The sequence below is a fragment of the Micropterus salmoides genome, unplaced genomic scaffold, assembly GCF_014851395.1.
Source record: "Micropterus salmoides isolate LMB-PRFRI ecotype aquatic unplaced genomic scaffold, ASM1485139v1 Ms_hic_scaffold_22, whole genome shotgun sequence".
In the NCBI taxonomy this organism is placed as follows: Eukaryota; Metazoa; Chordata; class Actinopteri; order Centrarchiformes; family Centrarchidae; genus Micropterus; species Micropterus salmoides.
This window is the reverse complement of record NW_024041373.1, coordinates 24896575-25040753: the sequence shown is the minus strand read 5'-3', so window position 1 is coordinate 25040753 and position 144179 is coordinate 24896575. Positions and strand designations below refer to the sequence as shown.

General features: G+C 39.2%; 3 protein-coding genes and 2 long non-coding RNA genes across 7 annotated transcripts; 2 read left to right on the top strand and 3 right to left on the bottom strand.

Annotated features, from left to right (window-relative positions):
- The first annotated feature begins 29833 nt into the window (after positions 1 to 29833).
- On the top strand, positions 29834 to 115393 carry LOC119917440 (contactin-associated protein-like 4). Its single transcript, XM_038737765.1, has 24 exons — positions 29834 to 30277; positions 46806 to 46916; positions 58760 to 58953; positions 63578 to 63725; positions 67635 to 67838; positions 78574 to 78749; positions 78869 to 79015; positions 80708 to 80975; positions 81506 to 81655; positions 81768 to 81939; positions 84938 to 85044; positions 86730 to 86849; positions 87016 to 87216; positions 89410 to 89572; positions 89941 to 90068; positions 90198 to 90368; positions 94410 to 94628; positions 96872 to 97111; positions 98761 to 98991; positions 102807 to 102940; positions 104828 to 104915; positions 108162 to 108377; positions 109198 to 109269; positions 113256 to 115393. The coding sequence occupies exons 1-24, from the start codon at positions 30193 to 30195 to the stop codon at positions 113438 to 113440; spliced, it is 3930 nt and encodes a 1309-aa protein (XP_038593693.1). The 5' UTR covers positions 29834 to 30192; the 3' UTR covers positions 113441 to 115393.
- On the bottom strand, positions 55859 to 57135 carry LOC119917441. The gene is made up of 2 exons (XR_005447280.1): positions 56814 to 57135; positions 55859 to 56315 (listed from the first exon to the last, which is right to left on the bottom strand). It is a non-coding gene; the product is annotated as an uncharacterized LOC119917441 (long non-coding RNA).
- Positions 115394 to 137423: 22030 nt separating the features above from the next.
- Positions 137424 to 139457, top strand: LOC119917718. Its single transcript, XM_038738132.1, has 3 exons — positions 137424 to 138572; positions 138840 to 139058; positions 139139 to 139457. Exons 1-3 carry the CDS (start codon positions 138301 to 138303, stop codon positions 139455 to 139457), a joined length of 810 nt encoding a protein of 269 aa, XP_038594060.1. The 5' UTR covers positions 137424 to 138300.
- An 11-nt stretch (positions 139458 to 139468) lies between these two features.
- On the bottom strand, positions 139469 to 141027 carry LOC119916836. Its single transcript, XR_005447172.1, has 2 exons — positions 140419 to 141027; positions 139469 to 140337 (listed from the first exon to the last, which is right to left on the bottom strand). It is a non-coding gene; the product is annotated as an uncharacterized LOC119916836 (long non-coding RNA).
- Positions 141028 to 142267: 1240 nt separating this feature from the next.
- On the bottom strand, positions 142268 to 143944 carry LOC119917449. Of its 3 annotated transcripts, none has more exons than XM_038737777.1 (4): positions 143399 to 143944; positions 143130 to 143194; positions 142710 to 143025; positions 142268 to 142374 (listed from the first exon to the last, which is right to left on the bottom strand). In XM_038737777.1, the coding sequence occupies exons 1-4, from the start codon at positions 143556 to 143558 to the stop codon at positions 142367 to 142369; spliced, it is 549 nt and encodes a 182-aa protein (XP_038593705.1). In that variant the 5' UTR covers positions 143559 to 143944; the 3' UTR covers positions 142268 to 142366. The 3 variants fall into 3 exon arrangements, with proteins under 3 accessions (XP_038593705.1, XP_038593704.1, XP_038593706.1); XM_038737776.1 differs by having other exon boundaries at positions 143130 to 143254; positions 143399 to 143935; XM_038737778.1 differs by lacking the exon at positions 142710 to 143025 and having other exon boundaries at positions 143130 to 143254; positions 143399 to 143933.
- Between the last annotated feature and the right edge of the window lie 235 nt (positions 143945 to 144179).

Genomic DNA, 144179 nt, shown 5'->3' with positions numbered 1-144179 from the left:
ACCAAGCCAGCACTGCAAAGAGAGGCTCTCTGTGGGCAGTCCAGAAGTTCAAGGATGCGGCTTTACATGCAGCAAATTTAAGAATTTTAATAACTTCATGCTGACCTGGGGAGTTGTCTTTTCCCCTGGTTGTTATTTTGTACATCTGGCAATTGCTTCTTCCACTCAAGCACACCTGGCTGTTTACATTTGTACCACTTCTTGCAGCAGTGTCCGTCATGAATAATTTCCCTGGTATTTCAGTGCATTTAAATTTTCTTCATACTGTCAATAAACATTTGGTGATGTTTGGTATATTTGGTATGTTATAATTTACTTGTCTGCTTCTACTCAGGTTCATGGTTGCAGAGGGTTGGAACCTCTCCCAGCATGCACTGGTACATACTGGACAGGTTGCCAGTCTAGGACCAGATAATGTAAAAGAATATAATGTACCATATAATTATTATGGAACAATTCTTGTCTGTGCACTTCCAAGATTTGAGAGTTGTAAAATTAAATGGCTAAAGAACATGCAAGTGTGATTGGCACATTTTAAACCAGAGGGAAAAGCTCATTTAAGTAATATTTAGTTGAGAAGAAATGTTACTCCTTTAATTTTCCCGAATATTGCTATTTATAGGAGACAGTCATGTGGATCTGTGACTAAAGCAGAATGTATGACGATTAAGCGTTAGATAGAAAAGCACACCATGCTAGAGGCCATGTGAGTCTCTCCTTGGGCACTGCGGTGCTTTTCAGAGTGACAATACTGACATGCTGATGTTAAGCAGGTTTAATGTTTTGTTTATGTTCACCATCTTAGATTATGCTAACATGTGGTAATTAGTACTAAACACAAAATGGACCTGACAAAAATGGAATGGACCTTTCATACTTGCTTATACAAATGTCTCTTCATGTATATAAACGGGTATCATACTTGTTAACTGGGCAAAAATAAGTTACAAAGTGCTTTATTTAACAAGTGTAAAGACAATAATACAAAAAAAATTACAAGATAAAAGCAAGAAAACATCGAGACTAAGACTGAAATACACGTTTAAGATAAATATAAAATTAGTAAAATAGAATAAAATAAAAGGGATAAAATAAAGTCAAATAAGATCGGGAAAGGCTCTCCTATAAAAGTATGTTTTAAGAAGGAACTAAAAAGAGTTCACTGACTCAGCTGATCTGATTTCCTCGGGCAGGCTGTTCCAGAGCCTCGGGGCCCTGACAGCAAACGCTCTGTCCCCTTTAGCTCAGTCGAGACTCTGGAACAGACAACAGACCTCTGCCCGAGGATCTCAAGGTACGTGCTGGTGTGTATGGGACTAAAAGGTCAGAAATATAACAAGGCGAGAGGCCATGAAGAGCTTTAAAAGTGATCAATTAAATTTTAAAGTCTATTCTAAAACACACTGGGAGCCAGTGTAATGAAGCTAAAATAGGAGTAATGTGGTCATATTTCTTTGTTCTGGTTAAAAGCCTGGCAGCTGAGTTCTGGACAGTCTGGAGTTGATCAATAGATTTTTGGGTTAAACAGGTGAAAAGGCTGTTGCAATAATCCAGGCATGATGAGATGAAGGCGTGTAAAATGGTCTCGGTGACCTTAAAAGTTAACATAGATTGAATTTTTGCTATGTTTCTAAGTTGATAAAAACATGATTGAACAAGCTTTGTGGTGTGCTGCTCGAAATTTAAATTACTATCAAACCAAACACCAAGGTTCTTTGCCACAGGCTTAATGTGATTTACTAGGGAACCAGCAGATGGCAGTATTTGATTTGCCATCTGCTGGGACCCAATGACCAGGATTTCTGTTTTGTCTGAGTTCAGCTGGAGGGAATTATTTGACATCAATTTTTTAACTTCACAAAGGCAGTTGTTAAGTGAACTCAGCATTCCAGGATCTGTGGATCTGACGAGCAAGTATATTTGTGTGTCATCAGCATAAATATGAAAAGAAATGCCATGTTTATGGATAATATGTCCAAGGGGAAGCAGATACAAGGAAAACAAAATGGGTCCTAAGACCGACCCCTGAGGCACACCATATTTAACTGGACAGAATGAAGAGACATAGTTGTTTACAGACACGCAAAACTTCCTATTTGACAGGTAGGATGAAAACCATTCTAGGGCAGTACCAGAGATCCCCACCCAGTGCCTCAGGCTGTCTAACATTATGTTGTGATCAATGGTGTGAAAAGCAGCGCTAAGGTCCAGGAGTACCAGGACTGAGCACATACCTTCATCAGCAGACATTAAAGTGTGAAGACCAACTTCGCATGTGTGATGTTAGGCACATCATCATGCATGTTTCAGCCACAAATTCCTCCAGTTTAACACTCCACACCTGCACGCTGATGGGATCAGATACAGATTCAGCCCCACAGTTGGTAATCATCGGTTACTCTGACTGTGCAGTGCTGTTTATTCATCTAAGTTGAGTCACAGATAGTATCGCTGACACACTGTTGACACTGTCCTAACACAAACAGAACCACTGCTGCTTTTTAATGAGACAAAATAACACACTCTTCTCCCCACATCTTTTTAGCTCCTATGGTAAAGTGTCTGCAAAGCTCTTAACACATTTCCTACGCATTTTCAAGCTGCTTGAGGTGTGTGTGTGTGTGTGTGTGTGTGTGTGTGTGTGACAAAGCAAGGGAGCATGAGTAAAACAGAGAGACAGATGGAAAACAGTGAAAGCAGGACAAAGACAAAGAGGGAAAACACAACAAGACACAGAACATATGGGCAACCAGGTGGAAAGAAATCCAGGGTAGCTCTGGTTTCCACTCGTCGGTTGTATTTCATGCCTGTGGTCCTCTTAACACCTCAACAGTTATCAAATCATTAATTAAACTGCATCAGATCTCCAGGGCTCTGTGAGGGAGAGAGGGGGCAGAAATCGAATACAATCAGCCAGTTGCCAACGTGCTCATACTAGGAGAAAATAATAATGCGGATACTGAGATTCATAGTAATACAACTGCTACTACTGCTAAAAGACTCATTATTGTAAATGTCCCTAGCTTGCTTTTTTATTATTATATTATTTGTGTTGTGTTGCATGTTGTTTTTGGAGTTGTTTTGTTTTAATGCCTTTTTGTAAAGCAATGTGTTCATTCTGTTGTGTCCTTAAATTATCTTTTTATTATCCGACCACCAATTATAACAGGTCTCTGGTATTAAATACCATGTACCAGTCAGTTTAACTCTTCATTTAGATAGGAAGGAAAATGGAAGAAGATGTGAAGTGGTGTGTGGAGAAAGAGTGCAGATTTCAGAGCTTTCAGCACAGTTGTATCTACAACAGTGTCTTTAACACCATTTGACAATTACAAAAATGTGTGGAGATGAATTAAAATGTGGAAATGGAGGAAAAACATGTAGAAACAAACAAATAAGCCTTGCCTGATTGTGAAGTCATATTGAGCTACCCTACAAGGTCTACCTGTGTAGGAAAATTACAGGGCATAAAAAAAGTTAAATACAAAATTATGTATAGGCCTAATTAAATTAATTATGTGGAGCAATGAAAAAAAAATGTTCGCAGCTGTATTTCAAGAAATGGATGAAACCACTCTTTGGGTGCTTCTCAAGTCTCTTAATTGCATCCACATTTCCCTCACTTGTCTTTTCCTTACGGAGTTTGTGTCTACATACATGTGCACTGTGTTGGTACTAATGAAGTCTCAGTTTTCAGTGCAGAGCAGCATGATTCTCTGTTACCTGTTTAACAAACACCTGCACATGAATAATTATAGGTTACTGTATATCCTGCTCAGAGGCACAGGATCATTTCTACTGGCACAATGCTTTTATTATCTGCATTTTTATTTACTGATTCTGATTGTAAATTTGTTATTGAATAACCCAGAATATGATCATGGTGTCCTGGGATTTATTAGCCTAAATATTTCAGGGAAATTGAAATTATGTAATTGTTATCAAAGTTCACACTCAGTTTTTGGCTTTCCGTTTATTTCCTCTTCTGATATCCTTTAACACTACTGCGTACATTTTATTTGCAAGTCTCATCATTTGTCACCAATCGATCACAGCGTTCCACCATATCAATCCAACGACTTTTTGAGTGCAGCAGCACTTTCATTTACTTTCATCAGCTGATTTTACTCGTTGAGCCGCTGACTGCTTTCATCAGATGCTTTGCCCGCTTCATTAGATACTTTGGTGGAGTTTAGTGACTTGTCTGACTCCTGAAGTGTACTATGTTTTATCATCTTCTATTTGGACTAATCACAGGAATGAGCAGCCTCACATGGGACTGAATAGAAATGACGATAAATTATGTACAACATGTTTCTTGCAGACAGACTCTCCGACTCTCTCTGACTTTAATTGTCTCCATAATAAAAGTTGATGGGAGAAATAAAAGAAAGAAAGATCTTTCTAATAAATAAATAAAGTTGTGTGTGGGGCTTTTGTTGTTCAGACCTACAGTGAACATAGATTTTAACAAGACAGTGAATCATAAAACAAATCAAATATATGACTTTGCAGCTATACACTTGAATTTAATGTTATCTGTCCTGATGTATCAGATCAGTCAATATAATCAATCAATCAATCAATATAACGGCTACCCAATAAGGGGGCGAGTCGGTCATTAAAAGACTTCCACTAAGGATGCACTGGTGTATCCTCGCTCATAGCTCCTCCGAGATTGCTCCTCGCTCCTCGCTCCTCGGAGCGCAAATAAGAGCTTTGGGACGGCCTGCAAGATGGCGGAGCGGAAAAACTTCCGGTTCAAACGAGGAGCGAGGAAACGACAAATAAGAGACTTGAGAAGCACTCTATGTGATAATGAAGCTCATTTCAATAGGGAGAGTGAATTGGAAGTATTGTCCTGCCAACCTCAGCAGACAATTGGCTGAACTGGGAGGGTCATCAGCTGATTGCTCTCACCTGGACCCAAGGGCTATAAAAGCTGGCACATGTATTCAGTTCACCCTCTCCCTTCTAGCAGATTACATCCATGCTGTGGCTTCTTTTGTACTTGTTTTAGTACCTTGTGTGGATTCCCTCTTTGTCACATTCCTTGCACCAGCTTGTGAAAAAAAAACCCCAATAGGTATTAATGTTAGCAACAGAGAAAGATTTTGGTTATTAGAATCCATGGGTGTGGATCTTGATTAAACTTAGGTCTATATGCCGATAAATGAAAGGACAGGCTCTCTTCAAAGTCCAGATGCTTGTGGTGGGGGAGTAAAGCCAGCAAATGGTTGATGGAAACTTTCTGTTGAGTCTGCCTGGAGCATGATAGGTTAAAAAAGACAGAATAACAGGATCGCAATGATTTTTAAAGAACGGCATCCAGGGACTGATTGACTTGAAGAATGCGGGCAGAAAGATGTACTGATTTGAAAGCGTGGGAAAGTGGAAGTGATAACAGGATGAAATAGCAGACATTCATCCATAGAAGAATGAAGTCAGGGTGAGGGAGAAGATCTTCCTTATTGAACTTTAACTATAAAGCTTCATTACAGCAAGTGGACCAATCAAATCTTTGAACAAAGCAATGTTTCTGAGGAATGAATGTTCTTTCTTCTGTCTCGCTACTTAGCTTCCATGTTGCAGTTGAGACGTACTGACCAGCCATATAGATGCTGACAAAAATAAGTCAGGTTTGCTGCTTAAAATCTCTCTCTTCAAGCCTTATTGACATACTGGCAAATGGCAAACGTTGTGATGAATGATAAGAGGTTGATCAAATTAAGCTTGCTTTTATTAAAGGGGTCATTCTATCAAATCTGACTCACTTTTATTCATGTCCTTATCAAATCAAGTTCAAGTTTGACAAATCTGTGCTTCAATAACACTTTATCAGTGAATGTGCATGATTTCCACCACTCCTGCTGTAAACCTTATTGTGAACTCAACCAGATGCACTTCAAAGAAGGTCAGATGGTGTCAAAAGAGGGAGGGAAGTTTTCCTCTCTGAGAGTTGACCTTTTCACATGCAAAAACCAAAGACATCGCCTGGGGTTTGGTAAGGACCGGCAGAGACTCAGACAATGCATCGCTTAAGGATTGTGTATTCAAAGAGCCCTAGCCGTAAAGGTGTCACTAAAGACAGTCAACAGGACAGGAAAAGGGGCTATCTGACCCCTTTCTCCCTCCCGCAGGTCACCTCCGGCCTCAACCTGACTCTAATAGCCAATGCAATAAGCCAGGAATTCAAAGAAAAGAGACCATAACAACCCCTGTTTCTCGAACCAAGCAAGGTTCCATTATTACTGTGTTCTGTGTTCACTTTGTTCTGTTTAAATAATAACCTTGCTAAGTGAGCAGTGGCGTTTGCCTCTGAGTTTAGTAAGTAATGACCCCGTTGTTATCCCTTTAGTGATGTTTGAAAACTAGCAGACCGATAAGAAAGTAATCTTGAAGAGTTCCATAACCTCTTTCTGTTTTGTCTTAATTCATCCCTGTTACTCCCTAGTAATCACTGTCTGTTCAGTATTAACTAATGCTTTAGTTAAATGTTTCATATACAATTTCCTATTAAAATATCCATTGATAGAACTGAGTATTTTTCCAAATGTCTATTATGGAGAGAGAGATTAAAGGGAAATACGCACAACGTATATTTCTTTATCCCAAAAAGTTAACACCTTTGGGTGTAACTACCTAATGAAGTCAAATAAAAGGGCCTTGCTATCTTTTGTCTCAGCTCTGCTCTTCTTCTAAATTAAACGTATACGCTCTCTTAACTTCCTTTACTTTTTGAAATTCCGATCTTTTTTTTCCTTCAGACGAGCTGAGAAAGCTACGACCCTGAATCCCAATTTTCTTAGCGGGAGATTTGATTTTTGATTCTTGTTTGGAGCACCCGGGGCCTCGCGAACCTACGGCGAATGTGTGAGTTTATTTGATTTTGTTGTTGCAACCTCATCCGATCGTTTTAAACAACTTTTGACCAGAAACTCAGAAGCCTTCATTTATGGCCTTGCATGAATGAAACCACGGCTCTGACGACTGAACCCGGAGTGGGCTCCGCTATAGCGGCACCAAATGAACTGAGATCAGAGTAAAAGCCTTGGCTGACGGCCCGTTGCTGCAAGCGCTTCCCACAAAGGACTCTGGAACAAATCCACCGGTTTCGAACTGAACTCGAAACGCCACTGGGGTCGGGCCAGAACCAACTCCACAAGCCAACCGGCAGTCGAGCCTTGCTGCGGGACCTGTGGCAACGGTAGGGCAAAACAAACCACACTCTGTGACTCGTTGGTGTTCTCTAGTTGGCTCCATCCACAGTTAATAAACCCCTAGATTAGTCAAACTAAATCTGCAACATAATTTAGGTTAACATTCATTCCCTCATACTCGTCGAATTCTCTCCCTCTACAATATAAACTGAAATTCAATTGAGCCTTACATAGGCTACCCTGTTCATTACCTTCTGGTTGTCATATTGACTGTTGTCCCTGTAATATTACCACATTTACCCCACTATTGTACTCTCTTTTGTTAGTTAATAAATTCACCTTGAGCACAGGTGTGTGTGTGTGTGTGTGTGTGTGTGTTAAGAATCTAGAGTCCCTATACATAGACCCTCAGATTTGAGATTGACTGACTGAGTATAGTTTACGATTTCAGAATAACTGAACCAGTAACAACTAATGAATTACCAGAAATCCGTGTAATTCTCAGGCTGTACTCAAGGACCGAAAGCCTTGGGCGGACAAGCAAATCTTTAGGTGGTGCTCCTAGTTTCGAGGCATAAATTAATATTCCCGAAAATATTAATTTTCATAACTGTATTAAATTAAACGTAGCCTAGATCTGCTACAACTTACTATAACAAAAATGAAAGCATAGAAAACTACTGCGTTTTCATTAGTCTTAAGAAGATGATGCAGATGTGCAAGGAGTCCCTTGAAACAGATGCTTTAACACCTTTTTATCTTGATTCTACACTCAACATATGTGAAAGTGCTTTGAATATAGATCTAAAGGATGATGAAAGTTCTGCAATATGCTCTGGGGGAAATCCAGTTATTTATTCAGCAGCAAGGAATCAAACCTTAAAGTCAACTCGATTCAGCTGGAGTCCAGTGGAGGGCAGTCCGGGCATCACTGAGGTTTGAGCAGGGACTCTCGAGCTTTCCAATTTGGAAAGCATACAAGCTGTTTAAGTGTCTTTTGAGCAAGTCACTGAATCTGAATGAAATTCTCCACAAGGAGGAATAAAGACCATTATAATGATTAAAGTCACTTTATGCAACTCTTTGCCTTGAGCCACTGAATGCTTGATTCCAGTTATGCTTGAACTCCGTAGTTCACATCCGTCCCGTCACTCATCGTGATGAGCTGTCTCCCTTGAAACAGCATCAGGCCTGAAGCTGAAGGGACACGCATGTAAAAGCACCAGAGGAGCTAAACAAAGCAGGCAGAGAACACAACAGTCACAACCTTGGCTACGTAGCTGAGTTTAACATGTGTTTTTTCCACTAAGTACCTTTATACTGTTGTCCAATAGAAGCCATCATTATTTTTAGTGGGTTATTTTGGTGAAAATACTCAGTTTGGTTGCAATTCACCAATAAAAATAATAATAATAATAAAAAGCGGTCAAATGTTACAATCATGCGTAAAGTCTCAGATTTCAGACAACACTACGCTGTCGAAATTCACGCACTATGGCACGTGGGAGAAGATTACCCCCAGGCCTTACAGCCAGAAAACCTTACTACTTGGTTAGGTTTAGGCACCAAAACTACTTGGTTGGGGTTAAGAAAATAGAAAAGCAGAAAGTATTTCTCCCAGAGACCCCTGATAGCTCCACATGCCGCAAACTAAGAGCTTAGAATTTAGTAGGGATGGTTCCTACTGAAATCCAGCTATTGTCCCTGGCAATTTAGATCCAAAAATGTAAATTTAACCACTGTTGTCCATCAGTTTCTAGTAAATGTATTTGGTACACAAACAGATCTTACTCTCCACTATGAGTCCAATGCGTTTTGAAGTTCTGAAAAGATTATGCCCCCCCCTCATATGCCTCACAGTGGTTTGGTCCACTGCCTACCTTTTTCAGACCCTCAGTGACTTTATTTTCACATCAAATCAAGAAATATACTAAAGTCTCGCCCTCTCCTCTCACACATGCACACGCAAGCAGGAGTAGAGTTACTTACTATGGTTACAGGGACGCTGTGAAACTGTACTAGTACACACACATGGCTACAGACCATGTAACTTATGAAACAGCCAAACTATTTATTATCTTAATGCAAAACTGTTCCCCAGTCTGGCTTAAAGGCCCTGCCGCAGCTGGTTTGTGATTATGCTGCTATCCTTAATTAATTGAAGAGCAAATCAGTGCAGACACAGAGCACACATGGAAGTGAGTTAGGAAAAGTTGTGACAGATTTTAATTTTATTGAGTAGTTTAAGCAGCATTGTGATTCAGCACAGTCTTAGTTGGCCTTTGCTGGTCATATTTCATGGTATGAATCTGTTAACTTTCATTTCATAGTCCACTAATGGAGCAGTGCAGGTGGCTGCTCCGACTACTGATTGGTTTGAAGTGTGGGTCTGTATGTGTGTGTGAGGGGCTGATGGCAAGAAAACTTCACAATCACAGATTCCTTTGAAAAAACAAAAGAAGCTAAATAACAATGAGGCAGGCTGACTCGTCCGCCAGGTTGACGAAAACTGTTATTTTTCTTTTTAAAATGTAATCAAAGCCCTTGGATCGGCTTTGATTGTGCAGCACAGCCAAAATGACAGAGTTTCTGTTTCCACAGTCATAAACAGAATACCAAATGGCAGGGTGGAGCATCTGCACTCTGGAAGTAAAAAGTCTCTGAAGAACGTTTAGTTTTTTTTTTTTTCTGCAAACCAGCGGAAATCCCAGAAACATATTTCACTCTATAGGGGCTATGATGGTCCAATAATACAAGAGTTCTTTAAGGAACCCTTTAAGAATATTTTAGCCTTGCTCCCTTTGAATTGAGGAGCAGTTGTATGATGATTTGCTATTTTACATTGCTACTGGTCATTTAAAAAAAACTGCATTTGAAGCATATTTTTTACCGGCCAAAATAATAAACTGCCTTTTTGTGTCACATACATTTGTTACAGTACTCTTAATTGTGATAATCAGGTATTATGTTGAATACAAACTTAAATTTTAAGCTAAATTATATTGTTGCTATTAAATGTACTGAAGACAGTAAATTGTTACGCTCTACAATCCAGGAAGTCTGGTCTCCTGTTTGAGTTGAGTCCTGCAGCTTACAGTCTATGGATCATACTGCTTGATCTCTGGGGAGGACCGCTGGACCATAAGATGATCTGACAGTGGATCAGACACTAGACTGGACCTCCAACTTTCTTTTACGTTCTGCTTCAGCCTCCTTTTCGTCAGCATTTTTCTGTTGGTTTTGGTTCCTACATATGGTAAATGACACGCAAACACAACTTTTGTAGTTCCTAATGCAAGCCGCTTTCACACTGTATTATTTTACAGGAGTATTACGCCAACATGCCGGCTTGGTGAGCTGTATGAAAGCACAAATTTTATGCGCTTCTGACAGTGAATGTTGGAGACGGAACGCGAAAAGTCACAGCCATCATTCCGGTAATGTGTTACACGTAACAGTCTTTTTGTACGCCACTGGTTCTGGTAAAGCTGGACCACTATATAAAAGAACACAGGGTTGCAGGATTATGCCACCAACTTTTATTCACTGTGAATGAGCGAATGTGGCATATTGGCAGATTTATTGAGGGGGTCTCTGTATGAAAGCAGCTACGTTCTCCCCTCTTTCCCTCCCGACTTATATCCCCCAACGCCCACCCCCTTACAAATGTACGCCAATCAAACACAACATGAAATGAACATAAACAACAACCAATGAACCCCCCTAATCAGTGTGTTACAGTATTTTAGATCCCTTGGTACAGTGGGGACCGATTAACTGACCAACATTTAGTTACCAAAGGAAAATCTACCCACATTTGGTACACACTTGCCGTGTGTTAATTTGCAGCCCTGTTCACAACAATACTGTGAAATACTACCAAATCCAAATGATCCCTTTCATAATTTTTAATGCATGTATATTTTTTATCTTCTGATTTAAGTTTCAGTGACAGATGCAGTGCTTTTTTATTTTGAAAGCACTCCCCACTCACAATGCAGCATGAAACTAACCAAAAAATCGTGTGACCAAATGGTCACTATAAAGTGTGAAAAATATTAAAGAGGTCATTATGCTCATTTTCAGGTTCATAATTTTATTTAGGGGTTGTACTAAAATGCTCACCACCAGTACCAGCTTTGCAACTTAGACTGGAGCAAGACATTTCATAGTGGTAAGTTATTAATTTGTAACAAATTATTTAATATCTTTCGCCACAGTAGCCGCTAGGTAAACATTATGACGTATGTTAGTTAGACACAGATAGTTTACGGAAGTAAAGGCTGGACTATAATTGAGTTATCTGGCAGTTCAGGAGAAGTGTTTTCTGGGAGAGATGTAACTCCTTTTGGGGGTGGACTTCGGGGTTTTTCACTTTGCAAACCTATTACATGTACAAAAAATCTATAAAACAATAAGTGTCAAGTTTCTGTAAAATCCATTTTATACTGAAACAAAATGAACAAAAACCAGTATGGTCCCTTAAAGAACCTCCGATGAAGCTTCACATTTTTAGAGTGTGTGAGACCTTCCAAAATGAAGGACGACAAGAGGGAAAACATTTTTTAAAAACTTGGAGGAGATCCAAGGCTCCCTTTTCCATTTCCCTTATCAGTGTTTGCAAGCGACAAACTGAAATGCAACAAATGACACATTTACAAAGGGACAGGAATACATTAGACAGGCTGCTCACTGCGTGGCCCGGACTGAATGCAGTCCCTTCATCTGCCCACGCTTTGTCACTACTTCTTGATTATCATTAAATGGACATAAAGGACCCAATTTTAGTTGTTTGTTGATAATTTGATACTTTAATGTCTATGCTGTTTGGAGCCAATTTCGAGTCGTTTGCACTCGTCTCTTCCTAATTGTTTCAAGTGCATGTTGGTTTTTGGCAGAACCACTGAGATGGAATTCATGTAAAAGGACATGACGAGACACACACACACACACACACACACACACACACACACACACACACAGACAGTCTCTTCACACATTAAAACACAAATTTCATATTGCATGATATTTCAAAAATAGAGCCTCCACAAAGACTTCCTAAGTATTGAAACCATAAGCAGGATCCCGACACTAAAACCAATTAACAAAACAATCCAACCACTGAAACTTTTCCACAACACTTCAGTGCAGAGGTCACGGACTGTAAAATGTGTCACTGTCTCACTTCAGCAGAAATTACATTTTTATTCTGGCTTCTTTTCTGCAGACCTCTTTGCCCCCGAAGACAAAAGGAAAAGTTAAGGTATCTGATGTATTGCCCCTCTTCCTCCAAACAGACAGACAGAGACAGAGATAGAGGCAGGCGGCTAAAATAAATTTGAGTACAGATGAAAAATTGCCCACATAAGAACCTTTGGTGAAACAGTGAGCAGAAAGACAATGACAAGTACAACACGCCTTATATGTGTATAAATTCAAGCCACAGAACAAAAATACTGAGGAGCCCATCTAATGAGAGGTTAGATGAAAGCTTGAACATTGTGGAATTTTACACAAATCTCTCCTGCAGGCGGAAACAAAATCTCATTATTTAAGTCTGGCAATGTTTGGATGTGTTCACACAAAAAAGGGGTGGAAAACGTCTGCTAGGATTGCTTCAGTTCAAATTAACATCCTCTTTTTTATGTGATCAGATAAAGGAACTACAAAACAGATGTGAAATCCATCTTTGTGGGACTGGCCTGTGAATTTAAGAACATATTAACCTTTCGCTGCTATCACACTACTTCCTCCTTTGCTCCAGATGGACAAGAGACATAATTACTACAGCCTCTAGAGGGCATTGTCACTTGAACGTAAACATGCGATGGATTTAGCCATTTTCTTAATTGATGCTATGCTTTTTTCATGAGGACAGTCTTGTAATTTAAATTAGGTTTTTCTGAAGATCTAGATCTAGATCTGCTCATACAGACGACCCCATCACCTGACTCTGCAGTTCCCCACAGCTTTATGGACCATTTTAGCATCTTTCAGGCCAGTGTTTTGGTTTTACGCCCTACAACTTTACTGTTGTTGTTCACTCCCACCGCCATCATCAGCTTCTTTTCCAGCCACAGCAAAATCTATGATAAACCCACTGTACAGTGTGCTCACTGCTCATTACAGAATGGCACATAGACAAAGTTTGCAAGTAGTTGGTGGAGACCAAAACATAGTTAAAAGAAGAATTAATAAATTCAAGAATTCTTTATTGTCATTCCACAGTACACTGTATCATGAAATAGCATGCAAAATTCACAGATTAAAAAAACTATTGATCATATATTCGTCGGGTGGGCAGACCATGACTATGAATAATAATATTACTGCCGATCATGTAAATATGTGATTGTTTGCTAACACATTTACCATAAAAACTTTATAATAGGTGTTTGTTATGCTTCCCACATCTATTAATCCAACTTTTGGTTTTGGTTTACACGTGCACCTACACCAGAGCATGGACATGCTTGTGTACCTACAACAACAAGATGCAATTTATGTAATAAGAGAGCAAACAAGAGATGGAGAGAGACAATTCACCAACATATCACTGCATCAGCTCTTGTTTACCTATCTCCAAATTTGTTTTATAGTGCAGTATTTTTATAATCTGACAAACAAAAGTGTCATTATCTCATCACCTTCAGGTACAGCAACAGATGATCAACAGCCTTAACAAGAGCCGATAGCAGTTAAACCCAAACATCAGTGCTGCTAACAGCGCTGCCGATACAGTGTAATGTGTTCTATGTAGTGACAATATGATCAACGTTGTGGACAGTGTGACGCCGTGTGAAGGTCTATGGAATAATAAATTTGACCCTAGTAAAATAGCCTTTTGATAATGCCTTATATTTGATAACTTTGTAATATTAATGTGTTTTAGTGAACTACTAATATATTCACATTGTTATTACATAGGCTCTATTAAAATATTAAGTAAGCCTACCAAATACTGTACATATATAGTTTTGTATATTTGTAAATAAGATGAGGAATAATGGCAAAGTGGTGAAGAGAGACAAAAGGAAAAAGAAAAGGGGGGGAAAAGAGGAATAAGAGACAAATATTGATTTCAGACATTCTTGCACAGGTCTAGATTACATCATTAATTCACCACCTCGTATCCTCTCCTCCACGTCCCACTCTATCCTCTCTACATTACTCGCAGTCCTCTATAAAGGGCGTCCGCATGATGTCACAGAACGCAGTTACGGTCACTGAGTGGCAGAAAGACGAACAGTAGTGTTAGCTTGAATCAGCTAAAACACAAATAACACATCTAAAATGTGAAAGAGCTAGACCACTGGTTCTGGTAAGGATCACTGTCGAGTCCGACTGCCTTTTAATTTGAGCAAATAATCACTTGTTTTACTTACGGTGTGCTAAATGCAGCCATGGTCACAGATGTTTTGCCAGCGTGTTCCGGAAGTGACATCAACGCATTCACTCTATAGCAGACTTGCCATCACGGTTTTAGATGAGAAATACCCCATTAACCCTGTGAACCTGAAGCCACTGATGCACAAAGAGCTCAGTTACCATCCTTTACAGTCGTTAGGCTCTTCATCAATTTGTCACCTCCATTCTCTGCTGGTTTACCACAATAAACTGCCAGCAGTAGGCATTTCAAACAGTAGAGTAACTACTGTAAATGTGCACATCTTCATTGACTGAGATGGATCTCATTGCAGAGGACAATTTCAGAGCCCCGTAACGCCGAGCTCAGAGAGCTTCAAGAAGCTGTGCAGCCTTCACAGAATAAAAATGCTGAATTAACCACAGAGCAATGAAATCTGTTGACTGAGACAAAGCGATTTGAGGTGTTTAATCTAATGTAGTGCATAATTTACATAAAGAGTACAGCTGAACATCAATTTGACCTGGGATTCATCTTAATTCCTCTTACATGGGATTTGCATTTTGAATAGGAATGTGACGAGAAAGAACAAAAGATTTTTTTATGACCTGTTGTCCTGCCAAAGGTTTTGAATACACGAGATCACAATTCTGTAATTGACTTCTTTATAGAGCTCATTCATGTGTTATTTGTGTTTTTGTCAACATGTTGGTGCCAGGCTAAGTGATTGTTACAGATTTTCTTTTTAGTTAATAAAGTCGGAATTTCTGTTAACCAAATGACATATACAAGATTTTACTAATTTAATTTTAGAGCTGAAAGAATTAGTCAATTAATCAACTGGTCAGTTGACAGACAGCGATACTTATGGTATATATGGTCATATGGTATATTAAGGAGAAATGACTGAGGATGTGCTGCTTTCCTCTGTTATTAATTTTTTTACTAGACTAAGGTGACCACTTGGAATAAATAAGTAAAAAGACATCATACTGGGATCTGAGAAAATAATTGATTGCATTAATGGTGTGTGTGTGTGTGTGTGTGTGTGTGTGTGTGTGTGTGTGTGTGTGTGTGTGTGTGTGTGTGTGTGTGTGTGTGTGTGTGTGTGTATTGCTGCAATTTTAATTCTTTCAAAAATGAGACTATGAAACCTAAGAGAAAACAAATCAAATGTGTATTTGATTATTTGTTTTCATATATGCCTTTTTAGTTGACTTGTGAATTTGTATTTAATGCCATGTTGACATGACTAGCACTGACCTTGAATATTCCCTTTGTGCACGCTACAAGACCCTATTTATTCACACTTATCAGGGAATTACAGCTAATCATCACAACGTGAACACAAAGGTTACAAAAAGAAAGCCCTGCTGTATTTCCCCTTCCATTCAAGAAGATAACATTTTGCTGAGATTAACGCTGCTCTTGTCAGCAAGAGATTGGGTGAGAAGAAACAGGTGTTGGCAGTGACAGTGAAGGACGTCAAGGAAGCAGCCAAGAGACAGAGCGACAGAGAGAGAGTGACAACAAAGGATTGAGCCAGACACAGAAAAGGAATCGTTAGCCTGGATACGAACTGTGAGTGGGTTGGAGAGCAGAGGTTATCTCTGTCTCAGTTATAAATTCGCCTGTTCCTGATTGCAGCATGCTAAGCCGGGCAGCAGAGATACGTGCCCTATGGAGAAATCTGCAGAGAAACTGCAGGAGATTTTTACCATAAATTTTGTGCGGCACTCACAGAGAAATTAAATAACAGCCAGAGATGCGGGATATTTATAGTGCTGCCATATCAGACAATGACAAAGAAAAGAAACAAAATCTGTGGGGTCAGATTTACTGAATGATTGCACACAGAAAAAACCCCACTGCAGAGGTCGAAGGTCACCACTGTGACTGATTTACTTACTGAATGTAATGCTGTTAACAGACATACAGGTCAGACCGAGCGATATCAATCTTTAAACCAATTTCACTGAGCAGCATGGTGTATGTGTTTGTGGTGAAATGATCAGTAAAGATAAAAGAGCTGTTTGTTAATGTCCCTATGCTGAGCTGGATTGTTTGGTACAGCCATAGAAAGTAATATATACTGATGTGCAGGAAATTATATTATAAGTAAAGATTTTGACAGTAGGAGTGACTGAAGCACGTGGTGATGAAGGCAATTTATTATTATTTTAAGAATTGACTGACTCTGTATTTTATGTAAGCTTGTGCGGTAGATTTGCATGTTTTGTATATTTCTGTCATGTCCTGTGTGTATTTTATTATGTGTTTCGTATCTTATGTTCAAGTCTGGGTGCATTTTGTGTTTTGCCTGGCTATGAATTTACATTCATAAATGGTATAGGTAAAGTTAAAGTTAGTACAGATTATATGTTGAGACAGTCTTTCATTTTCTACCAGTAGGTTTGGGTCTCAAAATCAAGAAACCAAATCTTCAGAACCAACTCCTAGTTATCTCAGCATCAGGTTTAGTGCATATCAACCAGTTAAGTCAAAAGGTGCCATATTTAGCCATATGTGACACTGTTCTGTGCTGTGTACATACCATATGCCCCATGCTGCTCAGTAATCTGTCTTCTGACATCATATTTACCTTCTGACTCTCCCCCGTTATCTGAACCGAAAGTCCTGACCCAAAGCTGCGTTTTCTTCCAGCTAAGAGACTTCTGTCAGTAACTGCAGAGAGGTCAGCAATGCTTCCAGATTGTTAAGGTTCTGAGGTGTCCCGGCACGAAGGCCTGCGCCTAATATCACGCTTCACAACCCCCGTCAATACCCAGCAGCACCGTGAGCTCAGCCTAAACGCTCCCAGAACACAAAAGGATATGAGTTCATTCACACCGCTGCTCACTGATGTGAAAGCCACAGAAAAACTGTCGTCTGTCTGGAGGAAAATGTAAGAGCAGTCAGTTAGTAAGCCAGCCTGTTAGCTAGTCATCCAGTCAAAGAGTCAAAGCTTGTAGAATCAAGCCAAGAGTTCTTGAGTTCATATCCGATACTGTCATAATTTATTTATTTACATTTGACAGTAGCGATAACCTGGTTCTGCTTCTGCTTTACCTAATTGAAAGTCACGCCAAATGATATCTATTTTGAATGGCCACTGCATGAACATGCATGCAAAAAGCCTGAGCCCAATGGACAGAGAGTGACAAAGTTAGGGAACTTTAACTGCAAAGGTCTGGTCACTTTCTGTCCCCAGCTGAAACATAAAAAAACCCAGCAGAGTCCCATCCACTGATCCGAGGAGAAGCACCTAGGGAGTCAATAAATCAGTGACATTTTCTGAGCTAGGCCACTAAATGCTTGAAAGCTATAGAGACACAAAGACAGCAGCAATGCAGCCACAGTTTACACCTCAAATCCATCCACTGCGTCTTCAACTTCATTATGTTTTGATCAACTTAATGTGGCCCAACCCACAAAGGTGCTGCTGTCTGTTCTTGTAATCTAAATGCTTACATGCTATCCCTCTTTCCTCAGGTTTTCAAGACAGGTTGAGGGAAAATACACCATTCTCTACCTCCTGCAATACACTGAAATTCACAAATTGATGATTCTTACAGTAACCACGTACAGAGTTTCCAGGCATAGATTTTTCAAAGGTAGGGAGCGGGAGACTGAATCACTCCCTTTCATTGATGTTTCTTAACATTATTCATGAGGAGATAGTATCCAAGGTAGCTGTTGGGAGGTCAGAAGCGGCACAAAGAAAACAAACATTTCTCGTGGTCAATAATGGAAAACAAACTACAGTCGATAATGGAAATTAAGCTACTTCTCTGAAATGAGCAGCACCAGGCAGGGGTGCACATAAACCTGAAGTCCTTATGTTGAGGAGCTCTGTTGTTTGTCATAGTGTTTCAGACAGTGTTGTGCAATTAATTGAAAAAGACAGTCCCGCTTCCAAACTGCAAGAGGATGCAGTTTTCTAGGAAAGAAAGGCTTCAGGCGGTCCATTAAACAAGGCATGCCTGTGCAGAGACTGAAAAAAGAAATCATGACTCAAATTCATGTATAGTTTTTTGCAAAAAGTTGCGTCTTTCTTTTTTTCCTTGTACAACAGCACTTTAAATTGCCCGCTAGCTTGCCAGAAATATTTTTTACCACTCTGAATTCCTATTTGAAAGATGCTGTTTTTTTTTCTTTGTGATATCAAAGTTATCCCTCAAAAAAACATCTAATGTAACAATATCATGGGTTTATGTTATGGTCATCAGTTTTCATTATCTCTTTTTGTCTGAAAACGTATGTTTTTACATTGGTTTGGTAAAAAGAATGGCTCTTAATAATAATTATTATAATGTTTATTTGTAGAGCACTTTTCAAAAACAAGTTACAAAGTGCTTTAACAAGTGTAAAGACAATAATACAAAAACAATACAAGATAAAAGCAAGAAAACATTGAAAAGACTAAAATACACATATAAGTAAAATAGAATAAAATAAAAGGGATAAAATAAAGTCAAATAAAATCAGGAAAGGCTCTCCTATAAAAGTATGTTTTAAGAAGGGACTAAAAAGAGTTCACTGACTCAGCTGATCTGATTTCCTCGGGCAGGCTGTTCCAGAGCCTCGGGGCCCTGACAGCAAACGCTCTGTCCCCTTTAGTTTTCAGTCGAGACTCTGGAACAGACAACAGACCTCTGCCCGAGGATCTCAAGGTACGTGCTGGTGCGTATGGGACTAAAAGGTCAGAAATATAACAAGGTGAGAGGCCATGAAGAGCTTTAAAAGTAATCAATAGAATTTTAAAGTCCATTCTAAAACATACTGGGAGCCAGTGTAATGAAGCTAAAATAGGAGTAATGTGGTCATATTTCTTTGTTCTGGTTAAAAGCCTGGCAGCTGAGTTCTGGACAGTCTGGAGTCGATCAGTAGATTTTTGGGTTAAACAGGTGAAAAGGCTGTTGCAATAATCCAGGCGTGATGAGATGAAGGCGTGTAAAATGGTCTCGGTGTCCTTAAAAGTTAACAGATTGAATTTTTGCTATATTTCTAAGTTGATAAAAACATGATTGAACAAGCTTTGTGGTGTGCTGCTTGAAATTTAAATTACTATCAAACCAAACACCAAGGTTCTTTGCCACAGGTGACCCAATGACCAGGATTTCTGTTTTGTCTGAGTTCAGCTGGAGGAAATGATTTGACATAAATTTTTTAACTTCACAAAGGCAGTTGTTAAGTGAACTCAGCATTCCAGAGTATGTGGATCTGACGGGCAATTATATTTGTGTGTCATCAGCATAAATATGAAAAGAAATACAAAAAACATATATAAAAAGGTCATTGGTGACTTTAAGCAGGACAATCTCAGTGCTGTGGTACTTCCTGAAACCAGACTGAAACTTTTCAAATAATTTGTTATTTTCCAGCACAGTGAGCAGCTGTTTGGACACAATTCTTTCTAGAATCTTTGCAATAAAAGGCAGTTTTGAAATTGGTCTAAAATTTTGTGGGAGGGAGGGATCTAAACCAGGTTTCTTTAAAAGTGGGTTAACGCAAGCTGTTTTAAAATAATCAGGGACACAACCAGTAGATAGGGAGCTGTTGAAAACAGAGATCAAATGGGGCCCAACAGAATCTATTACTTTCAGTAAACATTTTGTAGGTATTACATCAAGTGGGCTGGAGGACACTTTCATTTGTGATACTGTTTTTAGTATCAGACTTGGGATGGGATAAAACTGGTTAAAACTCTCTTGTTGCTGGTGAGGAACCTCTGAGTAAGAGGCCGCGTGGGTAATAGAGGCTCTGATTGACACCACCTTATTGGTAAAATAAGATAAAAACAATTCAGTCATCATTACTTCCAGCTGAGGCACGAGGAGGGGTTGGGTTTACCAGCTGATCCACAGTCTTAAACAGAAACCTGGGATTGTGTTTATGAGTAGTAATGAGTTCAGAAAAATAGTGTGTTCTCGCATCCTTAACCACGTTATTGTAGTTAATTAATAAATCCTTCAGACTGAGGTAATGGACTTGGAGACTGGATTTATTCCATCTGCGCTCTGCTTTCCTGCATTCCCTTTTTAGGCTGCGAATGCTGTCATTTATCCAGGGTTGCTTACTAGCTTTAGACGTAGGCCTAACCTTTAGAGGAGCAGTAATATTTAGTGACGACAAGCAGATATGATTGAAGTGATCGACCAGATTGATGGTGTTGGAATCAGACAGGTGTTGGCTTTGGCTCTGAAAGAATGTGCAAAACTTTGAAACACTTTGTTCATTAAAGATGCGACAACACACGGAGCTTGGTGAGGCGGCATGAGTAACAGGAGAATCGCAGCTAAAAACAATACATCTGTGGTCAGATATGGTCATGTCCACTAATTCCACAGAGGAAATGCTGACACCCAGGGTAAAAACCAAGTCCAGTGTATGACCACGGTTATGTGTTTGCCCTTTGACATGTTATTTGAAGTTAAAAGAAGTGGCCATATTTAAAAAGTCAGTTGCATTAACATTGGTGGGGTCATCAGCATGAATATTAAAATCGCCACAAAGAACAATTCTCTCATAATTTAAAACCAGAGTAGATAAAAATTCAGGAAGCTCTGATAAAAATCCTCCAGGCGGTTTTGGGGGGCGATACATTATAACAAATATGATAGGTTGCAGCCCTCCAACTTTAAGAGTCAGAACTTCAAAGGAGTTAAATTCATCACAGCGTACTTGATGACATTTTAAATGAGTTTGTTCTGAGTGCTGGAGTTGGTGCAGTTGTCCTAATCCTTAAGAGATTACTAATATTTCTGTGTGGGATGTGCACATTTCAGTTTACTGGTCTATGCGTGATGATGACAGGAATAGAAGTCTGTGGAACAGCGCTGGGAGCAGACAGCTTTACATGCCAGCAGGTGGAGACAGTTGTTTGTGGCAGTGAGGCAGAGATCTGTTCAGTGAGCGGTGGTGTGTCCAGGTGTGCTGCATGAATGATTAGTCATTCACAAGTCCTGAGGGGAGGACCGCACCACATGTTGTATGTGCGCAGCTAACATTTCTGAGCCCCGTTTGTTTGGGTGAAGTCCGTCTGTCTTAAAAAGAGACATTCTTTGCCAGAAAATATTTAAGTTATCGACATAACACACACCGTGAGCCCTGCAGGCGGACTGGAGCCAGTCGTGGAGGCCAAGGAGTCTACTGAAGCGGCCAGCACCGCGACCAACTGTGGGAATGGGTCCAGAGATAAAAACAGACTTTCCACACTGCTTAAAAATGTTAAAGACATTTAGCTCAGACTGCTGAAGAGCTGTGTCATTTGTTCCCACATGGACTATCACTCTTGTGATGGAGGATGGGAGCGATGGCATTAGGTCCTGGATTTATTTAAAATGTTAGCCATGGTGGCACCGGGGAAGCAGTGAGTGGTAGCATTAAAGAAACGGATGTTTCTGGTTATGGAGTCACCAATTATTAGTGTGGTTGGGGAGAAAAGGGGACGAGGAGATGCCGGTTCCAGACCAGGACTGAGCAGAATCTGCTTCAACACTGGGTGCGGACTGAGGATGGAGTGTGTGAGCTGCCGAGTGTTGTGTTGGAGTAGCAGTAACACACCTGAGAGAAGGGCTACCCGACGGTGCAGGATAGAGACGGCCTACGGTAACGTAAAAGTGTGGATTAAAACTGGATAAGAGTCTGGTTTAAGACGGAGCTTCTGACAGGTAGCTACAGACGCCAGCGCATGTGCAGAGTACAGATAATAATAAGCTACCTATGAGATTCAGCCATAGTTGCCATGCAGAAGAAGCAAATTCCTGTAGAAAATTCATAACACTTCTTTCAGGAACAAAAACTTAAAACATAATTAATAAATTCTTCGAAAACTGACCTAGAATATATTCTGATATTCTTTGATGTTTTATCAGGTTTGAACAAAATCTAATCTTTGGCTCCAGCTCAACATCAGAGGTATATGCAGCATATTTTAAGCTCAGTGTATGTTCTTATGGAAATTGTCACAATGTCTACCTCAGTTTTTGTAAGGTTTGCTGTGTCTCCCAGCAGAGTGTCAAGAGAATGGACAGAGCATGACCGGTTTGGCGGTGGGTCAGTGATGGTCTGGGGAGGCATGTCTTTGGAGGATCGCTCAGACCTAACCAACAGGACCCTGACTGCTGTTAGGCACTGGGATGAAGTCCTCAGAGCCATTGTTAGACCTTATGCTGGTGAAGTGGGTCCTGGGTTCGTCCTAGTGCAGGACAATGCCCGTTCCTGAATGACGAAGGCATTGATGCCATTGACTAGACGTCACATTCCCCAGACCAGTATCCAATTGAGAAGCTCTGGGACCTTATCTGACACCTCCAAGTAGCCCAACAGACTATCCAGGAGCTCACCGATTCAGGTCTCGAAGTTAGATTCCCTTAGGACACCATCCACCTGTTGGTGATTTTGTTTCCATTGACTGTTGTTACGTAATTTTGTTCTCAACAAATTATACAATTTGAACTTTCAACTAAATAAATTATATATATATATATATATATATATACATATACAGTGGGTACGGAAAGTATTCAGACCCCTTTAAATTTTTCACTCTTTGTTTCATTGCAGCCATTTTCCAAAAATCAAAAAAGTTCATTTTATTTCTCAGTAATGTACACTCAGCACCCCATCTTGACAGAAAAAAACAGAAATGTAGAAATTTTTGCAAATTTATTAAAAAAGAAAAACTGAAATATCACATGGTCATAAGTATTCAGACCCTTTGCCGTGACACTCATATTTAACTCAGGTGCTGTCTATTTCTTCTGATCATCCTTGAGATGGTTCTACACCTTCATTTGAGTCCAGCTGTGTTTGATTATACTGATTGGACTTGTTTAGGAAAGCCACACACCTGTCTATATAAGACCTTACAGCTCACAGTGCATGTCAGAGCAAATGAGAATCATGAGGTCAAAGGAACTGCCTGAAGAGCTCAGAGACAGAATTGTGGCAAGGCACAGATCTGGCCAAGGTTACAAAAAAATTTCTGCTGCACTTAAGGTTCCTAAGAGCACAGTGGCCTCCATAATCCTCAAATGGAAGACGTTTGGGACGACCAGAACCCTTCCTAGAGCTGGCCGTCCGGCCAAACTGAGCTATCGGGGGAGAAGAGCCTTGGTGAGAGAGGTAAAGAAGAACCCAAAGGTCACTGTGGCTGAGCTCCAGAGATGCAGTCGGGAGATGGGAGAAAGTTGTAGTAAGTCAACCATCACTGCAGCAATCCACCAGTCGGGGCTTTATGGCAGAGTGGCCCGACGGAAGCCTCTCCTCAGTGCAAGACACATGAAAGCCCGCATGGAGTTTGCTAAAAAACACCTGAAGGACTCCAAGATGGTGATAAATAAGATCCTCTGGTCTGATGAGACCAAGATAGAACTTTTTGGCCTTAATTCTAAGCGGTATGTGTGGAGAAAACCAGGCACTGCTCATCACCTGTCCAATACAGTCTCAACAGTGAAGCACGGTGGTGGCAGCATCATGCTGTGGGGGTGTTTTTCAGCTGCAGGGACAGGACGACTGGTTGCAATCGAGGGAAAGATGAATGCGGCCAAGTACAGGGATATCCTGGACGAAAACCTTTTCCAGAGTGCTCTGGACCTCAGACTGGGCCGAAGGTTTACCTTCCAACAAGACAATGAGCCTAAGCACACCGCTAAAATAACGAAGGAGTGGCTTCACAACAACTCCGTGGCTGTTCTTGAATGGCCCAGCCAGAGCCCTGACTTAAACCCAATTGAGCATCTCTGGAGAGACCTGAAAATGGCTGTCCACCAACATTTACCATCCAACCTGACAGAACTGGAGAGGATCAGCAAGGAGGAATGGCAGAGGATACCCAAATCCAGATGTGAAAAACTTGTTGCATCTTTCCCAAAACGACTCATGGCTGTATTAGATCAAAAGGGTGCTTCTACTAAATACTGAGCAAAGGGTCTGAATACTTATGACCATGTGATATTTCAGTTTTTCTTTTTTAATAAATTTGCAAAAATTTCTGACATGCACTGTGAGCTGTAAGGTCTTATATAGACAGGTGTGTGGCTTTCCTAAACAAGTCCAATCAGTATAATCAAACACAGCTGGACTCAAATGAAGGTGTAGAACCATCTCAAGGATGATCAGAAGAAATAGACAGCACCTGAGTTAAATATGAGTGTCACGGCAAAGGGTCTGAATACTTATGACCATGTGATATTTCAGTTTTTCTTTTTTAATAAATTTGCAAAATTTCTACATTTCTGTTTTTTTCTGTCAAGATGGGGTGCTGAGTGTACATTACTGAGAAATAAAATGAACTTTTTTGATTTTTGGAAAATGGCTGCAATGAAACAAAGAGTGAAAAATTTAAAGGGGTCTGAATACTTTCCGTACCCACTGTGTGTGTGTGTGTGTGTGTGTGTGTGTGTGTATATATATATATATATATATATATATATTTTTTTTTTTTTTTTTTTTTTTTTTTGCCTGATGTTTTTTGTTTTTTTACTTTAGCTTTTCTGCCTGCCCCCTTGGAATTGTTTGCCTGTTGACTGCCATTTCTGGTTCTGACCCTCGCTGTCCTGCCTGTGAGCTCTCGCTTTTTTAAATAAATCATTGAATTGCTTTTGTCTGCAGTGGGTCCTATCCCTGTTTCCTGCATTCACTGGTCATAAGACTGAGAATATTGTAGTGGATTTTTCTCCTTATGTCTTCATGTACTTGTACCATTGACTTTATATCAAATAACCAGGTATTTACTAATGTAATTGTACATCTTTTGTGTTGATGACTAAATTAGGAGATGTTCGTGTTTGTTTGGAAGTGCTTCAACTGTCATTCACCTAACATTGTCAATGCTGAACTTATTAAACAATTCCTACTCTTTTATTACTCAATTACAGGTAAATACATGAGGCTGCTGTCACTGTTCAGAAACAACAGTTCCAGCTACATACATTGCTGCTAAATCACCGAATTACTTGAAATTTAAATGACTAGAAAGAAATACCCAAAAATTCAGTTTCTCTCTTGAAGATTTGTATTCACTCTCTCCTGTCTCTCATTTGATCTTGAGGGAAGTAAATGTTTAATTATAATGTAACAATCTAATCTTCATTTGTCAGCTAATCAAGCCAATTTACAGACATCAGCAAAATCATCTTCTCTCACAATAAAAAATAGACTAACAATAATTTCAAGCCGTCATTGCTTAAATTCTTCTACATTAATGGTGGATAAAGGAAAAAAGTATCTATTTATTTTTCCCCCTTTCATCAAGTTTAAACATCACTGCTCACCTCTTAAACAAACTCAAAGAGTCTTTTCTGTTTTGGCCGACCAGTTTGCTGGCCAAAGCCAAAATCCGTACACAGCCTGCAGCAGGTGTTGTGAATATAAAGTAGAGTAGGAGTGCATCAGTCATTGGCCGGCTTTATTTGGTATGCAAACTAAAAATGAGTTATACAAAACGAGGCCTGGCAGGAGGCTGCAGAGTGGCTCAAATCCAGATGCAAAGCAAAGTGACAAAGTGGAAGCAAAACAAGCAATTTACCCCCCCAAAAAATAAATACACAATGTCAAAGCCAAGTCAGTTGTTTCACTCAAAACAAGCTGAATGAGTTCATCAGCTGTCAGTCTAAGTCAATTCAAAATGAACGCAACACAGCCAAAGCAAGTTGTTTATTAACAATAAAAGTATTAATTATTAATAACCTATCCAAACACCAGCAGAATTATGTTGTGGCCTTAAATCCATACTGCCTGAGGACTGAATCTCAGACCTCTTTTAGATAGGATATATATTAGAAATCATTTACATCAGTTCCTGCAGGATCTTACAGAAACATTTGTGATTGTGACCAATAATGGTTAAATTTGCAGTGGATGTTAGCCCAACTAAATAAGCTCATGCTTATCATCATTGAAAGATTGTGTTTTCTTCTTGGACAAAGATAATGCCACAATCAAACAAAACCAAAACATTGAAATGAAATGAGTCCAGTGGAGTTTTTTTAAAATCAGTATTTAGACACTGAATCAGTGAAAGACACACAGAGATATTTGCAGTAAATGTTTTCACTGTCAGCTTGGGAATTAATCTACAGTAGCATTGACAATCTTCTTCTCACTGAGACAAGGATAACGGAGTAAACCTTATTGAAATGTTAACAATCCATCCAAATGTAGTAACAAAATCCAGAGCTGAAAGCCACGATTAGTAGACTAGACTGTGTGTTTTTCTCAGTTTTGTCTCCACCTTCCAGGCATACAGATGCACAAAACACATTTTGTCTGCTTCTGTCTTTCTTGCTATCTAATATGTTTAAAACAAAAACACCAGTCCCAGTACGACACATTAGTCGGTCTCTCTGCTCCCTCTCCACACACGAATCTGCCTCATTCACATGTCGCCCACCTCACCGCTCCTGAAAAGCTTCTCTAACATCCATGTGGCTGTGTGGTTAGCCATCATAGCAGATAAAACAAGTACAGTGATCCAGGAATAGTAATATTGACTGTGATAATACTGATAAAGACTGCAGCATAATCTGTTGCTTCACTGAGTATTTTGTGTGAAAACCCAATCTATGCAGATAAATTAAATCTCTCAGCTTACCATTGTGCGGTGGTTTTCAAATGGAGTGATTGTGTAATGTGCAAAAAAACATCCATCCTTTCAAAAGTAGACACATCAGTCCTCTTTCCCATGTCTCTGTGGTGGAAAGAACGTGTTGAAAACATGTTTCTTACCATATTTCATGCATTATAAAAAAGTTTAAATATCTGTTTATATTCAACTATGGTGTTTAGATGTATGCTCCAACACACGCCTATACCCATATGAATAACAAATAACTGAAAAAGTTAGACTTAAATGCCTATTCATCATGTTGAATTTCATCTCATTGCTTTATTTATCAGGACAACATACATCAATTAACATTTTTGTAAATGTGCCAGTGCCAGTGCCGATCCAGCTAATTTGCAAGTGCAGTCTTGTGGTAAGAAAGAAATACAAACATGGTACAATAACATGCCGATAACATCAATCATGCAAAGCAACAGGAAAAGGAAAACACTGAGGCAACAACTGTGCAAAGCAAAAAGACATAGATAAGGAAAACAGTTAATAACCAATTGTATTAATCTTGATGTTACTAGAAATAGTTTAAAAGTTGGTAGATTTGTAATATCAAACACATAAGCCATGCAGCACAAAGACATAAGACACATTTATAAAAATATTAATACCGCATTGTTAATAAAATACAAGTAAATGTCCACAAATACTCAAGCCATGTAAAACAGATCATCTGGTAACTGGTGAGACAATGTGACAAGTCAGCAAAATAATGGATACCAAAGAATTTTGCATATTTGTAGTATTCTTTTTTCCTTTCTTATCAATGTTCTGAATATAGAGGAAGTTTATGATAGAATTCATATATGGCAAAAAAAACCCCAATCTTAATATGGTCATGCCAAGAAAGCCACTTGGGTGTGTGCTGCTAAACACAAGATAAAAAAGCATGCTTAAACAGTTAGACTCAAGGGCCACAACAATAACAAAGAACGAACAATCCTAAGCACTCTGAGTCCTGAGGATAATAAAAAGCCTTTCACATGGCATGGCTGACACCTACTCATTTCAGTTGAAAGCCTTCATTAGGGTGTAAAATACAGACATTTACTGTAAATGCCACAGAACATGCCACAGATGAGATAAAGGTGTGCAGATGGACTTAAAAAGGAAAATGAGGCTACAGGAATCACAAGGGGGATCAATGAAAAGTAATTTAAACCAAAACACTATATCTGTGTCCATTTCAGACGTCTCTTCCTAATGGATGGTTAGACAAAAGACAGACAGACAAGAGTTCCATCTTTCTCTGGCGAAAAGCGAGATTTCCCTCCAATATTGTCATTAGCAAATTCCTGTTGGCCACAGACAGAGGTTGGACCATACTGGACATCATAGAAAGAGGGGTTGGGACAAAAAACACACCACGCAACGGCTGGTTGGACAGGTCTATTGCTGCACAAATACATGCCCAAGTGCATCTTCAGAAATAAAAAATAAATAAATAAATAAAAAGCACACATTTACAGTTTGTTTTACATTTCCTTGAGGGTTCATTCTTTGGGCTGTGTCCTTCCTCAGCTGTGCACAAACCACTACCACTGCACTTATGATGTTCAGATGTTGGTTCCCCGAGTAATGATGGACTGAAGTTACTTAATACCAGTGTTTCTCCAATCTTAAAAGTAAATTGTCCATGACACCCAGAACAAAGCATTGCCTGGGTTTAAGGAATGACTGTGGACCTCCCCACTATGCGGACTATTACACGTCACCTGTCTTCCTCCTTTGCTTCTGTCATAATGACTGCGGCCATTTTGTCACTTGAATGTACACACATGTCATTTTGGGGTACTGGTTGCAACGACTTATGGAAGTACTGTTTGACTTGAGTGTGCTCAGCTGTACCTGAAACAACACTTGACAGTGATATCACAGGGGAGAAGTTAGATACCCTGCACTTTACACTTGGAACAAGGAGCTGGAGAACCTAAAACTGTCAATGGTTATCACTAAAGCCAATTTTCAAGGACTTGGAAAATAGCACCCTTGGTGAATGTTTTTGTTTCCAATTTATTTGGATGGTTCTTGAACTTGTATACCCATCTTAACTGCATATTGTTTGTGCTTTGACTGTTTGTTTTCTGTAATTTTTTCATTGCAACAATGGTTTATTCTGCTTTTTGGCTAGGTTGTAGAAAATGCTCTGTATTTGTTGTATTTGTATAGCACCTTTCAAGTCTCCCGACCACTCCAGTTGCTTTTTACACAACATCACATTCATTCACAGACACCAAAGGAACATCGGGGACAATTTGAGGTTCAGTATTTTGCCCAAGTACACTTCAACATGCAGCTTGGAGGAGCTAGGGATTGAACCGCTGATCTTTCGATTAGTGGGCAAACCACTCTACCTCCTGAGCCACAGCCGAAAAAGAGATCAAGACCTCTATTTCACGTGGTTAACTTAAAGGAGTGTATGAGATGAGATGTGGTAGCAGTACAGAGAATAAAACCTATAATTAGATTTTGAATAGTCACATTAATTCCCATCTCTCAGGGATATTTTTTATTCATTTGCAGTGACTAAGTCAATGTGCTGGGAATCCCTTCAGTGACCACTAGACCTGAGCTGCTGCATTACATGATGACAAACAGACTGTGAGCAGTAGCCCGGAGCCTAATGGGACCTGAGATGGCTCTTTCTCAAACATTGTCAGAGCATAATAGTGCAGCCTGCAGTGGGTTTTCTGCTGAAGGATTTTGGCAGACCATAGGGTCTTCACTTCCTTTTAATGACTAAAGTACCTTTCACTGGGGCTGTGGCAGTGGGGAAAGCTCTCTCTCTCCCTCTCTCTCCCTCCCCCTCTCTCTCCCTCTCTCCACTCTGCAGAGTGCAGTCGAACAGAAAGTAGCCTCTTGCTTCTCCTGTCTTCGCCGTGTAGGCAGTCAGATGTTGGTGACCGTTGCAGACACAGAAGTGCAAAATTCATCAGATCTGGAAAGTGTGAGAGTGTGGAGGAGTGGAGTAAAGAGTACAGGAGAGGCAGACTGTCTCTCTCCTTCACCCGGCAGGTTTTTCTGCAGCATCTTTCTTCTTCATCATGGATCCCTGGAGTAAAAAAGTCCTGGGAATTATTGCACAGGTTGCCCTGATAGTTGTCAGCTCGTATGGAGCAACAAGAGGAGGTGAGTAAAGTGACATTTTTATTGTGGATGACTTAGTAGTAATCAGCTGTGAGGTTGTGGATCTATTGCTGATCAGTTTACATTAATCTGAAACATTTGTAAAAGTGCCTTCTGTAGCATGAAAAAGTGTAGGAGTCACTGAGCTCGTACAGGTATCTGCATTTTGGGATTTCCAACATGCACAGCAATATCTTTTCACTGATTTCTTTACATTCTATGCACAGATTTCCATGCACCACTCTTCAATGGGGCAGTGTGAGTCATGTAAGGAAGCAACTAGGAGGGGAAATTCAATGAGAAACACTTTTCTCTCACTCTTACTATTAAACAGTTGCCCTTGAGCAAGGCACCCGAGCCACACCAGCTCCAGTGGAGTTAAACAGGATGCAGAGATTGGGGTTGCACTTTGAAGTATGAATGTGAACAGGGCATCATTCTTATTAGACAAGGTTATATGTAATTTAACTATTCATAAATATTTCTTCTCAGAGCTTTGATGCTGATGTTAGTGACCGAAAGGAATTCAGTGTTGTTCATAGAAGAAATTGACGTGCGAGAGGACAAAAACTGTTCACCTGTTTCTGCTTTACTGCAGTCAAAAGCAAAGTTTATACCAAAATACCTTTTTCTCTGTCAACTTGATTTTTCTTTTCTTGAATTCTCTTTTGCGAAATGATTTCACATGTGTTGATTTTTTTCTGCATATACATTTTTTACGATTGGTGATTTGGCACAGCATGGAATATAAGCTGTATCTGTAAAATCTGTGTTACCAGTTAATTGGCTAACTGCAATTAATCAGAAACTTCCTTAAAAAGCCTCAGTCACAAAAGCATAATTCATGTTCCATCCTAGATCCTGCACTATGTTAATGAAAATGTCAATAAAAGGATCAATTTGTCTAAGAGCTGTTTGCATGTGCCAAACGCTGGTACACCAGTGACAATACTGTTCTCTCTGTCAGAGGGTAAATGTTTTTCTATCATGATGCTGATGTATTAAAATGTATTCTGAGTCAGCATGCTTGGGCAAATACGATTTATTAAACATTTGAGGAAATCAAATGCCACGAAGGATTCAGTGTGGGCAGAGTGGGGACAGACAGATAAATGGTAGATATCACCACGTCAAATTCATATTCCCCATGACAGACAACAGCTACTGGAGAGAGACACACTGACATTATGGGCTTTGAAAGGGTACAATAAATGAGATAAAGAGATTTCTTTGCTCTGAAGGAATGGTTTAGACTCGGAGTACCTATCAAAAACCATAACCAAAAGAAAAGAAAATGCAGCTGTCTGTCTCAAATCAATATATAATCCTTGAAACCCTTTTTTGCCCTCTTAGACAGCAAACATACGATACATCATCCACTTAATTATCTCTGATGCCCGGACCTCTCTGTACTTTTATTTGACTTTGTGTTAGTGCTGAGCCAGTGCCATAGGCAAGGTCTGATTCAAGCTATTTGTCAGAGTGAATAAAGGAGGTAAAACTGTCGTAAGAGGGCAGATGTTTGTGTTTCTGCATTCGGTCACAGTGACCCTGCTAAGGACTGTAGCAGCAGTGTACTTATTTGCGGGAAACATTTGGGAAAGTAGCTAGAGAGAACATTCTGTGACGGGTTTGAGCCCTCTAATGGCCAACAAGTCTGTCACAAGGATCCTCAAGAAAGGAAAAGAAAAAAAAATACTAACTCATGTGTTGTTGTTCTGGATGACAGCATCAACTAGAGAGCACTACTACAACACTACTATACCACAAACACAATGTATTTGCATCAAATTACACAAAGTTAAAATTACACGCATGCTGATTGGTGGTTGGCAACAATCATTTTTGGAGAATATGTAAATTATATCTGGGTATGTTCAGCCCAGTAACTCTAGGATGTACTATGATATTGGACAAATGGGCACCTCTCAAATTACATCCAATGCAGTAAGTTTTGTGCTGTATATAACACATCAGGGTGTGGCAGTCAGGGTGGTTAATGAGCATGTAGCAAATGCCATGCAGGAAGCTGGCATTCTGGCATGCTGTGAATACAGGGAACAGGGATAGGATTGAAATGCAGATGAAGGTGACCAAGCAGGCACAGTTCAATGATTTATTTCAAATGTGGAGTTGTAGAAAAATGATTACAGGCAGGCTCAGATACAGGTAGGTAGACAGGCAGGTTGACAGGCAGGTTAGCAGACAGACAGGTAAAGCAGCAAAAGGTTCAGGTTTTAGTGGCCCGAAATCAAAGATATCAAGCACATGGCAACTTTGATGGCCTGGCAGTGAATGAATAAAAATGGGGGAGTATAAGGCTGATGAGGGAATGAGATGCAGGTGAGGAGGTTGTTGGGGAAGGCAGTGCAACTGCAGAGCAGATGAGGGAAGTGGGAACAGGTGTGTGGGAACAGAGGGAAAGTCTGAGGGCATTTGGTGCATGGGTGTAAAATGGCAATGTGGGATCCTGGGGTAAAGGGAATGTACCTGGAGAGGAGGGACAGCTAGACAGACATGACCACAATCTTTCCCTAACTTTAACCATTCTCTGGTTGCCATGCAAAGATGTTTTGATAAAGATTAGATACAAATAAAAATCAATTTACGAAATGGGCTGAGCCTTTGCTGATAACCTCGTTATGAACCAAGGAACCGGACACCTACACTAGATAATTAGAGCTGGCATTCAACAGAAACATCTGGAGAGGAGGAAATATATCACACAACAAAGGCATGTATTATTAATAATGCAGGTGGGAGGGCTGGGGATTGGGAGAGATCCTTTTTTCATTGCCTCTTCATCAATTGCAAAGTTAAATGCCTGACTTGAACAGTGTGTTCATGTTTTAAGTCTAGCAAGACTCATAATGTCCACCATTTGTAGGTATTTGTATCTCTCTGGGCCAAATTTACCCACATGAAAACAGAGTGAATTTGTGCTGTGAGTTTTATTTATGTTTGCAATCTGTGTGTGATTTATTTACTGACACACTGAAGCAGCAGCTCAGTCAGCACCTGTGACTGCCTTCATGTGCAGTCTGCGAATGTAGGAGAGCTTAATTGCTGTTTATCGGTATGGCTCAAAAAGACATAATATGCTGCAGAACGTTGCCCTTTATTGGAGTTATGGTTGTGGAAGAGAGCTGAGCAGGACCGAGCAAGAAAGCCAGCAGAAACTCTGCAGGTGGAGGGAGGAGATGGTGTTGATATGGCTGATGTCTCATTAGAACACTGAGTGAATGCAGCCAAATGAAAACTGTGAACATGTCATCAAAAGAGTGCATGTGTCAACCAACAGTGATTTGGCATTACACGTCATGTTCATGTTTAATTATAATGATCCTTTTTCTTTAGTCTTATAAAACAGTCAGATATTGTGCTCACCTTTTCTCTCCAAACATGTGTTGTAGTTATTTTTATTCATTTATTTATATTAACTAAAAGGTCCTACAAACCCACACAGGTGTTTTCAGTTATTCTGGCTAGTTGAACCTCAGCTCAGATTAAAGTTGGGCTATGCTGGATCATTTATACTTCATGTACTAATAAGAATGATAAAGATGTAAGTTGTCACTGACTAGTACTAACATGTTTCTGGCTAATTAGCAGGACAGTGGTTACCTTGCCAGCCACAGTAGTTCGCCAACTAGCACTGTAAGTAGTCACCACATCACCAAGCCTCTAGGACCAAATATTTCTAAAAGCCACTCTGTTGTTTGTGACTGGACCTTAACATGAGCAAGTGTATAAGAGAATATGAGAATAATCGTTTAGACAGTCTGTCTACGCCCACACAGTCCTGAGGAGAGATCTATCAGCCAAAATACTGTACGTGTTAACATCTGTGGAGGTAAACTGTAGGCATGCATGTCCACTAAGTGCAGAACACAAAAATTGGAACAAATTGTGCGAACATACTAAGTCCAACTGTGAACGCACAGCCACATCTCCTCCAATTATCTGCACAATGATCCCTCAAATGCATATGCAATCACGCAAAGCGCTCCTAACTGCTGACATACAGAAAGTGCTTCTGAAGAGGCAAAGTGCGCTTCCAGGCTGCTGTGTCTGGCTGAGAAAATTCACACACAACTTTAGACACATAAAAGAGGCACATGAGACTTTTGGTTTTCTCTGGTGTGGTTGCATAAGTCCTCCATGGGATTGTTATCTCTTCTCTCAGCTGATTTGGAGTCAGTGGACTGTATGTTCTAATCGCAGCCTAATGACTGCTCTCTGAATTTGTGTGTCAGTGCATATGTGCCTGTGTGTTTATCCGTGTGCTTGGGTGTGTGCCTGTTTGTGTCTGATTGTGTGCATCCTGAGATAAGGAGCGAATAGCCACATGTGAACATAGCTTGAGCACAGCAAGGGAATGCTAAGCAGCACCACTGTTGGGTGGGTGGGGGGGTGCGTGCACACACACACACACACACACACACACACACACACACAATGCCTACTAATGTGGTTAGTGTGCTTTTGCACATGCTGTGTTTAGATAACGAATGATTCACCACTCAGTCACCAGTTTCCAAGGAGAGAGGTTCAAGTTAAAACTCAATAGGTTCTGCATCCAGAGAGAGAAGAGACAGAAGAAGTGTTGTTAGCTTTAGAGTGAGCTGGTTTGTGGTGGGAATTGTAGGCTGATGGATGCTGAACTGTAGATTCTGGTGTGTTTATTATACAACAAGAGACTAAATTATCATGTTTTTAGTATATTTTTAAATAGTATAATATTGAAAAGCTGCCCAGTGTAAATACATTGTTGCGTGGTTAGTTAGGATTATGATTCGAGTCCATCTATGACAGCTAACACTAAGAATAAGATGCACATCGATCACATGCAGGGAAATTAAAGTATTAGAGCAGCATAAGTACATGAATGGAAGCACAGTATAAATAAGTAATTTAAAGAAAAGAGGATACTATATACATCATTAGCAAAACAAAGCCAATTTAAGTGACAGGTTTTTCCTCAAATGAACAAAAGAAAGACTTATTGTGCTTTGCCTGAGATAAACATCGATTGCAGGAGTTGAACACAAGTGGCTCCATTTCAATGTGAGACTTTTGTATGTCTATCCTGTAATCCTTTCATGAAGGGAGCACAATGCATTTCAAGACATCAAACGTTCATTTTATAAAATGTCATGACAGTGGCCTGGTCGAGCACCTTGACAGAAATCACAGCGGGAGCAGCTACCTATGAGTAAGTGAGCAGAGAAATCCAGGCTCAAGCTTTTACCTCCTGCAGTGTTCTGGAGCAAAACTCTGAATCCCCACGAGCTTCAGCAGCACTGCCCTGCAGCTGTGTGGTCTATGCCCCTTGTAGGAAGGGATGAATTAATAAACTATGGTATCGTTAACTACCAATCCATTTTCATTAACTGGAACATGAAGTCTTTTAGAAATCAGCTTGCATCCGATTTAGGAGACTCTGAGGGAATATTGGGAGTGTGTGATTAATAAAAGTGCTTTTAATTTTGTGCCAATCATCTAGATTCTAGCTCTCTCTGATGGTGTCTGCACACAGACAGCAGAGCTCCAAATACCATGTCTGCTAGAAGATCATATCTGCTGTCATTCATTTTGTTCAACCCCAAAAAGAAATTCATACCCACAATCATGAAGCTATAATTGGTTGGTTGAAACTTGCTGTGCTTGAGGTGATTTGAGTCTTTTTATGTCATGCTCTTCTACCTATCATCCACCCCACACAGGAAAAAATTGGAAGTCTTCATTAAAAACAAAAATCTAATCTTGCATCTTGTAAACTCTTGAGTCTTCTTTTGAGCTTCAGGTTAATTTAAAGTTCAGCTTAATATTACAGAATTTGTATTTTAAAATGTTACATAATGACTACATACAAAAAGTAGATTTGTGTTTGGTAGATTATTCCTACCAAATTATATTGGTAGAATTATTATAATAACTATTTGTTATTTCTATGCTTACGAAAAATGCCGGTTGAAGAATGGGAAGCCATCCCACAGCAGTGTGTGACCAGGCTGGTAACCAGCATGAGGAGGAGGTACCAGGCTGGTGTGGCAGTGTATGGTTCTTCCACATGCGTTTGTTAAATGATTAAATTGTTAAATTGCCAGTATGTCTCATTTCTTCAGACTTCCGAACAGACGTCCAATCTACTAATTACGAGTCAACAGCAAAAAAAAACAAAAAGCTGTTTGGCATTGTCAGAGAAGTTTTTCATGTTCCTTACAAATGTGGCACCATTTAAAGGGACAAAAACAGGCTTTCCAATGGTATAAGATTCATTGCCAAGAAGCATTTTTATAACAGAAGAAATAATCTCACAAACACAAATTTCATTACTTTTGTGCGTAGTTTAGATACAAGCAGTGGGTTATTAATGACAGGATATTGCTTCTTGCAGAACATGTGATTTTCCTTCTGGTTTCATCACCCAGGTGATAATGATGATGCAAGTTATTCTTTGGTTCATCAGACAGTGATGGCTGTTGATGAGAGATGTGAAAGATCAGTAAATGTCTCCTGTTCTTCCTCCAGACCCAGAGGAACAGTTCTTTGTGTATTAACCAGAAAACCAGCAATTAAGATTTTTCAAGAAGTTGGATGTCTTGAGAGGAACATAAATCTAATTGTGTGAATGTGTTTTATTTGTGTTGCAAATGTGTTGCATTTCACCGCAAAACCTCGCTGTCCTTTATGATTCATGAGACACTGGAGTTTGTGACAGCGGAGATGAGAAAAGTGAGAGGAAGCTGAGGAGAAACCCCGTCTATATTTCTTCTTTAGTGTCATTTATGAAAATATGTGTTCAGAGAAGGGCAGCCATGAATGCGATCTGATGAAGTCAAGGCTACAGTATGGCAGCAGCGGCCATCGGGGTAAACTTGTAATCGTCAGTCAGGAATCTAGATTTATTAACCCAGAGACAAGTAGTTAAGTGATAAAACTGAGGCCTGCAGTCCATCCATCTGAGTTTGTGATGCATTGATATTTGCTGAAGGCCAGTCCCACTGGAGTTCTGGCTCCCTAAACACACACTCATTCATCACATGGCCCTGTCATCATCTCAGATGACGTGTAGTTGGGTCCAAGAATCTGTCAGACTCTGGTAAGGTCATGGTGCTCTGTCAGTCTGCATCTCTGTGGGTCCTGGTTTTGAGTGAACAAAAACAACACTGGCTGCAGGTACAATAGTGAGCAGAGTAATGGCACTTCAGCTATAAGGATTCAAACACTCATGGTGGAAAGCATCCTCCCCACTGAAGTTCTTGAGCAATGCATGAGAATCTCTACAAGCTACAGGAATGCTTCTATGATATCGGACCCGACCATTGACCTCCCAGTGAGGGTGCAAGTAAAATGACTTGCATCAACATTAGAACGATTGAAGTTTCATTTTTACTGTAAATTAACTGGCTGGCCTCTATTGGAAGAAGAAGATGATCGCAGTGAGGATGATGATGATTGAGAAGAATAGGGTGATAATGATGATGTTGATAAGGAAGATGATGAATATAATGGAAAAGTGGATGAAGAAGCAGATAAAGAAGATGAGGAAGAAGAAGAATATGATGATGAAGAAGAAAGAGGTGATGCAAATGGAGATTAACATGATTATGAGTAGGAAGAGGATGAAGACGAGGATGATGAAACAACAAGAAGATGAAGATGATAATGCCAACCTGCTTTTGATGACATGATGATAAAGAAGAACATAATAATGAAGAAAATGGAAAAAGATGATGATGATGATAGTAAAGAAGGAGATGATGATGATCAAAATGATGTATTTTAAGTATATGAAGAAGAAGAAGACATGGAATTGATCCATCTATACTTCCCCCATTTGTTACACAGACACACAGTCCCTGCCCCCTACAATTCCTCCTGCAAGTCATCGAGGTTTCATTGCCTTGCTTAAGAACATGTAGCAGATGTGTTGGGCAGCTCAACACTCTGGTTGCTGCCAGGAATTGAACCAGCAACCAGGTAGAAAGATCAATTGATCACTGTGCTGCCTGTCCTCTGAAACCCAATCAGTTGACAGTATACTGTGTATTTATAAGACTCTTGTGTATTATTTTTGATCAATGAACATAATCACCCTCAGTTTTCAAATGTTGACTTGTCAAATACTTTATGTAGCTTGAATGGATGCCAGTGACAGTTGGGGCTGTCTCTACATATTTTAGAGCAACAGTGCCAATATGGTGCATTCAGAATTCAGCAGACAGCTAATCTATAATTCTGTAGTTGCCAGAATCTACTTCTGGGGCTTCTTGAGGAGTCCTGGGCATAAGTGAACAAAACATATACATACTGGAGCTGTCGCCATATTCTTTAGACTGTAAATTGCCATCTGTTCCCTCTTACACCCCAGGACGCCACAAGGGACAATTAGATCAGATGCAGTGTCTTGGTAAGTGTGAGAGCAGGCAAAAAGCCATTGGTATTAAAGACTGTAGCTGACATTGAACACCGCAGGACAAAGCTGAGTCGAAGCCAAAACTTTAAGATGCAACAGAGATAAGGTATCTGATGAGCAATTTAATGTGTGAGTTAATGAGACGGAAGAGATAGCACAGAATGAAGAGAGCGCACCTGCAGTTCCTCCAGTAGTAGAGATTTCCTGAAACTTTCTCCCTTTTCACCTCGTTTTTATGGTGCTTCAGGTCAGTTTCAGAACAGCAGCCCTGCAGCTGGCAGGGATTCAATGACAAGTCTACAGGTCACAGTTGAGAATACTCGCACATCCTGTGGCCCCAATAGACTGATACTATTAGTGTATTTAGCCACATTAAGCACAACTCACATCATTGTAATTGTTTTTGTTGTGATTCTCATCCTTCTCTGTATCATGCATACTAAGTACCAATCACACCAGAGCATTGTTTGTAATGATCATAAAATCTGTCAAAGCACTGACTGCCTTGGCGGCACATGCACTCACTGAGATGATTAAGCATAAGAGGTTCCCCTCCCATAATGCAATAATGAGAAATATATCTGTCTGCTCAAATTAATGTCATATAAAACATGAAAACGATGAGGATCCATACAAAGTCTAAATTCATACACCGTCTGATCTTCTGGGTTGAGTGGTATAGTAGATGTGATGAAAATGCTGAAATGATTTTTCAACACCTGCATACTATAATACTTCTCCAAAAACTGAACTGTTCTTCAAAACTATTTAAAAAAAAATGTCTGTGCCACCGTCGCAGCATCCATGTAAATTCCTCTCCACAGAGGGAAATGTTGTTAAATATGCATAAGCAAAGCTTTGCATATTTATAGAAATGTTATGCTGAGCTCAAACAAACTGTAACACAAACTACAGCCAGAGTCCTGCATAATAGCTTTTATCATAATTAAAATATTAAGCTGTTTCTCAGAGTAGTATTTCTAATGAAAATCAACATAAACTCATTGGTTTATTTTTAAAATGCTTATTCATCAAAGATTTACATAAGTTTAATGCAAACATCCACTTTCAGGGATTGTACCACTTGTACAATATGTTATTTAATGTTGGATGTCGGTGAAGCAGATTTAAATTTTTAAGAACATGTTGATGCAGGGGACCTTGGACCAAAACACTAGCTGTACACTAGAGGCAACAAGGTGAAGTTTTAGGAGTCTGTCCCTTTAACACAAAGTCTGGGTTCAGTCCCTGATGTCAGCAGGTCTCTTCTGAAATGTGTTTGCGTGTGTCACTGAACACCTGCCAGCTACAGAAGTGCTGATCAGTGGCTTAGCCTGTGCACTGATCTACCTGTGCATTACTGAACCGGGAATCAATGCAGTAATACAGAAGGAGGTGTTGATTATCAGTGCAGAACTGTTCAACAGGTGATTAGTGTTTCCTCAGGACAGAGGCTGTAACACAAAGCTGTAATGAAGTATGACTGCAGCACTAGTGTTGGCAGTGAAATGAGGTGGTCACGTGTCACTGACCTGCACCACACACACACACACACACACACACACACACACACACCGTCTGTCGTTGATGTTTATGTATAATTTAGGCTACTGCAGTGCCAGTGAAGGCTAAATGAGTGCAGGGACGTTTGTTGTACCAAAGGTGGATTTCACCTGGCCTCAACAGCATGGATTAAGAGGTGCAGTCCTCACCGTACTGTTGTTTTCACTTCTTCTGGTGGTACAATGCAGTGTTGCAGTGTTTTTAAAACATTTTTTTCAACTCGCTGTCTCACTTTTAAAATGTGATTTTTTTTTTTTTCTTAAGGATGGGGTGAACATTAATTTTTCCTGTGATTTCCATGTTCTTCAGCATGTTGGCTACCAGCTCTTTTGAAGACGTTCAACAAATAAGGCATTGGATTTGGTGTTTTAATGAGCTTAATGTTCTTCAAATGATGAATATTGAACAGTGATCAACAACAAGCTCTCCCACCCCTGCATTAAGCCAGGAAATCCCTTGTTCAATGGCACAATGTCAGTAGTATTGTTGCTACCAGATCAGCAATTAAATTCTGTAATTTTCTCTTCATGGGACAGATAACCTTTCCAACACTGCTGTGGCTTTCAGTTTTTTGCATGTGTAGATGGGATGAAAGTTAAACCGGACAAATTTAGAGTCAAAAGGATTTGCAGTAATCAACATAGTAGAATAATATGTAAAATACATGTGACCATGTATTTTTTAATTGGCGGCTATTCTAAAATAAATGGTTGGAAGCTTCGTGCTTGCATAAAGCTAAAATTTTAGTGCTGCTCATAAGGAGAAGTAGTAAAGTTGTGTTGAGGAGCGCACTGCCCTTATGATTTTCAGTGTCCTTGTTCTAAATGATGTGGGTGAGGTAATGAGTAAACTTCACTGAACACAAGCAGCACCAACAAGAAACATTTTCCTGCATGAAGCATAAAGGGTCAGTCCCCCCCTCCCCCCTCCCCCCTCCCCCCTCGGTTCCTCCCTCTGCTCAAGAGCAGAAGCCTAGTGCAGAGGGACATAATTAGGAACTTGAGCTTAAATGTTTTTTTACTCTTTAGTTTCTCTGTGGGGTTTCTGAATGTTTTTATCTTTGCAATGTAATGGATTTTTGTTTTTGTGTGTTTGGAAGCAAACACAAGGGAAATTTCTAAAATGCACTTGTCTGATGTTTTCTATGCATCTATCTGTTAAATAATGCAATAACAATCTATTGTGACTTTTTGCAAGTAAGGAGCATCTAAAAGTTGCCAGATGAACAGGTAGCTTGCATAAGAACACAGACGTCTGATTAATTTGAATTGCATCATAATGTTCTATCACCCCTGAAACAAATACTGTTATTGTGTCAGTGTGGTGTCATACATTATAACAATGATTATATGATGCGGTCCAACACAATATTCAGCCCAAGTTGACCCTATTCCTCTTGACAACAATACATCAGCATCATCAGCTTCACAAAATATGTTATTGTGGTACTTTTGCATTGGATTAGCCTGTATTGTACATGTGTTTGTGTTTTAACGTCTGTGTTGCCATGCCCACACATGCACTATTTCTAGACAAATACCAGATATACACAGCACATTTTACAAGCAGTAGAATGAGCTAGTGACCGACATTTTCTGACTGGATTGGCTTCAGAAGGCTAGAGTCACAAAAAATACCAGCATGCCAGGTGTGTTTATGACAGGCTGGAAGTATTGTTTTTCAGCATCCAGGATGTGGATGTGCTGATCCTCACAGCTCAGTAGCTGTTTGACAGACAGGCTCCCTTTTCCAGCCTGAGAGGCGCACTGAGAGGAAGGCAGACAGGTCAGAGCAGAAAACACAGACCAGTCTGATGAAATACAGCTCCACAACTCACACTTGTGAGTGCCCTAATCATTGTCAAATAACTGACATCTCAAAAACCTGCAGAAAAAGTTTCCCTAACAAGTGCTTGCCATTAGTAAATGCCTGGCTGAACAAGCTCCTGCTGCTCTACCTTCAAAAAAATCTGAAGAAATTAAATTTAACTGAACATTGCAGCGTATGATGTGATATGATGTATGATGTGCATATTATCCTGATTACAAAGGTCTTGAGAAGTGGGAGGAAACAATAATTGCTTACGTTAGTTATTGTTTTCCACCCATGGCAATGCTTACACAGCTTTTATGATTTTAATTAAAGATCCCAAGACCTCCTTCCTATTATTATTGCTATTATTTCTACAACAGAAGACTGCAATATCTGAAAATTCTCCAGTGTGTCTACTAACAAGGGAGGAGGGCTTGCTTTGCTCAGATTGCTTTCAAGCACTCAGAATGTCACTCTGGATAAAAATGGCATCTACTTACCTAAAATGTAATGTAAATGTACACTGCATGCAGTATTTATGCAATCCCCTCATTCTTTCTCAATTTATCCTTATATTACATTAAAACTTTTATGATTACATCAGTGGCAGAGAAATAGGCATATACATTACTGTAGCCTATATATTTCTAATAAATGTAAATATAAATGTTATTCACATTCTTTGACAAATATACACACATTTAAATGGAAGGAAGAGTAACCTTGGCTCTTCATGGTCTAACTGTGGATTGAGGTTGTGCAGGTTTGCAAAAGGAGGGCACAGGCCTTACTGTGCTCAGAGATGCATGGCTTAATATAACATCACTGAGAGATGCATACGAGCACTGAGTGTCCAGGACCCTTAAAAATGCTCTGAACTTGTAAATCTCCAGATGGCTGTTAATTGAAGTAGAGGAAGACACTAATCAGCTTTATTTAATCATAAATGTTGTGGATACGGTGCTAAATGCTATGATGCTATAGATGAAGAGATAGGCAGGTGAAAGGATGCTTTAGGGGATACTGGTGTGGCTCACTCTGATGGATAAATAATGATGAAACACATGTCATGGATGTGCAGTACACTGAGAGTCCTAAGAGGTTTTCAGTTTAAAGCACTCACACTCACAGAGCTTTGAATGTGAGTGCTGACAAAGTGGGAAAGACTAATGATTCACAATATCTGTTTAGGCCAAGGGCTGTCAAGCTAACACTCCTTTAGCAGCCATAACACTCATTTCTCTATGTGCCTCTGAAATGCTTCTACGTTGTGTTAAAATTGTGCTAAAACTGTCAGGCTGTGACAATGTGTTAGTTGTGCTTAAAAATACCTAAAGTCAGACCAACCAACAGCACAGAGAGATTCTGTTTTGGGTGGAAGCAACAAAACCTGAAGCTATATTTAAAGACCAACTATGAGAAACAAGCAGAACTAACAACAGCAGTTGACTAGCTACAGAGTAAGTTTGTGTTGATTAAATACAGTTAGCAGTGTAATCATGTAATTTTCTGTGCTTAGCTAGCAAGCAGTTAGAGCTACATCATAGTTCTTCCAACGCAGAGCTTTCAGAGTTCAGAGCTAATGCTAAAGCTAGCTGGTGGAAAGCTTGTTTTTTTCAGTTGATAGTTTGTGTAATGTTTTCCTCAAAATAACTATTAATAACTATATCCCAAACATGTTTGTAATGTTTTATTAAACCATTAAAATGCCTTATGACAATATCTATTGGACATAATCTCTAGGGATTTATAGCAATTGTTGCCGTCTGTTTCCTGGTGTTCAGGCAATGAGATCCATGCCATGGAGGCATTACAAAACAAACCAGGATGACTGAGAACTTATGGACTGAACATGGGGAGTTGTTTTTGTGCCTTATACTGCATGAATCAAAAAAGTAGTAGGTGGAAAACTTTCATTCTCCCAAGAAGGAAACCTCCCGGTTGGCTCAGAGAGCAGATTAGCTCCAGTGATCTGGTCAGAGACCTGGATTTTAATAAGGCAGCGGATGGTTTTGAACTGAAACTGCAAGAAGAATCTTCTGTTTTAAGATAAGACTGCTCTGTGAGGCCTACTGTGTGTTTAAGGTTGTCAAGAAGAGTGCAAAGGTTTGTCAGACTCTGATCAATACTTTGGTGATCAGTTTGACATTTGAGTTTCAGTGTGACTTGATGACAGCTGGTAGAGGTGCAGACTGATGTCTTTGGATGGAAAATGCATCATGTTATTACACAAAAAAAAAAAAGAGGCAGACAGTCTCTTTTCATGATTCTGTGTATACTTATTAAATCATGTAGCTTTGTCTGTATACACAGCAGTCATCTCTAATATGAATTTAATGATAGATTCAGTGTGTGAAATTTTGAGTAAACCGCTGTTTTTTTCATACATGCAAATGTTACAAATAACCAGAATCAGTCTCTGCTTTTAATTTGTGCACCAGACAAACTACAGTGGCATGTGGTAAGAAAAGAAAAATAAATTATTTTGGAATCCAACAATAAGTTCAAGTTCATTTTATTTATATAGCACGTTTTATAGCAGCCACTGACTGACCCAAGTGCTTTACATAACTACAGAATTAAAAGACAATAATACCATGCATAACAGCACAGCATAGAAAAGTACAGCATCAGACTTAGATAGAAAAAACAGCATCATACTCCAAGGAGAGAAAAATTAACAAAAAAAATATATATATATAATATATTCCACAGGCGAGGCCCAACCACATAAAATACTCGATCCCCTCTGCGTTTAAGTCTGCAGTGAGGGACTAATAACAGTAATAACTAATTCTTTTCACCTGATCTCAGACTTCTCGATGGAGTATATGGTTGAAGCAGTTCAGATAGGTAGCACGGTGCTTGGTTGCATAGAGATTTGTACACAAATAACAGGATTTTAAAATCAATTCTGAAATTAATGGGCAACCAATGAAGAGACCTCAGAATTGGGGTGATATGGTCACTTTTCCGACTATTTGAGAGGAATCTTGCGGCGGCATTTTGCACCAATTGCAGACGAGCAGTTTGAGTTTTCGAGATACCGCAGTAAAGTGAATTGCAGTAATCTACACGTGTGGTGATAAAAGCATGAACAGCCATCTCAAGAGTTTTAGGATTAAGAAAAGGTTTGATTTTTGACAACAGACGCAGTTGATAAAAACTAGAGCTAATAAGCGTCACTTATTCACCTTTAGTAATTTTACTGTTTTGCAGCAAGACATTGTAGCAATGATCTTTCTACCTCTCTGCTGCATGCACATCCTTGATTATTTGTAAAACATTGTTTAATTATAGTGCATCATGTTTTTTTATGTTTTTCTTTTTTGTTCTTTGATACAGGCAAAGCATGGGCAGGTGAACTCACTTTGTGTTTTTAACCTAAACACACAAAAAGTTGTATTTTAAAGCTGTCTAATGGAAAAACATAAGTGTCCCATTCTAAACCATTAAATTAATTGAGTTTGGCAAGACCAGCTCTTTATAATACTTTAAAAAGATGCATTCACTCGCTTTCATTTTCTGTAGACATCCAGGGAAAACCTTTCAAGTACTTTATAATCAAATATTCTCTTTAGTATCCAGAGTTGTTCCCTTGCACCAAGTACTAACAATGTGTGTGTTTTCAACAGATGTTGTCTTGGAGCTTTCAGAGCTGGATATTAACATTTTTAATACAACGCTACAGACTTGGAACTGCATTTTTGTACTCAAGCTTTTACCAATTTCAAATCAGGTTTTCATGATTTCAATGAAAAAAACTCATGACCATCTTAATTTTAGCATGTGTGGCTAAGCTATTGTAGCACTAACTGATTGTTGCATCATGCAAAACAATATACAACAATGAACAAAAGCAAGATAAAATCAAAGTCCCATGAAAGAGAGAGCAAAGTCAAACTTTCTGTGTAAGTTCCCTTAACGGGCAGAAATCCAATATCAAAGCAGCGAGGCCAAGTCTGATTAAATCTCGACTAAGCAAAGTAAAGACAGCTCAAGATCCTTCATTAATATAATCTCTCCAAGATATATCTCAGCTCTCAGCAATATTTGGCTCTCAGCGAACATGGAAAATATCTGTTAGGAGAGGAGGGATTCAGCTGAAGGCTCCACTGGGCCACTTAAGTTTGCAGTGTGGTGTATTACAAGAAAAATACTACAAATTGAATTAATTAAATCAAAAGTGAATGCTCATAAATGTATAAATGTTTGTATTGCCTCGGGTATGAGCTGACCATAAAACTGAATGTGTTTTGTGTGTGTGTTTTCGTGTACTGTGACAGGAGTAAAGTTTATATTTACATGTATGCAGTTGTGTCATCTCGTCAAGTGAGCGAAAAAGAGGGTAAATGTGTGTTGTGTTATACAGCATCAGTGTTTAAGTATATAACCATCAGGGTGATTGTGGTATAAAGCCTCCTCTGACATCCCTGATCCACTCTAGTGGCCTTTTTTCTAATTAATCGGTCTGCTCGGCCATCAGGACACAGTGCATTTAATATTGAGCAGGGTCTCATCATAGTCAAAAATCTGTTTACACAAGGCTCATATGAGGACTAATAAATTGCCCATTAGGATCCATAAATTTTAGATTTATTTTTCAGCAGTGAATTTGAAGAGGGCATTCTTATTGTGAGACGACTGAGGGTGCAACCGCAGTGGTCCATGGTCAGCTGTGACTTTGTGTCATGATTTTAAATCTGTCCGTTCCTTCTGTTCTGTGATTCACAGAGGTTTGTCACAGTCCCCTGGTATCCAGTCTACTGCAATCGTCCTTCAAAAGTTCCTCACAGTTGTCTGGCAGCCATGGGCCAGGCTTTGCCAAGTTGAACCGGAGAGAAGGTGAGTAACAGTAACTATTGCAAACCATCCTTTTGGCAGATATCTGTAATGTTTTTTGGTAAGAGGGGTGTGGTGGGGTATTGTACAAAACAAACCAGCACATTCACTATGGTGGGGGACTCACAAATGTTGATCAGTTTTTCTTGTTGCATCTGTCTTAATCATGGAATCAGACTAAAGGCAGGACATTGTAGAGCAGGGGTCGGCAAATAAGGATGGCATTGGGCCAAATTTTTCATTCAAGTCATTAGACAGTGGGCCAGAACGTCGTCAATTTATCATTTACAATTCGCCATTTACTGTGTCCCTATTCAGCTCAGTCAGCAGTACACAGGACTCCTGTTTGTAGGGTTGAGTGTTCACTCCCCACTTCCTGCTAGTATTATTGTTCTCTTTTCACTAAATTGATTTTGCAGAGATCGTTTTACATGTGTGTTTTAGTGTGTCCCCCTCCGCAATTGGTCCACATCAACCTTTGGACGCTTTTCATTTCCCCAGTAGCTCCATGCAGAAGAAATTCCTGCGTTTCTCATTCAGGGGAATCCAATCTCACGTTTTCTGGCGGCTTTTTCAGAAGTGTGTCAAGCAAGCCAGAGACTCTTTTGAAAAGTTCTGAAGGAAATTCAAAGTAAAATCTCTCAATTAAACATAATATAAAGTACTGCTGCAAAGACGTTCTTGCGCTTTTATTTTACAGGCACAATCGCTTAAGAGCAAGTGATTATGTGAGTAACTTTTGCTGTCATGACTGTGATCTGTTTCAGCACCAGACGCAGTAATGGCACCAGCTTTGGCCAAGCCATATATTATTATTATATTATTTAAATACAATAACTAATTATCAGGCTCACAGAGATGCAGGCAGACATCCAAAAAGGACAAGCAGGTAATCCAAACAGCACAGAAGACTGAAAATATAATGATAGGACACAACAAGGACTGAGCACATTATAATACAGGGGCAAAAAAGCAGGGCAGGAGCAAACAGGTGAAACACATCAGGAAAATTAGACAACAGGAAACAAAGCTAGAGAACGAACACCAGACACCAACAACTTCAAAGTAAACCAGTAAGTAAAGCTGGTGACACGATGATGAATGTAACCGAATACAACTGAGAACATGGAACAAATGATCAACTGACCAAAACATAAGGACAAGAACACAGAACAGTGAGGGAAAGAGGGACTGGTATAAACAAGGCTAAAAAAAAAAAGGCAAAAACAGAAACCCAAAACCCTAACAGAGATGTGATTTTCCAGCTTTACCTTTTCCATATTTCTAGAATATAGATGCACAGTTTGACACCTGTGGGCTGCCCAAACAACTATGGCCACATCCACTGTAAACACTTCACTAGTGCAGTTTGGAGCACATGCATTGCTCAAACACACTTCAGTGCTGGCTCTAATACTTTAAAGAGAATGTACTGAAGTTAAGTTTTCTAGGTTATGGTAATTTAAGGATTAGCATGACATAATATTTGACTGATAATCAAGAGACCGTATGTTACCGTTTAAAAGAAGTAGGTGTTCATTCAAGCCTGTGACATGTCAGCTGGGCTATTCCATCACTCCCTCCTCTATACTCCCCAGTATTCACATATAAAATTTAGCACTGTAACATCAATAGCTTATCACTGCATTGTTGTCTTCTTTTCTTCTCTCTCTTTTTTTAACCCCCAGTGTTTTAGCCGTTTGTGCAGATAAAGTAAGCTCTAAAAGGAAGCTCCCCTTTGTTTCTGTTCTGGTGTGTTGCAGCAGCACAGCTCAATTCATGATTCACTTCCCTGCAGGACACCACAGCACACAACATCAAAGACAAGTCTCAGTTGGATTCACACAAACTGACAGACACCTCAGGGTGAATGATAGAAAAGCACACGGACAGATAAAGTCAAAGAGTGGTCATTGCCTCCTTTTGCTGTGGTTCCTGCTGTTGTTTTAGTTTAGTACATTACACACTTTGCCAAAGGTTGGCTTGTCACCAGAAGAATTGACAAGAAAGTATGTACGTGCTGATACAGTGGCTTTTAGGAAACACACCCCTGTTTTTGGCGCATTCTAGCAGCAAGAGTTGGCTGGTTTACTTTCGTACCTGAGATAAGAATTGGATAGATGCGCTGTGATGTCTTTGTCTTTGACACAACAGAGGATCTGAATGATTTTCACCACCTGGAGACTACGGGAAGCACAGCCTGCAGGCTGCTGTTTCCTTGGTGTGTTTGATGGCAAAAGCTGTGAGCAAACACACCCGCTGTGTTCCTTCACTTCAGTCAACCTGCTCTGTCTGTTTACTGATCTTACCAAGTTTGATCTGCGTTAAGGTGGATCAGATGCTTCTAAAGGATCATCAGATGCATCTGAATGGCAAAACACAAGTTTATTTGTCTGCACAGAATAAAAAGAGAAAGGAAAAAAGAAAAAGTAGTAATGCAACAACACAGAAACAAAAAGAAAGTGTCAGTGAAGTCATGCTCTGTTTTTGTTTTCATCTGGCACTCAAAGAAATAAAATGCTGGTAAATGAAAACACATTTAATACTCTGCAAGCATCATTTCAACATTATGCAGGTAGAAAAGTATTACTGATGCATGCATATACAGTGCATGCCACTGTGCAAACCCCAGTGGCATAGAAAGTACTCAGATCCATTACTTAAGTAAAAGTAGCGATACCACAGCATAGAAATTTTAAATAAAAGTACCAAAGTATTAGCAACAAAATATACTCAAAGTACCAAAACTAAAAGTAAGAATGGATCATTTGCAATTAATTTAGGTAAAATTATTGGATTATAACAATGGATGCAATAATGTGTAATTGTAACTACTTTTTTACTGCTGGGTAGCTTAATCTTTGATAATGCATCATAATTTATTTGTTGATTATATTTTGCATAAATAATATTAATCAACAAAGTAAATAGTTGCTAATGTCGTCAGATAAATGAGTGAAAAGTAAAACATTTGCCTCCAAAATGTAGTAGGAGCATAAAATGGGATTACTGGAGTAAAGTTTAAGTACTTCAAAATTGCACTTAGTGCAGTATTGCATCTGATTTACACCCAAGTGTGCTGTAGATATTAAATGTGAATGTATAGATAATATATAAAGCCAGTGCAACCATACCAGCCTCTCTAAGATGTGATGAGCTTTGGGAGCATTGAATGTTCCCCGATAGAAAATCTTGCAATCTCTTCTGTGTGATAATGGTGACGAGTGAGGCTCTTGTAAGTCCTTGTCAATGATTTTTTACTAACAATAATACCTCACAGGTTACTATGCCTTATCAATTATCAGTTTGAGATTTGAATTGAATTAGAGTTTAGAACTGAATTAAATTAATCAATAAATCTAATTCACCTCAGAAGGAATCCACAAAAGAACAACATGGACTGATGTAAAAATATAAATGGCTTTATTTCCAGAATCCCCAGCCGTTCCCTGTGGAAATCACTGAATAAATTAAAAAACCCTAGTTGTTTGCGTCTCTTTCAGCTGGTGCTCCTCTTCCTTTATAGTCATTCTCTGAGGAGCTGCTTCATTCAGAGATAATTTACAAGCAAAATGAGCAGGGACTCTCGGAGGCAACACACGTCTGTTTAAGAGAAACACTGAGACAGTTTTGCTTCCTCCAAACACTCTGCAGTAGGCTTGTTGCACTGTTAACCTGTGCATTAACCCAGGAGAGAGCATTGCTAAGGACTTTTAGTGAAATTCCAAAAGAGGTCATCAGGCACGTTCTTGATCAATCATTGAGCTTGCTATTTTTATGACCCTAGAAAATCATTTCAATCATACATTAAAACCTGTCTAAATTAAATCTAGCAACTCTGTGCAAATTACAGGCTTTTCAGAAGGACATGCTGCCAATTAGAGACTAATTTTAGATCTAGAACACTGAAGCAAAGCCTTATACTTTTCTACACCAAGGAAAAGTTCCACAAACCATGGCCTTCAAAGTGAGTGAGTTGTCACATAAACTATTAATTTCACTGTTATAAGTGTTGTTCTTATTGTCTGTGAATATATCTTTGAATGTTTAACATCTATACACAAAATAAGTCCATTTTGCCCATTTTTCTTGTCCTTAACAGTTTATACTGTGACACCGCCGGGCTCTGTCTATGTGTCTTTTGTCATGTGTCTGTCTCTCTTCCTGTCTGTCTGAACAATAGTGCATTATTGATTAAGGTACTTTTTGTTAGTAATCTGTTACTGGTGGTGAAGCCGTCAACTTGACCTGCACTGTGTTACAGTATAACTTTGTTCTACCTCTTCTGCAACAGTTGTTATTGAGACACGATACCAGCTTCTATCTGTTAAAAATTTGCAGAGGGCATTTCATCACGTTTCATTCTTGGCAGACAGTAACTTGGGCAAAGCCTTGAAATTGGGTTCAAAACACTCATCACTGGCAGTGCTGTAATAAGTCATCCAAGCTGGGAAATGCAAAGTCGGTCAAGTTTTTCCATGTGAAAATGGAGTGTGATTCCTCTAATGTGCTTCTTGGAGGAAGCGCTGAAACTTTTTGCTCCTACAGGAAGATTCAAAAGCGGCCCAAGTGATTTTGCTTTCTTTTTCCCTGAAGGCTCCTGCTCAACCTCTAACTCTACTGATACCAAGTGGCTCAATTGGCAGACAGCCCAGACTCAAAAGCTCTTTCTAAAAGAACTTTGTAACAGACATCAATATATTTCGACAATCTGTAGCTGTCACTACAAAAGGAATTGTACTGACAAAAGGGTGACAGTGATACAGTCTGTGGTTGTCATTATTAATTAGAGACTTCTCCTCAATGTCACCCACAACTGAGTAGTTATCTTTTTCAAGTTAGGAGAAAAGTTCTGTTAAAACCCATCACAGCTTCTCTAATGTCAGTGTAAATTATGGCCTGTTATGACTTGATATTATGACAACCAGTGTTGGGCAAGGTACTCAGAAATTGTAATAAGTTACTAGTTATTTAATACTCCAAATTACTCTAAAAAAGTAATACTATTACTTTACTTATTACTGGGTGATAACTAGTTATGTTACTATATTATTACTATATTAATATCATTCATAACAGCAGCAAGAAGCTATGGATTTTACAAAACATCTTAACGCCACCAGCTGAAATAAAAAAAATAATGCAAGTCAATCCCGACTTTTGAACTACTGTTTTTCTGCATATGCATATATTCAGTGATTTTAAAAAACACTACATTGCTTAATGCCACTCTCTCCCGAAGAGTCCATGCATCACTGGCAGTAGCTGCCGGAGTTTCTTTCTATAAGTTTTACGTTGCTGTGCTGCTAAAGTATGGAGGACCGATCCTGACACAGTCAGAAATAAATACAGAAATAAATAAATGCTCAATAAATAAAGCATCCAATTAAAATTCAAAAAATAAAGTAAATAAATAAATGTAGTAGTAATTAAATGATACAAGGAGACAAATGTATATATTTTAATTAGTGTCTTTACTTATTCACCTTTGTAATAATTATTATTACTTATGTATTTATTCTCCGTTATAATCTTCACATTTATTTATTAATTACTTATTTTTTTAATGTATTTATTTTTGTGTGTTAATATTTTTGTCTGTTTTATTCTTCCTTTGTATTTTTTGACCTTATTTATTTTCACCCATGTTCTTTATTTCTGCCTGTCCTTTTTACATTTCTGTATGCATTTCTGCCTCTTTATGCAAATGAGGAGGGGCTGTGTCTCAAGGGGTCATTTTCTCTCCTATTGGTGGACCAGTCAGACGGGAGAGCTCTAGACCTCTGCCCGCAGACATCAACGATCTGCTCCTCACACAGTCAGATGGCTTCCTTCAGTGCGCTGAGGTGTTCTCTCTGTTTGAGGACACTACCAGCCATGTCTTCCTTCTCTTTTCATGTGGACACTGTGACCTACAGAGTTTTCAATTAGTGACTTATATGTACACAGAACTGCAGGAAAGTGAGCTGTTTTTGAGAGCCACATCAGTTAGCCGCAGCTAAATCTGGAGTGACTTCACCAGCGGTGAGTATTATGAATAATACATGTAATCTGTTAAGCTATGAGGAGAGTAAAATTCCGTTAGCCACTAGGCTAATTTATGTAGTGCTAACTTCATATAGGCTAAAGCTCTTAAGCTAGTGGTGGTGACTAACAAAAAATAATCTTAACAGTTACCATTAAGAAGAATTTTATGCTTCTGTTAACTGTGATTGCTATTAAGCCGTGTTTTATGTGTGGTGGTGAAGTAAATTTAAAGTTAACTTTACTGCACTTAACCAGTCGAAATGATTTAATGAAGGCTAACGTTGTAAGGCTAAATTGTACTTCTATGTCTCACACAGAAAACACAGGAGGAGGCATGCGGAGAACAACAAATAACCCCCAAACAATAAAATAAGTTCCTTTTATATTTCCCTGCCTTGTTTATGTGTACATACAGAGGAAGAATGAGAGAACAGCACACATTTCATCGTTACTGTGTGTTAGAGCATGGGAGAACAGTGGATACTTTTAATACAGCCCACACCCCTAATACTGTGTAATTATAACAAGTAGTTTGTTTGATCCACCTTCATACACATGTGACATTACTGTACAACTTGAGAAAGGCGAGTTGTTTTCTGCTCCAGCCTGCCTAAAAGAAAAGCGTTTTGGGGATTAAATGGACTTTATTAGCTGCTGCAGTGCAGGATGAACTCAGAACAGACCCATTTCTCACCTTATTATAAATCATGCAATGAAGAAAAAGAAATGCATAATAAATCCTGGGACAAAATCTGTCCACAAATATTGTACAGCATGTAGTCTAATGAACAAGACTTGTGTTATAGCTGACTTGGGCAGTGAAAATGTGTAATTTTTTTAATTCATGTAGTCATAGTTGTCCACAACTCAAATCAGAATTTAAGAAGAAATGTTTTATACCACCTCAAGAAGGCTTCCTATCAGAAAGGTATTTCAAGTGTACAACAGCAGTACTTAAATTTAAGTAATTTCCCTGACATTTGTGTTATTTTACTTTTAATAGACATATGTAACAGGTTTTATACTTCCTGTGAGTATAATCCAATCAATCTTATTTTCATACTGTATATCCGTTGTGTAATCTGATAAATTGTGTTGTATGTCGTGCTCGCATCGTGTACTACCGAGACTTCATTGCACTCTTCAGAGAAGACTGACTGCAAACATGCGTCTTTGTAAAGAGAAACAGACAAAAAAAGTCTAACTCTGCCTGTCAGCTCGCTCTGCTCCGTTAAAACTGAATTTACCATACAGAATTGAGTACGAGTGCAGCGAGCTGACCGTGTGCTTCTCCCTATACCGCAGTTCTGTGTCCATGCATGCAGCAAACTGAAAGCACTGTCTGTCGGAGCGTCTACATGAAAAGAGAAGGAAGATATGGCTGGTAGTATTGTCTTCAGAGTTGCTAGACACCTCAGCGCACTGAAGGAAGCCATCTGACTGTGTGAGGAGCAAGATCGTTGATGTCTGCGGGCAGAGTAGGAGCTCTCCTGTCTGACTGGTCCACCAATAGCAGAGAAAATGACCCCTTGAGACACAGCCCCTCATTTGCATAATGAGGCAGAAATGCATACAGAAATGTAAAAAGGACAGGCAGAAATAAATACCATGGGTGAAAATAAATAAGGTAAACAAAAAAAAGGAAGAATAAAACAGAAAAATATTAAAACACAAATACATTAAAAAGTAATAAAGGTAATTATAACAAAAGGTGAATAAGTAAAGACACTAATTAAAATATACATTTATGTCTCCTTGTATAATTTAATTACTACCTACATTTATTTACTTTTTTTGTGTATTTAATTGATGCTTATTTATTTTAGCATTTATTTATTTCTGAATGTGTCAGGATCGGTCCTCCATACTTTAGCAGATGCTTCAATAAATTAGATGTAGAATTGTGCGCAGTTGAAAGCTTTTTGCCGGTCACAACGGACAACAATGTTCTTTGCTTCTTAGACTGTGACACAATAATGGAAGTACTGTCAAAAGAACACCTCGTCAAAAGACTGACACCTCGTTCTCCATTCTCTCTTTAGTTTTTGGATAACAGCGGACTTGAACAACATATGGTCTGACAAGAGGTCTGGTGCCGCTGACCTGCTGAACATAACGCATTCATGTCAAGGACGGTGCGTTCAGTAACGCATCGTTGCTTGGATTAGTAACTGTTGTAATATTACTGTTTTGGAAAAGTAATCCGTTACACTACTAGTTACTGGGAAAAGAAATATTGCAGTAACACGTTACTGCCCAACTGATCACAATAGTGTTTTAAGTTGGACTTTTTCCTTGTGCTTCTATCTTTTGAGAATTATTTCTGGAAAGTGGAGTTGTCACAAGACTGTTTGAGGGTTAAAATTTACACAGTTTATTTCAGTTCATTTGTTTCCCCCTGGCCATTCCTGCTTTGCCCAAGACTCAAACACAATAAGAAGAGGAAACTAATGGCAGCCCTAATAAAACACACCCAAGATGAGATAGTGGAGGTGAGGGCAAGTGGTGGTTGTGGAGATAAGATCCAGGGATAAGATGGTTGGGATTTTTCAGTTGAAGTAGAAATAGTTAACAAAAGGGGAAAGGCTAATGATGGGCAAACCATTGGTAATTGGGATAGGATGCTCAGAAGATGCTGCAGAGCATGTTAAATCAAAACAGACATTGTTAAAGATGCCCTGTGGAGTTTCCTTGTTAACAAGCAACATAAAAGTTATGTTTGCATTCAGTGTTCTTCACCACAATAACACACTTGTATCCTTGGGGGTCTAACAAACGTTGCGTACATTTCCTCCCTCATAAAACTTTAGGAACATATTTCAAATTCTGCATTGTTTACATTTACGTGGGGTTACAGAAGATAAGATTTTGACTCCAGGAGGTGTTGAAAAGGCAAATAATGAGACTGAGGCCGATAATTATATTTGGTGTTGGTACCATATATTATGTGGAAACAAGGACAAAAAAATAATAAAAAAAAAAAAAACCAAAATATTTACAATCTGCAGAAACGTTGGTTTTGATAAAGTGCACTTGAGGAAATTTAGTTCCGTTGACTCAGTTCACAGAAACAATAAACAAAAGCAACAAATTGAGGAGTACTCAGATATAAGGACAGTCACAACACACTGTAGGACATTTTCTTTTGTTCATGAAAGATGAACGCTATGTCCAAATGACGAGAATGATCCGTGGAACACAAATAGTCCATAAGCCAAGGCTTACTGAATGGCCGTGTGTGAATGAGAGTGGTGGGGGTGAGCAAAGCTGCAACAGCCTCCTACCAAACCCACAGGGGGTGATGAGGTTGTTGGGGCAGGTTCTGTTCCAGGTAGTAGCTCACCATCAACTGACCCGCAACTGGCCTCACCTGGCCTGTATTAAATAAACAGGACCCATGGTTTAATCACTACTCATTTAATTTATCTACTAGCTAGTTTTATCTTCTATATTTTATGTGTACACAATAGCATGGCATAAGTAATTGTTAAATGACAACAACTTGTACAAAAGTACTTAAATGCATGTAAATAAACACCCAGGAATGTTAGGATTATTTACAACATTCCATTCAATACAATTGATAATCTTGTCACGCAGTATGTAAATAAACCATTTAAATACTTAAAGCCATAGCATTGAAAACAAAGTGCTAGGTTTGCATCATTCATTGAACCCAATAAAAACTCCATAGGAGCAATGGAAAGCAAATGCTACTAGCATTGCTAATGCTACCAGCCACCACAGCCCTTTGAATTACATTGAGATGGCTAATGCTATTAGCATTAAGCTAGTGGAGAACCCTATTAAAATACATAGGGATGCTAATGCTAATAGCAACTTGCCAGTGGACACAACTACAAACAGACTCACCAATTCCCGCAGATATTCGACACACCGCGGCACCAGTCGGCTTCTAAGGACCACGGTAGTGGGCACTACAAATACACAATCGCATGCTAGAGTCAAACAAGCATTTAAGATGGAAAATAAGCAAAAACAGCATTGTTTGTGTAGAGACATAACGAGTGCAGCTGCTGGGGTGGCTTCCCCCTCACACTACTAATTGGGGAAACTCACCTCAGCTTGTAAAACGCGCTCGAGCGCTGTGATAGGTTGAAACTACCATGTGACTCAAGGGTGTGTCTGGTGGTGTGTTCGGGTGACTGAGAAAAAAATGGGACCATGGAATTTTAACCTGGGTTACACATGCTATAAGTCTTCTTAACTGCCTTTAGTCGCGCTTTGCTAAGTTTGTTGGTGTCACCGACTGTCAATCAGCAAAATAGTGTGAAAGTTTTTTGTGTGCATGTGTGTCCTCGTGCATGACACAAACAAAATGGCTACCCCCTTGTAAAAACATTCACCCACAGCACTGGTCAAGTCATAGATGATGTTAGGGACTGCCAGCAAAAAAGAGATCAGGTAAAGGAATTAATGAAAAGAGACAAAAATGCTGATCTACCTGAGGGAAAGGGTTAGGGTTTAGAGTCTTGGACATGCTTTCCTTCAAAAAGGTCCTCATAACAGTAGAGGGACAAATGCATGTGTATAGTAAAATCTCTCCATATCATGTTCTGGCAGCAAAATGTCACTTTGATATAGCTCAGCACTTTCACTTGTGCTCACAAATACACACACCTTTAGGCATTTTAATTATTTAATGTGTCTTCATCATATGGTCCTCTGCCCTGGTACTCAGATTATATGAAGGTCTGAATGAAGTGGCCATTTTAATATTGTATAAGGCTTGCGGTGTTGACCATAAATGCCTCGGCTGCAGCTTGTATTATGTACAGAACAGTCCTTAAGGTACAGATTAAACTCTTTTGACTGTTGCAAATTAAACATCAAAGCAATAAGTTGGTAAAGCATTTGAGCTTAGGGCTTTTAAACTATGGAAAAGTTTATGTCTGATGAAATAAGTTAAGTAAGATTTGTCTTCTTTCAAAAAACAACTGAAAACTTTGTATGGATTTGCATTTGTCTGAAAACTTTTTTGTTCTTGCTAATGAGACAGCAGTGTAGATATTTCCACATAGCTCAGTCGTTGTTGATATGCTTTTATTAATTGTATTACCATTTGATTTCCCAGCACTCTTAACCATACCTGTCAACATTGGGATTTGAAAATAAGGGAAATTTTACTATCTGAAGTAAGTGACTGCAATTAGGTGGTCCGAATGTGATAGCTGGTTAAAAGGGAAATGTTGTGAACATCTCTGCATAAATGAAAACACAATAGGGCAAATACTTTCAGCATGTATGTATTACTTGAATGAGGGTAGACATCACTTACACATTATGCTTCAGTTGTAACTCTGAGAGAGGTTACTTGTTAAGTGAGACAATTGGTAGAAGAAGGTGATTAAGATGTTGCTCCTCATTAAGTACATGTAAGCAATTTTCCCATTTGGTGAGATACGCAAAATGTTTGCCTTTTTGGCAGGTACTCCATGCCACTCATGTTCATCCATCCTTGAATCCTGGCACTGCTGTTCTTATTCTTCTACCTTCTTCTTGTGGTATACCGGAGGTTAATGTTGCACACATTTCAAATATGCCTAGCAGGGTTGTTTTCTTTACAGAGAATGGTAAAATAAGGGAGAATCCCGGGGAAAACGGGAGGATTGACAGGTAGGCTCTTAACAAACTTTCTTCAGAAAAGTGTACTACAGTTAATACAGTCATCAGTGTTTGTTTATTCTGTTTGTTTATAAGTTCCCCAATGTGATTGTTATGTAAAGAAATAAAATTCAGCTCTTAATTCTTTGGATAATACAAAGGTATGTCTCTCTCCCTCCTCTCTCTCTGTCCAGGAGCTGGAGGTTGGTCTCCTCTGAGCTCAGACAGATATCAGTGGTTGGAGGTCGACCTGGGTGGACGGACACAAATCACTGCTGTTGCTACGCAAGGCCGCTATGGCAGCTCTGATTGGCAGACAGCCTACCTGCTGATGTTCAGCGACACAGGACACAACTGGAAACAGTATCGTCAGGAAGACAGCATAGGGGTGAGTGCACTGTAATTAATATAACAGCATGTAATAAACAGTAGAGTAGTGACTTCTCAGTGTTAAAGATAGAGTCAAAACTGAGCCAAAAGGTCTTTTCCACTGCAGACATTGTGACATATCACATTAGGAAAAGCACAAGTGTCACTAATAACATTAACAATACCTACATTCTATTTAATGACATTGTGACTGAAACATACAATACGAGGACCCTGAAACGGGTAAATCGAATCATTTTCATTCATTCATCATAGATTTTATAGTTTACACCAGTTTTTTTAAATATAAAATGCTACTAATGAACAATAATGTTCTTTTAAATGTTGCCACAAATAATTTTTCATGTAATTTGCTAATAATTGACATGCTGATGTTCAACATCCTCAACAATGACCAATATTTCTATTTTACCATGTGACCACTTTTAGGCCAAAAACAAAAAATTGCCTCTGAAACAGCATTAACTTCATCATATATATAATAATTGTTATTTCTTTACCTTTTTACTTCCCTTAAAAACTAAAAGCTGACATTATAAAGTTACTTTATATTACACATTATTTGTCAATATTTTTTGTCTAACCAGATAAACAGCTATATATACGTACTATATACGTAGTATAAAGAGCGATAAAGTCAGTGTAAGGAGGTGGTGGGGGACAATAGAAAATCAACCTGTTTTATTATTTAGGTATGAGGACATATTGTAAAAGTCAAATTGATGCTAAATTGCAAAAATGTATACTGCAACACACCAAACTTTCAAGCTGTATCTCAAGGAAAACTCTCCAATTTACAAATGTCTATCAGTATCTAATTTACTCATACAGAATCAGAATCAGTTTTTTTGCCAGGTACATTTTCACATATGAGGAATTTGCCTTGGGATACAATTCCCATTTCAAAGTTTCTTTTTCCCCACATAGGGCCTCTCTCACTTGCAGTTAACCACATCACACTACAAAGTAGGTAGAGGCAGTAAAGTATTACCTCGAAGCTCCTGGTATAGACAGAAAATTCTTCCTATTACAGTGATGCTGAGGGAAACAGCATCAATTTAAAGTTGATGAGAGATAAGACTCTCACAGCGAGTGTAAAACTAATGTCAGGCTAAGACTCCTTCAGGAAGAGAGAACAGAAAAGGACCTCTCACAGCTTAAAAGCTTGTTGATTCCACACTCAGCATAAATCAGGATAAATCCGCAGTGTGCCTCAAAAGTCCTTCTAAAGCTCCACATATTAGTCAGCCTAGTTTATTATGGCTTTCGGGTAACAGAGTCAACTGCAAGCTGCTTCATCAGTCACAATTCCCCCAGGACCTCTCTTTCTTTTAAGTTTAGAGGCCAGAGTTTGTGAGGCTGAGTAATACTCTCTTGTGCTCTAATTTTCTCCTCCTATCTCATCTTCTCTCCCCCTTCTCTCTTTACATCCAGCAGATGGTGTTGGGAATATATACACTCCTAATCAGGGAATATAGCATCCTTAAGTGTTAATTGAGGTAAAGGGAGTGGAAGTAAATCAAAGATTTTCCGATAGGAAAGGTGAAGATGCAGATTCTGTTAATGAGCATCATCCTGAAATGCAAATAGTGAGAAAAGCTAGAAACTTGCAGTAATACTAAAGGGCAGTAATAAGTGAAGTGGATGTGCAGAGGCTGATTGATTGATTATTGATTACCTGTATTGATTTAGTTGCATATGCCTTCACTGACAGTGCTTTGAAATGGATCATTTGTTTTAATTCCCTATTTTTTCTTGTGGAAATGAGGTGTAAATGTTAACAGCACTGTAACTGCTGGTTCAACCTAAAAATGTCAGTTAATGTAGCTTAGTCAAATTTACATTTTCAAAACTCATAAGATGACTTTGAAATGATTATTCAACCTGAGTTAAAAGTGTGAAGCGGAACTTTTGTCTCCCACTTCTGACAGTGGAAGTAATGGGAGATAATAGTTATGACATATAGGCTCTGCCAGCTCTCTGCCATTCCGAGTTGCTGCTGGTGCTAAAGAGTTGACCCCCCCTGCAGCTCTGGTAAACCAATCATTTCTGGTTGGAATAAAACACATCACTACAGACCAGTTCGCCAGCGCAGGAATGAGCATTACCTGCTGGTGATAGGTTTAATCAGCGTTGTGTGAACTCGTTTGGCTTGAATGTAAAGGACGTTGATTTAATGTAAAGGTCCTGCACTTGCGTTATTTGTCCTGCACTCTGGCTTTAACAAAACTCAAGTTCAGCAACTGTTCAAACACAGCATACAAGGCATCCTCCTAAAAATGTGTAATTTTAAGTGAACAGGGGACTGAATTTAAAACTAATCTTTATTGTTGTTAACAATCTTCTCATTATCATCAGAAGAAACAACCAAGCCTTAATTTATCATGTATTAAAGACACACAGCAAGTTTCCATCATGTCTGTTTTCTTCAAACGACAAGACAGAAGGGTCCCTGGAGAGTTTTAACTCTCAAACAATGCATGCTGGGAATTTTGCTAATCTGTTTAAGGATCTTTACATTTGAGCTATTGCCACACATGGCAAATATTTTGTATCAACTTGCCAGTGGCATTTTGTCGTCCATGCTGAGGGTTCACTCAACAATACAGCTGAGGTTGTCTATTAGACAGTAGAGTGTAATAGGTACTGTTAGGTTCAAATTATATTTCTTCTCTTTTGGTACTAATTAACCTGTCATGTTGAAATTTGCTGTGATTGTCATTTGTGACTTTCTGACATCGTCCCTCTTTTACTCTCAAATCCCATTTCATCAGAGCTCTTGCTATTCTGCTCTTAGACTGTCCCTAAAACCTGTGCCCTCAATAGAGGAAGAAGAGGTGAAGGAAGAGGAACAGTAGGAGCTGGAAGAGGAGATGGGATAGGAGGAAGTTGAGGAGTAGGAGTGGGGCGGAATAGGGAGGAGGAGAGGAAGGTGGAGAAGAAGATGGAGGAGGTAGAGGGAGGAGGAGGAGGTGGAGAACAAGGATCTCAGACATAATTTGTTGTTTGGTGTGTTGTACTGTGCAGCACACTAAGGAATAAAAAATGTGCAAATGTATACATATGTTATTTCTTTTGTTGTGTTACTAATAACTAGTTTTTGTAGTATTGTTTTGAATTTATCTCACCAGTGTGTACGACTGTGTTGTAGTGTATGTGTTTTGGGGGGCTTGTGTTTATGTCTGAGGGCAAAGTTTGGTTTTGAGTGGACAGCTTCATTTTGGCCTGAAAATAGGATGTTTGGGGAATTGGGTGAGAAGTTGTGGATTTGTGTTTAGAGTTTCGAGAAAAAGAGACATCATTTCAAGAGATGTGTTTAATCGAGAAAAACTGTAATCAAAGGCTCCCTTTGGAGGCTTTTCTACTCCTACTCAGGTCATGTTTCAAAAGCCAATGCCTCAACTAAATGAGCTGCGGTTGTCCCTGGTCTCCTCAGCAGGAAACAGTCATTGTGGGGGTTAGGACTCTGTTTTCTGACAGGCTCAGCTGTTCAAAGCTGCGAGATCACTGTAACACAGACTTCAGTATATGGATCAGGTGATGAGATTTTTCTCATGTTAACTTTCCGCCTCATTTAAGAGATGAGATAGAAATTGTAAGTGCCAGAAGCAGCTTTATTGCTAAGTAGATATACATATGCAAGGACTTGGTACATAATGATATTCATAATTCATATAAATATGAATTTGACAATATACATAAAAGATAAAAGAATAATAAAGACAATTGATCCTGTTCAGAAATTCCCTTCAATCTTGTCCACCTTCATAGGGTCCAGAGGTCAGGATAAGCTACAGACCAGCAGCCTGAAGCCATGTCCTCCATAGAAAGGACATCACTCAAGTCACTAAGCCATCCTTATGCCCCTTTATTTCCTAACAGCGTTGAAATCTGCTGTGTAATTGTGGGTTGAGTTTACACTATTAGCATATAAATTAAAAATGAATAAAGTGATCAGAGCTGGTATACAGAATAAAGTTTTTAGGTGAAATGGCAAAGGGCCAAGATAGAAGAAAATCAAAACAATAGTAATATAATCAAGCTTCAGACTAGGGCACAATCAAACTAAATAAACCTAATTATTTCTTTGCATTGAAAAACACATAATTGCCTGAAGATATAAAGTAAAGTACACACTGTATAGTTTGAAATAAAGTTGATAGAAGGGCTTAAGATCAAGCCCAACTTGAAGCTTAAAAGATAAAATATCCAGAAAGAATTTGGATCGCAGAGGTTAATAAAATGTTGTTCCCCATTGACCAAGTGTTTACCAAAGTGTCTGATACATATAAATCTACAGCTAATGCTTCACAAATCTAATTTTCTACCTGACTGAGAAACCATTCACCAGGATCGTGGCACGATCTACACAATATTCTATTCATTAAGAGGAAAATCAAACGAATCACTTCTCACAGAAGCCTTGGGGATTGCACTTCAACTTCAATAAAAAGATGAAAGAACATGTTCACTTATTTCAGTAGTAAGCTTGACTATAATAAAGATCCAGTGGGAGAAATTTCACAGTGATCTTTGTGGTGTCTCACAAGCCAAAGATGAACAGATGTATGGATGGGAAGCCAGAAAACTAGCTAACTCGCTGCTGTTGATGTGTTTTCTAGGCCTTTCCAGGTAACAGTAATGCTGACAGTGTGGTCCAGCACAAGCTCCAGCACCCAGTGATCGCTCGCTACGTCCGCCTGATCCCCCTCGACTGGAATCCTAATGGTCGGATTGGACTCAGACTGGAGACCTATGGATGTCCTTACAGTTAGTTTGGCTTTTTCTATCCTCCACTTACAGGCATAACCTGAAAAGATGCCAGTAGAGAGGACATCTTCTCATTTTACACCATTGCATGGGACATACAGTTCTCTGTGTTCGTTAAAATTATAGCACCTTTGCAGCAATTTTATACAGAAAACCTTTTTTTTTTCCAGTGGTCGTTAAGGATGACCCTCTGTAACTGAACCAAGTTTGAAGGGGAAAAAAATCATCTAGATCCTTTAAGCTGGCTTCAGACTACATAATATTTATGCCTGTTAAGACGGTCACTGTTCAAGAGTCATACATTTTTGTTGTGACTTGATCATACAGACAAACAGACTACACCTTTGTACCTGACCAGTCGTAGTTTCCTGTGATGTCATTGGGAAGTAGGTGTTAGGGTCCAACCGAATAGAACAATAGGATCCAAAGCTGTGTCCTATTGTCTTGTTTTCGGACAAGCCTGAAACAAGAAAGAATGAACAGCTTTGACCTTTTCTCTGTTTCACAGTTCAACCTTCCGGCACCAACAACATCATTCCTCTTCTGCTTTGCCACAATTACAGTTGTGCACAGAAGACTTATCTGTGCTCCTTTTGGTCAACGTCTCAGTACTCGTAGGGGAATTTGTCGTGCGATGGGAGGCAGTACGACTAACGTGGTTGTCTTTTTGTCGGGAGGTTGTTAGGCATCCCACATGCGGTGTCAGTTGTTGTCTACCATGATACACTACACGGGATAAAATGATAATTTGTCGTGCCCTACGTCTGTTGTACTGGGTTATTGTTGTCTGATATCATGTAGTCTGAATCTTCATTTCTGTTTTTGAAATACATCATCATCAAGCAACACGCTACTGGATTAGCTGGCCGCCTTTCCCTTTGGAAGCATGTTTTGTTTACAGTACAAGAACGTTTCATGATGTCAGCTTTTGTTGCATCTTACAAGTGTAAAAACTTTTGCAATATTGTTTTTTTATTATAAACTTCCAGCATCTTAAATCTTGGGTTTAAATGTGCAAGGGCAGGAGAGGACATAACAGCTGTGGCCATGACAGTAACAGAAGGGCTCTTCTTATGTCTGCTGTTTGGCAGGGAAAGTTTCATTATGCCATATGAATGCAGGCAGAAGTAATTTGTCTGTAAGAAGTCAAGCCAGTGTGAAAAGTTAATCGCTTATTCTTTGCCCCCTAACAGTATTTCCACAGACCTGTCATGCAAATCCATCTATGCAGCAATAATAAAGCAGCAGAAATAAATAATCCTGGTCCAACTCTGTAGACAAAGACAATGAGAAAACTAAGCACCGCACTGTTAAAATGATGAAAACGACACACATTATGACATTTTTGAACCAGGCAACAATGACACTGTCACATAAAAACTTGACGGACTAAAAGAAGTCAGTGCAAGAAACATTGGTATGAAGATAAAATGTGTAACCCAGTTCCAAGAATAATCTTTGACAGAAAAGTGTGTGTGCTTGTCTGTTCAGTTTGATTAAATGGTTGCTCTCAGCCAGAAGAAATGGGCTTTACATAGACTGATGCTGGTAACACCTCCTTTATTCATCCAAAAGGTAGTAGACTATAGTACACTTCTAGGCTTATACTTTTGAATAATTAAAATGTTGTGTTTGTACTTGATGAATAAAAATTGTGCTTTCAGGTCAGTTACTGTTTTGTTCAATAAAAAACACTCTTATTAGTCTTCTTTGTCTTGAAAATGAACATCAAGTACCAGGACAACAGGCCCACACAACGGTAGTGGAGTTTGCTCGACAAACAGTCTCTCTAACAGTCTAGTTATACCCAAAAAAGTAAGTTTACAAAGAGGGGCTTGCATTGCTCTTGTTAGCAATCTGGTGAAAACTTCCAGTCTCCATCCAGCACACCAAGAAACTGAGAGACCCCAATGTCTGACTAGATGGTCTGAACCTCCTCACATGCTTGGCAGAGTAGGTAAAAGGGCAGTGTCAGTCAACCTTGACAATGTAGAAGCACATAAATTGTATACCTAAAAGTAATTTTTCTACCACAGTAGATCAGCAATAAAGGCTCACATGCACTGGATGTAATAAGTGATGCATCTCAGCTGACATTTCTAATTTGATGCTTCGATAGTGACACTGTAGGCTAGATTTTTGTAGCACATCAGCACTCAGCACCGTGACAGGTCATGTCAGTGTATAATTTTCTTGTACAGTGACATGGAAGCTGCTTCGTGGTCTGTAATCTGCTTCTCATATTCAGACACCAGCTAAAATACTGGCTTCTCGATAAAGTGTCTACACTTTCCTTCGATTACTGGATATATGACACTGTGCCTGTAATTTATTCAAATGTATCAACATTTAATTGGAGTATTATGCAGAAAGTTTTCAGAATTTTTATTTATTTGTTTTCATCAGTTGAAGGTGCAGAGAAATGATTTAAGATGAAATCATTTTGTTGGAGCCCAGTCCAAGTACAAACTCTATGCTGCCAACTCCTCTAGAAAGAGACGGAAAGTAGAGACATTTAAATAGATGTCTTTTGAGAGAAACAGCTCTGCAGATCTTCAAGGACACAGGAGAATCTGAACTTTGTTAAAATACCTTTGCCACACCCTGCATAACCACTGGCCTTCTGGTTTAAGCATTTCCATTATTCACATTTATCTTTGTTGAATGTTATATGTGTTGGCTAAAATTCTACCAAAGGCTAATATTGTACATATAAATTGGCGTTGCTGGCACTTTAAGAAATTCTAAGAGTCTCTAAAGATAAGTGCTCCCCTTTCTCAAATTTACGATATTTTTCTTCATCATCTTAGTCATTATACAACTGTGTGTATGCATGTTTTTTTTTCTGTCAATAGTAAAGCTTTATTTGCAATAAAAGCCATTCTTTCCTCTGTGCCATAAAACAAATCTACCAACCATCTGGCATATTTCAAAAATAATAAAAAAAAAAAAAAAGCTAAAATATAGTAGAAGCATTTCGACCATGCATAATATCTATTAAGGATCTAGTGACAGAAAATCAATATCAAATCCATGTTTTCAGTGGTGTATAAAGACCTTACATAATGAAACGTTATGTTCTATGGACTTCGCCATGTTGCGGTACTATGTTTCTGCAGTAACTTAAAACGGACAAACAGCGCTAAAGAACGTTTCGTCTATAGACTAGTTCCATAGACTAGTTCTTCTTCTTCTTGTAGAATTCTAGCAGTGTGGATGCAGCACATTGAATACGTACGTTCAAAGAAGAAGAAGAAGTAATAATATACAGCAGGGGTCGGCAAATAAGTTTTGCATCGGAACAATTCCATTTAGTGGAATCACATTTTCTAAATGGCTATTTGAAAGGTGTGTCACGCAGGCAACACTTTTTAATTTTAGTATAAGCTTTCAATTCAACTCAAAATAAAGCATTGCAGCAAAGAAAGTTCTCATGCTTTCATTTTGCAGGCAAAACCACTAAAGAGGAAGTGATTACGTGAGTAACTGTTGCTGTCATGACTGAGATCTATTTCAGCGCCTGTCAAAGTATTCATTTTTATTTTTTGCCGCTATCAAAACACCATAATCTGACCGCGGAACATATATTAGTGGCCAAGTCCCAACAACATGGTTTTACTTTATTAATTATTAAGTAAATATAATTTCTTAATATACTACCTAAAAAAACTTAATTTCTTGACTGGCTACTCTCTGCTGTCTCAGATGGCGACAACTTATGTCCTGTGACAGCCACCGTAGCTGTTCAACGTTCTTTGAAAGGCTGAGGGGGAGTGGTAGACAGTTGGTTGCAATTCGCAACTTCACCGCTAGATTCCACTAAATCTTAAATCTTCCACACACTTAACCTTTAAAAGTTTATAAATTTGAACATACATTGAAGTAATGTGTGATTTTGTTGTTTTTCAGACTCTGACGTGGTGAGCTTCGATGGCCGCAGCAGCCTTCTCTACAGGTTGAGTCCCAGGCTGAGGCAAATGACCAGGGAGAGCATCTCTCTGAACTTTAAAACCCTGAGGAATTCTGGGATACTGCTTCACGCAGAGGGACAGAGCGAGCACAGCCTCACCCTAGAGTTAGAGAGCGGAAAGCTTCTCTTGCTCCTCCGAAAAGGTACAACTCATGAAATCATCATGCACACAATGCCATGATGAGTCGAATTATAAAACAGATACTTGTAGCAAGTTGGTTTCTAATTGGTCAAACACCATTTTTTATTATTCACTTCCAGATGTTGTCAAGTGTGTTCTGCTATAAAGAAAACTTCCTAGATGATGCAAATACCTTGGTAACTGTTGAATTAGAAGCCAAATCACTATTTGTATGGACTGACTCTTTAATGGGTTTGTCTCCACTGAGGGATTCTAGGGATTACGTCACCAAGCCATGCATCTGAAGGTACCAAATCCATGCTGCACATGTGCAAAAGTGGTCCTGTCTGTCAAAGGTTACCGCAAATGTGCCTGTTCATAATTACTCGTGTGTTGTTGTCTGTTCTCATCTCAGGGCATTTTTTCAGGAAGGTTTACAAAGCGTTATTTGATGCAAAAGGAACCCTTCAGTATCTGTAGGAAACGCCCCCGGGCGCGTCTGCATGAGACGCCCTGTCTAGTCCAGGGGCACTAGTAGCTAGCTAGGTAGCAAGCTATGTTAGCATAAAAGGCGTTGACAGCTTCCCAAACCCCTTACCTTAACCCTAACCATCACAGGGGTGTGTGCCTAAACCTAAGTCAGCGATTGTATGCATGTCGACCGGCTACCCATGCTGTCTGATCAGCATCTTGATATGCCACACCTGTGAGATGGATGGATTATCTTGGGGGCAAAAACAAAAGTGTTTATAATTTTTTCAGTGTATGTGCAGAATTTGTTTGGTATTGTGAATTAAAGGAGTGCTTCGCTGATTTTACACACAAGATCAGTTTACTCATCCTGAGCAGTACCACTCAGCCTGTGAAAACAGTTTGTATAATATCTTATTTAGCTCTGGAGGGAGTTTCCAGTGCATGAAGAAATAGTACTTCATATTGGACTTTTTTAACAGAAAGCCTCCATTACAAACTGAAGGTGAGGGGTTTGAAAGTGAATGGCATTTCGGAGGGCTGAATGAAAGATACAATCCAGGGAAATGTAGGATCCAGTGTTTTTGGAGCTTGACCCATACTAGATATTAAAAGACTACTAAGTATTTCAGTATCTGCTGTCCATTATTTTTTAATCTGTTTCTTGTGAGTTCCCTGACTTGGAATATTAAATTGTTGGAGTGCTCATTTTTTGGCTGAGTTCATGTTCTTTTGGTTGTTGTTTGGCATGCATATTTTTTCAAGCTGTTGATTTACGTAGTGGTGAAATACTTATTATTCAGACAAGCATTAGAGAAATATTTCCACTCACAGGCATTTGATTCATGTGTCACTTGCTTTACTATTCTTCAATTCAGCTGCATCTAAACTGCTGAGCTCATGTCCTATAGTTTATGCTGCTTCTACGCTTAGCTGCACGGAGTTCATATCCATCCATCCTGAAGTCGTGGCCTTAACAACTACACATACATTCATTCATAAGAGATTGTCCTCTTACCAGACTACTATATTACTTTTGTGATTTTAATATGCGTAATTAATTAAAGGTCTTAGCCTGCTGCTGCAGTTGGTGGATTTGATTTATCCATCTCAATTCACTACAACACAGTTTATTTTCTTTGTGGTCTGAAGAGTGTAGCAGCTGGTGCCTGGCCTGTAGAATAACTGGTTTTGGCCTCTGTATGCCATGTATTTTTAGGGTGGGGGGGTTATAATTATCACTCTCCAATCTCTGCTATGCTGAAATTGGTGTTGTTGCTTGTGTGGAGTGATGAGCCAAATATCAAATCATACTACATATTCTCTTGGCTTTATTTGGCATATATTCTCTACCTTTCTTTTGTTTTGTTAGTTGCCATGCCAGTCCACCTAGTATGATGTATCAGTTCACTTAAGAGGCCATAAAAGAGTAGGTAATAGTCAGATCATCATGAAATAATGAGGAACTACTTAGTAGCTACTCAGCATGATATCACTTTACTTGGGGGTGAACAGGAATAATAAGTAATGATTAAGTAATTATTTATAAAATTTATAATTTAATCTAATTTATTGCGATAATTAGGAATTACTTGATTCAGAGATATTTAAGAACTAACCATTACCTAATGATTTATTAATACAATCTTTCCTGTCCTGTTCTCTAGTAACTATCTACTCCTCAATTTAGAGTTATTGAGGAACAACTCATTAGCAATTCATTGATTATCAGGTCGCTCCCGATTTGTTCCTTACTCTTTCCTTAGTAGTCACTCTCATATTTGTGTACCATTTGTAAACCAATGTTTTGCAATGCAAAATGCTCTATAAGGGTAGTAAAACTGAAGCTTGAACTTAACTTAAATTATTACCAATAGTTAAGAATGGCCACTATCTTGAAAGACTGACAACAATGTTATTTGTGTAGCATCATCATCTCTTTGCTGCTACACAGAAATTAGGCACTGTCATGAGTTTCTCAGGTTAGGGAAGTTGTTGTCAGAAGCAGCCGTCTGTGATTTGTTTCTGAATTGTGGCCAGAAGCAGACTTTGTTGATGCATATGTTTCCTCTCAGCCTGTAACTTGTTCCCTGCACACTGATGGATTTGGGGGTTTGTAAGTGCCAAGTTTATTTATTCAGCTTCATCTGCCATATATAGCACACATGAATAAACATCAGAGTCCGCCCTACGTCTGTAGGGTCGGTCCAAGATGCCAACATTCTTGTGAAAAAGTGAATTTTGAAAAGAAATAACATCAATCTCCAATCACTGGACTGTCAGAATCATAACCATGAAAACAATCAAGTGTGAGGACGATAGAAATGCTGACAAAGACATGTTTTCAGGTACAGAAAAGGGCAATATAACATTATTTTCAACATGCAGACATAATCGCAACATATATTTTTAGCTGTCCTTATATTCTTAAACATGCACAGCCATAGTACATTTCTTCAGAAGGGCCAAACACTGCGTAGCATCCCATGAGCAGTTTTGTCGGTTCAGTTCCTTGCTCTATGGCACTAAAGATGTAATACCAGCCTCTCTAATTGCAGGCCACTGTGCACCCCTTACTTGAAAATTTACTTTGAAAACAGAGGTAATTAACAATTTTGCACATTTACCTGCATTAGATTCTCATTAGTTTGTGCTGGTCTGGCCCCCCACCTTAACAACCCATTATGAGAGTTTTGTTCCCCCTGTGTACCCTAAGCAGCCTTAAGCAGCACTTAACAGAAGACACTTAGTTCCGCTCTGTTTGTCTGGAGCTGTCCAAACTGTTTGAATAAATACACGGGCTTATTAAAATGTATGCGGTCTCTCCGAAAGCATCCCATTTTCTCTCTGCTGTACATTCATCAAAATGTCGGTTTAAAGTTCTGTGGCTCACTTGTTTATAATTAAGCTGGGTTCTTTTCTGCCACTGGAATATTTTGTGAAAATAAATATACCAGGGATCAATGTTCACTGATCTTGTGCCTTCTGGCTGAGCTTTTGTTAGGTAAAGACAGAGAAGGTTTCAGAAAGGAAGACAGGATATAACTCAGAGAGAAATAAGAGAGAGTAAATAAGTGAGCTCTTTGGATGGAGAGGTTAGCTTATTCATTTTGTGTGAGTTTACGGCACGCTGAGTAAATGTGAAAGTTGGATCACTTGAGTTTATCTATGTGGTTAACTCACATTCCCAAGGGAGTTGACAGGAGCTGCCTGTGAAGCGCGGAGTGTCAGGTAATAGCTGTTGAAATAGAGAAGATTGATTTGTAGTTGTATTAAGACTGCTTGGGCTGGAGGTTCAGTTGCTGTTGGAGCCTCCATCATGTAATAACAGACTGATGGGACTATTAGACAGAGCACCAGAAATGTGTCAAAAGCGCTGGTCTGGTTGTGCTCTATTTAATTTTATTTGTTTTTTGATCATTCTCAGTATAAAATTGAGAATCCCAAACACCCTATTTTCAAAATGAAGGTCTCTCATAATCATTCAATCTTGCTGAAAAACCAAACTCTGTACTTTGACTTGACACAAACACCCATCACTCCATCTAAACACACACACTACAATACAGTCTGAGATAAATTCAAAACAACACTACAAAAACTGGTTATAAGTTATGCTACTTGTGGTTCTCCCCCTCAAAAAAACGTTTTTACATGACGAACACAACAAAAGAAACAACAAATACATGTGCGCATTTTTTTCTTCTTCTTCTTCTTTCTTTAGTGTACTATAGTATATCACACCAAACAACTAATTCTTCTACCCCAGCATCCTTTGATCTGGGACAGGCCAGATATTCTCCTCCTCCTCCTCTCTGGTGTCCTTTACCTTTTCCTTCACATAATTCTGGATCCATTGTTCCAAAACTGAATGAACTGACTGACTCTGGTCCTTTTATATATCTATTGAAGGTTCTGATTGATGTGTTATCAAGTATGACTCTTTGTGTTTCTACCTTGGTAGCTGTGTGCTAATTGAGCTCAAGTTGCGCTGACTTGACTGAACTATATTGAATGTTTCTAAATCTGCTTTCTAGATGACCACATGATTTAGGCAGTGAGAAATTAAGGGATTTGTTTGTAGAGTTTAAGGAAATTGGTGTGTTTTTTGAATTATATTGGTTTTAAATTATAGTTCAAAAGCCTGGTTATAGTGTTTAAGCAATTGAGAAAAACTGTAACAGCCGTTTTTATTTTAGCACTTATACATAATTAAATGTTACCTGTGACATGTCACATTTTTCCCGTCATGTAGTTGTTGTGTCTCTCTACAGTAGATAAACAGATGCTAGGTGGATGCAGACGATGATTCTGGATACAGTCTATCAACAACGCTGTCACAGTGAAGGGTGGTCTGTGTGTCATGTTCAATACTGCAGATTCGACTTACCACAATATTCTACTTTATCCACAGTGATTTATAGGAAGGTGTCTCAATTGTTTTTAGTCTTACAGGGTTGTAACAAAGCAGCTTAGTCTTCATCCAAGGAGCAACATGCTCATATCCGAGAGGGCCAGCTGTGCTTAAGTTTACAGCCCACAGCTGACTCGTTCCAGCAACACAGGAGTGATGTTTGACTCACAAAGACAAGCTGATTAGTCAAATAGCCTAAGAGGCTCAAATGGTATTTAGTCACTTGTTGAAGTCGAAGGGTTTTAAAACATTGCTTCTTCAAACGCCTCTTTATGGAGTTATTGCTGTGGATATGTAGAGAGAGTGCTGACTGTTGCTGATGTTTAAAAATTGCTGATTGTGTTGATTGTGGACAGACACCTTAAAAGAGGGGTGGGGTGAAGGGAATGAAACCATCACGATGTCTGCACAGAGGCAGTTTTACAAAGTACAATAATACGACAAATAAAACTTGCTAAAGGAATGACTAAAACAGCTGTGGAATATCACTGTAGTAATAACCTTTTCTCTTTATTACTTTTTTGGACAGGCTTCTTTGAAAGTCTTCAAACACATAAGATTTCAAAAAAAATTCACTTGTTCAGAGGTTGCACATTATGCTTGTGTTGACTGATTGTGTGCACCATATCAATCATTTAAGCTGAATAGAATGAAATGAAATGCTGAAACAATTACAGCAGGCTGTCATCTGATAAGACCTGTCAGTGTTCTCCAACAAAATGAAATTTGGAGCTGCAGCAAAAAGCCGTAATGTAGAAGCAGACAGCAGATGATTAGGTGATATTGCCTTGGGGAGCTGTCTGGAATAATCTAACACAGAAACCTACACTGTAAGAAGTAAAAAAAAAAAAAAAGGCTTTGAGAAACTTTAAGTAGCTTCTCATGTCATAAAAACAAGAGAAGTTCAGAGAGTTTTCTTTAAAAACCCCATGAAGAAGGCTACCTGAATCCTCACTAAAAGATGACCTCAGTGATTCTGGAGATCACACAGGGGAACTCCCAAAAGTTTCTTGAAGTACTGCAGACATGAAGGGCAGTAGAACAAACATTATCACTGTGAAGAATCTTCTTTGCTGATAAAGCTAATTGGAATTCAAACCAAAAATACATCTAAAGGGTTTAAACCCTATGTTTATCTGTCGGTATGAAAGAATGTCCCGTACTATGTTAACTCTTTATTTTTATTACCATGTCCTTCCTAATCATTTAAAGGTGCGCTGTGAAGATTTCCGGTAAACAAATAGAAGTTATGTTTACGTTTAGTGTTACTTACCAAAACACATTGTGGATATCCTTGGGGTCAAACAACCATGTAAAATGCATTGCAGTGTAGGGTTGGGCGATGTCTACAAAATTTCCATCAGACGAGGTCTACTATGAAACATCGGAATGGGTGATATCATCGGGTGCGCGGTAGAAGTCGTCTTATGTGCATGTGTTCTCGCACAGACTTAACTCTGTAAAAAAATAGGTAGACTATTAGCGTTACAAGTCGAGGTGGATATTGTACGCATTGGACCAGGTAAAGAAACACTGGGTGCAGATGTTGGTTTAATTTGTTTGATAGGCTGCGTCATTAATAAACCAACGTGCGGCTCACCTGCTGCTGTGATAATGGTGGAAAAATACGGAAAAAACTCTCTCAGTCTTTTGGCAGCCCACATTGTTAACACCTATGTTTTCTTGCTACCGGTCTTCTTCCCTGGCTTTGTTAGTGCAATGTAGCATATCTTGGCATATCACCATCACCTTTAGATCAGTGGAATAGTGTGAAACCATTTTCCATACAACACAGCGTATTACATTAGTAACGTAGCTAACGTGATGTAGCATGGTAACAATGAAACGTAACTTACGGAATGTCTTATTACTTGATTTTTCTTTCACACGGGAAGCTAACGCCAGTGTTCTGGGTCAGGGACCAACTTATTTTCCACCCGACCACCCCTCCACCACCTTAGTGTCGGACTTTCATGGATGTTTAAATTCCAGTCACGCTGTTTTAACCTGTGACAATAGGTGTAAAATGGCATGCCGTTTCTGCATAATAGAAGTCAATGCGGTCAAAACGGCGTGAAATGACAAGCGAAAAGCAAAAAATGTGTTGGAATACCACACAAAAATAACTAAAGAAATTGGTGTGTTATTCATACGATTTTGATGATATCGGGCTACAACAACAAACTGCTCCATAGCTATGCTACTAGAGGTCAAAAACGCCACAGGGTTTCTTTAAGTAGCTTTGGAAAAAGGGACAAATATGACAAATATGGAAAGAGGACAACAGCAAAATAATATAACAATACAAGAAAAGAAAACAACATCATTACTTGACTGCTAGACTCTTTAGTTCCCACTCACACCAGAAACTGAAACAATGAAATTCCTCTATTTATCACTTGCAGAATAGGTGTTACTGGAGGTTTGGTTGTGATTAGTTTCATTCATGGCAGAATGGATGAGTAGGAATGCACTTTTGGCAAGGTTGTATAAAATTGGATGGTGAGACAAAGCTAGCTTTCTCCATTTTGGACTCTGGTTCTCTTGTTCCCTTGTTCCTGAGCTCTGTCAAGACGGTTTGCAAATAGGTCAGTGGCATTTTGAAATTCACCAGGGCTGGACTGGGACAAAAAATCGGCCCTGGCATTTTTGGCCCGGGCGGCCCACCAAAATCGGTCAGACGCCCCTCAACAACACACCATCCTTCCATTTAAGGGCTCAGATTAGGGGTGTGACAAAACACTAAGCAATGAAAACAAGACAATATTATATTTTAATAGGCCTACTATTTAGAAAGAAAACATGTATTGATGAAATAGCTGACTGGAGGGTTTTAAGCATTAGACACTTAATTTCCTGCATTCTGGGGACATTTTCTGCACCAATGAAGAACAAAATTCAGGTGGCTGGTGACAATTCAGAATATAAAAATATAATATAATATAATTCAGTAATTAGAAGCTTACAGTTCTTTACAACTGCTTACACACAAAATCTTTACATGTCACACGATTTTTGAAACCTCTCACTCAAAGAGCAAAACCTCATCTCAAATCTTCTAAAACATTAGCTATTTCTCAGCCTTTTACTCAGTTTTCAATTGCATAAAACTATTTTTTTCAAAGCACTTCACACAATTCTCTACCTAAGACACAAAAATCTAACAGGAAGTGACCTGCTTTCCTTTTCTAAACACAACCAATGAAAATGCTACACACAGCCACTCCTTACATGTGCAAACAGTAACTGCTTTACTGATCACTAACCAATCACTGCTTTAGTATACAGCAGACCAATAAATAGGTCAAAGGTCAAATTACCTGTTTTGAACAATGGATGCCAACAATGGACAGAGAGCAAGCGGAGAAGGAGGCAGAGGCAGAGGCAGGGGACGACAACAAGGACAAGTTTAAGGAGGAAGAGTTGGAAGAGGAGGAGGAGGAGAAAGAGGACGATGGCAAAGAAGAGAAGGAAGGAGAGCCATCACTGATGAGATCAGTCACACTTATTGATCATGTGATCAACCACAAGTTGACAATGAGAGAAGCCAAACTTGAGTGGCTTTACAGTAACATCCATAATTTCAACCTTCAGAAATTAGAACAGGTTTGCAGCAATCTAATGGTTGTTTCAGCAGTACGTAATTGTAAATAAGTATTAATTTATGTCAATAAAAGTAAAAATCATACTTTTGGTTTACATATGTAAGCTATATGGTTTCATTTTTTGTATGCTACTGTATACAACACTGTGCTACTGTTACAACAGCAATGTTTTGCCAAATAAATCGTTGCTGTTTCAACATTGCATTGGTGTTTACAAATGTACACATAAACCCATGAAAGACAAAAGAGCTTTAGATTTAGAACAACAGTGTGTAAATGGTATAACAAAGTGAAAAAAGTGTTTGCCATCTGATGCAAATGCTTCATTTTGGAATGTGTTTGTGACATTATGAGATATTTTGCATTTTGTGTGAGCAATTTGGGGAATTGTGTGTAGAGTTTTGAAAAAAGGAGACATAGTTTTGAAAATGTGTGTAAGCAGTAACTTAAGCTACTTTTTTGGACAACGCAGGTTTCTTCTGTATTTACTTTGCATTGCAGGCTTGTTGTGCAAGTAAACCTTTCTTATACCATTTTTATTTGTTAATTAACATTTCTTGGTACAAGTTTTTTTTTCAAAACATTTTTAACAAATCTTTCAAAAAGTGGTGGGTACATGTCCCCAGCGTCCCCAGTGTAAATGACCCTCCCTCCCTGCTCCCTCCCTACAGGTTGAGCTACTCATGGTTAACGCTTCACCTCCACTCTCCTCCTGCTCACTTTCTCCCTCGGCCCATCACGGTCACTTTGTCACTCTGCTCTGCTAACACCACGCCTCCTCCTCAGAGAGCAGACGGGGTGGGGGCTAGTAAGAGATGTGATTGGCCAGCCCAGTGTCAGTATAGAAAATTACCCAATGGGCCGTTGTCCATGTGTTATGGGCCAATCGTCAGCCCATTTAAAAAAAACAAAAACAATTATATAAATACATAATTTACATTACACCGGCCCCAAAGCCACTGCCACTGGGCATTTGCCTGGTATGCCAGATTACCAATCCAGCTCTGAAGTTCACCAAAGTTGAAATAAGTTTACCTCAGCAATCAAATCCACTTTAATTCTGTGTGATTCTGAAAAACATTGTAGATTTGTTGCCTAAACCTGACCAAATTGCAATATTTTACAACGTTAACCATTACTTTTACTCTAAAAGTGTAACTGGATGTTGTATGTTATGTATTATTGCTAATTTCATTAAGGAGCCCTACAAGTGGAAAAACAACACTAAAGCACTAAATTCTTCAAGTAACTTTTGACTTTTTCAGTATTAACCAAGACCTTTCCTCAACCTTAACATATTTATAGTATATGTATTTGTATAACACAAATTTATAGTATACAAGCATGATTTCTAGGTGACAGGGTTGCAATGAAATATCAGTAATGACTAAATACACTTTATTTCCCCGTTTCTCTCTCTCACTCTGGCATGTGCCAACATCAGTCTGCTGATGATTAAGTACACTTCACTCTTACCTTCTCTATCTCCGTCTGCCTCCTTCACTCACTGTAGTCTCTCTCTCTGCTATGCCAAGCATCTGTCTGACAGATCAATGATGATTGATGACTGAACACATTGGACTCTGTCAGCCTCTGTCTGTCTCCCCTTCTCTTTCTTTTTCTTTTCCCACGCAGACAACATTGTCTCCTTTCAAACAATATCTAATTCATATTTAATGACTGAGTGCATTTAGCTCTCTTCACCTCTTTCTCTCAGCAGAAACTCTGCGCTGTGCCAACACTTTATGGAGTGCATAGAACCAGCACTATTTCCTTTGTCATTTATTCATGCCTTTCTACATCTTTCTCTACTGCCTTTAGTGTTCATTATGTGCTGTCACCTGCCTTTTTCTGGTCCTTACTCAGTTATAGATGTATGAGATGCGGTTCTGGTTTTGACCCCCACATGAGGAGTAAACTGGGATACGGAGTATACTTTGTTACCAGAGAGAGAAGGAGAGGAGAAGAAGCTGCAATTCCTACTATGCTGTTGACAGTAAAAATATATCAGAGTAGGATTCATTCCCTGAATAAAACATTAGGAAAAACTTTTTACAAAAGTCACAATTTCTACAAGGGGAAAAAACTCACGAAATGACCTAAAACGATATGAAATTCAGCAAGCTCATTAGTTATTATCAGTATCAATTCTAACTAATTTTATTTTATCAAAAAGACAAAATAAAGATATCAACTTTGTTCAGATTCTCATCAACCTCTCCTTAATCTACAGTCAACACATATTGATTCCATTCCTTGTCTTCCAGGCAGGAGTTTTTCTCCCGACAGCCAGCATCTTGTGTCTCTGGGCAGCTTGTTAGATGACCAACACTGGCACCACATCGCAGTGGAGCATCACAGCTCTCACCTCAACCTCACTGTGGACAAAAGCACACTATGGGTGCAGATTCCACCAAGGTTCACCCACTGGGACCATGACCAGGTGTGTGCACACAAACAGTAGAACACCTACTTGCAGTCACATCTGCTCAAATGTAATTTTTTATATGTATTTATTTTTTGTATGTGCTTGCCTGTATGTTCATGTTTTTCTCTGTACAGATGAGTGTGGGAGCAGACCAGGGACATGGCTCTCGGAGGTCAGTCAGCCCACACAGAAATTTCCACGGCTGTTTGGAAAATCTTGTTTACAACGCTTTGAACCTGGTAGACCTCGCTAAACAAAACGACCACCGGGTCACTGTCAAGGTAAACTGGCTCACAGTGTGCTAATGAAAAGAGTGTTTGTACCACATGTGCACTGTAGACACCAGAGACATGATATACACTATGACATTTGGTGGATGCGACAGTATATCTGATGTATTTGACATAAAAATATCTTTTGTCTGACTTTGAAAGTAGCATAAAATGGAATGTATATGAATATTGTACTTAAGTACAGTACTTGAGTAAATGTACTTTACATTACATTCCACAAATGGGCATGGAAAATACATGTTTGACTCAATGGCAGGTGTCCATTAAAATCATATAACAAGACACCTAAAACAAACACTCGGTCAACAGATAAACCACAGTTCTAAATCACTGGACAAGGGACTGTTTTCCAATGCAACAATACTTCTGCTCGATGCTGTATTACTCAATAAAATATAAAAATATAGCAAACCTAACCATGGGTTAAATTGACTACAAACAAGCAAATTAGGCTTTATAAACAGCATGTGTTGTTTTACCCTGCGATGGACTAACGACCTGTCCAGGGTGTACCCCGGCTTTCGCCAGATGTCAGCAGGGATTGGCTCCAGCCCCCCGCGACCCTGTACACAGGATAAGTGGTTGGAGATGGATGAATAGATGGATGGATGTGTTGTTTTACTTTGGTCAGTGGCCGGGGCAAAAGAACAGTCATACACTGTGAATTATCTGGATATAGAAACTCCACTTTGTTTTGTGGAGTTCTTTGCTTCCTCCTTGTCTATTATATTATATATATAGAAACACCTCAGAATGTGTTATTGCTTACACACCAGATATTTACTAAATCTATATCTGTCCATTATGGATCAACAACTGTCACTGCCTCAAAAAATATGTTGTTTCAATATACGCTTCGTCTGTGTGTTTTGCCGGAAAGCTGTTGTTCAGCAGCATCATGATCAAAAGACATAAAATGACAATAAAGGTGAGAATGTAAAAGGCTAGGTTAAGTAAACAATATGTATTTCTGAATCTTTATCTCTGAAAAAGTAAAAACGTTGTCTTAAAGTGCACTTTAAAATTTTAAGAAGTTAGAAAAATATCTCTTCACTTACTCGCCTTTCACTGTAAATGAGAAGGCATGTTCGTGTATCTCTGCGGCATTCACCTCTTCAGTCTGCATTACTGTATATAGCTTTAACTACCCCGCAAAGAGCTTTCAGATTTGATCAAGTGTCTGTGTGTTGCATTCTCCACTGAAAATAGAAACCCAATAGGGAACCTGGGATGTATCATAGCCCTGTTGGTGCCCTGGCAGTGCACTTACTGCAATTACCACTTCTCAAAACTATGAGCCTGCATACAGAGATGACCAACTGCTCCCAGTCCCTTAATCACAGTTAGGTTTCTCACTCTCTCCTCCTCTCTTTTTCTGTCTCTCACCCCTTCTGCTCCCTCATACTTCTTCTACGACCTTAGAAAGCTGTTTTGTGACATTGGTGCCTTCAGTTTGGTCTACTGGTGCTTATTCTAAGCCTGGCTATTATCATTATGGTAATGCACTGATGCTCTTTAAGGAGACTTGCTGATGAGATCTCTGTGCAGCAGGGCTGCCACGCTACCTCGCTAAAGGATTCATATTCATGCGTTATCGTGTTTTCCCTCTTTTCCTGTAATAATTTCTCTCTCTCTCTCTCTCCATATCTTTCCTCCTCTCCTCTTCTCCATTTATTTCAGGGTAATGTGACCTTTTCTTGTGCTGAACCCGTTTTTGTTGCAATGACATTCACCAGCCCCCAGAGCTTCCTCTGGTTGCCAGGGGTGACAGAGCCGTCATCACTGGGCACGTCGGTGGGGCTTCAGTTTCGGACGTGGAACAAGGCGGGGCTGCTGCTGACCTTTGATCTCCCAAAGCAAGGGGTTGTGGTCTCGCTGTACCTGAGCAAAGCTAGGCTTCATCTACAGATCCACAAGTCTGGGAAGGCGCTCCTAGAGCTCAGTGCAGGTCAGTCTGACCCCTAGCTTCCATCTGAATCTTTAATTTCCTCACCATAAGTGTCTCCATTTGTGTGAAGGAAATGACTTGTGTTTTTAGTAATGTAACGCAGCATGAGCAGAACGTCTTTATTTTAAATGATGGAATTGCAGAAAACTGAACACTTACAAAGGTTACTTTATACAGTATATCCATTAAAAGACACAGAGCTGACAGGACAGACAAAAACACCTTCACGTAAATTTCCATTAACAGACAATATGAAAGCAATGCCCGCAAACCTGAAGAGCAGGGTAATCCATCCGTCCATCTTTCTGTTGAGTGTTTGAGCCAGAATTATTTCCAGTTTCAACAGCATTGTATGGTAGTTGAGCCCGGCCTCTGACCTCCCTGTGACACAGAGTAATCCCAGATAATTTCCCTACAGAGATCAACAAGTGAATGACTGAGATTTAAATCTTAACCTTCATGAACTTAAAATTTAGACAGTCTGAATCTTTTTGTACAGTATGCTGTATCTTGTTTGCATGTGTCCTCAGGTTCAGCTCTGAATGACGGTCAGTGGCACTCTGTGGAGCTGATCTCCAGACGAGGACAAGTGACTGTTGCTGTGGACGGAGATGAAGGAGCCTCTGCTCACGCCAGCCCCTCATTTCTTGTTTCCACAGGAAGTCAACTTTTCTTTGGTGGTAAGAGAGAGATAAACAAAAGAACACAAGCATTATTCTCACAGGTTCAGGGTGGACAGCTTACTCTGTATTGTTTGTTTGGCTGACAGATGTTGTTTTCTTTCCTGTGCAGGTTGCCCTGCGGAAGGGAGCAGCCAGGAATGTACGAACCCCTTCAAGACTTTCCAGGGCTGCATGCGTCTCCTGACTGTGGACAACCAACCGGTGGACTTGATCATGGTGCAGCAGAGGCTGATAGGAAACTACAGCCACCTGCAGATTGACATGTGTGGCATCATCGATAGGTAAGACCTAAAACAACCATTTGTTTGATAATATTTATCCAGAGGAGACTGACGTAACAAATGCTATGCTAAACGCTAAATTTGTTTTGACCTTTTATTTATCCAGGAAAGGTTTGTTCGGCACATATTATTATATGTGTGTTACAAGGCATTTTTAGAAAAGAGGAATAATGTTTGATTTTGTTGTCACTCTTTCTTTGTAACCTCAGTTAATCTCCCTCTGAAGGCTCTGTGACTGGATTATTAGACAGCAGTGGATTGAATACAGAAGTAATTATGGCAACAGTGTTCCAGTCTCAATGTGTCCCAAACTGTTTCCTTGTTAAGAAAACAATCCAGTTATTTTTGTCTGTCTTGCATCATATAAGGTGCAGCTTTCTCTCTCTAAGATGACATGTGGTTTTGTTTTCTTTGTTTCTTCAAAATGCCATTTATTTGTGAGAAGCAGTGGTACAGTATCGAATGGACTGTTACAGAGATACACTGTCCAGGAGACACACACACATACATACAACATTTAGTGTTGGTAGGCTTTATGTCTTTGTGTGTGATTAGGTTGGGAAATATTTTTGCGAAATTGTGTCAGTGGAAAGAATGTATTGGCAATATTGACACCATCTTGCTTATGTTGATGTTTTGTATGTTCTGGTCTTTTCAAGAGCGGCAGATTATTCCCATGGGGAAAACCAATTTCAAAGTGTCCTATATAAACTTTTGTTCTACTGTGTGATTAAAGCACAATACAGAGTATTTCCTTAACTCAAGTCAGAAACACCAAATTACCTAACGTGGGAATTTGACCTCAAATGAAGCTGCTGGTTAATTATGATTTTGTTCTTAACTGTATTTGTGCATCTGTTTGTGATTAACTTGTGCATTTTAGATACTAATAGCAATAAATAGCAGAAGAAGATCAAAGTAAAGTTAAACACAATTTTAAAAAATCTTGGTGACTCAACTTTGATGGACATCAAATTTTATAAGCATATAGAGTCATATGCTGGGGACTTTGTTGAGCCAACACAGATAGTGTACACTGAAAAATCCAATATCACCGTTGGACAGAATCAATATTTTAGACACTTTTGTATTATTAAATACTGGATAAACTGTGGCTTCTAATATGTCTTTTTTCTCTGTCTGTATTGCAGAAAATGTCAAGTCATGCTCCATTGTGTCATTTTAATGTTGTGTTGTGTGTGAGAAATAACACATTGCTCTCAGACATTACATGACATTAGACCTTTTTCGAAATCATTACAGCCCACTTGTATATGACATACATATTATCTTCTGAGCAGCTTTTGTTTCAATAAAATGTCAGCTTGAAAGATTGACTTGCACTTCTCCAACCCCTCACCTTCAACCTACCGTGTACTTTCCTGAAATAAGCACTGCTTGACTGGTGAATTTATCAGTCTCAGGGAAAAAAAGACACGCTCTGCAAGATATGCACATTTGCAGATAAGCGAGGCAACAATCGACTGCCAGAGTTTATAATGCATATATTTAAAAGCAAAAGGTAGCAGAGTTAATACAACGTACTGCACCTGCCTCCATTCTGACTTACTTTTAGATAAAAGGAAAGCAAAGAAATAGGTGCTAAAAATCTGACAAGCCTGCTGACTAAGGATTTTTCTAACAGCGTATTTCCCACTGACTGAAAGATTAAAAATACATGCTGCTCTCTCTTTCTCTCTCAGTCTCTCTGCAGTCACAATTCACTGACCTAATTTCCCCTTCCAAATATGTTTACCCAGTTGCCGCTGAGCTCCATTCATCCCAACCTATATCCCGTTTGTTGCTCCCACCCTCCTTCCCCTCCTTCAATCTTGCACTTAACCTAATCCCCCTTTCTGGATTTCTCTCTCCCTCTTTCTCTACTGTATCTCCATAATTTTCTCTTTTTCCTCTCACTGTTTCCCATGTCTTAACCCTTTGTTAGCCCCCAGCTCAGTTCTAACACAGTGTTGACATTTAGATGGACAAAGTCCAACAGCAACAAAGTTTTCTCAAACTTGTTTCACTGTGTGTATTTTGGATGCCACAGCCCATGATAAAAGTGTCCATGAAGTAAAATAATAACACCAAGATTATTTTCCCATCAGAGAAACCACTGTTGATCAACAGGAATCTTTCAAGTCAAGTCCACAGAAGACAAGAACTTTCTTCCATTCAGCGTTCTCAGAAAGATGTTTACAATGACAGGAACATTTAGGAGTGCCTTCGCCTCAGCCGTTATTGGTATAGGGACACTTTTCTGAGCACTTACACTTCACACTGCCTCAAACACGTAGTTACACATATTCATTCATGGGGACTAAGTGCTGTCCATCATCTGCTGTGGAAGGAAGGACAAGGAGAATCAAAATAGCTTTTACTCCCTCTGCATTTCCCACTCAATCCTATATTCATAAAGTCAGATGTACCAAACAATTAGAAGTGTGAAGCGTTTAGGAAGAAAAGCCCTTGAAATTACAAAGCCGCTGTTTATTTTTTTTAAGTTTCATTATGACTGCCCAACTGGATTAAAGTATAAGCATTTTATTATTTATAATTATTAACAAATTCTTTCAAAAGATAAATCCAACAACAAAAGAAAAGTCTAACCAAAGCCTATTAAGATATTGCTTATAGCTTCATGTCATATATTGTAACCCTGTTGTCATGTAATAACATCATAACGTTGCACTGGGTGACATATACTTGATATATTAGGCAGTACAGCCAGAAACAAGAAGTAACAAGAAGTATAAGTTATCAAATTAATAAACACTAATGTAAAGTACAAGTGCTTGAGTAAATGTACTTCCCACCACTGGTCATCCACTTGTTGGTTGTCTTACATTGTTTCTGTTCCGAAGTTGGCTTGAAAGAATATGTATGTAAGTCATGAGCAATAAAGTTAAACTGAAGGTGCCTCTTTAACAGAACGAAAGATTGAGGGGATTATTTGGATTGGGAAGTCTAAATATCTACTATTTTATTTGTCACTTAGGTGTTCTCCGAGTCATTGTGAACATGGAGGCAGCTGCAGTCAGTCATGGAGCACCTTCCACTGTAACTGCTCCAGCACCGGCTACAGCGGAGCCACCTGTCAAAGCTGTAAGGGCACGAAGCTTTGCTGGTTGTTGTTGTTTAAAGGTCACAAACACCTACATGTGTGTGTGTGTTTGCACTCGTGTTCACATGTTTCCTGTAATGAGACAACCTGCTGCTTTTAACTTGAGGTCCCTGCACACATTGCTGTGGCACAAGGGTCAGGCTAAGATCAAACCTCTTTCTGGCAGTCATTTTCTGTGCGACAGTTGAGCAGTCTCAGTCCTGAGGAAACCATTTGAAAAGAGGGAGAGGGGAAGTAAAAACAAGAGAGGAAGATAAAGACAGCTAGAAAGGTTAAAAGAGAGGGACAATTAAGAAATAACATTATATGGCTCTACTTTAAAGATACTCTTCATTAATAGTCCAATTTCATCACCAAAGCAGATACTTTAGAGAAAGATGTCTTCTCACCATCCAATCCTTTTGAGCAAAATATGACGGTATGTTTGTTTGTAAGTCTACACGTTCTTTTTACTTAAATTTTTCTAAATGAATAATGATACTTCAAATTAATTACATAGAAATGGTGGTGCATTCAAACCCATTTATTCAATTTTTTAATTGCAATACATCAGATAAATATCAGTCATAGACATCTTTAGCAGCCCTGTTTGCATGTCAAGATGACCTTAATGTATTTGGTGTTCTGTGTGAGAATCTCAGCCCTACTGAGCATCGTCAATTCATTACCATACAGGCCAAACAGGGGGGGCTACAGACAGAGGGAACTATATCGGATTTCTTTCTTAGTGTTACACGAGGAGAATGATAACACTCTCACACCTGTCTTTTAAGTATGAAGCTACAGCAAGCAGCGGGTTAGCTTAGTTTAGCATAAAGAGTGGAAACAGGTGGAAACTGCTAGCCTAGCTCTGTCCAAAAGTAACAAAATCTACCTAACAGCAACTCTAATTAACACTATTTATCTTGTTTGTTTAATCAGTACAAACACAGTATAGTATAAAGAGGACACATGGTTTCAGGGGGGTTATGTGCCACATTATTCCTTAGCCTGGCTCAATAAATTCCCCCTGAGGTGTATTCTAATTGTTTGTTTTTTCTTACATATATTAAATTACATTTTATAATACATTTATTTAGTGGACACCTCTATCCAAAGGTACTTACAATGAGTGCATTTCAACCATTGTTAAAGTTGTCAATCAGGTATTGATGAGGTGGGTGAGGAAAGGAAGGAAGTCGGGAGCAATAGACTGAAGAAAGTGAGAGGGCATTGGATCAAGAGGTCAAGTGGTTGGGCGGTGGAAGGTAACCAGGGTTAGTACTTCACTTGGAAAGAAGGGTGAAAAGGAAAATAGAAAAGGAGATGAAGAAGTGGTGTCAGCAGGTGGGTTCACAGTGAATACTTTGGCTACAGTATGCCAGCATAAAATGTTAAAGCAGAATGCATTTGCCTTAAAAAATTTAAACTGAATTACAGGTTTTTATTTAATATTATATTGTGCCTTGTACTAAAGGATAATTGTGGAGAGGAGTGTCAGTATGGATTTGTTGTAGGAAGAAGCATTGGAAAAGTCTGAGACAGTCTCTTTTCATCTCCACTGTGAATGCACTTCCAATGCAGTTTTCAACCAAACAGCACACAAAAGTAAAGATAATGTATACATAAATACATGTGATGTTGTTATGGTGACAATGAAGCTGTGTGTTTGTCTCTCTCTCCTCAGCGATATACGAGCAGTCCTGTGAGGCGTACAAACACAAAGGCAACACGTCAGGGTATTATAACATTGACGTGGATGGCAGCGGACCCATCAGACCACAGCTAATATACTGCAACATGACAGGTAGCTGACACACACATCAAACAGACACCCTCTCTCTCTTTCATCTTGCCTCTTTTTCTGTCTGTCAGTTCTGCAGAGTAAAACATCTTAAAGGGAAAATTTACAATATATACAAAATTCATGCTGTGATTTTTTTCTCCTTATTCCTTTTTTCTCTGTCTACCAGATGACATAACATGGATGGTGATCCAACACAATAACACAGAACTGACCAGAGTCAGACCGTCGCCAGGAAAGGATCAGCACTCAGCTTACTTTGAATATGCATCTGAGGAGGAGCAGCTGGCGGCCATCATTAGTCATTCAGAGCACTGCGAACAGGAAGTGACTTACCACTGCAGGAAGTCACGCCTACTCAACACACCGGGTAAATCTTGTTGATATTCTGTGACACCACATTCAATCCTACAAAGGAAATTGGAGTAGGAACTGGGAGGGAATTCTCCAAAATGAGTAAGTTGGCTCTTGACAAACTTTGATGATAAACACAGGGAAGGACACTGCTGTAGTCTATGTCACTGATGATGCAATCTACTCCAAATAAAATTGTGCATAATCTTAAGATGTCCATTCTACTAATTTTTACACATTATGTTGGAGAGTACTACTCAGCCTCTGCAAACAGTTGTAAAATGTCTTCTGTGGCTTTCTAAAGTCTGAGAAAATAGCCCTGATGATTTCATCATGGTTGGATTTATTCCAGGAGTGTTGTATTAGATTGCATTAGTTTAAAGGAGAACTATTATACTGCTTTTCCAGTCCTATATTGAAGTTATGTGACTCCTGTATGGTAGCTTTGCATGATTTAAAGTTAAAGAAAAGAAGCATTTTCTATCTTATACTGGCTCTTCATGTAGGCCTTCATTTCAGTCCCTATCTGAAACAAGCTGCAGATGCTCCTGTCTCTTTAAGCCCCCCCCTCACAAAGCCCTCTGTCTTCTGATTGGCCAAGACCTGAAGCATGTTACCAGGCTGTTTTTGCTGCTGAGCGATACAGACAGAGAGCCTTTCCGAAACTAGACCCTCGCCACTTCCACTCTGGTCAGAGTCACCCTCACAGCCAAATTGAACTACCTAGGGTTTTGGACGAACTACCCTCTCCCCCCAGCGTAAATAGGATCTGACGTTACAGCTGCAGCCTAGGCCTACTGACTGCTACAATACCTGTATGAAATAAACAACAGTTTATTTACTTTTATTTTACAGTTGTTGTTTTTTCGCAATAACAAAACTGAAAGCATTTTGTCATTTATTCCGTGTTTCTGTTTGTGCTGAATATTTCTTTAAGAATGTGACTTTAGACATCACAAAAAATAAATTAGGCTATATTCTTTTATGAAAAGATTTATATTCATTGTAAAGAAAGCTTAGGCTATATATTTAAACCTCTGTCTTATATGAAAAATATTACATTCACTAATACAACATTTCAATATAAATCAGATATTATATTGAAGAATTATATAGTCTGAAGAATTTAAAACAGTTGTATAAAGACTTAACTATTTTTCTTTAATTCCTTTGTTGCTTGTTATGTGATCCCACTGTGTATCCCGTTGTGTCATGTTCTATTGTTCTGTTGTTTACTGTAGGCTATTTTGTTTTGGCTGAAGATTTTCATATAAGATGAATAGGCTTACGATTCAATAAAAACAACCTTTGTATTTTTTTATTATACACAATGTTGTTTACCTGTGAATGGTGATTCAGAATTAAAAAATCCTACATGTTAACCGGCGAAGTCACACGGAAGGTGAGGTCCCCCATCGTGCAGCAAAGGGTGTTACACACCTTCAACAAGCCAGAATCGGTGCTTACTTGGCATTTGAGTGTTTAACAACCCACTACCACTCCGCCCTCAGTTGTTTCGGATGGCACTCAATGTGGTGCACCCTCCGCATGAACGCGCAAACAGAGTGGAAGTAGGTAGGGAGGAGTAGCAAGCAGTTTCGGAAAGGCCCAGACTGAGGGAGCAAATGACCCTATATGGAACCGAGCTGTTGGTACAAAAAGCAGCTCAAAACAGAGCGTTCAGAACAGGAGGAAATCTGAGGTTTTGGCTCACAGGGATTTCTTTTAGATATTTTAACCTCATTATTTGAAGCGTTGACCATGTTTAACATGAACATTGTAACATTGTCGATAAATCATAAAAAAGAAATGGAAAAGCATAATAGGTCTCCTAAATGTACCTGATAAATTTGTGTATATTGTGATCAGAAAGCCTGTTAAGAAATGTTAAATAATCATTATTGTGGTTTATTATTTTACATTTATTAATCACAGAATTTGTCAAATGAACAATATTTGCACATTTGTCGATTCTGCATTTTACAATTAGGTAGACGTGCTTGAATTTAAATGGTAACTTTTTGTGGAAAAGTCATAGTAGACAGATTACTCCAAGCAGAGTGTTTTTAGATGTCTTAAAACATGTCTGGTAGGGATCTATAATCATTACATTTTAGGTTTAGATTAGGCGTGTTGCAGTAACGCTTAACGCTGGGGAAGTACAGTGCCCTGACAAGTGACACAAATGTTATGTATTTTTGTGTTGCAGACGGCCCTCCACTCAGCTGGTGGGTAGGGGGTCCAGGTGTAGGACAGGTGCAGACTTATTGGGGTGGGGCTTCACCCGGCAGCCAGCAGTGCGCATGCGGCCTGCAGGAGAACTGCGTGGACCCCAAACATCACTGCAACTGCGATGCTGACCGCACTGAGTGGTATTGTATATTTACTTATCTCAACAAAAACAAGATAACAACAACACTGTTGATTTAAAAATGTTATTCATAAGAATACCGTAGGATACTAAATCAAATGTACTCGTAGACAGGTAATGTATACTAATGGTTATGTTTGCAATGCTCAGTACACTCTCACATTATTTTATGTGAGTTTTATTGCTGGTGGAAATAGTGATGATGAATTTCCCTTTTTTCTCCCTGATCATGATGATAACACTACTTCTTATGCTCTGCTTTCTCTTTCTTAGCTCTCCTCTTCTTTTGTTCCTCTAGCCTTTGGCTTCCTTTTTCAATTCAGCTTCTTCCTCTCCTTCTTGTGCTTTGTCCTTTCCCCTACCTTCCAGGTTGAATGACTCAGGCCTACTGACCCATAAGGAGACCCTCCCTGTCAGATCTTTGGTGCTGGGTGACGTCCAGAGGCCTGGCTCCGAAAGCGCCTACAGGGTGGGGCATCTCCGTTGCCATGGAGACAGTAAGTCTAGTTTTGAAATGACGCTTGTGTGTCATGACTCTATTATATACATTTGCAACATTTAAACACTCCCCTAATTTACAATTGTAATTTCAAGACCTTGATTAATATGGTCTCATTTCTTTGCAGAAAATGTCTGGAACGCTGCATTTTTTGACAAGGAGACGTCGTACCTCCACTTTCCCACATTCCACGGAGAGCTGAGCGCAGACATCTCCTTCTTTTTCAAAACCACTTCATCCTCTGGTGTCTTCCTGGAAAACTTGGGCATCAAAGACTTCATTCGGATCGAACTCAACTGTAAGTCAAACTTTCAGGTTCTCAACTGGATTGAACTCCACATCTCCTCCTTCTCAACCGTAAAAAAAATACCGCCATATATTTTCCTTCCTCAGGGAAATCACTTCAGTGGCATTGGTCTGGCTGCAATACATTTCCTTTATAACCAACAGAGTTGATAGTTCTCTCTATCATTGTTGTGTATTGGTGTTGAAATATCATTATACTATAACATTTTATGATAGTTCACATACTGTGTCTGTTGTAGCTGTCGTTTGTGACAACAGCTCTTGATAAAGTGTTGTCTTTTTTTATGTGTTTGCCAAAGAAGACTAATGTACCATTGTAGTTGGTCTTGACAGACGTACACGTTACTCACAAAGTAAATTACCTAGGAAATAAGGATTAAGGTTGCAATTGATTTCTCCCCTTGAACCTTGAAAGGCCTCTTCAGTGCTTATATCTGAGTTTTTGACTTATTTATTTAAGTATCTGTTTGTTTTAGTAAGACTTTGAATGTAAATATACAAAGACACACAGCTTGGAGTAATAATGTTTACTTTTGTCCTATCACACTGCTGCCACAGACATACTTTTTCCTGCATATGCACACATGTAAGAAACCAATCAGAATCCCAGTTAAATATATTAATTAATTTAATACATAAAAATATGGAGAGAAAAAAATAAAAACAACATTTTTAAATTTGTGACTGTTGACTGTTTGGGAGTAATTTATGGTGTTCACAAATGCATGTTCCAATCCACAAATAAATACCAACTAATTTGAATAAATGTAAAACTATTTTACAAATGAATACAACTCAACTTGAGTAAATGTCAGTTTGTAATTATTTCCAACTTCAAGATCATTTATCAAATAACAGTTTGAAAGAAAAGCTTGCTGTGTTGCTGTGCATATTAATGATAATTTATTTACAGATTGTTGAATGTGTGGGCACAGATCACCTGACACATGTGGACTGAGTTAACGCCGTGTTTGCAAGGTTATAATCGTTAATGAAGATGAATGAAATAACAAAAAGTAGATATGAAAAAACATTGTTATTAACTGAAAGAAAAAGAAAAACGAGCTTTACAAAAAAACGATAACTAAAACTGTGTTGTAGGTTTGCAAAACTAACTAAAACGAACTAAAATGAAAGAGTACATGTCCTTAGTTTTCATTTATTTATTTTATAGGATTCTGCCTGCCTGCCGAGAATTGTATGCACCTCGCGGGTGATAACGGTCATTTATGTTGAGAAAACAGATGGATGCAAATTTCGGCAGGTAGCCTAAAAAAAATTTTCTGCCAAATTATGCATCCACCTCTTTAGGTCCTTCTCAGACACTTTGCTGTGCTCATTGATCAAACGCTGATAACTGCGTTTGATACATATATTTACTGAATGTCAAGAAATGGCACTTCTACTAAGTGTATTAAAATATAAAAGACTGTAAATGTTCATAAAATATATACTTCGAATCATTTATCACCATTGATGAACCCCACAAAGAATATTATAATATATGTCTTAATATATGTCTTGTTCAAGAGTGGCTTGACACAAGGAATGCGACAGCTGAAACCTATGTCCTGCATACGTCTGTGCGTGGTGGTTCTTGAAGCACTGACTCCAGCTGCAGTCCACTCTTTGTGAATCTCCCCCACATTTTTTAATGGGTTTTGTTTCACAATCCTCTCCAGGGTGCGGTTATCCCTATAGCTTGTACATTTTTTTCTACCACATCTTTTCCTTCCCTTCACCTCTCTATTAATGTGCTTGGACACAGAGCTCTGTGAACAGCCAGCCTCTTTAGCAATGACCTTTTGTGTCTTGCCCTCCTTGTGCAAGGTGTCAATGGTCGTCTTTTGGACAGCTGTCAAGTCAGCAGTCTTCCCCATGATTGTGTAGCCTGCAGAACTAGACTGAGAGGCCATTTAAAGGCCTTTGCAGGTGTTTTGAGTTAATTAGCTGATTAGAGTGTGGCACCAGGTGTCTTCAATATTGAACCATTTTTACAATATTCTAATTTTCTGAGATTCTGATTTTGGGGTTTTCATTAGTTGTCAGTTATAATCATCAAAATTAAAAGGAATGAACACTTGAAATATATCAGTCTGTGTGGAATGAATGTATACATTATACATGTTTCACTTTTTTAATGGAATTACTGAAATAAATCAACATTTTGATGATATTCTAATTATATGACCAGCACGTGTGTGTGTGTGTGTGTGTGTGTGTGTGTATTTTTTTTTATTAGTGTTTGTACAAGCTTAACAAAGGGTGTCCCTTTTCACACCTTTTCACAGATATTTATGGTTGTGCTTGTATTTTAATGTTAAAAACTAACACTAAAACTAATAAAAGCATTTTCCAAAAATAAAAACTAAACTAAACTAGCAAACCCACGTTAAAAACTAATTAAAACTAAACTGAAATTAAAAACAAAAAGTCAAAACGAAATTAATATAGAAACTGATGAAAAATTAAAAACTATAATTACCTTTGTTTGGAGTTTTGAGAACCTTTTCCCAGCCTCTTATCCACAAATGCATGTTGCATTTAAGTTCTGGGGTAAAACAAGGCTGACTTCTCAAAGCATTCATGTGGGAATTCAAAAGTGAGAAAGGCATTACATTTGTGGATCAGGAAACATGCATTTGTCCCCAGAATATATCCAGCAGAAATTTTGCAATGATAATTAAGAACTCAGGTTGACAGCATGTAAACTCACTGAATGTAGCTGGTGAATAGCATGGCGTCCTTGTAGCTGGTTGCTGTAAAAACTACCTAAAATAGTGTTTTATCTTTGTAGCTGTCATATCTACAGCTGTTTAGATTTCCTGCTGTCACTGTAAGCGCTTGTTATGACAACTGCTCTTTAGAGTGACATCTGTATGAGCTTGTAGGTGTCAGTTTGTGTTTGCTTTCTTGAGTGATACATTACTTTAGTTTGCATATATTATCAAAGTAGACTTCATGTGTCAATGTGTCAACTGGCTCTACAAAAATCTCTTCATATTTTTATTCCACAGATGGTTTATAAGGGCTTCGGAGTGAGCTTGATCCTTGGTAAAAGGGTAACAAGAGGGGGTTTGAGACACACAGTAGAGCTGCATTCTCTATTCATTCAAATTACGCTGTAAATTTCCAGCTAAACTGAGGCTTTTTGTTGACCCTTTTCTCTCTCTCTCTCTCTCTCGCCTGTCATTCACCAGTCATGTGTGAGTTTCACGTGCATGCCGTGCTGCCGACAACTGCATGCACGTCGCAGTTCCTTGCGGGTGTATTTCAAGTAGCCGGCTATTTAAAAATGATAAAATATTCTTTGTGTGGTTCATCAATGGTGATAAATCATCCAAAAGTCCCGCGAGGTGTGGACAACTCGGCAAAGCACCAGTGAGGGTCTCAGTCTCTTCAGCTAGTGTTCCTCTTTCGCCACCACACACGCTACGCCCATGGTTAGGGTTACAATTTTGGATTTATTTATGCACTTTAAAAACATTTATTGGAAGCTTTATTCTTTTTACATGTTTATTTACAGCATTAAACGTTGAAATGTATATTGTAATAGGCTGTATATTAACTTATTGCCGAGAAAAGTGGTGGTTCTATGTAAAATCAGACGTTGAGCACCCCCATATCGCCAAAATGGCATGATCCTTGTTTCACTGCGAAGCATCAACTGTGAGATTGCCAATCAGGCTCCTTCCATCAAAGCATCGATTCTTCGACTATTGGGGGTCAGACCTACTGTAGGTTTTGCTTTACAAATATAGATAAATATACGATCAGCAATTAGGAAATGATAAAAACAACAGCTACAACTCAAATCATACCCTGTGCATACTGTATCTTTGCCTGAGCACACCCCTTGTGTGTGTGCGTGTGTGCTGATAGCAGATCACTGGCCAACACCTGGCCTGTCTACAGGTGGAACAAGTGGAGAACAAGCTGCAGGGAGAGACAGAAGACAGAATGTATGAGTGCTCAGAAGGGACTTTGTTGAATATGTACAGTAAATCTTGATTTTCTTCCTTCCCTGATGCAGCCTCCACTGAGGTCCTCTTCTCCTTTGACGTGGGTAACGGTCCGCTGGAGGTTCGTGTGAAGGCTGACTTCCCGCTGAACGACAACAGGTGGCATCGCATTCGAGCTGAGCGTAACGTTAAAGAGGCATCACTTCGCCTTGACGAGCTCCCTGCTGCCACGCAGGAGGCTCCTGCTGATGGGCACATCCACCTGCAGCTGAACAGCCAGTTATTTATAGGTGTGTGTGTCTGTGCGTGTAGTGTGTTCCTGTAGGGCTACTGCGCACACTTAAAATGCTATTAAAAGCTGCCTTTTTAGACTTCAACAAAGGAAAAAAAAACTATATAATATTTACAACATCTCTTTGACCATACATATAATTTCTTAAGATACATCAGCAGTCATGGATACATTTCCACTAACCTTTCCTCCATTTCTGCCTTCCATGAGAACCATGTGGTATCTGTTATTATCGCAGAGTGCTGGCGGTAGTGGCTGTCAGGCTTTTTCTTATTGTACACTTCAAGACCTCTTGAATTGTTATAAAATTCTGTCTCTGCTTTCCTCTCACTTTCTTTCTTTTACGCACTCTGTGTCCTTCTCTCTTTCACCCACATACCACACAAAAAACGGCTTGTACGAGACATTTTCATTGACCTCAGGGAGGCTGGAAATTTTACATCTTTGTTTCTTCTGAGCCTCCTGAAGAAAGCAGATAGTAACAGAATCTAAACCCTTCAGCAAAACTCTGCATTAAAGCTCTGCTTCCCATCCCAATTCACACAGGGAACATATTGCAGTGCTGTCTCTGGTTATTGATCCCCGTTGAAACTGACAGATTTAAGTGAGATCAATCAGCCTATAACAATCCTTGTTCCTAAACCTTAGCAATGTGAGGTACAGAGTTTATGGAAGTAGTACCTTAATGGACTGAGAGAAAATCCTCACAAGTTGATAGAAAAACGCTTTAGGGCCATGCAGTGAAAAGTTGCTTTTACAGTGGTCAGTTTCCTTGCAATAACCTTGGTACAGTGTTTGAACACATTAGTTAAGGTAGTCCTTTCCTGACAGCTTCTGATGAAACTCCAGGCCCTGATATGAACCTCATCATCTCTGCAGTCCTGGAAAGCTGTTTATCTCATCATAACAGTCTTGAGGTTGCCAGTTTGGCACTCTGAGACAATTATAATGTTGCAGAGCCTGAACTCTGAGGACAGTTGGAGGTTGTAATGCAAGAAGTCAGAAAACAAAAACTTTTGGAGTTTAAATTCTGCCCTAGAAAGGGGAAAATGTTTTCCTGTCACAGTCAGCCAGCCAGGCAGGACAAGCAGACTGTCAGACAGATTGACAGCTCGCCAACTTTCCAGATATCAACAATCAGCATGGTGCTCAGCTGGCAAACAGCCAGTAAAAATCAACTCCTTGAATTTCTCACCTGCCTGTTTGGGTTTCACTGTGTTTCATCACCTCATCATTTTAAAAATTCGCTATGAGTGTGGTGACAAATCTGTCTGGAGGCACAAAGTATATTCAGATGTTAATATTAAAATCAGGTATCAGTCTGGGTTGCTCCACAGTTGATCATATAGATGATGTGATTTGCTTTCTATTCATTTTTGTACAGTATGAAAGACTTTTAAAACATGCTTGGGTTAATCCATTATAGAGAACATGCATTTATTTTTGATAAAGTTATATCACTGCTATGAGGTTAAGCGGTGCAGACCTTTCAAATCAATCTGCACTTAAGCTGCATTGGCATGCAACATTAAAGGAACTTGTAAATTGAAAATAATTAAGACTTGATATTCACTGTGATGGATTACACAACAAGAGGAAGTTACAAGGTCGGCTTTCATATTGTTCAGAAATGTAAGCAAATGAATGGCTGCCTGGAAAGTAGGAAATGCTTTTAAAAGCATGAAACCCTACACTTTGCTTTGAAAAAAGGTCAGCTGTAATATAAAGTAATCATGATTTGTTGCTGAGCTAAAACATGCAAAAACAAAGTATGATCCTATAATGAGCTGCTGTAACCCACAGCAAAAAGAACATTTGAGTGGGTTTCATTATTTTGTCCAAAGATCAAAATGTTTCCACAAGCTCACCAATTCAGTTCAAAACAATATGATGGAGAATTGTTTAAATCGTCACAATTAGGCTGAATAAACATGTTTGCTCAAAGTATCAGTTACTGGCAATAGAAGCATCAGCTTTGAAAAAGTGCAAACTGGAAAAGGGTGATTCAAACATACAGTATGTACTGCTGACATAATAGCCAATTAATCGATTAGTTTATCAAAAATTAATTACAAAAATGTTGATAATAGAATAATTGCTTCATATATCAAGCAAAAAACGCATTTTCACAGACATTCTCTGGTTCCAGCTTCTTAAATATGAGGATTTGTGTAGCCTACACAGAAATATAAGAAAAAACGCCTTCAAGTATGCTGGTTTATCTTTTGTGTGTGTCTTCAGGAGGCACAGCGTCCAGGCAGAAGGGTTTTCGGGGTTGTATTCGCTCTCTACAGCTCAATGGCATCACCCTGGACCTGGAGGAGAGAGCAAAGATCACCCCCGGGGTTCAGGCAGGATGTCCAGGCCACTGCAGCAGCTATGGCTCACTCTGCCAGAACCAGGGTCGCTGTGTGGAGAGACCCAACAGCTTTTCCTGTGACTGCGGCCCTTCTGCTTACACTGGAGCCTTCTGCGACAGAGGTATGGATCACTAATCTTGCTGCAGCACCTGGTGCCACAATGGAGACACACTTCAGAAGTAGATATGTCGAAATAATGGCTAAATGAAAAACAAGACACCAGAAGAAATAGCCAATGTGAAAACATTGGCATGGTGTTTGTGTAGGTCAATACAGAAACATTCTGATAAAGAAGATTTGTCTTGAGCTCTTATCCATCGTTTTATAGTCTTGTGAAAATCTGTATGAGTGGTAATTTGAGAACTCAGGTAAGCAATGTTGAAATGCAGCTATAGCTACAATTTATCATAGCTAAAGTTAGAATTTATAGTGAACCCAACTTCCAAAATCTGCACAGTTGAGTTTCAAAACTTTAACAGTGAGCTGGTGGGAAATGTTGGGGATATTGGGGCCTTATTGAATGCTGTAACAAATTCTAGGTATTGAAGTTTAGGAGGAAGCCGATACCACAGTTAGCTACCTTACAAACTGGCATTATCTGAATGCAAATTTATTTATAGAAGGAGAGTTCAGTCCATGGTAAAATGTAGAACTGAACCATGAAGACAGCAGCTGACCTCCAACATCTGAATATGTATTACAGCACCTGAAAGTGGTCTATAAATAAACCACATACACAATTACAAGGAGAGACACATTAAAGAGCTAATATACACATATACTGTATACAGGAGCCCTAAAGTCATTCTGTGCACACTGCACCACTGTGTACACAGCTGCTAATCATATGTGGTGTACTTGATAGAATATAATTTCTCTTCTATGTTTATAGCATGCCTGAATGTGTCAGAATATTTCTAATTCATATTGTAGTTACAAATTATTAGTCTGTCCAATTACTTTTCTAATATTGATGGTAAATACGAAGGTTAATATAATGTAATAACGTTTTCCAACGTTTTTATTTAAGAGGTTTTCCACCATCATTGTCTATTTAGTGCAGAAACAGAGAATTTCTTCAATAATATTTTTGACTTTTAAAATCATATGATACTAAAATAGAAAGCAACAAATGTTTCTCATATTACTTTCTGTAAAGTCAGTCTGTTGGGCATCCTTATGGAGACATTCTGTCAGAAGTTGTTTTAAGTTGTTTTAAGACTAGACACCTAGACTTCGTGTTATTTAAGCTATCACAGGAACATTGAGTCATCACATCAGCACAGTAACACAGCCTCATATTCAATAATTAACAAGCCCAGCTGTGTTGCTTGTTGGCGCTCCACAGGTATATATATATGTGACGGAAATCACAACTCTGATACACGACTGTGTTATAATTAACAGCCAGATTTTGCATTTTACCTGTCATCTGGTTTTCCTTCGGCTGATGAGTTCACTAATTACTGTAGATGTTGTCAGTGCTGCTGAGGTACTGTACATACTTTATATGAATCAGTGATACAGCCCCCGTAGCCTGCAAGATTAGTTTTTGCAGTGTGATCCCCCCCCAGTTAAAGGTACATTTGGGGTAGGGTCTAAGGATAGAGGGTGTCATGTACCGTACAGACTGTAAAGGCAAATGAACTTAATGTGAAGACATACAAAATATACACTCATTCAAATGGATATTCATATTTTAGCCACATGTTCAACATAACTGCTTACCAAGCAGCTACAAATGAAGTAACACTGTCTCACCCCCTGCAGAGGTTTCAGCCAGCTTCAAGTCAGGAACATCCGTAAGTTACACCTTGAAGGAGCCGGTGTTGAACGAGCTGAACAGGAACAGCAGCGCTCTGCCCTCATCCATCTACTCTGACATGACCCTGAGAGCAGAAAACATCTCCTTGAGGTTCAGGACCAGCCAGAGTCCCGCTCTGCTCCTCTACGTCAGCTCCTACCACAGAGAGTACCTGGCCCTGCTGCTTAACAAGCATGGTGAGCACTCAGATCCTCTTAATCCCAGTTCACACTACACGATTTTTCGATTTGCCACTCGGCGAGCTCGGTGACCATCAGGCTGTGATCGGGGGTAAATCAGCGGTTGCCAGTTACGTGTGAACTACACAACAATGCATCAAAACAGCTCCCCGACACATTTCTGACACATCGCCGACGTCTGCCAGATATGTAGCATGCCAAATATCTGGAAGAGTCAGCCGAATCCAGCCAATGAGAGCAAGCAGCTACTTTTTCACCGCAAAACCCTTTTTACTCACCTCCAGCTCTCTCTGTAGCTCAGACAATCCCTGCTACCTGTATGTGCTAATCCATTCTTTCACCCATATTGTTTGTCTTTATAATTTCTATCTTTATAATAACAAACAACAGCTGTTTCGTGTGTAGGTTGGCGTTATTTCCCTTTTCTCATTTCATGTGTGTTTTCTTGTCAAAACGTGGTTTGGAGACCAGCCGTCGGGTGACACAGCCGCTCTCAGCTCGTGTACTGTCCGGCCGCCTGTCACCGATCAGTCACGTAGTGTGAACGCCACAACGACTTCAAGACGGCAAGTTGTGTAGTGTGAACGGCATGACGATCAGCCGACGCTGAAAGTCGTGTAGTCTGCAGGAGGCATTACCTGTACTTTATTTCCCTCTGTTGATGGCTACTCTGTTGTATTTGATCATACAACTTGGCCTTAAGAATCATCATGAAGTTAATCTTCTCTCCAGTGGACAAAGGAGGCTTTTTTTCTCCCTTCTTTACCATGTAAACAAGCTCCACAGATGCTCCAGTGTAGCAGTAGTATTCATGGGGCAATTATGGTTTCATGTTTAGTGGCTCTATAGATTCTCTGAATTAACATGAAAGAAGAATAGTTTGACATATGACAACTTCCCAATTTGTTTTTGTCTGACTTTGTTTTGCTTAATTGTGATGCTCTGTAGAAAGATATTATCTTAACTGTTGGATTAAATTACTTCAACACAAAACAAAACATGGTAACATAAAAAAATATATATATATATATATATATATATATATATAATGTCATATGGAAGATTGTCCAACATTTCTGACTTCATAAGGTGTTTGACACATTTCTTAAATATTAATAGGATGACGTATGAAAAAGAGAATATAATAACTTCAGATACGTACCTCAGTGTCGACATAAGAACACAAGTTGAAAATGTACAGTATGTGTACACTCAGTTGTCAGCTGAAATTAGGTATTTCAATTATATTGTCCACAGTATTTATATCATTGAGGGTAGAATAAAAAATACAGTTAAACAGCACCACAAATTACATCTACAACTACATCCTTCAAAATAATCCTACAATTGAAAAAACACCTCAGACCAGTTTCAACAAAAACAACATTATAACCCTCATAAAGGTAGGATTTACTGTATTGATGACTGCATTCATTATAGTGTATACCTAATTACTAATTAATGAAACAACCTGACATCTTGTTATCCAGCACCTCATTAAAATTACAGGTTTTATTGCATTTTCAAAGCAGAGGCATATTTTGTTGCATTTTTATTGTATTATGCATCAGCTACTACATTATGTCCTAGTTGATCAACAACACACTGAAGGCACAGCTATGTGAGTCAAGACATTGTGGTAAGTCCTTGCTCTTCTCCTAAAGTAAACTTCCTGTCACCCCTCTTCTTCATCTGCTCTAACTCCTTTCTGTTTTCTTTTTCTGCTCTCCTTATTCTTACTTTTAATCCATTTCTCCTCTCCTCTGCTGCTATTCACTTCAGTGTTTAATCACCCAGAAGAGTGGCAAGTCAGGTCATTCAAATTGGAAAGGACAACTAAGCTGATGAACCTATTGAAAACGGGGTTCTGCCTAGATTAGCTGTAAATAGACTATGAAGAGGCTGTTTTAATAACCCAGACTGGAGGAAGCTGATGGCCAGCAGGTCATTAGAGTTGCCATGATGACGATCAGTCAGCTGCATTAAAACTGAAGCATCCCATCAAGACTCAGGAACAGGTTTGTTTTGGTGATAAAACTCTGCGCTAACACTGTGAGCAGCTGGGTTGATTGATGTTTGGCTGTGTTGTTAGCAATTAAAGGTGTAGCTGCATCTGTGTAGAGGTACCACCCTGAAGTTTTAAACTATATATAGTCATCCAAAAACTATTAAAAACACAGCAATGAGCCAGACTGTTAAGCTGAGTGAATCAATTCCACATTGCCTCTTTATAAAGAAGTCAGTAGGAACCAATGCGCTTGAGTGCCAGAGAAAAGTTTTATTATCTGTATTTGTATAAGTACTGAGAGACAGATTAACTCACTGATGGTTTTGGTCTTTTTATGAAATTAATTTACAATAAAAAATATTGGCTGCCTTATACTTTAAAGTATCATTTTGGTGGTTTTAGTGCATCTGAATCTGGAAGAGATATGTAACTGGATTTACTAATCTATCATGGTGAACGATAACTTCTTGTCCCTCTTTCTTTTGTTAAAGTAAAATTGTATTGTACTTTGGTTTTTGCCTAATGTCTATTTCGAGTTCTCTTTATTCAATAGGTCAGTCATCTGTCCCCATACTGTAAATGTCAATTAATAATGCGCTAGTGGAGCACAAGCTGGACATTATACACTGTTAACTGAAAAGTATTGCCCTTTAAATCATTTTGATGTATTATATTTGAAAGCATTAAGAGAACTAGAGAACTGTTGAGATCTGAATTGCTAAAAATATTTTATCTTACTTTTTAGATTGACCAGATGTAACATCTGTTCTTGAAACTAAAAGACTTCAGTAGGAAAACAAGGACATGTGGAAATCATCTGATTCACCACCTACACGCTTTCTGACAGTCTCTACGCCAGCGGCGGAGACACCTCCTGTGACTTGTTAATCATGGTCATTACATGTGAACAAACTGCAAAACTGCCTCTCACTTTTCTCTGTCTCTTCTCCTCGCATAGGTGTGTTGCACAAAAGTCAAGGTGTTAAATGTTAAAAAAAATTAATAGAGCTGAAAAAATTAATAATGCATGATTCAAGAACTTGGGAAAACCTCTGTCCTTCAACACTCACCCCTGCTCTCGCTATATGCCTCAACTGTATATATAGAAACTCTTCTTCCTAGTCACATCACACTGTGGTCTCACCTGGATAACATGCATTTACAATTCTAATTCTAATTGAAGATATGCTGATATGATTTGCTCTACATGTAGCTATTATGCATTTGCACTTTGAAATGGAACATAGTATGCTTTCCAGCCTTTTCCTGTATGTCTTATCCACACAGCCTCAATCATAAATTAACTTGATTCTGTATACCATTATTGGCAGTACTTGGCACTAATCTTCTAAATATTTAATTATTTGTTGTGTATTAATTATCTTCTGTTGCCCTGGAACATCCAGGTCTCTAAAAATACATTTCTGTTAAAGTGGACAACGGGTACAAGGACAGATTTAACAAAATATATTTCTCAATTTTAGTGGTTCTGTTTGTTGCTACATAGTAACTGGGTGGCTTTTAGGAATTTATAAAACTGAAAGTGAAAATCCTGAATATTCAATGTATAGATTAAGAACCGTTAATGGTTATTAATATTTTGTTCATCATTTTTTATAATGACCAAGAAGAACTAATTTCTATGTTCTTTATTATTTATCACGTTTTTTTCCACAGTACGTTAGATTTTCCTAATAATAATAAAAGTTAGTTTTTTGAGAAATTTTGTATCAAAAATATTTAATTTGCCTGTCCTTCTATGTTTGAGTCTATAGCAGTGTGTTGTTTTGTTTTGTGTGTGCAGACAAGCTGGAGGTGAGATACAGACTGGACAGCAGCAAAGATGCTGACATCCTGAGGAGCAAAGTGAGGAACCTTGCCAATGGACAGCTACATGCTGTTACCATCAGCAGACTTGCAGACACCGTCTCTGTGCAGGTAACACACACACAACAGACGGAAATATTTCTCCCAGTCAGTACTAAACCCTGAGTCACCCTGGTTTTCTCAGCATCCTTTCTGTCAGTTGACTTCAGCTACCAGCAGGAGAAGCTATAAGAAGACAGCAGGGACGAGCTGCAGATGATAAAGGCTGAGCTGCAGTGAAACCGTAGAAACAAACATGTGATTGGCAACTTGGATACACATCTCAAAGTGCTTTTTCTTATACCTTTAAAATAAGACTCTTTCTGCTAGTTTTGGGTACTATATCCTCCTGCTTAAAATGCATAGTTCGGTTTGGCAGGTCCCTGTTTAATACATTATGGTAACTTGGGGCACCTGATTCAAAGACATGTTGTGGTTGATTCACCGCATTCATTAAGTTGACTCTAACCTAAAGACTGGGTATAAGGTTGTTGTGTGATCTATGTCATTAAAAATGTTGACTTTGGAAACGGGAAGTGGGAGACAAACAGCAGTCTCTCTTATTAAAGTCTGACATGACCCATCAATCCACCCCAACGTTGTCGCTCTATAATAAAGTCCCTTGACTTCCTCCTTTGCTCCTCTGACTGTGGCTGCTAGAGGAATTTGTCACTTGAATCTAAACAGATGTTGTTTTGGGGCACTGGCTTAAATGACAGATAATGTCGTTCTTCTTGGGGGGGTCAGTCTCAATAATGCTCATCTCAGGTCTTGTTGGTACAATAGCCAAAATTTCTACCCATCTTGGTATATTGCACATTTTTGCTTTGTGTTGAATAGTTATTTTGGTGAGGCTCAGCAAATCATATACCAAGTTGTGTAATCATGAGGAAAATCACAAGAACTGTTCTGCCTAAATGTGTAATTCTTTGCATTTCAGATGAGTTATGTTTTACAGTTTTTCTCGATTGCTTAAACATATTTCTTGAAATGATGCCTCGCTTTCTCAAAACTAAACACAAATCCACAACTTCTCACCCAAAATGAAGCTCTCCACTCAAAAGCATTCAGTCTTGCTGAAAAACCAAACTTTGCCCTCAGACATAAACACAAGCCCTCAAAAACACACACTCACAGCACAACACAGTCGTACACACTGGTGAGATAAATTCAAAACAATACTACAAAAACGATGAATACAACAAAAAGGATAACAAATGTATACATTTGCACATTTGCACACATTTTTTTTCCTTAGTGTGCTGTACAGTACAACACACCAAACAAAAAAATATTCTGCCCCAGCATCCTGTCTTTGGTCTGGGACAGGCCAGAGATTCTTGTCCTCCTCCTCCTCTCCTCCCTCCTCCTCCTCCTCCAACTCCTATTGTTCCTCTTCCTTCACCTCTTCCTCCTCTCCATACTGCTCTTCCTCCTCCTCCTCCTCCTCCTCCTCCTCCTCCTCCTCTCCTCCCTACTCCTCCTCCTCCAACTCCTATTGTTCCTCTTCCCTCACCTCTTCCTCCTCTCCATACTGCTCTTCCTCCTCCTCCTCCTCCTCCTCTTCCTTGTCTCTGGTCTCCCCTTAGATCTATTGTACCAAAACTGAATGAACTGACTCTGGCCCTTTTATCTATTATTATTATTTATCTATTGAAGGTTCTGATTGGTGTGTTATCAATTTTGACTGTTTGTGTTTCCACCTGGGTAGCTGAGTGCTAATTGAGCTCAACCTGTGCTGATTGAGTAAGCAATATTGAATGTAAGTGCTTTCTCAATGACTGCATGGTGTAGGCAATGAGAAATGAAGGGATTTGTGTGTAGATGGGTGTGGTTTTTGAAAAATGGAGTTATGGTTTTGAAATTTTAGTTCAATAGCCTGCTTATAGTGTTTAAGAAATTGAGAAAAACTACTTACCCTCCAGTGATGCTGAGGTGAAACCTTTCATTTTCTTTCAGATTGACCAGAACAACAAAGAGGACTTTAACCTGACATTTGATGTAGAATTCAATGGCATCAGATCATTAGTTCTTGGCAGAGTGCTTGGTAAGTGAAACTGCTACAAAAATCCAGACAAGGCTTTTCAGGCTGCAGTGCACTCATTTCAGAGATGTTTTTCCTCATCAGACAATGAGGTGTTGGAAACGTTTATCATGACGGTTGGATCCCCGCAGCAGTCGTTAGCTGCTATCTAGAAGGTATAGCAGGTAAAGAATAAACAAAAGTAAATGTCACGCACTCTCAACACTAAGATGAGACAGTCCACCTATTAGCACATCTAATGCAAGGGAAAAAGCAAGAATATCTTAACAGAAAATATAAATATATAACACGACATGACTCACAGTTCCTGGTACAAGACATGGGTGGACCAGAAAGGAAGGTCTATATATACACATAGACATATGACTTGAGAAATAATGATAATTCAGATAGCAACAAGTCCAATTACATTAACTGCATTAGTGAGATCTAAACATATCTTGGCTTTCTTTCATCAGATTATAATATGCATTATAAAGGAAACAATGGGGAAATCAATGCTACAAAATGAACAGTAAGATACTGTAGGCTATTTGTTTTTGATATGACAGCTTAAACCTGTTAGCAAAATACTTTTATATAACAATGCAGTTTAATTACACAGAGTTTCAGTCATCAAGCTACTTACTCAAGCCCAATACCCCGATCCCTGTTCAGAAAAGAAGAGTCTGCGTGTAAGTGGCACAGTGGTGCTTTTAGATACCCCAGAATGCTAACAAACTTACAATAATAATACTAACATGCTGATGTTTAGCAGGTAAAATTTTTGTTCTTTTGTTTTTGATCTCAAAATGTTAATCATTGGGCTATTTAGCACTTAACAAAAAGTACAGCTCAGGCTGATAAGAATGTAATATGTTTTGCTGGTATTTGGTCATCAACCAAAGTATTGCAGAAATTGAAATTTTGAAAGATGGTGTCCACTGTGGCCTTTAAACAACAAAACAAACAAAACACACCTACTGATTTGCAGCCAATGCAGGATTTCAAACAATACATACTAAAGGTGCTTTTGTTACAAGTAAACACTTTATTGACAAGAAGTATTGCCACAACATTGGCCTGTATATGCCACTGTGGTGCCAACCACAGAGCAATCTTACATCATGTACTGTAGTTTTTAATCAGACAATATGTTGGTCAACAGTGCATTCAAAATGTGCTAGTAGTGCACCTGCTGTTAATTCTTCAAATCAGTTACTTAGCAAAAAGCATTTTCCTAGTTGTCTGCTCCTGTGCTTGGATCCAGCGTGTACACAATACAATTCAAACTTTCCAAACAGGGCGCGCATACTGTTAGACATATAAAAACCAAAACATCTTTGAGGATGTTTTCTTGTTCTTCTCGTGAAGTTATGGGTGCTTAAATGATGCCACTGAGTCTTTCACCTCATACATATGACATCTTCTTTGGCCCAGTAACTTAGTACCTCTTGAGTATGATGTACATTCGTGCTTATATCTACACACAGTAGGTTTATCACAGTGTTGAACAATAAAGCTTTTGCCTCTGCAGATATATAATCCAACTAAACCTGGGAGTCCGCCTGAACAGTTTAACCTTCCTCAGCATGACAGACTATTCTATCAAAATACCTCTGCTCTTGTTTTCTTACTGCCTCTGCCTGTTAAACAGATCAGATATGTAACGGAGACATAGCACCACTGTAATTTACTTTGTCATAACCTAGTTATATTCTTCTTTAACAGCACCTTCAGAGACAGGCTAAGAAATAGGTTGTTAATAAGATTGGAGGCTGTGGGACTTCCCTGATCCAGGTGTGGCACTGCTACTGTAAACCCACTATAAACGTTTGTTTGAAATATTTGTCTTTATCAGCATACTTTGATTTAGCCATTAATATATGGGCAAGGCCCTATGGCAAGGCCAGATCAGCAAGTCTGCCTGTCCAGTTCAATAAACCAAGTACTGCCATCTCAATCACAAATCACAGTACAATTATAAAATAAATTAATCTCAAGGCATTGTATGGCTCAAGACTATAGCAAAATAGTGTTCACTGAAAATTACCCAAGCAGAAAGCACACTAATAATTCTGAAACATGACTGACTGAAGATACAAACGTCATACCACAACACTGCTGGGTGCAGTTTGCAAAAGAACTGTCACTAAGTGAGCTGGGTAACTTCATACACTCCAAAAGCCAATATATATACTGCACTTGACAAACTAACTCTTACTCAGGTTTATGGCAGTTATCACACCATAATGACGCAATACACATGTTATGCAAACAGCATATAAAAATAAAAATATTCATTATGTGGTCACACAATCAGATGATATATTAGCCAACGTTTCCTGATTCACAGATAGCATAACAGCTTTCACCTTTATATGTTCTTATGTTCTTGTCTTTTTCTTCGCAATGTAGCCCATCAAGTCCTCAAAGTCCAGCTAGCAACAAGCAAAGCTATACATTTTTTATATAATTATAATATAATATCATGTCTTTCCGCCGGCCTCATTCAGCCTCTGTGATGCTGGATAGTTAGCCGCAGATTCTGAAAGGCTGAAATACCTTTGAGAAGAATTTCCTCCTGGACTCTCTCTGCCATCAATCCCCATAGTGCAGGCTCATAAGCGATGATGGTGCCTGCCACTGCCGTTGAGCCTGAGGTGTAGTTATCTCGTTCTGTTTGCTGACCAGCGTCATCTTTGTCTTTTTCCATTTCTTTGCTAAAGTTAGCTAACGTTAACTTACTGAGCCTGAGCGTAGCTGGTAGAGTAGACGATACTTCCAAGCTAACACTGGCTAGCTCGACATCCTCCTCTTCATTTCTTGCTTTTTTGAAAAAGCTACTTATTAGCGGGACATTTTTTATTGCAGCTTTCTCTTCCTTATCCATTCTTTGTCTTGGCAGCTCCGCTGGGCTTTCGGATGCCGCTTCCATTTCCACAAACACTAATGTTACACTCGCAGATACAAGCTATCTGACCATGGGTCAGTTACAAATTAATTCCACTGTTTTAATCTCAACTTGTTCTTACAAAAACTGATCGTGAATCAATACCTCACAGAGGGCCCCTCTCTGGACCCTGGGCACGTGCCCAGATTGCCAATATGGTAGATCTGGCTCAGTATATGGGTTAGGGTTTTAGGTACCAAAATGTTTTATGTGATACATGTTATATCCAAGGAAGGTTTATGTTATTATTGCTCCACTGAAAATGTTTAAATGTACTAATAAATCATCATCAATCATCTCTCTCTCTTTCTCTCCAGACTCTGGTGAGTTGGATCCGGAGTTGTCTCTGCTTGCCTCCCTGGGTTTCACAGGGTGTCTGTCTGCTGTCCTCTTTAACTCCATCAGCCCTTTGAAAGCTGCTCTGCTCAGCCCAGCCACAAGCCCAGTCGTCGTTACTGGCCCACTGGTCCAGTCCATTTGTGGCTCCACCTCAGCCAATCCCTATGCAGCAGAAACCACACACCACATATCAGGTCAGAGGAAAATGTTGGGTATTCCCAAATGAAACATATCCTTTGGAGAATGTTTGACAGTGATGTAAAATATGCAGATTTGTAGGTTGAGAATGGTTGTGTTTGGAGGTATGTTTTCTGGACTGTGGACTTTCTTAGCTGTGCAGGAAGCAGTTGCAAATATTTGGATTTTCTGATTTAATAAGATACAGAATAGTGGCCAGCACGTAGCCAGCAAGTAGCAAAGCCAAACTCCAGACCTCATAATGTTTCTTCCAAATCCTGTGGGTGACAATTAGAGCACCCACTTTCTCAAAGGGCTCATATTAATAAATATTATTGAGGTTATCGTAGGCGGTACTGTCCAGCTTTCTGTGTGGGTGCTGCCTCTCAAACTTTACAAATGGGACCTTTGGGTCTCTAATAATGTAATTAACGGGTTAATAGCCACTAGATGAGGCAACTTATTCAGACCAGGGAAGAGTTTCCTTTGCCATATCGTTCCCCTGTGGGGACTCATATAGAGAATTATATGGAAATGTGCTGTGGTATCCAATATCTCTTATCTGTGCTGATGGTGGTCCCATATATGTTTTCCGTTTGCCTCTACATGTTTCCTTTAAGCATCTCTATGCAGTACCTTTCCCCATTTAAATTTTTCAAGTCACGATTGACCTCTATGCTCCTCTCCTTTTTTCTTTTCTTTTGTTTTCTTTTTTTCTTTCTCACAACTCTTTTATTCTCCTGTGATCCTTCTTCTGCATGTGTCCTCTCTTCACTTTCCTTTTACCCATCTCTTCTGTCCCTGCTTTCTATTTCTTCTGTTCTCTCTGCGCTGCAGGCCAGTCTGGATCAGTGGGAACAGGTCAGCCTTTGGTGAATGCCATCAGGAGTGACTCAGTTCTAATTGGAGGTACTGTAGCACCAATATTTTTTTCACTGTCACATGGCCATCATTATCAATCACGAGATGGTGTGATTTATAAAAGGTCAGTTATGATACAGTTGCTTCTGCTCCTACCAGGTCTTTTTACACCTCATTAAAGAAGAACTAACAAAAACTTTGTTTTAGTAAATATTATATTACAAATGTCAAGGTATAGTCTGTATCTAAGTTTTAGTTGAAACATCTTTCCTTTGTTTTGAAATATTTACTGGTTGTCAGGCAGGAGCCATTCATCCATCATCCATCCATTTATTATGTTCCGCATAACCAGGGTCTGGTCGCGGTAGCAGCAGGGTAAACAGGGTATTCCAGACATCCTCCCCAGAAACATTTTCCATTCCAAGGCATGCTGGGGTCTCCTCCCAATTGGAACATGCCTGGAAACCTCCAAAGAAAGGTGCCCAGGAGGCATCTTTATCAGATACAAAACCACATCAATTATATCCTTTCAATGCAAAGGAGCAGCAATTCTACACCAAGCTATCTCCAGATGTCAGAGCACCTCACTCTTGCCCAGCTAGCCTGTGGAGGAAACTCATTTCTTCTGCTTGTATCCGCGATCTTGTTTTTGAGTCACTACGCACAGATCATAACCACAGGTGAGGGTTGGAACATCGATCGACTAGTAAATTGAAAACTTTGCCTTCCAGCTCAGCTCCCCTTTTCACCACAATGGTCTGGTACAATGGCTGCATTACTGCTGCTGATACTGCACCAATCTGCCACCTATAAGATTTTAGTCCTATCGCACAGCCGTAATCCCAACCACTTCACATTCGGCTGCAAACCACCCCAGTGCGTGCTGAAGGTCGCAGTCTGATGAAGCCAACAGAACCCTTCATCTGCATTAAGCAGAGATGCACTTCTAAAGTTCCCAATCCGAACACTCTACTCTCCTCAGCTGTGCCTTGAGATCCTGTCTATGAATATCACAAACACGATGAAAGACAGTGGGCAACCTTGGTGGAGTCCAACACCCACTGAAAACATGTTTGACTTTGTGCTAAGAATACAGACATAGCTGCTCCCAATCACCCCCCGCCAGGTTTCTCTATCATTACCCACATGAGAGTAGAGTACGTTTTCTCCCTTGGTGTGGTTCGTTTGGGCAGGGGTGAATGGAGCAATCGCACTCGGGTGCGCACCAAAAGTGGATCAAACAAGCCGCCTTGAAGAGGTGGTCTCGGTACGCTTTTAAACGAATTCTTGTGCGGTTCGCTTGTGGTTTGAAAGCAAACAAACCAACCACAGGATTATATGATAGCAGAGATGTGATCTGAGCATTATTTCCAAAGATAAACAACTAATAAATCAATCATCTGACCGCAAAATGTGTTCAATTATCTTTTGATTGATCTGCATAAGCCACTATGTTCTTGAAAATCGTTTGGTAAGGTATAGGCTACTTTTTAGCACAGGTATTTTCCCTGATCAATAGGTGAAAATCTGTTAAAAAAGGAGGGCAAGTGGTACTCCGTTTACCCTGTAAAACATTTGTGACAGCGATACCACAGTAGGCCTATACTATAGGCTAATAAGCCCCATATTATTACTGTACTACATTTTCTGTTTTTACGTTATTATTCATAAAGGCTATGTGGTCAATCTGCGGTCTAACATTACTAACCTTGCTTATTAAAAAAATGTACTTTAGCCCCTTTTCCACTGCATGGTACCAGCTCGCCTTGCCTTGCCTCGATTCTACTCGCATTTTTTTGGTTTTCCACTGTGGAAAAGTTGTACCTGTACCTGCTTTCAGGTACTTTTTTTCGTATCACCTCCGTCAAGGCTCTGTTTTTTTGTTTGTTTTTTAATCTTTATTTCATCTCTTAACAGACATGAGGCATTATAGAGAAATATTTAAATCTTTACATATTTTAACTGTTTTGACTTTTTTATTCTTTAAACCAAATAAAGTATTAATGTAATGTTTAATTTCTATCTTAAAAAGAGGTAATTGTGGTTTCTTCTTCAACCATTTGCACTTAAATATCAATTAATATTATTAATATAAAATGTTCCATACAAAATAAAGAGGTTCAAAATATATCTTCTTTTACAATCAATATCATTCTTGTCATAAAAAAATATATAATGTCTCTTTTCTTCCAAATAATAGTTGAACCAGTCAATGTCTTAAAGAGATATTCCAAGTCTAACCAAAATAATTTGGTACAAACACAATCATAAAATAAATGACAGATGGTTTCAGCTTCACCACTGCAAAACACACACTTTTCCACAACATCTTTCATGAACCTTGAGATCACCTGGTTCACAAGATAAATCAAATGTGTAATTTTAAATGAGACTTCTCAAATTTTCCTCCACTGAAGTTCTGAGCTGAGGCGATACTAAAATGTGACATGAAAACACAGAAGACTACTGATTGGTCAGAGAGAATCGTCACTATTCACTGCGTCATCATTGCGTGTGCCTGACAGAAAGTTTTATATTTCATACGTTATTAAATCACCAAATCCACTTCTGAGAAGTTTTGAGGTGAGAAATAAATTTTTTTCACTTGGTCCGGACCAAATGAACCGAGCTACAAGTGTGAAAGCACCCTGAGTTGCTGAATCTTCCCCCTGAGGTGACATTCTTCAGTCTCTGAGGAGAACCGAGGGCTTGTGAGTACACTACATCCACCCAGCACCTCTTATAAGGGAGAAGAATAGAGTCCAGTCCCTCTCTAGGAGTTAGTGTCCTGAAACAGTGCTATGCATAGAGGTGAGCTCCACCTCCTGCTCCAGCTGTGGCTCCTTCCCTGCCAAAGAGGTGAGATTCTGTGTCCCTAGCACCAGCCTTTAATACCGTGAGTCAGCATGCCTAGGTCCCTACCTTTGCCTGCCACTCTGCCGAGCCTCATGGGTCAAGGCCCGGCCACCAGACGCCCCTCCCAGGTCTGACTCCAGGAGGCTGTCCCAGTATCCCTTTTCCGGAGAGGTACAGTTCCTTCTCAGCTGATTCATGTAGAATCGTTCTTAGTCTGGCTGCTCCCATGAGATCAGTTTGCCTTGGGAGACCCTACCAGGGGCTATTCTCCCTGACAACAAAGCTCCCAGGATCACAGGGACACACAAACCCCTCCACCACATTAAGATGCCAGTTCTTTGTGGGGCAGGCAGGAGCATTTTGATAAAATGAATTGTGTAAATGAAAGCCCTGAGTTGTCATGGCACACAAAGGAAACCACAACTAACTAGAATACAAATGAATTTATACTCCAAGTACAACAACGGTAAAAAAAAAAAAAAAAAAAGGTTATTGCCAACATCAGTGCAGAGACCTTCTAATAGCTTAAATTGCCCAGGGAGCCTGGAGAAAATGAGCTGACTGCACCACTAATGATGGGGCGAAAACAATCTAATGTTTTCTCTCTGCCTGATGGGCCGCTGACCAGTTGCTTTTAAGTAGGAGTTTTATTTCCCAATATAATGTTTCATCTCCTATTTGGTTCTAATCGGTCCCATTTCAAAACAAGGTTTATAAAGCCACAGAGAATTCAGTTATTATCAAGATTCAAGTTTAAATTCTGATTGTTTTCACAACTTTACAAACTCTGAGATACATTTCACACTGTTGTCTCGCAATCCAACGGACATGTTTTTGAGCTTGCATCACACCGTGTTGTGTATCTAGCGCCCTGTGTGAGCAAAGCTTAATTCTCTTAATTTTCTTTAAGCAGTTTTGCAGACAGAAACTTAAAGATGTGTAAAGATGATACATATCTACCCACATAGACACATACAGAACACCTCTACTAAATATTGACTTGTTTTGTGTCTTGTATTTGTACCAATTTTGTATATATGTTGTTCACTGTTATTCACTAGCGTGTGCTTTCTCTTTCAAGTAGAATTCCCTAACATAATTATAAAATGTGAGCAAAGAAGGCCCACATTCCAATTCTGTTAAGCCGTTGTAACTTTTTCCAATTCTTTGCTTTGCAGGTGTGATAGCGGTGGTGATCTTTGTGAGCGTGTCTGCATTAGCCATAATGGCCCGAGTCCTCTACAGCAGGAAAGGGATGTGTCGGAGCCGGGAAGTAAAAACAGTCCAACCTGAAGATAGCCCGGAGCTGGCGTTCAGCTCGCAAAATGGTCCGAGTGAGAACCAGAAAGAATATTTTATTTAGGTGGTTCTACCTGCTGCTGACCCAGCAGTGTTGGAGCTGAGGAGACAGATAGAGACAGAGATGCCTTGTCAAGCCTCAGTGCTTTACACTACTAACTGAGCCCGAGCAGTGGCTCAACAAGACAGGAAGACACAAACAGTTATGTTCTGTCTTCCTTTGTTTTGTTTTTGCTTCTGTGGTTGTATTTTTGTAAAGACTGTATATAAATGCACAAGTGTTGAATTTATATATGCCAATGTGTCAATACTGTCAGTAGAACAAGTGTAAATATTTAATGATGTAAATCTTAAAACTATGACTTTATATCAATCAGTCCTTCCTGTCATATTGAAATGTTTGAAATGATTAAATGAGGAACTGTATTATTCATTGAATGGGGAAAAAGCTTTGTTGGGTCTGGGGTGATATAAATACATTTACCAACATGGATAATGAATGTTTGCTGTTTTGAGTGACTGAGCCTACTGAATTCAATTTGATGATTCACATTGTCTTCATGGTTTTAGTTTTTTGTTGTTTTTTGTTTTGGGGGTTTTGTACCTACTGTATGACATATGGAAAGGCAAAATGTATCCGTTCACATTGAACATTTCTCATTTTATCAAAAAGTCTTTTATTCACCATGATTCTCTTTCATTATGTTACAGCTTGAAGCAAAGCTTAGCCGGTATTTGTTTTTCTTTGTATCCCTTCGCTTGATTTTTTTTTTCTGTGCCATTCCTGACTCTCAACGTAGTTCTGAATAGTAAGGGTCCTGAGACCGACACAGTTACAGTGGACTACAAAATTTTCCAGTCTTTCTGTTCCCAACATAATTCTAATAAAAATCTTTTATTTATCTTTAAACACAAATGCCCTTGTCTGAAATGGAGATTGAGAGAAGGAAAACAAGTATGAAATAAAAACCATGGTGTATCAGCTGATAAAGAGCAAAGCATTTCATGGAAAGTGATCACACCTACTGAGGTTTTAATCAGATCTAACCAGTCAAGCAACCAAACAGACACAAAGAGTAAGAAGCAACTAGTTCCTGTTGTTTCTATGTTAGATTTTAAACAAAGTGCATTTTTCCTGTGACTTTCATTTTACACAGTTTCTTTATGTTTTTCTGCAGATGGGACCAGATTGTATTATAAGCCACTTCGCCATCACAAAATTCTGTGTCTCCAGATACTCTTAAATATCAAGTTAAAAGCCTTCATGAAAATTCCCCCAAACAGCCAAAACTGCGTGCGTTTGACTTCATGCGGCAATGCGCAATGCTGACTTAACGTGATGCATGCTGGACTTAAAATAAGGCATGCTGGTTAGAAATTGTGTCCGACTTTCACTGGCGCTGCAAAACATCACCATGTAACATGACATTTAAACCTCGCGGGAGCAAGGCAGCAGTTGCGTTTCTCCGGCTACACAAAGTTGGAGCCACACTATTGCCTGGTCTCACAGCATTTTTCTTTGCAAATGGTGTGAGACCAGTCATTGATCTCAGCTCACAGCAAGCTGATGCAGGTAGAATGTGTCCAACATGACGGATCCGTTTTTATACCCCGCCCCTGCAGTTACCTGCAGCTCGCGTTAGACCATATAGTTGGCAAAAGTCAGCCGCCGTCATCTCGAATGCACCTAATCTCATTGCATGCTTTGAAGGGAGACAAGGCATGCTGGGAAACAACTATTGAATACACAAACTGAAGACATTGGAGCTGTATACTTTAAACAATGTTACTGTAAACTGTTTACTGAATGTCACTTTAAATTGTTTTGCGGAATCATTTCGTAGTTTTGGTGTCAGATGTTTGGTTTCTCTCCTGGCATTACATCACTTTTGAAGAACACAATGACCTTGACAGTATGGAAGGTAATTGTAAGTGACTTGCTGTAAGATTTTAATTTGTACAGATATTTTAGTAAGAAACACAGTTCTGTTCAGTGAAAATAAAACATTTAACCTTTTTCTGAAGTGGGTGTTTTCTTTCCTGTCAGCTGAATAACAATCCTGCACTTTTATTGCTCTTTTAACCTTTTTTGATTTCTATTGTAAAAGCAGAGTCTTTGTGAAATGATACAAAGGAGAGTTGAATCAATGAACACAAAAGTTTCAGGTCGATCAATGAACACCTTTTGAACACCTGCAAAAAGCAATATCATTTTACATTTCTAAACCTAATGTCTGAATCAATTATTTCTCTGTTAAATGAATCTGAAACACAGCAAATTGAATTACCATATATTTACATCTGTGCATGTTTGGCCCTTTAAAGGTTGCCACTGGATGAGTCTTTTCTTCACCATGTGACATTTCTGATGGATATTAATATGCATCTGTCTGCAGAGAGGAGATAACTCCAGCGCCTGATGCTTTGTGAATCATTCAGGTGCTGGATATGTCAGGCTAATTCTTGTCACAGGCCCACCTAGTCTCTCTCCACGCTGAAACGATAACACATGGACACAGCTTTGACATGTGATGGGGCCTCCCATTGCCTGCTATCCGCCCCTTTTACACACATACACACAAACACATGACTCTGATGATCCAGATGACTGGGTGTTTGTCGCAGGTATTGTTTACAGAGAGGGATGTATCCATTCATCCAATAATACCTCATTAGGGAGAACAACAAGAGGATGTGTTGTAATGACACATGCTGCAGCTCCAAGAGGGGAAATTCAGATCATAAGTGAAGATCCTCACGTCAGTTATTTGAAGTGATGAATATTATGTTCTTCCAACAAAATCTAAATCATATGACAATATGCTGACATCAGTTTTGATTACTGAAATTTGATTACAATAGTAAAACCAATAGAACACAAAAGTGTTAATTAGTTATGAGAAATTGTTAACAGATACTTTAAGTGTTACACATGCTGTACAGATTTATTGAAAAAGTTATGTTTAGGTTTAAGTAGAATTCAAACAAATTCAACAACAAATTCAAGTTGGGTTGCGAACCATTTTTTTCTGCATATTTCCAGACTGAGTCAGGTTTCCGGTGAAAATAAACCAACAACAAAACTGGCTGGGCGTCTGGTGGCCATGACGTGATTAATTTTTGCTCCATTAAGAAGTACTTGTTGTGGTTTTGCGTTGTTTTGTCAGTGGAGAGAGGTAAAGCTTTTCTTTGTGTGTGTCAGGGACGTGCACAGACATTTTGAGGGGCTTTTAATCTAACCTGAGAAAAGGTTACCCCCTCCCCCCCAACCTGATTTAGGGGTACCTGAACGGTGTAAAATATGTTCATTTAACTAACCACAATTTTCTTGCTACTAGTTTAAACACCAATGTGACTGCCATCTATCAATTAGATTGATTATTGAAACCAAAAAAGGGAAAACCTCAGTATTCAAACTTTACACATAAACTCTGTGAACTCAGATGATTGCAAGATGATAATGTATACATCATGTAAAGTAAAATTTAAAAGTAGATTTGGCAAATTCGAGCCATTGAGAACGTATTACACTTCACTGTATAATCCAAAACCAAGTTTTGATTGTATCATATCTCATATGTCCATGAATGAATGTCTGGATTTCAATAATAAACATTTCTGTCCATGAAATTACCAGAGACAATAATATAGATAGTTTGTCACAAGGACACTTTATACATATACATACAATTTAGAATTGTAAAGAATACTATTGTACACAGCATCTTTCTTTCTCTTTATCCCACTCTTACTGACATGGCCCTTATAACTCTCTCACACTCGGCCATTATCACCCTCGTATGTACCTGTCTGATGTCTCTCCTGATGCTCAGCATGCTCTCTCTCACTCTCTGGTCTAGAGTCTTGTGATTGCGCCTCATCTTAAATTGAATTATTAGAATCAGAATTAAGAATACCATTGTCCACAGCTTAATTATTAAAAAATTGCTTGGGCATGGTAGTTCAGCTATTTAAAATAAAAAGTACCTTATATATACTTTACTGGTTCAAAAGTTCTCATCATTTCAATTCTGAACATCCGACTGAATCATGTAATTTTCTCAATAAAAATGTACTAAAACAACTGAACTTTAGAGTAGCTTGACTCAGTGCTTCCTGGTGAAGCCCAGGAATTAAACTGCAGTGAACAATGTCTAGTTTGAATGTAAATGTATATGATGCATCTGGGCATATTGTTGCTTGTATGTTGTTCCTCAAATGTAAGTTGCTTTAGATAAAAGCATCCAAATGTAAATGTAAAAAAATGTGTCAAAATATAGGACAATTACAAAATGTCATATAAGATTTCATGAACATATTTTCTGGCCTCAAGTATTTTCCAGGCTCTCCAGTGGTCTCTGAAGTGGAGCTTTTGGGGTAAGCCCCCTCCTCCTTTATAAGGTACAAGGTAGATTTATTTGTTACATTACAACAGGTTGGGAACTGAAAGTTTGTGACTTCCTTCTGCTACGTAGCAGACAATATACAGTAACGTAAAAAATTATATAAAATTATAATTTAAAATGGCAAACAGAAATAAATAATATTCAGTGGAGCAGTGCTGATTGCATTCCTTTGGTTATACCATTTGTCGTTAATTGATTCCACAACTTCAAAATACTCACTGGAGCTCTCACACAACAGCAACAATAGAAAGTTTGGATGCTACAGTGTCACATGACAGGGGCATAGGGTCATGCCATATTAATTCAGCAGTAAATGGGCTGTTGCTTGGGCAACTTTAGCCCGGCCTTGTGCACGTTCTTGGTGTGTGATGGTTGGTTAACTAAAGCTTAGTGGTCAAGCTCAGGCATGAAGGAATCAGGCTATAGTGGAAATTTCAGGACTGTTTAATACTGTAGGTTTGGGGCTCTAAAGGTCACAACAGAGAAGCGTCTGGGCTAACCAGAGGTACAGCTGAGGACTGTGGACTAGGGTGACCAGACGTCCCCGTTTTCTGGGGATAGTCCCCGGTTTTGGTGGCCTGTCCCCGTCTGGAGCTGTCCAAGGAAATTTCCCCGTTTTTAACTGTGTGTTATTCATAGACTGTAGAAGGTGTTAACAGACCTGATTTTACGCAGAAAAACTGGACAGCAGAGTGTACAGGTGTTTTGCCAAAAAGTAATCGCTGAAAACTGATTGCCCTCCGCGGGAGCACGCACAGCATGTTAGAGCTGTATCGCCCAGCCTCTTTACGTCTGCAGGTGCTTTTATCTGGACCAAACAGACATAACGTGCAAATAAACATCACTTTATGTCTGTGGTAATAGCAAAGATATGTCTTTGTGATAGGTCTACTTTTAACATTTCTTTGAACAGAAAAATCACAATTGTGGCCAAATAAGTGTTTGCAGTTGATGTAACCAAGCATGACATTTATGTGATTATAGGCAATAATTGAAGCCTGTTGTTGATGATAGATCATGTGTTTGGCAGGCCTATAATTACAACATAAATAATAACATTACATAACATACTACTGAGTTATATATAAAATAAAGACAAGATCTCTTTTGCTATATCCTTATGACTCTACATTATTTAACTTGCTGTGTACCAACCAATCCAGTCCTTTTTACCTGTTGAAATAACTTTAAATGGCCAAACACACAAATAAAATGCATTATTCTACTTGCCAGAAAGTTATTGCAGTCTCTACTTATTGACTGAAAGGTAGTTTCTGCCTCAAAATGACTTGATTTCATTCAGCCTTATCCTGAAGCAATGGCGCCGCCAGGGGGTGCACTGAGGTGGCCACCCATTTGCATATGCATAAAATGCTATATACTATATATACTGTTTATATTATGTAACCCCTTAGTTTGAGTTAAAATGGCAATAGCAGCATACACGTGTTCTCATGTTAGGCTCTGTGACTTTAAGAGGGTAACCTCTGACCCTGAGGTGTGACAGACTATGATGTTTCTTTTAAGAGAGGCCTCCGATTCGTCCATGTAGATGCCTGTCACGTTTCTAAAATTGTGACTGGTTAAGGGGTGGGACTAACAGGCAGAGCAGATCAGAGTAAACCGGTGTTGTGCATTTTCTGTGGAGGCAGCGACAAGTTGCAGAAAAAGTGTAATTTAATTCATGTACAGAGACAGTTAGTACCCTGGCTAGTTTATAATAAGTCTGTCACACTGCTACACAGTTTTGTGTATTGTACTGTGTGTGAGTCCCATAGTCCCCTGCAGGTAACCTGCATGAGCAAATTGTTGTACTGGATCGGTTGAGACTAGGCTATGGATTACGGTTGTTGTCATGATGTTGTTGCCATATAGCCACTTTCATACTGCCTTATTATTCGGGATTATTAGGCCAATTAGCTGGCTCACTGCACTGTATGAAAGGTATGTAGATTATTTATTGGCGGACTTTCTTTCCATTTTTATTGCAGGATCTCTGTGGAAAGCGGCTATAGAAAGGCTCTGGTCTTGTCTGTGCACTCACAGTGGTGTTGACTTCACTGCTGTTGCTTATGGCCCTGTAGACTCATTTGTTCTGAGCTTGGTTGTGTCAGCTTAAATATTGCATTCTTAATTTAGGCTTGTCACAGTCATACTGTAACTTGTCAATGCACTCCCTCTCTCTCTCTCTCTGTCTCGCTCTCTCTCATGTTGTGTTTTGTGGAGCCATGCTGTTTGTTGACATGTTAAAAAACACAAGAGCAAGAGCGAGTTTTGTAGTTTTACTGGTATTTATGTTTTAAAATGATTGGTGCCCCACCATTTTTACATATAAATATTTCAAAATAACTATCCTAGTTGTTTGTAATAACAATAACACCAAACTTAGTATGTTAACAAATAATTACAACTCTATACAGACACATGTATATTTGAATTTTAGACAAATTAAAAGAAAAATATTTATGCTCCATGTCTGTAATCTTGAGTAGGCTTGTTAGATAGGCCAGTAAATGTTTTGTTCCTCCCCTTCAATGCACTCCTGCAGGTCAACTTGCTATGTAAAGAACAATTAATTGCCTAACACATACAGATAACACATCAGACAGGATTTTTATGGAATGTTAACTGAACTGGTTTTAGTCTATGACAGTGGCCGGCTATAGGTGGATAATAATATCTGGCCCGCCAGAAAAATAAAAAATAAATAAATTGATAGCTGCTGATCCTGAAATAGATCTCAGTCATGATGACAGCAACAGTTACTCACATAATCACTTCCTCTTAAGTGATTGCCTCCAAAATAAAAGCACGAGAGCGTTTTTTGGAGCAATGCTTCATGCTGAGTTTATTGAGAGCTTTTACTTTGAAAAGTTCTGCCGGACATTCGAAAGAGTCTCTGGCTTACTTGACACACCTCTGAAAAAGCCATCCGTATATGTATGATTGGATTCCCCTGAATTTCCTCAGGGAAATGAAAATTAGTGTCCATAAGTTTATGAAGCGGATCAAACGCCGGGTCGCACACGCACTGCAGAACATGCAGCATGTGAAAAAGTGTCCTTATAGGTTAATGAATTTCTTTAACAATTAAGGGGTAAAAAAGTCCCCCGGATTTTGGGCTCGATCATACAACTCCCCCTACGGGAGTCCCGCGCTCTACCCACTAACATAAACTTGCACATGAGTATCCATGGGCTTGAAATAATTTGACTGAAATAATGTTCTGGCCTGCCATGTAACGGCTTGAAAAAAATTTGGCCAGATGTCAGACTTATTTGCCGACCCCTGGTCTATGGACATTAGACAATTTTAACTGTAAAATAAGAAACCAAAGTATGTCAGTCTGTGATTCCTTAACTCATATTTTTATGTAGTATTCAACTAGTTGATATACTGCATTATAAAACGGGTAGGTCAAATCAAGCAATCTGATTCATAGTAGTGATTTAATTCATTCACTTTTATTTATATAGCGCCAAATCACAACAAAAGTTATCTCTGAGCGCTTTTCATAAAAGAGCAGGTCTTGACCGTACTCCGCAACAGAGGCAAGGAAAAACTTCCTTTTAAGAGGCAGAAACCTGGAGCAGAACCATGGCTCAGGGTGGGAGGCCATCTGCCTCGACAGGTTGGGGGTGAAGGAGAGAGACAGAGACAGAGAGAGAGAGGGGAGTGCATTGACACAAGTTACAGTAGGACTGTGACAAGCCTAAATTAAGAATGCAATATTTAAGCTGACACAACCAAGCTCAGAATAAAGGAGCCTACAGGGCCATAAGCAAACAGCAGTGAAGTCAACACCACAGAACAATGAAGTGCACAGACAAGACAGGGAACAGAGAGGAAGAGGGCAGGAGAGGAACAGAGAGAAAAAGAGAGGGATGGAAGGAGAGAGAGGGGAGGACGCAGCCTACACAATATACACACAGAGGTACAGACAGTAAAGGTGATGTTGCTATAGACTAAATGAAAAATGGTACAGATATATACAGTAATGTTTATGATAATAAACGTAATGTTAATGATTATAATAACAATAATAACAATAGGACTGCTAATAATAATTGTAGCAGAGGGTGCAATGTGTTCCTGCTGCCCCCAAGCAGGAACACGGGGGCAGCAGGTGACTCGCAACCACAGATCCAGACTCCACAGCTCCAGAGCCAGAAACACCTGCAGGAAGTGATAGAGGAGAGAGGAGAGGACGAGAAAGCACAAGACTACCGGAAAGGGGAGATGTTAAGTTAGTAACATGCAGTAATGGGATGAGGTTGCATACAGAGGGAGAGAAAGAAGAGGGGAGAGGAGCTCAGTGCATCATGGGAAATCCCCGGCAGTCTAGGCCTATAGCAGCATAACTAAGGGATGGTTCAGGACTACCTGAGCCAGCCCTAACTATAAGCTTTATCAGAGAGGAAAGTCTTAAGCCTACTCTTAAATGTGGAGATGGTGTCTGCCTCCTGAACCCAAACTGGAACCTGGTTCCACAGGAGAGGAGCTTGATAGCTGAACGCTCTGGCTCCTAGTCTACTTTTGGAGACTCTAGGAACCACAAGTAACCCTGCAGGGAGCGCAGTGCTCTGGTGGGGTAGTAAGGTACTATGAGCTCTTTAAGATAAGATGGTGCCTGACCATTAAGAGCTTTGTAGGTAAGAAGAATGATTTTAAATTCAGAGAGATAAATCATTGCTTATTACGTGATTCAACATTTCCCTCTCACACACACACACACACAGCAGTTCACTGCTTGCCCCAGATGTCTGCGATGTTGCAACAAAGTGTAAGTTTCAATAGCCTGTTCAAAGGACTATTGCTTAAGGAGAGACGCTATTCCACCCTTTCTGGTAGGTATTATATTAAAGTGTTATTATTTTACGCGCTGCTGGCCACCGGCACACAGTAGCAAGCATATTATCATATAAGTTCAGGTTACCAAAGTCAGTCTCCTGATGCTGGACAGTGTTTAGTGGCTGCACAACAAACAGTAATGTGCAAATAGATAAATAAATATTCTAATAATTATAGCCTTTGATGTATGTTGCTTAGCAACCGTTATTCGCTATGTAGCCTACCGGCAGCCTGATGGGACTACTTTTGAAATGTCTGCTGATGAAATAAAGTCAAGTTGTAGTGCGTCTGTTAGTCTACTTTATTTTTCCATACTTGGTAACCATTTTATAAAAGCAATAGCTCACTTCAGACTGTGATATATGCTCATTATATCACATTGGTTTAGTGTGCCACCGCAGGATTTTCAGTGGCCCCATCTGGCCACCCCTAGGAAAATTTTCTGGGGGCGCCACTGTACTGAAGATTTAAAAGTGGACACTTTACAAACTAAAAGCATCCTACAACTGAAATTTACATCGTGCTCAGTCAATGCAGTTCTCAAGCTCAAAATTAAACAAAAACTGTGCATTTAATAAAGTGATGAACCGAAAAGAAGTGGAGAGCTTTTGGGTTGTTTTATTCTCCCTGGATAATTAACAGCTGCCTGGGATCTGATTAGAGATCCCACGGGACTCTAGCAACACAAACATAAACAGCTCAAAAAAACATTTGATTATAAACAACACCACAGACCTCTGACTGTGTGTTGCCTGTGCATCCATCATAATCATGCAGGGAGATGCATCCAGAATATGAATATGACATTTATTGATGTTAAAAGACTTCTCAGCTGCTTGCAGCTGCTGGCTGTGTCACAGTCAAGATCCTGCTGTCCCTTGTGTCAGCTGGCCAGCGCTGTGAAAAAGCCCTGCTGACAGCATGTGGACCACTTCTGTGCACACACTGACAGTGCAGTCGTCAGGGTTCAGCAGCACGCAGGCCACAGGTTGGACTGCTCAAGCAAAACTCCCACTGAGTCTAATTTGGCTTGTGACAACTTTTCTTTTGTTTGGGGCTGCAGGTGTCAGTTGGAAATGACACAGTGGCAGTGCGACTCACCACATGAAGCCAGAATCACAGGAACAATTGCTCCTTTTCACAGTTTTAGCTGTCATCACTGGAGGATTTGTTTTTCATGCAACCTTATTCACAGCAAGATAGTGACACAGTTATAGTTACCACCTACACCACCCCAGAGAGCATTGCTCTGGCTGTCAGCCTTCTCTTCTCCTTCCTCTTTATTCCCATGGTGTGATTGCAGTACTGCAGCAGTGGCAATCATATTTAGCACACATATTACCTTCATGGTAACTTCATACTAAACAATGACAACAATAACACCACCGTGTGCCAGTTATAAGATGCTTTGCATTTTGGTGAAGAACTGAAATATGAGGAAAACAAAACTCAGTGGCGTTATGAAACAAGGATCATACTGTTTTGGCTTTATGGGGGTACTCACAGTCTGATTTTACACTTACTACTGGCTGTCTCCTAATAAGTTAATATAAAGCCTATCATGATATAAAAATCAATGTATAATGCTGTAAATAAAAATTAGTAAAATAAGAAGCTTTAAATAAATCTATTTTAACGTTGGTGAATAAATCCAAAATTGTAATCCTTACCCTTAAAGTCCCCAAAATTGATGTTAATTTGTTTTATTGTATATGCCTTGCACTATATGTCACCAATACACTAGCATCTGGCCCAACAATGATAAGAAAAAAAAATATTTCGTTGGTACAATGGTATTTTTTGAGTTTGACAGTTCCTGGAAAACCATTTTAAAATTTTTATGACTCATCCTGCACTCGGGGCGTGCATTAATAGAGCGTCCAATGAAAAGCTTTCTCTTTTTATGACCAGAGTGCAGTGTTTTTGGGGTCCTCAATGATTACTGTACAAAAACAATAACACATCTTTGTTAACTGATTTTGGTGAGACTGGATCATATTTGATGAAGAACAATATTTTCTGATTCTCCCTCTACACACACCCTTCAGGCCAGGGTGTGTGTAAAGTTCATTGCCAGGGACGCGGAACCCGGGAGGGAGTGATGGTGGGTAGCGGCTCTGGAACGGGCGCTGTAGCCGTCGAGCATGTTCAGCAGCCTCCAAGTGAACGCAGCCTGAACAAGACCAAACACAGCCTCAGAGACCAAAAGGGGATACAGTACAGAGGAGATTTAACGTTATAGAGCTTCAGGATAGCTTTAGTTTTTGCTAAACCGTTAAATGCTGCAAAATGTCTGTCTGCATCTGTAGCTAGTTAGCTTGGTTAACATTAGCCGGGCTGCTAGCGGTCCTATTAGCTCCGGTCCCGGGGTTCCAAGACCCAAACCCGGCAAGAAAATCTCCTTGGTACTGTACTGTACTGTTACTCCGCTGAGAGAGAGGTATAAAGGAGTTTGTCAGCTGCACAGCACCCGAACTGCACACAGGCCTGTTGAGCGGGTTGACCCTTTGCTAAGCCCCGCCCCCTTAGTTACTGTTGCTAAGTCCAACAAACTGTTGGAGATCAATTTTCAAATTATTATTATTTTGATTGCTTAATATTTTAGTAATTGTTTTGTTTTTACATTTGATACAGATTTCTTTCTTTTTTAAATTATTATTATCATTATTATTATTATTATTATTTTTAATCAATTTATTAATTTTTATTTTTTGTCTATTAATATACACACACATGTTTGCAGTATTATCTATTTATTTTAATCTTACTGTTTTATTATTTATTTTATTTTTAATATCTTTTTATTTTTAACACACACACACACACACACACACACACACACACACACACACGCTTACTGTTTTATTTATTTATTTTATTTAAATTTTTAATATATTTTTATTTTTCTAACACACAAACACACATATGCTTTAATTACTTTATACTTTAATTACTTGTTTAATGAAATTTATGGGGTTGATTGTTCTTATGTAGTTTGTATGATGCTTTGGCAATATTGTTGTTATACATTCATGCCAATAAAGCTAATTTGAATTGAATTGAATTAAACTGATTATAGTCAGCGGTGGTATAGAGGTGGAGTAGTTTGTGGCCGGTACAGTGAAAGAGCGCGATTGTTGATGACTTGAACGGTCTCAAGGGATTAAGTACCTCAGCTGTACAACTCATTGTCTGCAGGTGGCAGTCTAGAATTTGTAGAGGCCATCAGTTTTGTAATCTGCAGTGTACAACTGCCTGTCTACACTTACGGCCCAGCATCTGTTTGTTTTCTTACCAAAATTTCTACATTTAGGTGCTGTTTGTTGGGACTTTGTGTGTCTTGTCTCACATGGCTTCCTCACAAGTGTTTTTCTCACGCCATATGATTTTAAAATAAAAGCTTTAATTCAGGGTTAATTTAAATGGCCCCACTGAAAGACCACCTATCTACTGTGGATTAAATGTTCCCAAACTGCCACTGGTCTGTTGAGAATATTTATGAGATTTAATGCAGTTTCGGTCACAACACTGGGTGCTTAGTTGCCTATAACTGGTATAATTGAGATAATACTGAGAATGATAATGAAGAATGAACACACCCAGAGGATGTTAGGGTAATCTGCGATGCCACAATAACAATTCTAGAGGACAGATTTTAATCACAGACTCTCTGAAGCTGTGATGGAATTCATCTCTTTGTATTTAAAAAGCCTCTTTTCTGTTTTCATCCAAAAAGTGGATTTAGTCTCTCATCTGCAGCTGCATACAAATATTAGTTTTTTACATTCAGTAGCATTATTAGTCTCTCAAATGTAGTGCTGCTCTGGAAACAGAAATAAACTCAATGTTTGTTACAATCATTCAGCTAGATTTTATTATAAACCCTAGCTGAGGTAACAAACTAACAACAATTGAGCTCTGCAGTCAGGGCCACACATGTGTCAGTAGGCATATGTGACTTCCATCACCTAATTATCTGAATCCTACAAATATTCCTCTTTCTTTCATAGTGCTTCACTGCTTTGTGTATTTAACACCTTACTTTTCACAGCTTTAAGGAAGAGCTATATTGATCTAAATATAGGGATGCACAAAGCAGGTACTCCTGATGGCATGTGGCTTTTCTTAGTCGTTGAACAAAGCAGGGGCAGTGTACCTTGAATTTTTGGTGGGGATTTAATTCCCTCTCATGTGGACATATTTACTAGTCGTGTTTCCAACAAGGCATTCTTATGTGCATTTTGAAGTACTCCATTATAAAAGGTTGATGGAAACGGCTAAAATCTTTTTAATAAAAAAAAAAAGTCTTCAATCTCGCAAGAAAAGGCAATACTAGCTGACAAGAAATAACAAAGTTGCCCAGCTGAAACACTTTCTTGAAGACCACTCTCCATTTTTCTGATATCCATGGTTCTCAGGTCCATGTGACTGGTTTTGTTTCCAGTGTGCATCCTACTTGTTTATTACAGCCATGTGTAGCGTCAACTTCTGACGAAACTACGCTTTGCATAGCCTAGTTTATTTGCTCCAAACCAGTTGAACGAAACCCCAATACTTTTTTTTCTATTTAGAGACCTTTCAAAAGTTTGCTTGAAATTTGCATAACAGTTATATGGAAATACGACTATTGTTATTGCAGTTTGTTGCTGTTTGACTCTTCTCCTTTCCACCACCATTTGTAGTGTAAATTCAGGCAACTCCCAAAGCTCCAGCTTCCAAACCCGCATGTCACTCCTCAAGTGTTTTGAACTGGTCAGTTATCTGAGTACTAGAGGCAGACATGGGAGATCAGTTCTTGTTAGTTAGTTAGATAGTTTGTTAGTTGTAGTCATAGTTTAATTAGATTAAACTGAGTTCAACTATGGCAAACTGTGCTATGACAAAATATGACTCAAGGGGGTGTTTCGGCAAAAATAACAATAATAATAATAACGAATAATGATTTATTGACCCCTGTTATGTCATTTGTAATTCTATATGAAAACTTGAAATGTAACGATCAAGAACTAAACTTTTTTTTTAAATAAAAGATGATTGTTTTTGATTTAAAAGCAAAAGATTCTCTTACATTGTCTAACTCTGAAAATGAATAATATTTATATTTACAAACACACAAACACACTAAATAACTCCTTGTGTGTTTTACATATCACATGTGCAGCCATGTTCATATTCATGTAGGACAGATGGGGGTTCATGCATGGCCACGGCTGTCCCTCCAGTGTTTTGTATTTTCCATTTCCCTGTATTCCCAGTGCTCCCCCGTCTGATTGTGTATGTTTGTGTGTGGGCGTGGTATCCTGGCTCAGCTCCTCCTGTACACATGCCGTCCATCAGCTCATCACCTCAGCACTACATCCACCCTGGCTCAACTCCCACTTACCAGTTACCATATCATTGCCTCTGCTACTCTCGCGCAATTCCAGCTTGTTCACGCTATCTACCCTTTTTCTACAACCCTCTGCCATCATCTGCTTTTCAACCTCATTCCCTGCAAGTTTTTTTAATAAACCTTCTTCAACTTCTGTGTCTGTCCTGCATTTGGGTCCACCTTGTATACACTGCGACAATTTAAGAGTGACTGCTGCACATAGAAGCGACCTGAGTTGGTGTTCCAGCTCAATCACAACCCACGCGGTGCTTTTTACTCTGCATACAATACGCTTTGCCATATTCAACTTACACCTCTCTATCCATATTTATAGCCACCCATGAGCATGCCAGGCCGTGTGCTAAAGGTCCTCTGCTCTTCTGTGTAATTATTCAGTCCCAGTTGCTGTAATACATCAGTGATGCTGTTTATGGCTCAAGGTCAGAGCCAAGTGTCCAGAGAGCCAAGGCAGTGATGGATTACTGTTTTCCAGATCCTTGAACTCTGCCGGACAGTGACAGATCTCTGCACATCAAGAAAAATACACACATCAAGATTTTTTTTCCCTCTGAGTCTTTATTGACACCTCAGAGGGCCTGAAGGATAAATAGCCTCAGAGTTTTCCTGCATGTGATGCTCTGATGTGGACCCTCATCAGCCTGTAGGATAAATGGGAGTGTCTCCCTCTGAGGACACTGTAATCTCCTCCGCCGTTAAAAGGAAAACTTTGCCCTCCCTGCCGCAGTCAACCTCCATCATCTTCCTCCTCCTCCGCTTTATCTAATGGGTTGTTGCTTTTGCAGTAAACACATCTGCCTGTACTCAGCACTAATATCTTTCCCTAATGCTTCTCTATATTAACATATATAATCACTAAATTGTTTTACAGTCAGGTATTTGTTTTTTAAGTTGTCAGCACATTCTGGCTTCTTACTATACATACTTTACACAGAGATAAGCTGGTGTAGAGCTTGGACTGTCATGCTATTACCAAAATTGTTGACTACACTGAGAGGGTTACACATAATCATAGGAAATCTTAAGAGTAGCCTGAGTGTAATATTATACATGTCCCTTGCAGTGAGAGAATTATCACCCAAATCTGCAGCTCTACAGAGGTTTTTCTCTTTTCTTTCATAATTTTGGTATTACAGCCCACAAATGCGGCTCTCATCAATTCAACAGCAGGCAGCTTTTTTTTGGAATACAAACTCTGATACCTGTCATTACCTGTCAACACCAAACAGACAAACAAAGTTTGCAACCTGCTGGTGAAGAAAGTTGAATAATTAGCAGCTAAAACAGATTTTTTTTTTTTCTATCATGAGTTGGTGGTGAGTGAATATTTGACTCTGAATATTAAACATTTGTCAGGTGGACACACGCTCACACATTCACAATGAATGCTAATTTTGCTTTTAAGTCTTTGTTTTTCAGGTTGTTCTGTTGTTCCTTTGGCCAAAACAAATGCAGCTTTAAAATAAGGGTTGTCATAAGAACACACTGAATGTTTTACTTCAACAACCACCATCCCACACAATTTCCCAGCTGTGGCTTGATTTTCTTCATTGTTTTTACTCCAATCTCCAGGGTTTATACCAAGTCAAACTCAGAACTCCGCAGGGCTTCCATAACATCAAGACAGCTTGATATAAACATAAAAGCTCTGCAGATCAGAGGCCGAGGGGTGGTGGGCTTCCGCAGAGACTGTTCTTTTTATCAGTGAACAGTTTAGTTTTAAAAAGACTTATATGAGGCAGAAAGTCGCTCAGCAAATATTGTATAAGGCTCGGGCATCAGGAGAATTCTTCCATTTTATTTGCTTCTTCAGGGAGGTAGTTCATTTTCTTTGCTTAGTGAGACAAATATTGTGCAACCATGCCAGCACTGTCCTCCTAAATACCATATGGACATATTTCATATGCATGTATCATGTATTTTGCCCTGCAATCACACCAACATCATAATTAGAGGGAATATATTCGCTCTCGGCTGAAAGATGGCACCTGCAGCTGCGGAATCTGAATAAATTAAACTGAGCATCAGTTGGTTGTTTACTCTCATCCATCTCAGCCAGAGAAGAGTGGGGCTTTTCATTAAGGTGAAAAAGTTATTTCATTACTTTGCTACATTGGAACAAAAGTGATTCACTTTCAGTCAGAAATGAGTTTTGCCATGTTTGTTAATCAGTGTGTTTGGACACAGGAGGATAAAGGATAAACAATAACCTCTGCTGGCTCAGTCGGCAAATCACATTTTCAGAAAGACAAAAAAAGAAAACATCCCATAAAGCCATTTTCTCAGTTTCACACTGAACAGTTATTACTTCCTCCAAAGAGGTTATGGATTCGGCCCAAGCTCAGTCTCAATTGTTTCTGTTTGTTGGTTAGCAGGATATCTCAGAATTAGATTTGTTACAGTTCGGTTGTGGGTCAAGAAACAATTGATTTTTCTTTGTGTGTGTGCAGATTCAGGATTGTTTAAAAGTATTTGTGTGGCACCTATTTGAAGATTTTATCATGAACTTATGCATTAATTTAAATAAAAATCATCAGGCACATATACAGTACTTACCATTGTCTGTCATCATTATGTTTTTTAATGCAGGTATGGCTGAAGGTCCAGCAAATTTATATGGTTGTGCACCGTTTCAAGATGTAGTACTTTCTTTTTTCAGGCAGGTAGATGAGCTCAGGGGCAAATTGTTATCCCCAGTGTTCATTAATGGTTGTCAGAATGTACATTTTAATGCATGTGTTCACCACTAGTTGAAGTTTTTGTAAGTTAATTTGTGTATTTAGAAAGTTTGGACAGAGCCTGTTTTCAGTCTTAAAGCTGAGATAGACTAATTGCCTCCTGGCTCCAGCTCCATACTGAGCACACAGACATGGGAGTGATATCAATCTTCTCATCAAACTCTTCCAAAGAAAGTAAAATGTTGACATATTCCTTTAAATTCATTTCTTCCATGACATTGCCTCAAAGTAGTTTACTGGGCCTACTTCACCTTGAAAATATTGTACAGCATTTGTATTATTTACTCACCTCAATACAAGCCAGTTTGAGTGAAGTATGCCTTTAAGTGCAAATACTATTCCAGTCATCTAAGTACAAAAGATTCTCTCTACATCCAGTTTACATTTTTAAATCCTGCTGCATGTCTGTGATTTACCCTACACATTTACTTTTTTTAACATAAACGTTTGGGATTAACAAAGATACAGTGTCCAAAAAAGGAAAACATGAATGGGACAAAGTCTGTAAGGGGATATGAGGTTAATTTCCTAGCAGAGACTCCTGTTGGTGTCAGGTGAGTGACAGTAAGCAGAGTGAAACATATCGCACATACTGAAAAAACAAATTATGGCATCATATTTGCTGTGATAGATCATCTTGATCTGTAAATGTTCATGCTAAGCAGAATAAATGCCTTGAGGCAAATGGCTTTTTCTGAATGGAAGAAAACAAGCCATAATACCTCTCTTATACATGCTGATTGTGTGCTGACATCAGCTGGAGGAATAAAATGTAGAGAGGCAAACTAAAAGATTAGCAGAAACTGAAAGAAATACTGGAGTAAACATAAAATGCATCATTTGTATTCAAAGGCTTTTTAAAATATTCTACAGCTCAACTTAAAGTATGGATAAACAATGCATTTTGTGGTTTTGTTTTGTGTGTAGGTGGAGTAATGTACTGAATCACTACATTTATACATGCAGCCATCAGTGTGATGTGAGGCTAACACATGAGCAGCTGTTCAGTCATCAGTGTTTGAAGTATTGTAGACGTGTGTCTCTGAAACCCACTCTGCATTCAGTCCGTTGCGGTGTCCTGCTCCCTGCAGGCTGCTGACTGAGCTTCCTACTTTGTCAAATCCACAGACACTGTCTGCATGCTGTGGCCGAGTCTCAGGGGTAATCTTCCATCCATTGACTCCATGCAAAAGTGTCACGATCTGACTTTTGATTTGTAAGCCCCAGCAGTCAGCATCCCAAACCTTGTTCCTCTCCTGGCTCTGTGTAACACACCACCTGTCCTATTACCAACAACAACAAGCAAAATATTTTCAAAGTATATGATGAATGCTAATATTGTATTAGTGGCCTGAAGCATTCTAGGAATGTTCTGGTAGGAAATTATTTACCTAATGTTAACTGCCGAATCTTGAAACAAATGTTTTTGTGCAAGGTAAATGGATTCCTTCCAAATACTCTACTGAAAATATATCTTCACTGTCACGATACGTAGGTTTAAAAGATGGCTCTGAAAGGTTTGTAGCTTTTATGAAGGATGGCATAATTCTTCTATAACAGAACACAAGGTGTTTGCACCTCCTCACAGCTCCAGAGCTCCGCTGGAAGTAGTGCATTTAGGAATTTATTGACAAAGTGTAGGGAGTTGCTGGACATATGAACCAGCAGAGAAATGCATAAAAGTCCCATTTATGTCACATAATACGTAAATGAGTTCATTTAAAAGGCCAGTAGGGATTCTTTAATGCGGTGTGGGTTGATTCACAAGGTCATGACATTTAAATTCTAATCTCATGAGGCTGCTCAGATTGACCCAGATTCATTTTTTCATATTAATTTAAATGGCCATAACTATATAATAGTTACTTATAATAGTTATTAACAAGTTACAACAATTTCAGAATTTTCAGAACAGCACCAACATACTGTAGCCACTTCACTGATAAACCACAGAACAGTAGAGTAACATTAGGCTTTTTGATCAAAGAAAGTTTCTCTCTCTCTCTCGCTCGCCTGTTTCAGTTGAAACAGGTGAAACATAGCTATGGCCATATCTGGTCAGAAATACAGCAGAGGGACAACAGCTTACAGCGCAGCCAAATACACGCAGGAGGTTTTAATGCAGAATTAAGTCCCAAATGATTGTAACAGAGATCTGATTTCATATTTTGCTTAATGCAAGAAGTTTAGCACACAACATCAGAGCTCTGTAGCTCTTACAGGAGTTGGTTACGTTGCTGGGAAGCCTGTCGACTGAAACGCTTCATCTAACAGCTCACTGTGTCTGCTGCTTGTTGAATTACTCCTTGCAACATCAAAAATTGATACGGGCTGATTGTTTCCTGTGACTATTTCACAATAAAAGCCAACCGGTTTTTCACCAGTCTTATGCTTTTAGCAACTACGTGACCACTACCTCTTTATTATTTCATGTGTGCTAAGTGTTTGCAGAACAAGACACTCTTGAGTATTAATGTGTGAAATGAGTCAGTGTGAAGAAGCACATGTCCCCAGTTAGACAATGTTAGAGGCTGGGACAGTACAATCACAAAGCATATGGTGCTATAAGAGCTACCTTTTTGTTTTGGCACAACAATCTCAGTCAGCATCTCTCTAAATATTAAAACTTGCATTCAAAAATAGCACGAGGGTTGAATCAGCCCTTTCCATTTTCCCGAGCATGTCTACACCACCTGCAGGAGCCGGTACTGTGACTCTTTGCTGCTCTGACTGCAAATGAGTCTGAGCAGCCTGACATGATCTAGTATTTTGGAGCAGAGCGTCGTTCATACAGAATGCTGCAATTAGCAACAGTTTAAAGCGGGTTTGAGCAGAAATGAGCATTTCCCTGACATCTCCCTGAGTCAATGGCAATTAACTTGACAACACTAAAATAACCCAGAGGAAATATGGCGGCGTAGTTACGGCTGATATGTTTGATAGTTTTTACAAAAGTTCCAGTGAGAGCCAATTACTTGTATTAACATGCGCGGAGTTAAGTTTCACAACAAGACATACTCAGAAGGATCCCCTAAAGACTACTGTTAAAGATGGTGTAAAGCCTTGTGTCTCAGATCTGACTCTCAGAACTGATAAATCAATTTGATCAATAGGTTTGGCAGCTGAGGCCGTCCGTCAAAAGAGGGTAGTGTTTGAGCTGGCTGCAGTTCTTCCTCTCATCTTTTATCCTTTCCACACGCCTCGCTTCTCTCTGAGAGAACAGGGATCAAACACATTATGAATCCCTGATGGAAAACAAGCTTAGATCCACACGCTTGCACACAGACTTTGGACAAGCTCCTAATTCTGAACAGCTGTTGTCACTTTGTTTTGATGTTTTTCAGTTCTGTGCTGTTATGGACTGATGCTGTGTGTGTGTGTGTGTGTGTGTGTGTGTGTGTGTGTGTGTGTGTGTGTGTGTGTGTGTGCGCGTCATCACCATTGTGCGAGAGAGATAGAGACGTTTTCTTTCTTTCTACAGTAGTTTTTCCCTCAAAGATTACAGAAGGATATCTTGTTTTATTCCATCTGTAACAACTAAACACTGTTTTCCCTCCCTTAGGGGTCATCCACACTATCACGTTTTCGTTTTAAAACGGAGACCTTTTGCTATGTTTGCATCTCTCGTCCAGACTAAAACTGTGAGTCCAAAGACCTAAAACGGAGAAGTTTGAAAATGCTCCCAACTAGGGCTGAACGATTAATTGCTTTTGCGATATTATCGCGATGTAATAAAACGAGATTTTCTAATCGCAAAGGCTGCGATTACACTCTGGTCACATGACACCCAAGCAGAAAGCAGTCTGCAGACGAAGTTGATGCTTCGTCTGCACGTTACGCTGTACCTTGCCTTCTTGTGGTACAATGGCCTTAAGCTTGACAGAAGCTGACACTACATAAATTTCAGCGTCACACAGGGAATGAAAGTAGCACCCGCCACCTGCGGGTAACGTGGTGGTGGTGGATGAAATTGTCGTGCCATCCGCAGCTTTGACGGACAGGGAATATGCACAACAGAAAGACACGTGCAGTAAGGTAAGCGTATTGTGGTGATCGGCACCTGCGTCACACACACAGCCACCAGTCAGCTCAGGAAATATCTGTGAAACGGCGTTCCAGACCAGACTCACATGTCTGAAAGAGGCCCGGTCTGTCCTGAGTTACAGCCCAGTTACAGCCAGTGCACTGCTCACCAGCATCACAGGCTGCGGGGTAGTGTTGTGTCGTTCAAAGAACGTTTCGTTCATAAGACCTAATCGTGTATATGACTCGGGAGGAACGGGTTGTCTCGGGTTGAGTGATTCTTCATTTTCACGCATGCGTGAAGGATTTTGGACTCTTACGTTCACTCGTCAGGCTCCGTCAGCACAGGAAACAGAATTGATTAGTTCACGACTCTCAACTGTGGGTCTCTAGTTTTGAGTCGTTCACCGCTCACATGGGTCCTCCTCAGTCTTTTGTACACTCGGCAGGCTGAGTGACTGCCAGCGCCGGAGAATGAGAGGCTGGTCGGCTGTCAGGTAACAGTCACTGGACTGACATTATATAGCTATTTTCTTAATTATGTGATATTTTATAAAGCATAACATTATTACAGCTCAGTGATGCTAAGTGTGCTAAGTTATATTTTTAACACAGCTGCACCGTAACTTTAGTCCTGCTAGTGTTTGTTCAGAGTTGTTCTGGGTCCACTTCAGAGCCCTGACAGGTTTCTACCTGGAGCCGAATTACCTCAGAGGTCGTCCCCCCTCCAAAACAAACAGACCTGGTCATTAAAACATTAAAACACAGCCACATAGCAACGTTAGTGTTAGCTCTGTAAACAGGTAACAGCTGATCCAGGTCCGCCAGAGTACGCAACGTAACTTTTCCTTTTTATTTACCAACAGAGCCGTGCTGTTGTTTCACAGCTGGTGACTGGTGAACAACCTGAACATGTTTGAGAGCGATGTGCTCATGTGTGTTTCTCTGTCTACAGAATCCAGACCTGATGTGGCCCATTCTGCGTCCAGACCTGCGAAACTGCTGCGTTTACATGTTTCTTTGTTCCTCTCTCTGTGCTGGAGATCTTTAAGATCCAGATTATTATTCAGTTGGTTGTGTTTATTCATATAGTGTATCAAGCTTATAACTTCAATATATTTACTGAAAATCTGATAGTAATATTTTACTCATGGATGGGGACGTTAGGCTCCTGTATGAATAAGCACTTTAGAGATAATGATAGTAATTATATACATAAGCCTTTATATGGCTGGTCTGTTGTATACTCAGGAAAGATTGTGAAAATGGAAGGATTTAGGCAGAGTAGTGGTGATTGCACTTAGACAACATATTTCTGTGGTTTTTACATGGTTTGAATTTGTTTGTGGGCCCAGGGGGGTTTATAATGATGATATACAGTAATCAGGAGGTGAATTTGTGCATTATACTTTGTCAGATAAAGCAAGCCAGGCAGCCTTCTGTGTTTGCGAACGGCGCTGTTTTTTAATCGCCCACTAGAGGGATGCAGCGCCACAATAACCAGCCTAGTTCAAATGAACGAAATTGATGAAATTACTCAAAAAAGATTAGTTCATATTAATGCACGAGATTTGAATGAAAGAGTCTCTCAAAAGACTCGAACTTGCCATCACTACAGCGGGGAAACTCCGGTGTTGTTGGAGAATTACTAAGCTTGTCTATTTAACATGAGAGGCGTCACTATGTTTTATTTTCGTTGGCCAACTTTTGAATTGAACCTCAAACTGAGTATTTTTTGTTTGCTTACTGGGATACAGGAAAATGGACTGAATGGAGGAGATTATAACTGAGATAAGGACGCATTAATGGGTGGTTGAACTGTGGGTTTTGACTGGAGCGCTTACTGTGTAAAACACTGTGGTGAGTTAGTTTTTCTTGTGGTCTGTAGATAGGCCGAGCTGATGATATTATATTATTTAATGCCATGACTTGACTCAAATTATCTTTCTCATATTATAATTTGATATATCTTCTCCACCATTGCTCATAATAATAATTCTACCTAATTCATCATAACACAGGTCTGAGACACAAGAAAGAACAGTGTATGTTATATCTATCTCATATTGTGTTGGTCATACTATACACTGATTTACTGCTTGTCCATTTTGAATAATACAGGAGGTAAAGAGCTTAAAAATTAATTGCATATTAAATCGCAATATTGATTTAAAAAAATTGCAATTAGATTATTTTCCAAAATCGTTCAGCCCTCCTCCCCACTCCATTTTTCGTTTTAAAACTCCGGGATAGCGTTTTAGTGCGAACAGGCAAAAATGATGACGCAAGGTCTTATAAGTCATGCAAAACAAAACACGGTGCTACTGACAGAGTTTTAGTCTTGGTATTTGTACTCTTGTACTGTGCATGTCGCTGTTATTTACTTTGCGTCTGTTTCCGCTGCTACAGACGCTTTTAACCCCCATGTTACTTTCAGTAACAGTTCCATGCTCATTTTTAAGCCAACAGTAAGCGCAAGCACTCTACGGAAGGTAAAATGTGACATAATTTACATTAAGTCATTTAGCTGACGCTTTTATCCAAAGCAATTTACAATTGCTATATATGTTACGGTGGCCGGAAAGTGCAAAGCAACATTACAAAGACTGAAACACTTTTACAAAGCTTGAGACAAAGTTACATTTTGGAAAACATTTTTACCCAACCATAAAACACAATTACATGGGCGAAACACATTTACCAAGGGCAAAACATTTTTACCAAGGACAAAACAAATTAACATTTTAGAAAACAAATTAGCAAGACGCAAAACACTTTTACCCGTCCCGAAACAAATTTACAAACGATCGATCCCTCACGGAAAGGGAATGTACCACATACCGGAAGTGACGAGTGAACGCGGGTGATAGGTGTTGTTGGTGAGCGCGGTTAATTCGTGTTTTCAATGTGGTGAATATGGCGTGAATATGAAGCATATAGGAATTTAAGTTTTTGGTGACCGAACATGGACTGCGACCGAGGGATGTTTTGCCCGTTTTGTGGTAAACACATGAGCAGCTTAACCCGGTTTTGCTTTACGTGCGGTCGGTGTTTGGAGTTTTTAAAGGACGCGAACCAGACGGAAACACCAGACATACTGCATCATTGCGTTCAGTATTTTAACGAGGGCCACTCGTACGCTGTAATCATGGACATGATGTCAAGTCTACACGGTGTAAACATCAGCTTGAGGACTCTTAAAAGTAAACTGAATGCAGAAAGGATTATTCCTCTCCAAACGCCCTGAGTAACGCAATCAGATCTGAACTTCGTGGACCTGGACAACTATTTGGCTACCGCACGATGTGGCAGGTACTTAAACAAAAGTACAATCCTCGAGTGAAGAGAGCTGATGTGATGAATTTCCTCCGGGAGCTCAATCCCCGAGGGTGTGAGAGCAGAGTACGCAGAAGGTTTACAAGAAGAACCTATCACTCAATGGGACCTAACTATATGTGGCACGCAGATGGTTACGACAAACTTAAGCCATTCGGTTTGGCCATTTCGGGATGCATAGATGGATTTTCAAGTATTGTGGCTTGAATGTGGACCAACAAATAACCCAACAGTGATTGCTCAATATTTCATGTCATGTGTGCGAAACCTCGGTGTCATCCCCATGAGACTGAGGACTGATTGCGGCACTGAGAACGGCATAATGGCTGCAATTCAATGTACCCTACGCCACCATCACAGTGACTACTACTCTGGAGCGTCCAGCCACATGTACGGCTCATCTGTAAATAACCAGCGTATTGAGTCCTGGTGGTCTATATTTAGAAAGGGAAGGTGAGTTGTCTTCATTTAGGGTCATTGCATCTTTGGTCTTTCAGTTTTCTTCTTGGGAACGAGTAATGAAAAACGAGCACAATAAAGATCTATAAAAATGTAAAGCAAGTCCTGCCCCTCAGGAAAAGTAGTTGTTCCTGAAAAGAAAATTGAATGGCCAAAAGATTCACAGACCATACATTTCTTTACAACTAATCTTTGATTTCATTATTCAAACATGTGTATATACTTGATAGTATAAGTAAACATTTTTATCCATTTCTATAGGTCTCAGTTCTGGATGGAGTTATTTGCAGACCTTAGAGATGCTGGATACTTCAACGGGAGTCATGAGCATCAGTGCCTATTGAGATATTGCTTTGGTGATGTTATTCAGAAGGACCTGGATGAGTGTGTGAGACTGTGGAACAGTCACAGGATTCGCCCTTCCAGAACAGCAGCATGTCCAGGAGGAATGCCCAATGAACTCTACTACTTACCACACAGGTAATAAACAGATCATAGTATTAATATAATGTTTTAACTTAGATGAAAAGAACTGCAATTATGTTCACTATTTAACATAGGTTTGGCTCCAGAGACTGCGGATTTCAAGTGGAACAGGCTGAACTGGATGCCCTTCCTGAGGCCAGCCTGTCAATGACTCCTTGTGGGGACCCAAACATGCAGGAATACTTGGACTTTGCCATGGAACACAATCAGATACAGAAGCCGGAGAACTGGGAGTCTGCATCAGAACTGTATATGAAACTAAAAGAAAGGCTCAGCTATGAAATGATCAAAAGGGTTTTTTTTGAAGTGGTGAAACACTGCTGCCTGTCTGAACACAATATTTATGAATCTGTCACTCAAAGCTTAATTGTTTTTAAGTGTGAAGTAAATTAATCAAATGAGTCAAAACAGTAATGAGCATTTATTACACTTTGTAGTAAAGAAACAATAAATTTTCTGGTTTCTTTATCTAAAACAAGTGATTCACAAAGAGATCCCAGTTTGAGAGTCATGGATCTAAAACATTTTCAAAATGTTAACTGAGAAAAGAACAATCTGCTCACATACTGTAACATTATAAAAACAACTTTGGCAACTGCACTTTTAAAGGGATAGTTCACCCCAAAATGAAAATGCTGTCAGTAATTACTCTCCCTCATGTTGTTCCAAATCCATAAGAATTTCGTTCATCTTCGTAACACAAATTAAGATATTTTTGATTAAATCTGAGAACTGGATCACTCCTCCATAGGCTTCTAAGGGATCGAAACTTGCTGGCCCAGAAAAGTTATTAGATATAATTAAAATAGTCCGAGTGACTACAGTGACTCAATCTTAAGTTTATCAAGCGACGAGAATACTTTTTGTGCGCAAAAACAAACAAAAATAACGACTTCATTCAACTATTAATTTCCTTCGCTGTGGGCCTCGAGTGAGTTTGCGTAGCACAGCGCTTCTGTTGTACGTCACACGTAGGCTCACGCTGGTCATGCGTTTCGGACCAGAGTCTTAACTCTAGGGGTCATCCATCGTATAGCTTAGAAACAGCCAAATCCTGGACTATTTTGAATTCCAAAGTCCATTTGTGACTTAAACAAAGTGTATGAGTCTAGGAGTGGTAATTTCAAAGTGTTTGAACATGTATTTGCCATTGGGAACACAGAGTCATCCAGGAACTCTATTTGTGGCAGTGGTTCCAAGCCAGATGGGGGAAGTGAGGACAGCCCAGTAGCAAACATCAAAACATCTTCCACAGACACAGCAGCCTGGTCTTCTGCAAAGAAAAAAACAATTCAGATACATCATTGCCATGTGTTTTCTTAACTAGTTATACAAAAAAAATGAACTAACAAACCTTCACAATCAAGGAGATAGTCTGCCCAGTAGGCCATGGTTTGACTTTCTTTAAGTCTTCGATTACTCCCCGAAGGACTGAGGTCAGTTTTGAAGAGTCTCTCAAGTTCAGAAGCAGTGATTCGACTTTCAGAGTGGTACAGGACAGGGGCCAGCAAAGTAGGGTGTTGCTGTAGTGCATTCAAAAACTCCAGGGTTGAAAGACCATCTCTGAATCTACAGATTGAACAAAAACATTTCACTGCTGTGTAGGGCCAATTGAATTTAAATTATCTAAAGAAAACTATTAAATATTCTCTTCTCTACAATTAATATCCACCTTAAACATACATTTGGGGGGAAAAATTATGTTGAAAATTGATTTAAGAAACCCTATTTTTGCGTTGCACATTAAATGTTAATTGTTACAAACTAAGTATAACACAGAAACAAAAGACTGGAATGACACAGACAGCTGGGTGGCTTGAGCACTCATACGATGCCTTCAGAAAGTCTACACACCCCTTGCACATTTTCAAAACTTTGTTGCATTATATAATCAATTTCACATAGTAATATCAATCTTTTTCCTCCTCACTCTACACACACACAATACATCATCATGACAAAGCAAAACAGGTTTTTAGAAATTGTAGCAAATTTGATAAAAATTAAAACTTAAATATCACATTCACACAAGTTAATGAACCATTTTCTCAGTACGCTGTTTAACCCTATAACAGGCAAGAGTGGAAAATGCTAAGGAAAAATAATTTCTAATAATTTTTTATATCATCTGGACTTAAATAAAACATATCCAAAAGAATTAAAAAAAAATTAGATATATTTTTGGATTTTATGAGTTGACTCCTGAGTCACTTTGCCTGATTAGGGTATAAAAAAGGACCAAGTCATTAATCTGTTGACTGTTACTGCATGTTTACACCAGATCTAATGTTGACAAATGATATATCATTCGAAAGCTTACGAACTCGAAACAGCCTGTGAAACCCATTTTGAAATTGGACATTGCGTAACTATAGAATCGGTATTCTAAATTCTTTTAATGGGCTCCTCCCCTTTTGGGCATCGTCATGTTTCATAATTTATGATCAAAACCTTTTTTTATCTTGACAAAACACATTGTCTGAAAGGTCTAAGTCTCAAGGTTACATATTTTGTGACAGAAGTGATATTTGGACAGAAGTTTATTAATTTGTTATGGCAGAGTGCATACAATTATTCACCCAGTGGCTATTTTTGGTTACAACATTACATAGGAGCACTTCCTGAACTCAAATCTGAGTTTGTTTGAGTTTCTTTTTGAATGGAAAGGGTATAAAATAAGAGAAAGCTCAAACTACTATTTTTAACTATTACAGTACTTGTACTGCAAGTTTCAGAGTTATAATTAAATAAAGGCCTATAGTACCTTTGTAGAAACGAAAATGATGTGGGACAGTGGATACCCCCCACTTCATTCTCATGTGTTTTTTTAATGGTTTGGTTAATTTGTGTCATTTGTGTTTATTCACCTGCAAGAGCAACTGTATTTCAGTAAGTTTATTCTGTGATGTTAAAAGTAAAGCTCACACAGGCAGCTGTGGGTACTCTAGGTATGCAGCGAGGGGGCACCTCAGTCAGTTACAGAAACGGCTGATAGCATGTAGCAACGTTGAGCTTATGTGCAGAAATATAAATGTATGTATAATGTGTCTGTGAATAAGTAGTGAAATATCTCCTAGTAGTTTTAGCAGTTTTGTGAATTAAATGAAAAAAAATTTTTTGATAATGCACCTGGTAGTGAAAGTACTGCAGCCCAATAAAATATGAATTATTATTATCATTTCCAGTCAAGACGTAATAAATAATTTCAACCCATGCAAGCCTGAAAGTTCCTTTGTGTCCAAGTGTGCAACACCTACCTTTCATCTTCCAGTTTGTATTTGGGAGTACTTCGATTTTGTGGTTCAAAAACCTGAGAGGAAACGGATAAAATGATCAACAACTTTCAACAGCTTATATCATTTTTTACATTACGACACAGTATATCAATGCTGAATGATTGTCTGTGTTACTGTTTAATAGTAACGGCAAAATAATCAAAACAAGCCTTTTTCACTAAATATTGATCAGGATATTGATGTTATGCTTAAAATCCAATAAATCTAATAAATGATATGAAAATGAATAAATACAAACATACATAATTGGTTTAAAATTAAAATGAAAAAATTAAATCAAACAACCATTATTTATCCTTCAGCAGAGTATTTGAATATTTAAAAATATTGAATTATGAGATCCACTAACCTCTTTTAAAGTGCTTTTCTAGGCAAATGAAAAAAGTAATCCTGGAATATGCCTTTCCTATTTCCTTTTTATATTCTGCCAATTTAAATGGCCTTTCTGACCCAGGCACATGGACCACCTCTGAGCAGTCTGGATACAAAAGGACATAAGGTCCTTCGTGCATGTTCTTGTTAAATGTTCTCATTTTCTGGACAGCTTGTTTCAGTAGATCAGGTGCTGCTATCTCTGGGTCAGTAAATAACGGGAGTGTTTTCCCTCTTAGAGGTTTTAAATCAGTCCCGTCAGTTCCATGTGGCCCCATCAATCCTACGTTTATCTAGTAATATAACAAAGATATAATTCATGTATAGGTAAAATCCACACACACACAAATACATATAGAACATTGCAAAATTTTATAGGACGGTCAGTACAACTTACCTGGACGTTTTTTCTTTCTTTAGGCCTAGATCTTCCTTTTGGCCCATAGTTAAAAGACTGTCTTTCTTTTGACTTCGAGCTTCTATACTCCATGAACTGTTTGTATGATGGGCATGGTTGTTCTGCTGAAATGGATAGAGTTCCGTTTCAAAATAGAAAGTTAGAAGCATAGAAACTGTAAAAGGTTAGAAGCCGCTCGAAAAATCATTAGCATTACTACCCAATTATGTCCATATGTCCTCAGATAGCTAGCATTATGCTACACTTACTTTGCTTAGCACTGTCCGGCTGTCGAGAAGTCCCCTGTGTTTCCGTCTGGTTCGCGTCCTTTAAAAACTCCAAACACCGACCACACGTAAAGCAAAACCGGGTTAAGCTGCTCATGTGTTTACCACAAAACGGGCAAAACATCCCTCGGTCGCAGTCCATGTTCGGTCACCAAAAACTTAAATTCCTATATGCTTCATATTCACGCCATATTCACCACATTGAAAACACGAATTAACCGCGCTCACCAACAACACCTATCACCCGCGTTCACTCGTCACTTCCGGTATGTGGTACATTCCCTTTCCGTGAGGGATCGATCGTTTGTAAATTTGTTTCGGGACGGGTAAAAGTGTTTTGCGTCTTGCTAATTTGTTTTCTAAAATGTAAATTTGTTTTGTCCTTGGTAAAAATGTTTTGCCCTTGGTAAAAGTGTTTCGCCCATGTAATTGTGTTTTATGGTTGGGTAAAAATGTTTTCCAAAATGTAACTTTGTCTCAAGCTTTGTAAAAGTGTTTCAGTCTTTGTAATGTTGCTTTGCACTTCCCGGCCACCGTAATATGTATCAGAGGTTGCATGCAACTGGAGCAACTAGGGGTGGAGTGTCTTGCTCAGAGACACATTGGTGTCTCACAGTGGATTCAAACCCAGGTTTCTCACACCAAAGGCATGTTTCTTATCCACTGCATCACCACCACCATAAAAAGTCCCAGCCACAGTCATCTCAAACGCACCTAATAACTCTTAAATTTTCTCCTAGGGCCACCATGAGGTCAACATTAA

Coding starts and splice junctions, on each gene's coding strand:
- LOC119917449 (XM_038737776.1), bottom strand. CDS start 143,558: ATGGACTGCGACCGAGGGATGTTTTGCCCGTTTTGTGGTAAACACATG. Junction 143,255..143,398: donor GCCGGACAGTGCTAAGCAAA/GTAAGTGTAGCA, acceptor TATCCATTTCAG/CAGAACAACCATGCCCATCA. Junction 143,026..143,129: donor AAGAAAGAAAAAACGTCCAG/GTAAGTTGTACT, acceptor TTATATTACTAG/ATAAACGTAGGATTGATGGG.
- LOC119917440 (XM_038737765.1), top strand. CDS start 30,193: ATGGATCCCTGGAGTAAAAAAGTCCTGGGAATTATTGCACAGGTTGCC. Junction 81,940..84,937: donor ATGTGTGGCATCATCGATAG/GTAAGACCTAAA, acceptor TTTGTCACTTAG/GTGTTCTCCGAGTCATTGTG. Junction 98,992..102,806: donor CCTGCTGCTTAACAAGCATG/GTGAGCACTCAG, acceptor TTGTGTGTGCAG/ACAAGCTGGAGGTGAGATAC.
- LOC119917718 (XM_038738132.1), top strand. CDS start 138,301: ATGGATTTTCAAGTATTGTGGCTTGAATGTGGACCAACAAATAACCCA. Junction 138,573..138,839: donor TCTATATTTAGAAAGGGAAG/GTGAGTTGTCTT, acceptor CCATTTCTATAG/GTCTCAGTTCTGGATGGAGT. Junction 139,059..139,138: donor CTCTACTACTTACCACACAG/GTAATAAACAGA, acceptor TATTTAACATAG/GTTTGGCTCCAGAGACTGCG.